The sequence below is a fragment of the Leiobunum rupestre genome, chromosome 1, assembly GCF_980474605.1.
Source record: "Leiobunum rupestre chromosome 1, qqLeiRupe1.1.hap1, whole genome shotgun sequence".
NCBI classification, from domain to species: domain Eukaryota; kingdom Metazoa; phylum Arthropoda; class Arachnida; order Opiliones; family Sclerosomatidae; genus Leiobunum; species Leiobunum rupestre.
The window spans coordinates 98,410,924-98,555,102 of NC_143384.1; the positions used below are offsets into that span (position 1 = coordinate 98,410,924).

General features: G+C 37.4%; 3 protein-coding genes and 1 pseudogene across 4 annotated transcripts in view; all 4 read left to right on the forward strand.

Moving 5' to 3' along the window:
• The first annotated feature begins 979 nt into the window (after positions 1–979).
• LOC149969121 (uncharacterized) lies at positions 980–3,068 on the forward strand. Its single transcript, XM_090170370.1, has 2 exons — positions 980–1,343; positions 1,489–3,068. Exons 1-2 carry the CDS (start codon positions 980–982, stop codon positions 3,066–3,068), a joined length of 1,944 nt encoding a protein of 647 aa, XP_090026496.1.
• Positions 3,069–5,495: 2,427 nt separating this feature from the next.
• LOC149969122 (short-chain dehydrogenase/reductase family 16C member 6 pseudogene) lies at positions 5,496–6,455 on the forward strand (annotated as a pseudogene).
• A 5,590-nt stretch (positions 6,456–12,045) lies between these two features.
• LOC149969123 (microphthalmia-associated transcription factor-like) lies at positions 12,046–111,597 on the forward strand. 2 transcript variants are annotated; one of them, XM_090155429.1, is made up of 8 exons: positions 12,046–12,244; positions 12,928–13,155; positions 15,068–15,295; positions 94,846–94,938; positions 97,739–97,925; positions 100,634–100,709; positions 105,276–105,441; positions 108,760–111,597. In XM_090155429.1, exons 2-8 carry the CDS (start codon positions 12,979–12,981, stop codon positions 109,168–109,170), a joined length of 1,338 nt encoding a protein of 445 aa, XP_090011555.1. In that variant the 5' UTR covers positions 12,046–12,244; positions 12,928–12,978; the 3' UTR covers positions 109,171–111,597. The 2 variants fall into 2 exon arrangements, with proteins under 2 accessions (XP_090011555.1, XP_090011561.1); XM_090155435.1 differs by lacking the exons at positions 12,046–12,244; positions 12,928–13,155; positions 15,068–15,295 and adding an exon at positions 73,907–74,198.
• Positions 111,598–142,483: 30,886 nt separating this feature from the next.
• Positions 142,484–144,179, forward strand: part of LOC149969124 (muskelin-like) — a 3,987-nt gene continuing 2,291 nt past the window's right edge. The window contains exons 1-8 of the mRNA XM_090155446.1: positions 142,484–142,711; positions 142,774–142,897; positions 142,968–143,180; positions 143,239–143,327; positions 143,399–143,508; positions 143,584–143,776; positions 143,846–143,980; positions 144,050–144,162. Coding sequence (XP_090011572.1) covers positions 142,681–142,711; positions 142,774–142,897; positions 142,968–143,180; positions 143,239–143,327; positions 143,399–143,508; positions 143,584–143,776; positions 143,846–143,980; positions 144,050–144,162 — 1,008 coding nt within the window. The 5' untranslated portion in view covers positions 142,484–142,680. The remainder of the gene's footprint in view (positions 142,712–142,773; positions 142,898–142,967; positions 143,181–143,238; positions 143,328–143,398; positions 143,509–143,583; positions 143,777–143,845; positions 143,981–144,049; positions 144,163–144,179) is intronic.

The window sequence follows — 144,179 nt, forward strand, 5'->3', positions numbered from 1 at the left end:
TCACCTCACTCTAATCTAATAATATTTCTGGGTGATAAAATAATAACACTTTTTGGTTGATAGACAGATTGTTTGAAATGGTTTCTAATGCGCTGATTAATTCTTTGTCGTAAAGTGAAATCTTAGTCTGCTAATTATGTTAAAAATAAGGGTGATTGCTATAAAGACTGTTAGGTCTTTATAATGAGCTTATTAAGTTAATTATTCGTTTCTTAAGAGATTTAAAGGTCATTAAGGGTGTCGAATTTTCCGTATTTTTAATTGGGGTGGTTCCGCTTCGAAAATGTTGAATCTTACGCTCGTATTTTTTAAGCGTTTATTATTTTAATTGTTCAGATTTTACTTTGATACAGAAAAATGTACTTAACATTTATGTATTTTGTCGTTTGGAATTTTTATTTTTACCAACGTCGAACTATAAGTTCAGTATTGTTTGACGTAGAATGGAATGCTACGCGACAAAACACTTAAATTTTTCCTTGGGCAGTTTCACTGTTTAATTCTGAAAATCAATAATTAATTATAAACAGTTATGTCTCAAGGCCCAACAACATCTTATTCGAATTATCAAATTTTAGATTTTTTTCTTTTAGAAAAAATTGTCTAGTAATCTTTCTAAAACGTAAACTATATACTAGCTATTAACGTTTAACATAGAAGACAATTTAAAATACAAATTTCAATTGAAGTTTGTGATTTTTTTCTTCAAAACATCTAATTAGGACCACGAAAAAATTTACTCAGTATATTTTTTAATATATTTTAATTTAATATTTTTATATATTTATTTTTAGTATATTTTTCAACGTTAAATATTAAAATATAATATCATATTAATGATTGTACATTACTTATTAAAATATAATATTCTATTAATGATTGTACATTACATATTAAAATATAATATCATATTAATGATTGTAAATTATATATTAAAATATATCATATTATATATCATAATTATATATTAAAATATTATATGTTATATCATCCGGAACTATCTTCCAAGGACCTCAAAGAATGCCTAGAGTCTGAAAATTCCCTACTAACCGTCGAATGCGTTCGCCTGAAAACCCGCTACCCCTCTTATTCCTCTTTCTACGTATCAGCCGAGGAATCGGAGTTCAACACCCTCATGGACGTCACCACATGGCCGAACGATTGCCTACTTAACCAATTTATTGGGCCGTTATACAAGGATAGAAAACACGAGTCCGAGTCCGTGGCTTCCATCTCCAATGACATCACGCCCACACCAACAGAATTTGACACTCTGAGTAAAATTTCGTCCATGACCTCAAGCCCAACCCAGTTGAAGATTTCTAAAACCGGTCCCAGCACTAGTAATGACGACCAATAATTCGAATAATAATCCCGAAATTTTTTATCAAAATGTTCGCGGTCTCCGCACAAAATTAAACGAACTTTATACAAATATACTACTCAACGAATTCGATATCATATGTTTAACTGAGATCTGGCTCACAGACACCCATTTTACTACGGACTTTATACCTTCTTCCTACACTGTACACCACTCGGATAGACTGTCACCGATAAACGAGCCGGCTCTTGGAGGTGGAGCACTTATTGCTTTAAAAAAAAAATTCACTATCCTTCGTCGAACTGACCTAGAAATAATAAATGAAAGTGTTTTCGTACAGGTGAAAACCACGAACAATACTACCCTTATAATTGGCAACCTCTACTTATCGCCACGACTCAAACCTGACGAGGTTAAACTTAACCTTACGGCCCTTTCCTCAAAACTCTCCACCATAACTGACGAATTAATATTAGTTGGCGACTTCAATGTCCCTGGCATCAACTGGTCAATCACTTCTAACTTGGACTGCCATCCAAATATTCGCACCAAGGCACAAGCAGTGCTAGATTTCTGTGCGGGGTGTAACTTATCGCAACTAAACGCCATTCGCAACGCTAAAGGCAATATTCTAGATCTTGTACTGGTAAACAACTCTTTAGTTACCACCGAGGAAGCCAATACGTATCTAGTACCGATTGACACTGCCCATCCTCCACTATTGATTACCTATCATAGCAACATCCCCAACTCTGGCTCTCAACCGAAAAAGACCTATAAATTTCGGCGAGGCGACTATCTCAGCCTATATAAGGAACTTAACTCGTTGGATTGGTCACCGATCTACAACTCAAGAGATGTGAATGAGTGTGTTGATTACCTCACACTCCAAGTCCAGAAGGCAATGTCAACTCACATTCCCAAAACGAGGGGAAGAGCTACCACTAAGTTTCCACACTGGTTTACAGATGAACTAATAAAAGCCCTAAAAAAGAAAGACTATTACCACCGCAAATCCAAGCGATTAGGCAGGTCGGAGGACCAAGTGGAGTACGAAAAACTCCGAAAGGACGTAAAACAACTGTTACAACACGCTAAAACCCACCATGCTAACTCGACCTATGAGAAATCCTTAAAGAATCCAAAGCACATCTGGACATTCGTCAACAAAAGACTGAAAAATCAAACACCTCAAATCGCTCTTCAAATCAATTCAAAGATCACGACCGACCCCGCTGCCCTAGCGAGAGAATTTTCGGAAAATTTTAAAAACATTGCATCAGACACCATCACGAATACTACTAATTATCAATTTCCTAATAGCATAGTCCCAGCTAACACTCTATCACATGTGCATATAACCGAAGCTCACATAAAAACAGCTATTAAAAAGCTCAAGTTAACCAATTCGACTGGGGTGGACGATATCCCACTATTTATATTAAAGGGCTGCTCTGATATCTTCACCCCGATCCTTTGCCACATCTTTAACATGTCCCTGGAAACGGGTACGTTCCCGTCTCTTTGGAAGATTGTGGCGGTGTCACCGATTTTTAAGAACGGTTTCGCGGGAGATGTCAAGAACTATAGACCCATATCCTTGCTCTGCTGCTTCGCAAAGATCTTTGACTCGGTCATGCATTCGATACTCTATAATTGGTTTAAACCCAACTTTTCTGCAGTCACGATCTGTCGAAACGAATCATGTCACGTTCTTGAACGATGTGTTTCCGCCCGTTCTTAACCAAGGCCAAGTAGACGTGCTGTCAATCGACTTGTCGAAGGCTTTTGATAGAGTTTCACACCCGCTCCTATTGCACAAATTAAATTGGTATGGGTTAGTCGGCAAAGCTTCTCTGTGGGTAGAGGGTTATCTGAAGAATCGCATCAACATCATCAAATGCAATGGTCACCTCACCGACATTTCCTTTCCCACTACCTGTGGTGTACCTCAGGGAAGCTCCCTAGGCCCTTTATTATATAATATTTACGCGAACGACCTACCGTACGTTGCCCAACACTCTAAAATCAAACAATTTGCGGATGATAATAAATTATACAAAAATATCAAAACCCGTACAGATTGCGAAAATTTACAAAGCGACATTACTGCAGTATCAACCTGGTGTGCCAAAAATAACTTGTTGATCAATGAAACCAAAAGCCAACTAGTGACATTCACGAGGAAGACTACAAAATGTTTGTTCAATTACGCTATCAACGGCAAGATTATACCGCGTACCGATACCCTGAAAGATCTGGGGATAATATTGGACGCCGGACTCTACTTTCTCGAACACGTAGTGAATGTGGCTGGGCGTGCCAAACGCACGCTATTTGCCACCCTCCGTCTAGCAAAGCAACTAAATTCCATGACTTGTTTCAAAACTCTATACATAAGTCTCGTGAGATCGAAAATAACGTACGACATGCTTTCTTGGGGAGGCTGCGCTTGTTATTTAATTCAGAAAATCGAAAATATCCAAAATAAATTCTTAGAGCTTGCGCATACCCATTTCTTATATCGCCTGCCATATGACCGCGAGTTCCTACTACACCACTTAGGCCTGGAAACCATACGACTGTACGCGTCCAAACGTGAACTATTGTTTTTAAAAAAGATTCTATTTAAACCGAATCTAAAATTTGGACCTCTAAATTTAACCCATGTTCTTTTAATGTACGTAAAACACAAATATTTATCGACCAATGTATTATAACTCTTGTATATTTAACCAATATTCTGTAACTTTGATGTATGTAAACCTCAAAGATTTCGACCAATGTACTTAAACTCCTAAAAAACTTAAACTATGCTCTTTCAATATATGTAATTGCCCGTGCAGGTCCTAGAAGGTACCTATGTACTGTTGACGTGCACGTTAAATAAAACATTTCATTTCATTTCATTTCATTTCATATTATATATCGTACATTATATATTAAAATATTATATGTTATATCATATTATATATCGTACATTATATATTAAAATATTATATGTTATATCATATTATATATCGTACATTATATATTAAAATATTATTTGTTATATCATATTATATATCGTACATTATATATTAAAATTTTATCTGTTATATCATATTATATATCGTACATTATATATTAAAATATTATTTGTTATATCATATTATATATCGTACATTATATATTAAAATTTTATCTGTTATATCATATTATATATCGTACATTATATATTAAAATATTATCTGTTTTATCATATTATATATCGTACATTATATATTAAAATATTATCTGTTTTATCATATTATATATTAAAATATTATCTGTTTTATCATATTATATATTAAAATATTATCTGTTATATCATATTATATATCGTACATTATATATTAAAATATTATCTGTTATATCATATTATATATCGTACATTATATATTAAAATATTATCTGTTATATCATATTATATATCGTACATTATATATTAAAATATTATCTGTTATATCATATTATATATCGTACATTATATATTAAAATATTATCTGTTATATCATTTTTAACATATTTATAGTTAATAGATCTTTAATTTCCATACGATCAGTATCAATAAATTATTTTATATAAATATGTTATTGAAACTGATCGTATGGAAATTAAAGATCTTCAACTATTTAAGTTCAAGTTGTCTAAAATTCTGTGAAACGGGAGAACCGGGTGCCAAGAAAAAACCCTCTGTATTTCGACAATAAATTAATTCAATAACCCATTTTCGATGCAGGACTGAGAGAAAGTTGACCCATTGAATGTCTGCCTTTCCCTCTGTCCACCCACCCGCGAATTCGTAGAAAATACAAGTATTTTTTTACTCGAGTCATGTTAATCATAGGCTTATATGACAGCCTTGTTTAAGGCGGGGTTTTATAGACGGGGGAGGGATAGCAATATCGCTAGAAGTCCAAGTATACGTTCGCCCAGTTACAATTTGGGGCCAAATTCTATAGAAGAACCTCAAATGTCGAAATGTGTGTCTAGAAACCTGTTCCGCGTACTGCGTAATATTATTTTACGTTGTTTTTTCAAACCTTTTTCAAACTCGGAACTTTCTCCAAAGTAAGAAAATTTAATTTTTGCGGTTTTTGTCGTCGGGAATCGTCTCCGACACGTTCTAACATCGACTACGAAAGTAATCATGGCCAAAGATATTTCCAAGATAGTCCATCACTTGGTTTTAGTCGCGTACTATCTTCTAGAAACAATTTTCTGGGCCCTGATTCCGTTATCGTGGCGATCCAAAAAAGACGTGAGTAAGGAATTAGTGCTCATTACTGGCGGTGGTAACGGCTTGGGACGACGATTAGCCATCGAATTTGCCAAGTTAGGAGCCAAGATAGTCACCTTGGACATTAACGAAAAGGGCAACGAAGAAACCGTGCGTCAAGTGAAGGCAGTCGGAGGCGAAGCTCACGCCTTTGTTTGCGACGTGTCAGACCGACGTCAAGTCTACGCTACCGCCCAGAAGGTGAAGAACCGAGTCGGTTCCGTCACCATATTGATTAACAACGCCGGGCTGGTCATAGGCAAGACCCTGATGGAACTGGACGACGACGACATTCAGAAAGTCTTTGAAATAAATGCAGTGGCGAATTTCTGGACGGCTAAAGCGTTTCTACCGGATATGATGGAAACTAACCACGGACACGTCATCAATATGTCCAGTATCAGCGGGTTGTACGGCGTCGATCTGTTCCCGGAGTATTCTTCGTCCAAACACGCCTTGAACGGTTTCGACGAGTGCCTCAAGTTGGAATTGATCCGAAGAGGTTTGAACGGAATTAAGACCACTCTGGTCTGTCCCTACCTCATTCGTGGCGGATTCTTCGACGGTATCTACGACGGAGTAGTGGATATCTTGGATACGGATTACGCTATCGGCGAAATCATGTTGGCAATCTTAACTGATACCGAGGTGATCTACTTGCCCAAATTCCTCTACGTCATGGCCCTGTTACGGCCAGTCGTCTCCAGGAAGATGTTGTTCCATTTCCAAAACTTCATGTCCGATCGTAGTATGATCAATAATGTTGTTATCCGGAAGTTTAAGTCCGACGAAGAAGTTATAATTACCAAAAAGGTTAGTGAGGGCTTCTGAATATCGGACAAGAAATAGGCTTCACTGTATCTGTAAAGACGTGAGTCTCTGAACTGAACTGAACTGAACTGAACTGACCGAAAATACATTTTTTAATCAAGAATGAATTCGGCACTACGTCAAAAAGCTAAGAACTCTCAAAGTTCTTCAATGTGAGAATCATAATTTCTCAAACTCTGGACAGTTGTTCTCAATTTGCGTGACGTAGGTCTTCTTGTTTGGCTCCAAGCATTCTCACTTGGTAAAAATTAAAAATCAAAATGGTGGCTAGGGTTCGAGTTAACTGTGGTTGTCACAGAAAACATATTTCGGATAATATTTAAAGATATAGTTAAGTTTAAGATATACAATAATGGCATATATCGTTAAAATAATATTTATTAAATGTATTTAGTATCAAAAGCTCACTGTTAGCCGCAGCGTTGCCAGTTCCTGTAACTCAAATTATCGTACCAGAGCCAAAAAATTATCGATCTCAGAAACAAATTCCTGTAGACTGGCGATAAATTATTATTTTGTGCGAAATACTGACGTTTAATTTGTGAAATCAAATTTTTAATAACACTTAAAGTTCAACCGATTGAAAACTTATGTTTAAAAATCGCGGTTTTAACTGGATGTCAACTAATTAAAAAAATTATCGTATATTATCGTACGCGTAAGCTGAATTATCTAAAAATGCGTACTATATAGTACGCCATTGAAAATATCGTACGTACCAAAAATGTCCTTGAAATTATCGACGTGTACGATAATTATCGTATGTCTGGCAACACTGGTTAGCCGCCATCTTGATAACTTTTTAACATGACTACCTTTTAGAGAATTCTTACAGGAAGAAAATTTACCCCGAAGAATTCTTAGCTTCTTTCTAAAACAACTCGTCGTGTACTTCGACGTAGCGATAGTTCGTCTGCTTTCGATTTTGGTGTGCACTCTTCTCGACAAGGGTTCATTTAAATGATGCGATGGTTTGTTTATTTGCTTCTTATTCACGAAAAATCGCTCTTTCTTATATTCTGGTATTTAAAATTCTTTAAATTAGCTAAAAAAAAGTAAATTACATTCCCAATTTGTTGAACTTTGTAGTACGCCATATTTTTTGTGGGTCTTGACTTTTGGAAGTTGAAACCTTTTTGTTGTCTAGGTAACGGGGTCCAGATAGGAGAGAGCCTAGTGGCCAAAATTTGTCGAACTAAAAAGCCAGAAATTAATTAAAGACCTTTTCCGTGCACGAGCCTTTATAACAAAGAGGGCAACGCCTTAGGTACTTGAATGCATTCTTGATTTACTAGCCATTGTTAAGATTTTATTATTATTGCCAAAATACATCTCTTCACAGTTTAGAATTTACATCTTCTTTCAGATAAAAACCAATATCAGGTAACTTACAGGGTTTATTATATACTTTTAATTGCTAAAATGTTCTTATTTATTTCCTATGTTTTTGACTCTGGCAGTCAAATTCAGTTTTTTTTAACTACAATAATGTAAACGTTCCTTGTAAATTTAATACTCAATAAAATATCGAACTTTTTATAAAATGATATGAAATAGTGAAATAATGTAATAAATTTTTACGGTAGCCCAATCTCTAAATCTATGAATTTAATGACCACAGAATCCCTTTTCTTTAATTGAAGCAAAGCTTTCAGGTCACCATTTCAAAAGCGGTAAGTTTGTTTGACAAGGTAAATTATAGCCGATTTGAATGAAATTTTGAACATAATCAAAACTAGTCTGGTACTAGGTCAGGATGAAACCCGAATTTTGAAATCCAACCTCTGACCAGAGATATTCGAGGTAACAGGTTACAATAGCCGCATTCACACTAGACACTTTGGAAACGTCTCGAAAGATCAAATTGAACATTTTCGGTGTCAATTGTATTAATACATTCAATCCCGAAATTGTACAATTTGATCTTTCGAAAGTGATTTAAAACTTTTCCAAAGTGTCTAATGAATAAGCTAATAAAAGTAAGTATTACTAGACAACAGAACTGTTTTATTTTCAATTCTTCGCAAAACGTCTGATTAGTGATTACCCTACCACCAAGGGCTCTACAACCAGTGGCGTAGCTTGGGGGTGGTCCGCCCCGGGTGCCACCCGTTTGGGTGTGACGCCCGACCGTGAAAAAAATAAAAACTTACACAAATTAGAGACTAGTAAGTAGGACACCATGATATCCGCCCCGGGTGTCCCCCATGCTAGCTACGCCACTGTCTACAACTTATAGAGGACCGCAGTCCTTCTCTCTGTCTCTAGAACTTGACCTTTCAAATTTTTGGCGCACTTTCCGTGATTTCAGCTTCTTGGTTTGGAGAATTCCCCCAAACATTCTTCTCGACATTAATACCCTGATTTGAAATTTAAAATATAGTTAATACATCGAGGGGATGGTGTGTACATAAATGTCCGTGACATCTTGTTTTATGTGCTCTATCAGACTATCTCTGGTACGAAATAGATTAAAGATTAACTTAATATTGTTTCTAACATAATTATTTATTTATTTGAAAAAAAAAACAATATCCGCAAAGCCAAGAAGCTGACTTGTGTGCGGAAAAACAGAATATAAAAGTAAAATATGATAGAAAATAATAAAATATTTGTGCAAATTAGTTTTATCAAGTGGTAACGCGAATTTGCGCAACGGTAGGACTATTCTGCTACAATTCGACCGAAAAAGCCGCACTTCTCCGGGTTTAGGATTCGGTTTTATCCGTTTCAGCATCTGTCAGAACAGCATGCAGTGTTACCTCTTCAACCGTGCTCAAGGAGTTGTAGGGGGTGAGCTGAGTAGTATGCCTTTTTTTCCCCCATTTTCCTACGATGAGTTAGAAGAGCGCCAGAGAGCTTCAAATTGTGGCCATGGATTAAACACTGAAGGATGTTCCACGGGCGAAAAAACACACAAATGCCCTGTCACGTCGCCACCTAGCGGCGCGAGTCCGAAAAACCCGAAATTTATTTTTATCTCCGCTCTATCCGGGCAAACAAACCCACGTGCTTTTAAATAAATAATGGTAACGAAAAAATAGCAGACGAATTCTAAAAATCACGGTATAAAAGTTCCAAAAAATATCAGATGGCGCTACAAACTCATATCCGGTGCCCCTGGATAGAAGAAAAACAAAAAAATAACACCTAGCTAACGAGGACTTTGCCTTAGGAAGCTAGCCCGTGGAACATCCTTTAGCGTTTAATCCATGGTGTGGCCTACTAGCCCCTGGAAGTAGACTGCAACAAGCGCCAAACCAAGCAGCAGGGTTCGTGTGATAGGTAGAAAAGGACTTTGTAAACAAATCGAGGTAACCAGCGTAGAAAAAGAAACTTAAACAGTATTTAAAGTTAGAGGTCGGCGGAACGAATAAATTAACCGGCAAAATTTCGATTAACCATAAAAAGTTGGGTTAATTGTTTTTTATGAACATATTTTACGATTAAACAACGATTTAACATGCAAAAATAATCGGTTTTTTCGTATATTTTTCGGATAATTTGCGGTTATGAATAAAAATAAATAAATTGGATAATTTCTTATTCAAACGCCGATCTCTATTTAAAGTCGTGATGGACCGCGATTTCTCGCAAATTCATCGTAAAACGGGGGAAATGAATAATAATATTAGAAATAAAATAAATTTCAGTATTGTAAGGCTTACGGGTAGCGTTGAGTATCTGCTGACGACGCAGATAATAGGTTATTACCATAAGTAACATAACAACAATAATCAGCTAGGCAATTAACGAGATTTTCAACCAAACTGATTTTCATAGTTATTGCGTAATCAAGATGTTTTCTCAGCACAGAGCCCTCTAGTGTCTAAAATACGCGAGACTTCCGCTAAGCCGAAATATCTGGGGCGCGTCAAGTTATCGAGATCTAAATCTTACCGTAAGATTTTGTTCTTGCAAGACAATTTCCTAGTTAAAAGAATTTAAAAAAAAGTGTCAAGTTGTCTATCAATTTTCTTCGATAAGCTGGATTTGTAAAATAAGTAATACAACTTTAAGCCTTTTTGGAAATAATAGTTCGAAACGTTGCTTTAATTTAAAAAAAACGACCAAACCAATTACAAATATATTTATCATTTACAAGTCGTTGGAATTCTTCGGCGAAAACCTCAAAATTATAATTTATTCCCGAAATATCATCTTTTAGAGCTACGCCAAATAATTCATTGGCATTCGACGCCATCTTGAATCTTCTTAAAAACTACCTCGAAAGCGATCTTGGGAATCTCGCAAGATTTGTGAGATCAAAAGTTCTTGTTTCCGGTTTTGAAAATCGTCAAGTTAGCAAGATCGCAAGAAATCTTGCATTTCTGGCAAGAAATCTTAATAACTTGACGTACCCCTGGTTTCCGATAAATAGGCGGAATATTGGGCTAAAATGAACGTGCTCTCAGATATTAGGCTTAAATTTTTATCAAAAAGTAGCCATCCAAAACGGTAAGTCGCGAATCCAAGTCACAGCTTGAAGAGAGTATCAGTGCCGAAAAAAGGTTCGGTTAGAAAATTAGCATTAAAGCAATAGGAAGTGTCATACTTATTGTTATTATGTTACTTATGTTATTACTAATTAACTATTGAAAGCAATAGTGTAGCTGATACAGTAAAATTAAGTGTAGTAGTGGAACTAGAACTAAATATGATCAATACCGTAGTTCGCATCCAGAAGGAATTCGAATTTCCCGCTGTCGAAAAGAGTGAAAGTGGTGACCTTGACTAGCTTCACTCTTTCGCCGAGAGCCCACTCAGTATTTTACGAACCTTGCACTCTTGGTTCTTACAAGCGGCAGTGAAAACGGGGAAAGAGTGAGGTTTTTTTTGTTTTTCACTTTCACTCTCTAGAGCGAGGCTGGAAGTTTGAAATTCACTCGCTATTTTGCCCACGTCTGCCCGACGGAAGTATAGAGGCGGGGTCATTCTGTAGCAGGTAGTAGTAGTTTGAATTATGCATAAAACTTTGCCAGATTTAATTTAATACGTTCATAATTAAAATGATTTCCCATAAATGAGTAGACGTTTTCCGACTTATAATTCAAATAAATTTTATATATTAAAATTTTAACGCCAAGATCGAAGCGCATATTTTTTATCGGTAGCAAAACACTTAGAAAACATGGAGTTGAATTAAGTCCTGTCCCACCTTTTATTTTGCTTTTTATGAATAGATGGCGCTATAACGTAGCGCATCCATAAAATACGCGCTGTCTGCTAGTTGTCGCTTCCGTATCAGTCCCTCGTAGAATTGTATATCTATTCTATTTCGTATATCTATGGTCAGAGTAAAAACGTTTTCCTAAAATGGCTGTAGTATCTTGGAAATCGATCCCTGACTCGATGACGGAAGCCTCTAGTATAGCCAGTTTCAAATTTCATTTTACGATTTGCTTATATCTAGCCTCCCCCAAACAAATAATATTGAATATAAACTGAACTGAACTGAGCTTCTTTGTATTTGGCGCTTTATCATAAAGACGAAAGAGGGCGTTAACTACGGTCGCTATTGCATCATCGTCAGCAATTGTGATTTGTCTTTATTGTTTCATATGATCATATCATTCTGTCTGTAAAAAAATGTTGTTCGTCGCGACGTAAGGTACTGGCTCGCTGATTATGCGTCATTGAATGGGAAGATTATTAATTATTACGTAAAACGAAGTCTGCTTTATGAGGCGTGAAACCGAAAATTGTGACTTCGTTTTTCTGTTGTAAACTGAGAAAAAACATCAAGACTATTATGTTCGTTTCCCGTTATTTTTTCATATTTTAATAAGGCAAGTATTCTTTAATTTCTTAAATGATGGTTTTCTTAGAATTGGTGTTTTGTATTTCTCCGAATTCCCATTTTGAACGACAAGCCAAGGCTTAAATATCTCTTTAAAAGTTAAGCCTTAGCCATCGTATGGCGCGTAGCAACAAGCATTTGGAATTTGGATGATTCACTTTTGAAACTAAAACGAGGAAGTTTAAGAATGTATTCTTTACCGCTGATAATCGTGCCAACCGGCTAAAAAGATCCTGTGGAACTTAATTTAATTGACTTTGTGGCTGTCATCGTAGTGTCGTTTTTAATTATCCATCGAAAGCTTAATAAGTTTGGAGGCAATATACAACTTGATAAATAAATAGAGAAGTTGGTTGATCCGATTCTTATCAGTCAGATGGAGGAGTTTGTACAGAAACCAAAATATTTTAACCTTTGACTCCTCTCAAAAGTCTCTCATTTGAGTATGTCTATCTGATTCCTTAATTTCTAATCAAAATACGTAGTTGTTTAAACTTGTGCGGATGTTTAAAAACGAAATTATTGAACAAACTCCATTATAAAGTTATTGACCCACTGATCTGTTATCAATAGTTAATTATGAATGATGTGACAATTTCTTGAAACCCATTAAGACATGGTTTTTGTTTCCAAACTGTTATTGACTGAACAATATCTTTTCTATTTTACTAGGTTTTCCCTCCAATTTTGTATCAAACACTGGATTCTGGAAACAGTATCAAGATGATCAGTCGTACTAACATGAAACTTCAAATGATGAGGGAGCAGACGCAGCAGTTGCAGCGTCAGGAGGCTAGGCAAATGACCCTCGCTTCCTCGGCTCCCCAATCTTCTGCTATTCAGGTACCCATTCGAGTGGTACCTGTTCAGGAGTTGGAGGTTCCTAGACAAATCTTACGTGTAAGTTGTCAATTTTGTAAATGGTTTCAGGGGCATATAGTTAAAGTTTCCCATGATTAATGCATTATCATTTGGGTGTCTTTCATTATTATAAAACTTGGCTAAGAAATGTTTAGTGGTTTTGTAGAATTGATTAGAGTAACACCAGTTGTCCAGTTTATTTAATTTAATGTCACATTTTGTCAAAGAAAGAAGATACAGTCTTTGTTATTGAATGTCTATTATTTTGGGAATATCTGAAGAATAACACAAATGTTGCAACAATGTCATTACATAGCTAGTGACGATGTGTAACCTAAATAAGTAGAATTATAAATTTAATATTCTACAGAGAAGCTCTTTGATAATAGTATTACAATTAACATTAATGAGGGAATTATTAGTAATTAATGGAGAACTTTTATTTTACATAAAATTATTAATGTTGATAAAGGATTATGGTTTATTTAAAGAAAGGATTTTTCAATAAAAGTTTAGTTTGCAACATTTACCATTATTATTTATCATGTGCAAGAAATTATAATTAATTAATTAATTGTCATAAAGAATTCTCTGTAACAAATCTTGAATTGAGTATTTAAAGCAATTGTCGGTTCGACGAGTAGATAGATGTCGCTAGCGTCGAAATAAAAATGAGGTGGGCAAATATTGTGAGCGCTCTTTTATGAAAATCATCTCGAAACGAGCGAGCACTTCAAATACGAAGATCAGTTGATCTTGTTCAACGAGAAAGATAAATTGCACAAGCTCAGTCAGGTATTGTTCACGAGAGAGGCAATAGTTTGTTCACATTTTATTCTATGCGTTTTTTTAATGAACCAAATCGACTGAATTTTTTTTTTTTTCACTTTCTGGTAGCGAATAGTTATTTTTATGAAGTAACGGGGTTTCCTGGCTTTAATGTTCCTCTTACGTCACAGTCTCTTACTGTGACAAGTCTACGAGCGTGCGCTGAAGTCGCGAGGAATTTCGGATTTTGTAGCGCGCGTGCTAATTGGTCTTGCGAAGAATACACTAATAAAGCTGGGCCTTGTGACGTAAGAGAAACATTTTAACAAGTTGGGCCTTGTGACGTAAGAGAAACATTTTAACAAGTTGGGCCTTGTGACGTAAGAGAAGGCCAAGTGAGAAAATTCTGAACATTCATTTTTGGAAGTTGATCACAATATTTGCCCACCTCTGCTTATAGAAACCCCTCGCGTTGATTGGATCCTTGATCAATAACATAATTAGAGCAAATATAAACAATATTTTTACATGGGATATATAATTTAGGTTAAAGTCCACTAAATAGAGTATAAGTTGTCTAATTATAATACTCGAACAATGGCTCGCTGACGACGTTATCAAATTATCATTCGGCTATTTTAAATTTTAGCTTACTTTGACATAAATAGATGGCACCAAGCTCTCTAGAAAAGCCGCGTTTTTCGAAGAATCCTATAGATTCATGGCCAAATTGGCCATCTCTAATAAAAGGGCTTTTTCATAATACAGGTGGCATTGATAGAGCCGACAGCTGCTTTAAATTAAACATCAAAAAATATTTCATCTTTAAAATATAACATTTGTGTAGGAAATTATCAACAGATGGCAGCAGGTTCTTCATAAGCTTTCGCCGAAATTCCCCCAAGTCATTTCTCAATAACCCAATTATTGGCAATTCAATCACGATTTTTTTAAACACCGGTATCTTTGAAATTTTTTTCATAGTGATATTGGCTGTATTTATACTTATAAGAACTAGTTTTTCTATCTTGTATTTTTGGTTTTAGCTTTTTTAATTACTGTGTTTTGAAAACTGTCTTCCTCTGTGATACTGCGTGTAGTTGTGTTTAAGTCCTACTTTTAACAGATTTTATCAGATTTTCTATGAAGACTAAGTAACAAAGTTTTCTTTACGGTGCTTCAGGTTCAAACTTTATTGGAGAACCCAACAAGATTTCACATTCAACAAAAACAACAAAGACAATTACAACAATTTTTGGATACCAGAGCTGCGTCGTATCGTATTTTAGCTCCACCTAAAGTAATCCAGGAAATCTTAGCACCAGCGGTTGCAGTTAATAACAGCGCATCTTCGATATGCAGTCCGTCATCAGCCGCTCACAGTAGTTCTGCAACGTCCCCTCCTTCCGAGGTTGGTTTAATTTCAGTTATTTTGTGTGAATGTGATTGTGGTTGGTTGTAGCGTGTCTCTTTTGGGATAGAAGGGTTTGAAACGGTTAAATATGATATGAAGTGTTCACCTAATTTTAAAGAAAAATGGTGTTGCGTATTTGTTCTTATATTTGTTTATTTACATGATGGATTTTAATCATAACAAGATAAATATGGTCATAAATATTTTCTTTTATTACCATGGCAAATTAGTTATAAATTTTTATTAAGAGCCACTACTTTATGGATTAACACGTTTAAAATTTCCAAAATCTTGGTTAATTTAATCTGTATAACATGACTTAAGAAGAATTTCAGTTTTAAAGCTTAAGATATTTAAAATGAATATTTTGTTCAATCTGAAGTAGTAGCTTTTTTAATAAAAATTTAAAATTTAAACTAACATTTTTGAAATAGTTATTCCGAACAAATGTCTATTTTTTTAATCCTTTTTTCAAAAAAATTTAATCTGTCCAAAGCTTATTAGCGAATATCTATTTTCAACCCAATTCCTTCCATATTATGGCGAGACGGGTAATAATTTTTGACGTGATAAATTAACCCCTCGTGCTCTAATTTTCCCCGCCTTTTGAAAAAACTGGAATGTGGATATTTAAATACGTAAAAACAACCTCTTTAAAATTCAAAGCTCGCGCCAAAAACCAAGTTTTTTTTTGCGATTGTGTCGGTTTTTAGGTGGTTTCTTTTCGCCTCAAACGTTTTATTCGCCTGTTCCGGGGATGATAATAACTCCTGCACATCTCTTTTTACTCTTTCTGAAAAGTAGGTGTCAAGAGGGTAAATCGGATTTTGTCGTCTGCTAGCCAGAATTTATCTGCTAAAATAACCTCAGGCAGTCATTTTGGAAAAAGTTTTTACCCCCGACTCAAAGTTTCAAACTATTCGCCACCACAGAATCTGAGTAAAAGGATGTCAGACCCTACTCAAGGAAACTATCTTGCCCCACTACGAAAGATATTTTTCTTAGTTAGACAGAGACCTCCATCGGCCGTTTCTCGAGATTTAAAGTAGGGAAGTATCGTCTGCTTCTGATCAGAGCTACTTAAATTATTATTCTTAATTATATTGGAAATATTTAAGTTTCAAATAATATCGAAAACAAATGCTATTTTATAGCATTCAATAGTATTAAATATTTTTAGCGGCCAATAATTGTTGATTTTATAAAATGTCTTCACGCTTGCCCAACTTGTTGGAATAGTTCAGCCAATGCCTAAGAAAGAGTTCATAAACTCTTTAGTGGGAGAGAAAACGGATCCACAGCTGAAGCGGGGAGGCAACATTTCAACAAGATGGCCAAGGTTATTTTATAAAAAGAACTATTCCTTGATATTCCTCGTGTTCAAAAACAAATCCGGCAAAAGGTCTCTTATCGAGAGACTCCCCACAATTTTCAAGAAACACCATCTATCTGTAAAAATGTGAAGTCAGAAATTGGTAGTATCGTAATACGGCGATAGATGGCAATAGCATTTCGGAAGCGGATTTCTCTCAACCTCAGCGCATTGCTCAGCGACAAACGCTTTTATGAATCTTGCCAAGCCAGTTAATAACTGTTTTGTTGATTTAAGATGTTTAAATATTAAACAGGGGGCATTTTTACTTACAATATTCTTCCATGTAATATGTAAGAGCAGGTTTTTTCGTTGCTCAAAGGTATAGTGATGTCACGCAAGAATAATAGCGCCAACATTAATTTAATTGTCGTTAAACTTAGATATTTATTGATAATTCTTTTTTATGTGGGAAATGGTCCACCCATTGCTGCACCTTGTGCTGAGTTGAGTGGCTCGCGTCAAAGGTGCGGCCATCAGTAGTAGGATACTACTACCCGTGCTGGATTTGTCACCTGTCGGGGTTTGTGGATGCTGGCGTAGGGCACTATGACTACACCACCGGTGTAGTAGACTTTTTGATACGCTTGGAGCATCGGTGAATAAATTTCTGACCCAATGTTCCAAGGCAACAATTTACTAAAATTAAAATTTGAATAGCTATATTTTCTAAAATAATGATCAAGTTACGGTAATTGTTGTAGCTTAATAACTAATAGCGTTTTCCATTTGACTGCACTCGAGCGCTCTAGATCGCTCCGATCCACATTTTATGTTCCATTAGCATGTTCGGATCTGCTCCGATCCAGTTTCGCGTGTTCCATTTCCCGCTCTCGGGTGCTCCGAGATCGCCCAAAACCGATCTGCCGATTTCGACAGATCAACGGATCGAGATTGGAGCAAATTTTTGCGTGTTCCTTTTAGATTTATTGGCCAAATAACAGACCAAGACGTGAAAATTCAAATTACTAGCAGACGAAAAATCCACAAAGCGCGGGAATATGTTCATGGAATGTTCCATTTGCGGTTTTACTCTAGTCGATCGGGGTGAGGTCTATGACGTCAGAGTCAGATTCGGAGCGAATCTCGAGCAATCAAATGGAAAATGCTATTAATCATGTTTCTTCATGGAGCACGTGGTTCCATCTAAGTAAAGTGATCGTTATATTTCGGAAATAATAGCTTGTCAAAATGATCGTTTAAGGGGAAAGAATACAATAAAAGCCTCTTTTTCGTTCAAGCTGAACGTTTCTGTGTTAACAATTACATAATTGAATTATATTTTTCTTATTAGGCTGAACCTTCCTCTAATGCTTAAAATAATTTTGATAATTCTAATATTAATAGTTAACAGGATATAAGGTCCTAACTAAAGGGTAGATTGGGCGCTTGCCCAACTTGTTTAGCTCTGGGGGTCCGAATTAAAACGTAATAACTTAATTACCTATAAATTTAAAATTGTAAAAATTATATTAGTCACTAAACAAGAGGCTGTTCTACACTTCAATATTAATTTTATAAGTTAACATACAAAATTAAAAGAGTTCAGCTTGAAATAGCGCGAAAGTAGACAATGGCCACTGTAAAGACAATGGCCCCCGTAAATTTAGGTATAACTTGGAATTATTTATATTAAAACGTAAATTATTAATTGAAATGAATCGTCATAGACGTTTAAAATGGTAGAAATTACTTTAGTGACAATTGAAGTCGCGAAGCGTTGAGATTGGTAGCCATGCTGGCACCTAGGAGCAACAAACACAGCACCTCACAAAATCTTCCCACAACGTGTTGACAAATATTTAACCCTAATAATATTTAATAATAATAATCAGCTAGACTAATACCCTTGGCACCACCTTAGGCCCAAGTCATCGAGCGACTTATAATGCCATTAATTCCGGTGGTCGGGTGACAATGCGTAGGAGGGTGGTAGCAAGCCCTTCATACCACGCGAGCCAACAGCTCCCTACACTAACTGTTACCGTTAACCTCTACAAGTTTTACTTGTAATATCCTTCTGATTAAACACAACAAAATTATAATATTTATGTAAAATGCCTTTCATGTAATTTGTCATATTTTAAGTAAAAGAGGTATTTTTCGTTGAGCGTGTAAACAGTGTTTTTGACTTGTTTTTTAATTTGAAAATATATAACGAAATAACCTAACAAAATTTATTGATAATCCGCGTGCATCGAATTTGTAAACTAAAATTGTTTAAATAATGTAACTAAATTTAATAGACCTTTAATTAAATAGGCGTTTCCATAAAAAGAAATAGGAACAAAAGTTACATTTTTTTATTAAGTCACGATCGGGTTTCTCACGCGTGCTTTGAGTTTTCTATCTGTTCATAATAGCTACATCTAGTGACTTAGGGATCGTAACACTGAAGCAGCGTTAATTTATAGGAGGGATAATACAATTTTCAATAAATGGTAGCTAAAACCGTGTCTTCCGAATTTCAAATCTGAAAAATTTAAACTAGATGAAGAGAAGCGTCATACCAGGAACTTGTATATCTGTACACTGGGAATGTCTAAAGATCCATTGGCACTGTGCTGCCAATTCGTCTGGAGAAACGGGCGGGGCTTAAATTTACGTCAAATGCGAGACGTTGCGCGTATTTTCAAAATCATTGGCTGGCTGCCGTCGTTGTAAAACACGCCGTTTTCTCGTCTACTTTATACATTCCAAGTGTACATTTTCCTTGTGGCGAGCTTACGAGTGATTAATTTACTGTTTTTCGTCAAAAATCGATGTACTAAATTTTTCATTTCCATGCAGTTCTACCTTTATTTAATTTGTAAGACTAAAATTTCGCCATCTATGTTGTATTCCGTTCGAGAGATAAAGCTGTATAACTAAAAACAAGATAATGTTTCGTATTCCGTTCCAAAGATGGCGCTTTAAACCTAAAATCAAGATAATGTTTCGTGTTCCGTTCCAAAGATAGCGCTCGAAACCTAAAATCAAGATAATGTTTCGTATTCCGTTCCAAAGATAGCGCTCAAAACCTAAAATCAAGATAATGTTTCGTATTCCGTTCCAAAGATAGCGCTCAAAACCTAAAATCAAGATAATGTTTTGTATTCCGTTCCAAAGAAGGCGCTCGAAACCTAAAATCAAGATAATGTTTCGTATTCCGTTCCAAAGATGGCGCTCGAAACCTAAAATCAATTCTGTCCGAAAGATGGATCTTTAAAGCTAAAATCAATTCTGTCCAAAAGATGGATCTTTAAAGCTAAAATCAATTCTGTCCGAAAGATGGATCTTTAAAGCTAAAATCAAGATAATGTTTCGTATTCCGTTCCAAAGATGGCGCTCGAAACCTAAAATCAATTCTGTCCGAAAGATGGATCTTTAAAGCTAAAATCAATTCTGTCCAAAAGATGGATCTTTAAAGCTAAAATCAATTCTGTCCGAAAGATGGATCTTTAAAGCTAAAATCAATTCTGTCCGAAAGATGGATCTTTAAAGCTAAAATCAATTCTGTCCGAAAGATGGATCTTTAAAGCTAAAATCAATTCTGTCCGAAAGATGGATCTTTAAAGCTAAAATCAATTTTGTCCGAAAGATGGATCTTTAAAGCTAAAATCAATTCCGACCGAAATATGGCGCATTAAACCTAAAATCAATTCCGTCTCAAAGATGGCGCTTTACGTATGAAAACTAAATATATTATTTATATATTCCCAAAGGAGCAAGCAGCGTAGCTTCTCGTTGAGTGATAAAATTAAAATTATTAGCTCTGCCGCAACGACAGGTGGCGATACTTTACGGGTTCGTTTTGGTGTAATACGGAAAAGCATCACAAAGAAAGCTATTTTGTTAACTTTCCTAAATATATTTAAAACGGTGATTTAAAAATAATTGAAAATAATTTGATTTGGATCACTTGACTTAAATATTGAAATAGAATATTTTTTGTACACATCCTTATGATTGAAGAAAGGTTTAAGAACGAGTGAATTTCAGTGTTTATAAGTGGTAACAACAGGTGTCAAATAGTGCTAAATACCGGCAAGACAAATAATACCCATACTAGCTAATGTGACAAATATTAGCAAACGTTGTTTTTTTAAATCCCAAAAAAATTGTCACTAAAACCATTTTAGATTTGGGATATTTTAGTCAAATATATTGTCTTGAATTCTTTTGGCTTATTTACATTATTTTAATACCGAAATTTATTAATGACCCTTTTTGCAATTTTTTTCCACTTTTGACCACTGACATTGACTTTTCTCTAACAACGTGGCATTTGGGCAGCACCGGGATAGTTCCAAAGTTTTTTTTCAATGGACGAATTGATTAATAATGTGAGTTCAGCGGTAACGTACACATAATTTTAAATTAATTTTTATTATAGTAAATGAGTTATCTAAGGCTAAGGGGTTTTCCCTCGAGTTCTTCGGTTTCCCCTTCCATAAAAACTTGTCGAGGTTAACGGTAATAGTGTAGGGAGCTGTTGGCTCGATCTCGTGGCATGCAGGGCTTGCCACCACCCTCCTACGCATTGTAACCCGGCCACCTGAATTAATGGCTTCAAAAGTCGCTTGATGGCTTAGGCCTAAGGTGGTGCCTTGGGTATTAGCCGAGCTGGTTATTATTACTTATGCATAAAAACAAATTAAAGTTCAAAAATCAACGGAATTAGTTGCACAAAATTAAAACATTTTAAAATCGAACTATAGTTTCGGCTTATTTATGCCATCAGGGGAACAATAATAAATTTTTGTGTTTTTCCCCTGATGATCATCAGGGTGGTCATTATTTCGTGTATTTCTTAAACGTTGCAGTTTACCCTCTAAATTTGTTCCAATGTGTGAAAACATAATCCCAAATAAATTTGGGGTAAATTTGTGTTTTAATTTTTCGGAAAATTTTTCGAATTGCGGAAAAATAAAAAAATTAAACATAAATTACTTTTCAAGGGTTTTTAATGTTTTAAACTTTTTATCGATATATAATGTCTAATATCAGTAAACATACTAAAAAACATTAATAGTGTTACACTGTTAATCAGTTTAACCTAGTCTAGAGGTTTAGTTTTACTTTTAGATTCGAAAAATTTAGGTGAAAATGCCGCTTTATTTAAATTTGCAAACAATATATTAGACTAATCATGGAATTAAAATTTTCCGGAAAAAAGACCTCGGTCATTTTCCGACTTAGAACACTAGGGTAAATTGAACAAAGTTTAGATGTAGCTCAATGTGCTTGAACATTCTCTACATCTTACCATTAGAAAAACCGGTGATTTATCATTTTTATCCATATTTTTCGAGTTGGTTACGGATTACGGCTACTTTATCTCAAAATCAACCACTCTGTTGTTGAATAGGTGGTTAGATTATCTAAATTCCCACTGCTTTGTGTACTATTACTGAAAATGGCAAGCCTATTGGTTCCCTTGGCACGCGTAAACCAAGTAGTTTGAAACGAGATAAATTGGTTATATATTACACTTTTATATATTATATTATATTACAGTTTTAGATAAAGTATCCATAACCCGTAACTAACTCGCGAAATATTAAAAATTAACCTTTGTTCGATTGCTAAATAAAGGGAATTTCCAAACTGCTTTGTACTTGCCTAGTGCTCGGATTTCGATTAATTTTTATCCATGAATAAAATAAGCTCGGCGATATTTAAATAATATTTATTTAAATAACCAATAGTTGAATAAAAATTGTAAAATGTTTAAAGTGAATAAGCCTATTATTTAAATAAAACAAACAATTATTTAAATAAATGCCACTTTTATTCAAATAAATGCTTGGTTGCGTAAAAAACATAATTAAATAAGTTAAAATGATATTCTTTTTACCAACGTTTTTTAAATAAATCGGAAAATTTGTGGATAATGAATAAACAATTCCGAGCACTATACTTGCCACTTTCGGTAATAGAGCGTCAAGCAGTTAGAAACCAGATAATTTAAGTCATATTAAACAACACAGAGTGGTTGAATTTTAGATAGAGTAAGCGTAATCCGTAGCTAACTCGAAAAATATGGATACAAATTAAAAAATCTCAGTTTATTCTAGTGCTAAGATATAGGGCATTTTCAAGGTTATTGAGCTACCTCTTAATTTTGCTCAATTTATCCCAAAATTCTTATGAATTATATTTTCATACATTGGAACAAATTTAGGGTAAGAGTGCAACAGTTAAGAAATAAACCAGTGATGATGGCCTAAATAAGCCAAAACTATAGTAGGATCAGGGTTGGCAATTTTACTGATTTAAAAAAAAAATCAAATAAATCGATTTTTTTTATTTAAATTGGATTTTTATTGATTTTTATGATTTTAATTAAATTAATATAATTTAGTACCATAATTTTACCTAAAACAAATGTTTTAATTTATATATGTGTATAATGAATTTATTAAATTTAAGCTAATAATCATTTAGAAGTTTTTATTTTTTTAAAACCTATTTTCGTACTTTACCAATAAAATTCGGCAGAATCTCCAGCTACAGGTAGAATCCAATGCAACATTAGGGGGGAAGTACAAGAAAGATTATATTTAAACCTAAATTATAGCAATTGGCGAGGTTATTTATTTTTCAAAAATACTATATAAAAATTGATTCAAATCAAGCTGATTTAAATCAGCCAACCCTGAGTAGTATTTTAAAATGTTTTAATATTGTGCAATAAATTTGGTTGATTTTTAAACTTAAGTTTTTAATTTTAATTAAATTTAAGTTTCGTCAGAATTGACATTGTTAGAGAGGCCTCGTTCGTACATTTTCATAACTTAATTGATGCTATTGCATGTGATACAGACCTCCAGTGGCGGAATTTGTAATCACCGACTCACCGAGTGAGAGGTACAGTCGTGGTAAAAAAAATCTTTTCCCATAGCGTTACGCGATTATCGAGGCGTCTTAAAATGGTTCTTAACCTAATTAAATATAGTTAATAAATAATAAATATTAGCGAAACGGCTTCAGAAAGACTCGAAACATAATCTTTTTTTGAGATACACTGGAACTTTATTTTCTAAGTAAAAAAGGGGGAAAATATGACATAGTTTTTTAAGCCTCGGCGAGTCGGCGAAAGTATTTTTCGCGTCCTGCATCAGCTGGTAGCTTACAGCTGTGATTAAAAGTATTGGTAAAAGTCAAGGTTCTTACAAGCGGCACTATACAAGAGATGGATAAATATTAGTAAATAATTTACAGGTACAAATGAAGACATGTTGATAATTTCATTGGAAACTGAAGCTCTCAATTGAGAAGACACAACTGAAAAGATATAATAAATATTAGTAAATATTTGACCAGTAAAATATGAATAATATTTAATAAACTTACTCTGAAACATTGGAATTATCTTCAGATAAACTAGCCAAAGCTTGAGAGTTGTCCATTTCGAGAGAAAACATACAATATATTTTGTTTACTTTTACCAATGCTTTTAATCACAGCTGATGCAGGACGCGAAAATATATTCGCCGACTCGCCGAGGCTTAAAAAATTATATCATATTTCCCCCCTTTTTTACTTAGAAAATAAAGTTCCAGTGTATCTCAAAACGCTAATAGATTATGTTTCGAGCCTTTCTGAAGCCGTTTCGCTAATATTTATTATTTATTAACTATATTTAATTAGGTTAAGAACCATTTTAAGACGCCTCGATAATCGCGTAACGCTATGGGAAAAGATTTTTTTACCACGACTGTACCTCTCACTCGGTGAGTCGGTGATTCCAAATTCGGCCACTGGAGGTCTCTATCACATGCAATAGCATCAATTGAATAATATCCGATTTAAATCAGACAACACGGCCAAGGAGCAATATTTAATGAACAATTTAACGAAACTTATATAAAAAATTGCCAAAATCTTCATAAATACGTGGGTCCCATTTACGCGTTCCAATTCCAACCAACAGGCGTAACTATAGTCTATAATACACGCCTAAGTTCCTAACCAAATTTGATTCGCCATCAAATTGGGGCAAATTTATACAAACAAAATTGGCAACTTCTACCAAAATCTTACCGTCCAATGATTGATCAAGAAAGCTATTTATTTTGTATGTATTCCATCCCCTAAATATTCAAATCAAATCTCATTGGTCCTGTACAACTGATATCGTCTCAAAATATTCTAGTAGTTTTTTTAGAATAAGAGAGTTCCAAGAATATCTGACACACACGCGGTTATCGAGAATTTTCTTATTTTTAAACGTTTTTCATGAATATTTTTTCTCATACCGATATCAGCCAATATGGGCTTCGCTTAAGCCGATAAATAGGTCGGTATATCGGTACATCATTAATATTGAAATCGCTTTACTCGAAACCCTAAGTGTATAATAAGGTAACGTAAGTGTGACACTTCCTATTCTTCACATAAATACTGAGAGCTATTCGCGAAACAGACTGCATTCATAGCTGCACGGGCTCGTCTCAATTTTGAGAAAATTTGTGAAATACCCCGATTGCAGGGCCCCCAGAGGTCCTATAATTCCTATAAAATCCTATATTTTCAAAAATGTCCTTTAACATCCTATATTTTTAGCAAAATCCCCCAAATGTCCTATAAAATCCTATAATTTTGATATTTTGCCCATTTCTAATCCAACCACGCAGTGAAATTGCTAGATTTAGCTATAGGATAAATTCCTATACCAAGTCATTCTAGTCTATACTTTTGTTATTGTTAACGTGGTTAGCTAATACTATATTTTTGTGATAAAATGGTTAAATAGTTTCTATTTTTTAAGTGAAAATCAAAGATTTATTTATCTAAATATAGATTTGTTTTTTAAATGCATAAAGTTAGTAAATGAAATAGCATATATAGTCCTATAAAATCCTATAATTTTTTTTGTAAAAATAGTCCTATAAAGTCCTATATTCTTAGAAATATAATCCTATTTTTCCTATTAAAAAATTGAAGATTTGAGTGGGGGCCCTGCGAGTGAATAAGCACGAGTTTGTGACCGGTCTTAGATTATTTCGCGTCTCAAAATATATTTATAAATTCTATTTGTTCAAGGGACGAAATACTCAATAATCGTTTCTATTGGCTGTTAAATTGAATGACGCGAGTCACGCGACCTTTGCACCCACTTCACCCTAGTTTATTTTTGGAAAAGGTCGACCATTTCGCGATTTTTCGAAGTTCAAACGCTGCTACCGCCTTTATCACCTGTATTTGGTAAGCTCTTTTATTTATTTTAAACTAATCTAAAGTTACAAAAATTTCACCTTATGTTTTTTTTTCGAAACTAACCTTATAATGTTAGCGGCAGATGTTATTTTACGTTGTAAAGCATTAAGTAAATTTAGGTCTCTTAATTTGGAGGAAGAAGGTTATGTATTTGTATTTGAACGAGGTAAACCAGGGTACACTAACAAACATAGGTCAACACCAAGAGCTGGGCTCGAGCTCGGCTCGCTGAATTCGTATATGAGCTGACGGTCTCGGGCTCACTTTGGTCTCGCCAATTATTGGCCGGGTCTCGGGCTCGAGCTCGCAATCTAAATTTCCTCGCCGATGTGAGAGTCTCGAGCTCACTAGATTTTCTATGGTGGTGCCTTAGGTATTAGATTAGCTGATTATTATTATTGGCTCCGAAAACATTCATTCCTAAGGGCTGATTAATGCCAAATAATCTCCTTGATAAAATAGAAATACCATAAGTACAATTTCACAACGGCAAACCGCCGTGTCTTTGCATTCTGAAATTTACGACTCATGCTGACGATGGAACGCCTCGTAAAAATTAAATTATCCACAATATACATATGGAACCAATCGGAATGTAGAGACGGAACCGTTTTCCCAAACCAATCGGTATGTAGAGACGGAACCGTTTTCCCAAACCAATCGGAATGTAGAGACGGAACCGTTTTGCCAAACCAATCGGAATGTAGAGACGGAACCGTTTTGCCAAACCAATCGGAATGTAGAGACGGAACCGTTTTGCCAAACCAATCGGAATGTAGAGACGGAACCGTTTTGCCAAACCAATCGGAATGTAGAGACGGAACCGTTTTGCCAAACCAATCGGAATGTAGAGACGGAACCGTTTTGCCAAACCAATCGGAATGTAGAGACGGAACCGTTTTCCCAAACCAATCGGAATGTTTTAAAAATCAGTTTTAATGGCAAATAATTTCGTCGTGAAAAGGGTTTTTTCCAACCCGTAGTCGTTACCGATAAACCTTACAGCCCGAATATTATTCAAATGGTTTCTAAAAAAACAGTATTGGGCGAAAGAATATAAAGCCTCAGGAATGGAAGGATTGATATTATTGGCCGCGTGTTTTGGCTGAGCTAGAAACTTCCGGCAAAGCAAATCAGAGTAACCGGAAACGGTTAACGCAACCCGGTCTCTCTTTAAAAACGAGAGGCGCAAAAGTTCCACTAGACGGAGCTACACCTTCCATTCCTGGAGCTTTATATTCTTTGATTGGCCTTTTTCTGCAAAACAATTACGTATACGAGCGTATTTCGATTATTTAGCTGTGAGTTAGGTCTGGTACAAAGTCAAAATGTTTATACAAGGAAGCATGCTGCCTATGGAAAATGACTTTCGGCCAATTTGTTTCTAAAATTTGGATATGTTGTACTTCCAAACATCGTGACCAAAAGTGTTGCTTGGCTCAACGACCAAAACTTTACATATCTATTCTCGACTTAAAAATGTGGGTTCGGCAACCATACCAGACCTAACTTGCATTGCTTGCAATTACTATTTAAATTTAGAATAGTCAACATTTGTTATTTCGCGATAAACATAAGCCGAGAAACACGAAGAATATGACCGTATTAAACATAAAACTATTTAAACCTAAATAAAATCAGCTGTATTTAAATGTTGTATGGTATTATTATTATTAGTAGGGGTCAGGGTTTGAAAAAACCCGGGTTTTTTTCCAAAAAGCCCAACCCATTATTTTTTTATACAATTTCCATGTTTGTATTAGACAATATGTAAAAGTATACAGGTACTGCAAATCTGAACCAAAGGAAGTACCCAAGTTATAAGTTTCAAGTTAACGAGCCATTTAACTTGGTAAAGTTTGTATCGCATTACAATTCAGTCTTACACTCTTAAAAATGAAGAGTTAAAAAAATTGGGTTGTCTCACTGCAACCCAAATTTGGGTTAATAACAACCCAACATTAGTTAATTTTTTAAAATTGGTTAATTTTTTATGGGTTGTTTTATTAAACCAAAATTAGGTTAAAAATTTGGGTTGAAATCCATATAGAATATTTTTAAATCTCATTTGGTTTCAAAATTTTCAAAAGTTTGGGTTTCACGGTTTTAGAAATGTTACTTTTTGAACGCTACGTGAAAGACGAATTGTTTCAATAAGCAAGTTGTAGAGCATACTCGAAAACCTTAAATGGAATTGGTCTGGTGGAAATCGGACATCTCGTCACAGAAATAATTGGTCATGAAAAACAAACACGCTGGTACTACCACGTAGCGTTCAAAACATAACCCTTCTAAAGTCGTGAAAAAGTTCATGATATTTCGGAAATTTACAAAAAATAACGATCTCCCCCGAGAGCGTACATACTGAATATTTCCAATTTCTAGAAAATATAGATTTTGAGAAATATTCCTGGGCCGATCAAATGGTGACACCCTGTATACGAACCAACCTTTTTAAAAGTGTACACTCTTAAAAAGGTTGGGTTGTTTTCAACCCAAAATGGGTTTAAATTCAGCCCAAACCTGGGTCCGTATTTACCCAGCCCAAAATTTGGGTTGTTTAGACTTAAAAATTCAACTTGATTTTGTTTTGAAAACTACCCCACCTTGGGTTGAAATCTACCCCACCTTGGGTTGAAATCTACCCCACCTTGGGTTGAAATCTACCCCACCTTGGGTTGAAATCTACCCCACCTTGGGTTGAAATCTACCCCACCTTGGGTTGAAATCTACCCCACCTTGGGTTGAAATCTACCCCACCTTGGGTTGAAATCTACCCCACCTTGGGTTGAAATCTACCCCACCTTGGGTTGAAATCTACCCCACCTTGGGTTGAAAACTACCCCACCTTGGGTTGAAATCTACCCCACCTTGGGTTGAAATCTACCCCACCTTGGGTTGAAAACTACCCCACCTTGGGTTGAAAACTACCCCACCTTGGGTTGAAAACTACCCCACCTTGGGTTGAAATCTACCCCACCTTGGGTTGAAATCTACCCCACCTTGGGTTGAAATCTACCCCACCTTGGGTTGAAATCTACCCCACCTTGGGTTGAAATCTACCCCACCTTGGGTTGAAATCTACCCCACCTTGGGTTGAAATCTACCCCACCTTGGGTTGAAATCTACCCCACCTTGGGTTGAAATCTACCCCACCTTGGGTTGAAATCTACCCCACCTTGGGTTGAAATCTACCCCACCTTGGGTTGAAATCTACCCCACCTTGGGTTGAAATCTACCCCACCTTGGGTTGAAATCTACCCCACCTTGGGTTGAAATCTACCCCACCTTGGGTTGAAATCTACCCCACCTTGGGTTGAAATCTACCCCACCTTGGGTTGAAATCTACCCCACCTTGGGTTGAAATCTACCCCACCTTGGGTTGAAATCTACCCCACCTTGGGTTGAAATCTACCCCACCTTGGGTTGAAATCTACCCCACCTTGGGTTGAAATCTACCCCTCCTTGGGTTGAAATCTACCCCTCCTTGGGTTGAAATCTACCCCTCCTTGGGTTGAAATCTACCCCTCCTTGGGTTGAAATCTACCCCTCCTTGGGTTGAAATCTACCCCTCCTTGGGTTGAAATCTACCCCTCCTTGGGTTGAAATCTACCCCTCCTTGGGTTGAAATCTACCCCTCCTTGGGTTGAAATCTACCCCTCCTTGGGTTGAAATCTACCCCTCCTTGGGTTGAAATCTACCCCTCCTTGGGTTGAAATCTACCCCTCCTTGGGTTGAAATCTACCCCTCCTTGGGTTGAAATCTACCCCTCCTTGGGTTGAATTTTAATCACGTGATTTGCCGTGCAGCTAGGTAGGTAAATTTCAGACCTGAAAATTTTCGTGTGCCTATGTAAGACCAAATGAATGTCCCTCTTAGATATGAATCATTTAAAGGACCGATGGAGAAATTACAGGAATAAAATTTCGACGGAGGCCACAAGATAATTACTGTCTTGAGCTTTCGACCCGCGGGTCTTTGTTGAACTAAACTGAAATAAACCAATTTTCTTATATATATCGTTTCGTAAAAAACCTACAAAGTTATCAATTGTTAAAAATAAAAATAAATTTTTTTGAACGATTGATAACTTTTTAGGTTTTTTACGATCCGATATGTATAAGAAAATTGGTTTCGTTCAAGTTATAGCGATTTCCACTGGGGGATTTCGGGCGCTCCGGGAGCGCTCGTGATGAGATTTCGTCCTCCACTGGGAAATCGAGAGCAGCTCGGGACGAGATCCGTGTCTTCCACTGGCAATCTCGCTCTCACAGCGAGCGCTCTGAGAGCGAAAATTTTGATCCGAGAAATTCGACGGATCGACAGATTTCGAGCGGTTTTCGTGATTTTTAAAAATGGCGGAACTAGATAGGACAATAAATATTCGGGCTGCTTATTTGTTTATAGAATCGTCTTCGGATAATTCCGACGAAGAAATAGAGGCAATTCTTTAAAGGCAAACGCCGGAAATAGTATAAAGGCCTAAAATAATATGATAAATAGAGGATGTGGTTTATTCCTACTCTGAAAATGAAGTAAGTTCTTCTTTACGCCTAGGCCTAACCATGGATGATTAATAAAGTTTATGGAATACAATATTATAGTCCGCCATGACTTTCCGCGTATTTCGCTGGAAAATACTCGCCCCGAGAGTTGCTCTTAAAACGAGGTTGTATTTCACTGGGAGACTCGCTCGACCACGATCCTTGGAAATCTCGACACGAGCTGTGACGTCGAAATCGATTTCGGGGCGCTCTCGGAGCTTCCCAGTGGAAATCGCTATAAGTTAGACAAAGACCCGCGGATCGAAAACTCAAGACAGTTTTTGCCTTGATAAATAATGATCCATGTGTGTCCTCCATTTAACTTTTACTCCTACAATTTCTGCATGAAAAAACCTTCATATCTAAGAGGGGCGTTAATTTTTCGTATACAGGGAGTCACCATTTGATCGGCCCAGGAATATTTCTCAAAATCTATATTTTCTAGAAATTGGAAATATTCAGTATGTACGCTCCCGGGGGAGATCGTAATTTTTTGTCAATTTCCGAAATATCATGAAATTTTTCACGACGTTAGAAGTGTTAGGTTTTGAAATGTCCGATTTCCACCAGACCAATTCCATTAAAGGTTTTCGAGTATGCTCTACAACTTGCTTATTGAAACAATTCGTCTACCACGTAGCGTTCAAAAATTAACATTTCTAAAACCGTGAAACATTTCACGATTTTTCTGAAATTTACAAATAATAACGATCTCCCCCGAGAGAGTACATACTGAAAATTTCTATATGTCCGTTTCGTTGTATTACTTTTATGCATTTTTTTTTGTATTTTCAACACATTTCATTTTTAATTATTAAAGTAACAAAATATGTACTTTTCAACAAATATGAGAATCGGTAGGAATAAGCTATAACTATTGTTGAAAATTTTGAAACCAAATGAGATAAAAAGATTCTATATGGATTTCAACCCAAATTTTTAATTTTGGTTTAATAAAACAACCCATAAAAATGTAACAAATTAAAAAATTAACTAATGTTGGGTTGTTATTAACCCAAATTTGGGTTGCAGTGAGACAACCCAATTTTTTTAACTCTTCATTTTTAAGAGTGTAGATATACCGTCGCCGTTAAAACAAAACCACGTATCTTTTCGGTGGTCTTTTTGAGAAAAATGGATTTTTAATTTTGCAGGGACTTGTGAAATAGCTTGTTAGGTTTTTACATGTGAGTTAATTTTATAGTTAAATAATTTCGTTTCAATATTGAATTTATGAAGATTTTAATTTAAAAATATTTTGCTAAAGGGGAATTTTTAGAGATACGTGGTTTTGCGTCATGAAGGGAGATAGGAGCTGAAAATAAGCGAGATACGTGCTTTTGCGCGAAATAAGTTGTGAATATCAAAGATACGTTTAAATGTTTTCTCGATTTAAAAAAATAAATCCAATTGCAACCTATTAATGTTTTTAACGTTATATACGTAAATTGGGGTGTATAATCTAAATATGTCAAATTTTGACAAAACCACGTATCTCAAGTTATGTGGTTTTGTTTTAACGGTGACGAAATTCAGTTGGCATAAATTAGACATTTTGTAGACCCTAAAACTACTTTTTTTGTTTGATAAAAAACACCAACATTTTGTCCCTAGAGAATGTGTGCGGGGTCCTACTGTAATTCCTTATAAAATTGCACTTGTTTTAACACTTAATTTGTAAAGGTAAAACAATGATTTGGCTCAAAACATGTTCATTTTTTCACAGACAATCATTACAATAACATGAGGCGTAAAAACATTTGGGTAGTACCAACTTGTTTTTTTTTCATGACCTTTTATTTCAGTGACAAAATGTACGATTTTGACCGTACCAACTCCATTAAAGGTTTTCGAGTATGCTCTACAATTTACTCATTGAAACTTTTCGTCTACCACTTAGCGTTCAAAAACTACAAATTCTAAAACCGTGAAAAATAACACGATTTTTCTGAAATTCACAAATAACACACATTTCTAGAAGGTATAGTTTTTGAGAAAAATGCCTGGGCCGATCAAATCAAGACACCCTGTATAAAATGCCTTGATAATTCTAAACGTACAAAGCCAACTGATGCGAGGGCAGCGAGGCAGTCTTTAAGTTTTATTCTCTACGATATACCTTTAGTGCGAGTTGCCAAAGGTCGTTGTGGAGAAAAACAAAAAACAAACTACTACTTCAGGGTTGCCACGGTACCACGATTTCCTGGAAAAGTCGGGGAATTTGAATATGGGTATAAAAATAAGGGAAAGTCGGGGAATTTGAATATGGGTATAAAAATAAGGGAAAGTCGGGGAATTTGAATATGGGTTTAAAAATTAGGGAAAAGTCGGGGAATTTGAATATGGGTATAAAAATAAGGGAAAGTCGGGGAATTTGAATATGGGTTTAAAAATTAGGGAAAAGTCAGGGAATTTGAATATGGGTATAAAAATAAGGGAAAAGTCGGAATTTGAATATGAGTATAAAAATCAGGGAAAAGTCGGGGAATTTGAATATGGGTATAAAAAAAGGGAAAAGTCGGAATTTGAATATGGGTATAAAAATCAGGGAACAGTCGGGGAATTTGAATATGGGTATAAAAATCAGGGAAAAGTCGGGGAATTTGAATATGGGTATAAAAATCGGGGAAAAGTCGGGTAATTTGAATATTGGTTTAAAAATTAGGGAAAAGTCGGGGAATTTGAAAATGGGTTTAAAAATTAGGGAAAAGTCGGGGAATTTGAATATGGGTTTAAAAATCAGGGAAAAGTCGGGGAATTTGAACATGGGTTTAACAAGTCGGCCAAGGCCGTAATATTGGTTCCACATGGATGAATTAATTAATTATTCTCTAAGCCTTGGCGCGTGTTAAAAGGCTTAAGCATAATGTTAGACGTAAGCTTCTTTATCTGTATTGTAAGTTTGAGCTCCGTATCTCAAATCCAGTCCAAACTACGAAGAAAATTCGTGGATGATCTTATAAGCCTTGGCGCGTGTTAATATGGTTAAGCATAGTGCCAAACGTAACCACCTTTACCTATATTCAAAGTTTAAGCCCCCTATTTCAAATCCAATAGGAACTACGAAGCTTATAAATTTTTCTCTAACCTTGGCATAAGGGTTAAGCATAGCGTCAGACGTAAGCTTCGTTATCTGTATTCTAAGTTTGGGTTCAGTATCTCAAATCCAATAGGAACTAATCTATTAATAACGCTTTACCCGGGAGATTTTTGGGAACTTTCGTACTCTGCGTAACTCAACGCTCACAATCGGAAAAGGGGGGCTTTTGCGCCCCCTGTTTCCACGACAGAGCTGAAACGTGCGCACATTGTAGAGGTATAGCGGTTATATAGATTAAAACTTAAACGAAATTTAAAAGTCAATCGTATCCAAAATTATAAGACTGCGTATTTTTTTAAAAAGTGCCTAAGGGGGGTCGGATAGAAGGGGCTGGCAAAGCGCCGCTAACTAAATTTAACCCGTGAAACTTGGTTGTGCAGATAGTGGCAACCATATTAAGCATTCTTAGAAAAAACGGTGGGGTTATGTCACCCCGTTCAAAAGATATGGAAGATGTTGCAAATGTGGACGACGACGACGACGACACTTCACAACATTCTAACGAAAACAATAGTCCCACTCTATATACATATAGATGTGGAACTAAAAATCAGGGAAAAGTCGGGGAATTTGAATATGGGTTTAAAAATCAGGGAAAAGTAAAGTATAAGAAAACAATACTTTTAAGAAAAAGAAAGTTACTATTACAAATGCTGTTATTTTTACTTTAATACACTGTTTATTTTTAAAGACGTTTTGATCATTATTTAGTCACTTTTTGGTCACTTTAAGCACCATTTTAACCCAAAAAGCACTTTTATGAAAAAACGTCCTGAGCCGTGGCAAAACTAACTAATATACAATAGTGTTTATAATAAAGGAATATTGTCGAAAGCTAAAAACTAATTATTTTAGAAAAAAATTATTTTCTAATAGGAATAAAATGTTTATAATCTGAATAAGTCTCTCTGATATATAAACGTAAAATATACGGTCCACTATTTGTCACATTAGTCAGTAAACCCGTTACTGTCCACCTACAAAGTCGAGGAAATATTACGGAATTTTGAGAATTTGAGAAAAGTTCGTGAATTTAAACTATATCCCGAAGAGTCATCTACGCTTAAAAGCTGAAATGAAAAGATTAAAATCTGATAAATGTAAAATATTAAGTGAGAAATTGTTTCCTTAAAAAAGGTCAGGGAATTTGAAACTGAAATTTTGTGGCAACAATATATTTTCCACAATAATATTATAGCTACGCCGGTGTGCATCCTTGGCTATAGAGATTGGAACGTTAAATTGACAGCATTGATGAAAAGTTTCCAAAGGTTACAGTGCCTCTAGTTTGGATGTTTTGGTGCGAGATTAGAAGCATCTAGAATCGCTTAGATGGAGGTTACGTATAGAGTTCGGGGGATGTTCTTCTACCGAGGATCAAGAGTCAAACGGGTCCTATAACGCCCCAGAACATCCAAGAGCGGCAAACACGTTCGTGCGATAACCGTCATCGCGATGTTGAACTCAACGAGGGTGGTTTTAGTTTTGAGTACGATCGGTTTAACTCTCGCGCCTCGTATAAAATTTATTTATTTATCTATTCATACTATAAATCAAGCAGTGTTCTGAAGTGGTAAATGTCAGGTGTCAAATAATGTGGCAAAAAGTGGTAAATACCGACAAGGCGAATATGTCAAATAGTGGCAAATAATAAATTTTAATAAAAATAAAAAAACATACCAAAGAAAAAATATATTTGTGCTATTTTAGACAAATATACTGGATTAGTTGCCAGGTTTTGGGCTAGAGACTCAATTATAGCCCAATCTAGTTATTTCTTTTGGCTATTTTTCAACAATATTTCCTGAGTTTGAATTCGTCTGCTATGTATCTTGAAGGTGTTTTTAATGGTTATTTTGTGAAAAACTGAAACATTATCTCACATGTAAGTGATGCATCATGTATGAAAGATATTATTTACATCATTTAAATGCATTTATTGATTATTAGTCACTCTTTGTCACTTTTGGCCATATTTACCACTTTTTACCACTGACATGGACTTTATTCTAAAAAAGTGACATTTAGGTAACACTGATGCGGAGGCCACCAATCCCGTAATGTCCAGAATAAAAGCTATTTAAAATCTTAGCAGGGAAGGTTACAAATAAATGGTTGAAAACTCGGAACAACTCATAATTCCAGGCTATAAATCTGACTAATATGCAACGTTGCCAGATTTAAAAAGGCAATTATGGTATACAAACTCAAACCAAAGATAATATAACTACGTACCCTAGATTCGAAATCAAGCTCCTTGCACGTAACGCAGGCTCTTACTGAGTTCCCGGCGGAAGTCGCAAAAAACTGCCTCCATGGAGCTGGCAATACTACCGACATCTAGTTAAAACGTAAAGTTTTAGTGAAAATTGCGCCGTGGTTTTTGACTCGCGGTTTTCAAGATACCAGATATTTTTGCATTATATTGTTTTAAAACAATAATGGATCGTGCCTGTAGCTCTAAAAATGTTTCTAAAACTAAAGGTGAGTTATATAATCTTGGAATATCTATTGAAATTCCTTATTTCTCACCCTGCTATGGAGCCCGATTTTTCCGACTTCCGGCGCGAACTCAGTAAGCCTCACGAGAAAACGCGCTATCTTTGCTCCAACATAATAAGAATTTTTGGCTCCATTATTTCACTAGCATTATGTAGGCTTGTGTCGAGAATTTAACTAGTTTTTAAAAATTAAAAGTTAATTTTAAAGATCAAACCACCAAAAATTGCCGTTATCGACGTCAAGATTTATTTGAAACAATGGCTAAAGCGTTAATATTTAAAATTTGGCAATATGAAATTTATGTTCTTTTTCAAGGTAGGTATCTTTATCAATTTCACATATATCCTATCATTACTAATTTCTCATTAATCGTGTCTTCAACAATCTCGCGTTAATCGTGTCTTCATCAATTTCGAGTTTATCGTATTTTTTAACAAATTTATTCTAAATTATCGTATTGTTCATCAAATTTATTCTAAATCGTATTGTTTATCAAATTTATTCTAAATCGTATTGTTTATCAAATTTATTCTAAATCTTATTGTTTATCAAATTTATTCTAAATCTTATTGTTTATCAAATTTATTCTAAATCTTATTGTTTATCAAATTTATTCTAAATCTTATTGTTTATCAAATTTATTCTGAATCTTATTGTTTATCAAATTTATTCTAAATCTTATTTTTTTATCAAATGTATTTAATGTTTCCGTCGGGCTCTCAGGTAGTTGCTTCGGTTATTATGGGACGCAAAAATTACTTCTTTATAAATATTGTGTACATCATCCGAAAACACTCGAATACTTAAGAAAAACACAACCCGCAAGCTCCGACGTCAAATGTACAATTTACTTTTCTCTTTAAACTCCCGAAAATTAAAGAAAGAGCGTGAGCGCGGGGAAAATGAAAATCAACGGTAGGAGGCCCCCCGAGGAGGTATATGACCCGCAGACCACAATTTGCGCGTTCTAGGGCAAAGGGTACGGACGCCTACAGCGAGAGTCACTGGTAGAGACAGCGCCAACAAAGCTAGGAAGTATGTGAAGTTGATCCGGCTGCTAATCCCCGGCTAATTGCGGCGCTCTTCGACGGGTTCGCTCCTCGGGAGATTTTTTGAGATGCCTGGTTTCAGAACTAACAAGGAGACATCCCGAAGTGTAACCCACCGATTTTGTTCAAACTCGGGAGATTAGTAGACCTTCGTGTAACTTGAAAAATGCTAAAGGGAATTTATTCAATGGGCAACCGTTTTGCCATGGCAACGAAAAATGTTTTTGACAACAACAAATGGTAATTTTACCATTGAAAATAACATGGGATTCTGACAGATTCCTAGGACCCCCCCCCCCTGTGAAAAATTTGAACTAATTTCAAAATTTCGAAAATGCCAAAAATAGAAAAAATAGATAAAAATTGACCAAAATAACAACAAAATTGATAAACTTTTGATCAATTTGAGATCAAAATCCCATGTTATTTTCAATGGGAAAATTTAATATTTTGTGTTGCCATGGCAAAACGGTTGCCCATTGAATAAATTCCCTTTAGGATATTTCATTATACATGAACGTCTACCAATCCCTCGAGTTTGGACAAAATCGGTGGGTTACACTTCGGGATGTCTCCTTGTAAGTAGTAAGGTGGGGTGCGGAGTGGTTTGCACTTTCGCCTCGCAGCAAGAGGAACCGGATTCGATCGCAACTTGTGGCACTGGGCGAAAACTCGGAACTACTAATTCTGCGTTGTGTTCGCAAGTTCTCTCCACACTGCACAGTATTTCAAAGAGCCCAAGTTTTGACCAAAATTAAAAAAGTTGTCCATTACAAATAAAATTTACATTTTTGAATTAAATAAATAATGGAGAGTGACGCAGCACCAAACGTTTTTAGCGGCGACCCCTAGCGGCGAAGTTACTTTCCCTGAAGGAGCACAGGGTTTTCATTGATGTAATTTGATACATCTTAGCGAATTAAGAACGTGGAAAAAAATTCACAGTCATACGTTATTTCAAACAACAGTTACAACTACTTTGAGTGTTGGAAAAATCCATTTTGGAGCATATGTTAACACGCGATTTATTCCGAGAGATGCATGTAGATAACTTTAATTTTTTCAACATTTATTAGTAAACGTTACAATTAGTCGATTTAATAATTTTATTAAGTTTCCCTTCGCAACTTTTGGAGAAAATTGGGATTTAAAATTTAGAAATTAATAATTAAATTCCTAGCGAAAATTTGGCTAGAAATAATTGTAGCAGAATTATTCTACCGTGGCGCAAATTAGTGTTACCACTTGATAAAACTAATTTGCACACATAATTATATTATAAACAATATGAACTTAATCTAATTGCACCGGTTATCGCTAGAGGTACATAAAAAAATTTAATTCTCCGATAAATACCGAGAGGCTGATAACTCCCCGCAATTGGTGTACACACTTGTAGCTTTAACGGTACTAAAGGGATTACAAAATTTCATATGACTGTAATCGGTGTACAGAATTTTAGGAGTGGTAATATCAACGGTCGGCTCTATTAAAGACCCTAGTTATTAGTGATGGCCATGAATCTATCCAATTTTTAAAAAATAAATGCGTTTTTAGTGGAGAGCGTTGTGCCATCTATAAATGGCGAAGGAAGCTAAAATTCAAAATAGCCAAATGATAACGTCACAGAGAGCCATTGTAGAGTATTATAATTAGATAACTTTATTTAGTGGACTTTAAACTAAATTATATATCCCGTGTAAAAACGAATGCTTGAAATTACTGTTATTTATGTTATTGACCAATTTTCAAACGATCCAATGATTGCGTAGGGTACCTATTAGTACCGCCTTTTGATTTTGAGGCTAGCGACATCTATTGAAAAAAAGCTACTTCCCGTCGAGCCGCCACTTGCTTTAAAACCTTTCGAACAAAAGCTAATATTTCTCGATTAAACTCAAACTCATCTCCTCTAACCACCGTAAACTAACTTTTTATCTCATCTCCTCTCATCGAATTTGGCTAATTAATCTAACCTCGCGCACACTCCCGCTAGTTTTGTTGAAAAATCTGATCTCATCTCACGTTGATCGTACCCGTTTATGGAGTTAGAAAATGTTGAATTTGTTATAAAATTTATTCGAAAATGTGGAATTTGTTATAAAATTTATTCGAAAATGTGGAATTTGTTATAAAATTTATTCGAAAATGTTGAATTTCTTATAAAATTTATTCGAAAATGTTGAATTTCTTATAAAATTTATTCGAAAATGTGGAATTTCTTATAAAATTTATTCGAAAATGTGGAATTTCTTATAAAATTTATTCGAAAATGTGGAATTTCTTATAAAATTTATTCGAAAATGTGGAATTTCTTATAAAATTTATTCGAAAATGTGGAATTTCTTATAAAATTTATTCGAAAATGTGGAATTTCTTATAAAATTTATTCGAAAATGTGGAATTTCTTATAAAATTTATTCGAAAATGTTGAATTTCTTATAAAATTTATTCGAAAATGTGGAATTTCTTATAAAATTTATTCGAAAATGTTGAATTTGTTATAAAATTTATTCAAAAATGTCGAATTTTTTATCAAATTTATACGAAAATGTCGAATTTGTTATCAAATTTATTCGAAAATGTCGAATTTTTTATCAACTTTATTTTTTATGATTTAAAATTATCCTTTTTCACTTTTAGTATGGTCTAACAATTTTCCCCCTCAAGAAAACCCTTAAGACTCAATAAACTACGAATTTAAAATTCTTGTTTTCAACTTTCACGACTTGTTGAGAATTTACCCCGTAACCAAAAGTTCCTTTATCTCCAATAATATCATCCTTGGGTCGAAGCGTTTGAGTATTTAGACCTCTCGTCAGGTTTTATCCGCTAGTTATAAAATCCGAAATATTCTCGTGACTTGTACATTTAAGTTAATTATCGATTAAATATAAAATGTTATTTTTTCAGGGGTGAAATTTGGGAATGTAATAAAACCTACAGTGAATTTATACGACCGATAATATTGTTGGCAACTCTATACGGCTGCTGAGTATACGATTTTCAAGTGGTTCTTAAAGCTATCCTGTAAATTGAGAACCCCAGGGAATTTATCACTTTTATCAGAAGCGTATAATTTACTATTACTAGAGAAGTATCTAATTAGGCCGATATGTGAAACTTGTACCTTCTTAGGCTAGAAGATCTCTTTCAATTACAACCTATTTTCCGTCCAACCGCGGATGTGTAACTAAACCGGCTACATGAATCCACCTGGTGGCAGGGTTGGCTAATTTTAATCAAGTGCTTTTTTTAATCATTGATTTAAATCACAAAATGTATTTCAATAGATAAATAAAAAATGGCAAGAAATAGCTTCTTAAAATATTAAAATACATAGAAAATCTGAACCAACTAAAATATTAAATAGTAATTAAATTTAATTAATTTTAATTCAAGATTATCTAACTGATAAAAATAAAATATCCGTTAATTATATGGGAAAATTAGCCATTGTATAAAAATCCATAAATTCAATAAAATCATAAAAATCTGATTTAAATAATCGGTTGATTTGATTTTAATTTAAAAAAAATGCCAACCCTGCCTGGTGGTGAAAATCTGAAACTTTGCACATCCCCCAATACATGCTACCGGAAACTGCTTCGTAGATAGCCAGAGGTTACAGGTAGGGCTGAGGGGGATTGAGCTCACGTTTAGTGCTGAATACATGGGCCCTTATACCCAATAGACCCATGATGAAAGTGGGGGGGGGGGTCGAAAATTAACATTTTTAACTGGCAACTCAGCATTTGGACGGAACATCCGTTTCCTTACTTCCGCCTGTATATTTCAATGGCGGTCACGTGGTTCAAGACGTCACAAACAGGATGTTCCGTCCATAGATCTCACTTAAGCCTCGTCTGCGGCCCCTCTTTTGTTATGGGTCTATTCAAACTTAGGGGGCCTTGATAATGCTTTACCTAAACGCGGGACCTGGCGTATAAGTCGCTAGATGGCTTGGGCTTAAGGCGGTGCCTTGGGTAATAGCCTATCTGATTAAAAGAAAAAAGATGTTTCAAGAATTTATCGTTATCAGTACAGATGGACACTTTCGTAGGAGCTATTTTATGTACTTATGCTTTTATATATTTTTGTAACGATACAAGTTGTAATAACTTTTTTTCAAGTGTAGAAACATGTATTCAAATTAATTTTTTGGCCTGGCGGGCAAGGAGGGCAAGATAATTACCATTTAAATTGTCGGTTGAGTTTTAACGATAGCAATTAAATTCTATATTTTCAAATTAGGCATCGGCCGTGTGAAAGAACGCAGTTGAATCTTAGCCACTGTACTATTTAAAACATACCCAGTTAAAGAACCACATCAAAGAAATCGAACATCTTTAACATCGACATAGTTTATTCTGACAAAAAATTGTCGAAAATTATTGGTTTAAAAAAAAATTAACAGGTTTTTGCCTACAGAGTAGTTTCACCATTTGTGTGTATTAGTTTCAGCTATGGTGTAGCCGATTTTGTGCGCCGTGTTGTTGTAATTACGACAATTGATTGGAAATAAGATGCCCTCGTTATCCCAATTAATTTATGATATCGAGAACCCGAAAGTGGGTCATCTGACCATTTTAGTGTACGTACATTTCTGAAATAAAATAAGATTTCATTGAAAATTAAAAGAGTAGTTAGGTGTTGGCGTCATCATAATTTCCCCCGTTAAAATCTATCAAGACGTATATCTATCTACCTGTCAAGTCAATTTCCGTCAGTTAACTCTAATTAGGCAATTCCTGCGAAATTTCCGCACATTTTACGACAGACTCGCAAATAGTGAGACCCCTCGTGGGGGTCACTGACTCGTGGGGGAGGGAAATGAGGGATACAAATTAAGAAATTATTTTTAAATAAAAAACAAAATATAAAAAGAGATTAGGAACGAAAAAGCAAGTATTTAAAAAAATATTTCATTAAAACAAAAAATGTATTTTAAAACCATTGAAATTAATTTCCTGGAATTACACTCCGTCAAAGAAGCTAAAAAAAATCTGAAATTACATTCTCAAATTTGTAAAAATGCAACTTTTTGCCGCCCTTTGCAACGTCATATTTTGGGTGGTTTTGGACTTTTGAAAGTTGAAACCCTGCGATAACCGAAACAACATGGTCCAGATAAGAGTAAAACTAGTGGCCAGAGTTTTCGAACTAAAATACCAGATATGAATTGAAGAACCTTCCCGCGAACCTACCTTTATAATAAAGTAGGTAACTATAGTGAAATTTGGCCAACACCCCAGCCGCTATAAGTAAATTTTACGAGCTTCTATCCACTAAAATAATATTTAAAAATCGCTTTAGTCATCAAACCATAAAATAATTTTGTGAACCAACGTGCATTATCCACTCTGTAAAGTGCAGGTAATATCGTCATCCAATTTCCTATTACATAACAGGAACACGTTTTACTTAACACAGGGTTCATATATACCTGGAAATAATTTTCTGTAAACCGATTACCGCTAGAAAAACCTGAAATTCCTGAAAAAGTCAGGGAATTTGAATATGGGTATAAAAGTCAGGGAATTTGAATATGGGTATAAAGGTCAGGGAATTTCAAAAATTAGTTGAAAAAACCAGGGTAATGTTAATGAATTAATAACTTTTTATTAAAGATTTGAATTACTTATTTTATATTTTATAATATGGAACCAATTTAGTTTAAATATCAATCATTGGCTTTAATTTGCTAGAGATTTTAAGAGATTGGTTATTGGTACGCTTGGTTAGTGTAGGGAGCTGTGTCATGCAGGGCTTGCTAACACCTTCCTGCGCATTGTAACCCGGCCACCTGAATCAATGGCTTCAAACGTCGCTTGATGACTTAGGCTTAAGGTGGTGCCTTGGGTATTAGAAAGGATGATAAAATTGGCGAATAAGTAGATATTTTTAGATAAGTCCATATTGAAAAGGGATAATAAAGCTAAACCCTAAATAAATTTGAAGAAATTTAAAAACTTAGGCCTACTAATAGCTCGTACCGATAGGTCTTCGAACAAACAAAAAACGCGAAACTCGGACCAAATAGATCTTCGAGTGAATAATTAAATTAAATAAAATAAAATAAAATAAAATAGCCAGAAAATCCAACGGTAGACCGGTTCCGTCCTATTTGGGACTCGTCAGTACCGTGCGGGAAATCTGGCTCGCGACTATAACACCGAAAAGAAAAACTAAGCATAAATATTAAAAATTACAAAACGAGTTGCGTAGCAACGGAAAGCCGAATAGGGGGAGAGGGGTGGAGATTAGTATATAGGCCTTGGGTATTAGCCTAGCTGATTTTTTTTAAACATATAATTATAAAAAAGATGGCATTTATAGTTTAGGTGGTCTACCCAATTCAGAATCTCAAACAATTAAACAGCTTACAAAACCCGAAACAAATAGCCGATTGTAGGCAAATAATTAAAAAGTCCTCAAGTAGGCCTCGCGATTATTGAAATATAGTTTTAGACTAAACTAAAGCGAGATGTGGTTTTAATTGGTCTTAGCCGCCTGAAGATCTGCAGAATATCTAACCAATTTTTGCTCGTCCACAAAGATATTGAACTTAAATAGTAAAGTAGGGTTTCTTTGGAAAAATATTCCCTTAACACAGGGACTTAGTCTGAAATTGGAATTATTTTGCCCGCATAGGTTCGATTTAGAAAAGCTAATAAACACATGTTTTGCTTATCAAACCAGGAGTTATAAGAATTATGACGAGGGTCTGTATATTTATCGCGTCAAGCCATAAGACGTTATATTTCTAACTCAACGCGGGTTATAAATGGCCCATTACAAGTAACAACTTTATCACTGTCATCCCCTTTCCTTAAAAACTTGTAGGGGTTATCGGTAATAGTGAGTGTAGGGAGCTGTTGGTTCCCGTGGCATGAAAAGCTTGTCATCGCCCTCCTACGCATTGTAACCCGGCCGCCTGATTTAAAGGCATTAAAATTAAAAGTCGCTCGATTACTTTGGCCTAAGGTGGTGCCTTGGGTATTAGCAGGGCCCCCAGAGGTCCTATAATTCCTATAAAATCCTATATTTTCAAAAATATCCTATAACATCCTATATTTTTAGCAAAATCCCCCAACATGGTTAGCTACTAGTATATTTTTGTGATAAAATGGTTAAATAATTTACTTGAAAATCAAAGATTTATTTATCTAAATATAGATTTTGTTTTTAATTGCATAAAGTTAGTAAATTAAATAGCATATATAGTCCTATAAAATCCTATAATTTTGTAAAAATAGTCCTTTAAAATCCTATATTTTTAGAAATATAATAATAAATTGAAGATTTGAGTGGAGGCTCTGGTATTAGCATAGCTGATTATTATTATTATTATTATCCAAAATTAGAAAATTATTCGTTCTACAGTGGGTTGAAAAATTTGCAATTTTTCCAAAAAAATAGCTTCTGAATTTTACACGAAAGGCCCTACACTGTAGAAAATATTTTTCCGCAAATCGGAAAAATAAAAAATTGAAACCTAAATTACTTTTTAAGGGTTTTTGATGTTTTTAACTTTTTATCGATTTAAAATGTCTAATAACAGTAAACATACTACAAAACATTAATAGTGTAACATTGGTTATCAGTTTAAACTAGTCTAGAGGTTTAGTTTTACTTTTAGATTCGAAAAAATGAGGCGAAAATGCCGCGAAATTTAAATTTGCAAACAATATATTAAACAAATCATGGAATGAAAACTTTTTTATTTTTTGCGGAAAAATACGGAAAATTTTCCGGATAAAAGGCCTCGGTCATTTTCCGGAAAATTTTCCGACTTACAACACTAAGTAAGACAAGGTTGACGATTTTAAGTATATTATTTCCATTTATTTTGTAACAGGTAAGGTTAAAAGACGTTTATTCTTTGATTTATTGAAATGAAATTTTGCTTTGCGATTACTATGTTCTTTAATGAATTGCCTTAAAATGATCTTGTCTCAAAGTGAAATATAGTGACTTAACATTCATTATTTTTTAAAGTATAATTTTTATTGAAATATCTAGAAGATTAACTACTTTTTTTTTGGGATTATTCATATCAGGCCGCAGAGAACCCTGCCCATATATTTGGTAAACGCGATTAATGTCAACCAAGACAGTCATTTCTTTGAGAAAGATTTATTAGGTTTTAGCTACAGGTCTGCCACGGTACTTGCAAAATTTAAATTTTGAGCATGAGTCTAAAATTCAGGGGGAAATCGGGGAATTTACGATCTAGTAAAAATTTCAGCGAAAAAGTAAGGAATATTGAAAATAAAGGAATTTTAAGAACTAGGGAGGAGACAAAACAAATTAATCTTCAGGCAATGTTCCTTTTGAAGGTCCATAAACCACGTACAATCATTTTATCGTAACAACTAACTTGTAAGTGTAAGATCTTTAGTTTATTTACACACTTTTAATCTCTGGATTTCAATATTTATTTCCCTTTAGTTACCTTCCTTAAATGCAGAAATATTTCGAATTTATTCAGAAAACTTCACGGCGATTTTCTCTTTTGAAATTGTTTGCAGTAAATAGTTAATTCAAATTATTCGAAGTAATTTAAAAAAAATTCTTGTTGATAGGTCTTCACCCGATTAGCAAAATTCAATTTAAAATCACTTATTTAAAATTTTCCTCTCGTTCATTTTTAGCTCCTGAATAATATCAAAAACTTCGTTTTTTAATTAAACGGTTTTTGTTATTAAAAAACTGAGAAGTTTGGCGCTGAAATTTCCGCCTCGTCTTTCGGCTGATGTTCCTCTCATCCAATGAATCAATTTTCCCGTGATCGGTGGGCGGGGTCTTCGCTTAAATTACGATTGAAACATAACGCAAAAAGTTAAACCGGTCTTCTCAAAATTTAACAAGATGTTTTGGGAAAATATCGGCCGCTTACGTAACTAGATAATAGCGTTAAGCCCCAATAGGTTTCACCCTCCTTTACGCCTTTGAGTGAACTATTAGGTATTTATAAATCTAGATAGTTTAACCTTTTTCTTTTTTATTAAACAGCGTTTCGTCGGTCTCAAATTCGAGATAATACTCGATAGTTTTATCTATAGTTCATTTAATTTGAAAGCGGAATGCTCTTAAGATATTCCACGAAATGCCGCGGTGAATTTTAAACCGAAAATATTTTCAAGACTTTTTAAAAATTAAAAAAAATATCCATTGTTGATGTGATGAAATTGCAAGTATTATGAACGGTTTCAAAAAGTAGGTTTTTAAAAAAAATAAATACGTAGAGTTTTTCGTTGACAACACGATTAATTTTTAAACTGTTTTTAATCGAAATAAAAACCAATAAACCTTGTTTTAAATTTTAACGAAATGTTTTGGGGAATAAATATCAGGTATGATAAATGGCAAATAAATATCAGGTATGATAAATGGCAAATAAATGTCAGGTATGAAAAATTTCAAATAAATGTCAGGTAGGATTAAGGGCAAATAAATTTCAGGTAGGATTAATGGCAAATAAATTTCAGGTAGGATTAATGGCAAATAAATTTCAGGTAGGATTAATGGCAAATAAATGTCAGGTAGGATTAAGGGCAATTTCAGGTATGATAAATGGCAAATAAATGTCAGGTATGATTAATGGCAAATAAATGTCAGGTATGATTAATGCCATGGCAAATAAATGTCAGGTATGATTAATGCCATGGCAAATAAATGTCAGGTATGATTAATGGCAAATACGTAGCAGGTATGATTAATGGCAAATACGTATCAAATACGAAATACCGTACGTAAAATTTTAAAAATATCTAAAACGTGTTTTCCCATTTCTTTTAAGTGGTTGTCGAAAACACTTCTTAACCAAATTGGTGTTTTTGAAAATGGTGGTCTAAAACACTTTCAGATTGTGTTATTTGAAACTTACCAACTTTGATATCACCTCATTTTTAGTAGAAGATATTTTATTTGTATACGTATCTAGTAACACTAACGAGATTGGAGTTAAAGAGAGGGTATAGTCTCAGACCCGTGTTGAATTTTAAACCCGATACAATTGGAAATAAAAGCCAATCGATCAACGGATAAGGTCCATTTTATACGAAGTCCAAATTAGATGAAGTACGATATATTTAAAAGGAAGTAAAAGAAAACGTATTTTGAACTGATCTCTTAAAATCCTTCGACTGAGTTATCGGTGGCGAATTGGTGAGGGAAACTTCGCCGTCCGAGATAAGCGACAGGCGGGCCAATTAATAAATTTTCGCCCGCAACACGGTGGGCCACTCTAGAGTTTCGATTCCATCTCGAAACGTTAATCGACTCGCGGAGTTCGTATCGTCTTCAAGCACCCCTCGTTAAGTAGATAATGATTATAGCCCTTCAATTTTATCAGTATTTTTCTAAATAGGCAGAGGCCCATCGACGAGCGTTCTTTAAAGTATCTCTACGCCACAACCACCGGCAAAAACAACCTTTCCACTTAAATTTTTCCATGCGTGACCAAATGTGTGACCCGTGGCCTACGTACCGTCAAAAGCGTATAATATTTACTCGATGAGTATGACCCTTTTAAGCCGTGTACAAAGTGGAACGTGCAAATATCGTGTAAGTTCTAAATGGCGGATGCAAAATTGACGGCCTCAAATTAATTTAGGTACCTATAAATATAGAAATCTGCGTTCAAATCGGAAACTTGACCATTGCAGCCCATTCCCGTTCTACAAATTGTCCATTAATACCCCCATTCAAAATTATCGCGACTTAAATCCACTCCCGAACTCAAAATTACATTTTATTTATAAATTCCCGAACTCAAAATTACATTTTATTTATAAATTCCCGAACTCAAAATTACATTTTCTTTTTAAATTCCCGAACTCAAAATTACATTTGGTCATCCATTCCCGAACTCAAAATTACATTTGGTCATCCATTCCCGAACTCAAAATTACATTTGGTCATCCATTCCCGAACTCAAAATTACATTTGGTCATCCATTCCCGAACTCAAAATTACATTTGGTCATCCATTCCCGAACTCAAAATTACATTTGGTCATCCATTCCCGAACTCAAAATTACATTTGGTCATCCATTCCCGAACTCAAAATTACATTTGGTCATCCATTCCCGAACTCAAAATTACATTTGGTCATCCATTCCCGAACTCAAAATTACATTTGGTCATCCATTCCCGAACTCAAAATTACATTTGGTCATCCATTCCCGAACTCAAAATTACATTTGGTCATCCATTCCCGAACTCAAAATTACATTTGGTCATCCATTCCCGAACTCAAAATTACATTTGGTCATCCATTCCCGAACTCAAAATTACATTTGGTCATCCATTCCCGAACTCAAAATTACATTTGGTCATCCATTCCCGAACTCAAAATTACATTTGGTCATCCATTCCCGAACTCAAAATTACATTTGGTCATCCATTCCCGAACTCAAAATTACATTTGGTCATCCATTCCCGAACTCAAAATTACATTTGGTCATCCATTCCCGAACTCAAAATTACATTTGGTCATCCATTCCCGAACTCAAAATTACATTTGGTCATCCATTCCCGAACTCAAAATTACATTTGGTCATCCATTCCCGAACTCAAAATTACATTTGGTCATCCATTCCCGAACTCAAAATTACATTTGGTCATCCATTCCCGAACTCAAAATTACATTTGGTCATCCATTCCCGAACTCAAAATTACATTTGGTCATCCATTCCCGAACTCAAAATTACATTTTGTCATCCATTCCCGAACTCAAAATTACATTTTGTCATCCATTCCCGAACTCAAAATTACATTTGGTCATCCATTCCCGAACTCAAAATTACATTTGGTCATCCATTCCCGAACTCAAAATTACATTTGGTCATCCATTCCCGAACTCAAAATTACATTTGGTCATCCATTCCCGAACTCAAAATTACATTTGGTCATCCATTCCCGAACTCAAAATTACATTTTGTCATCCATTCCTGAACTCAAAATTACATTTTGTCATCCATTCCCGAACTCAAAATTACATTTTGTCATCCATTCCCGAACTCAAAATTACATTTTGGTCATCCATTCCCGAACTCAAAATTACATTTGGTCATCCATTCCCGAACTCAAAATTACATTTGGTCATCCATTCCCGAACTCAAAATTACATTTGGTCATCCATTCCCGAACTCAAAATTACATTTGGTCATCCATTCCCGAACTCAAAATTACATTTGGTCATCCATTCCCGAACTCAAAATTACATTTGGTCATCCATTCCCGAACTCAAAATTACATTTTGTCATCCATTCCTGAACTCAAAATTACATTTTGTCATCCATTCCCGAACTCAAAATTACATTTTGTCATCCATTCCTGAACTCAAAATTACATTTTGTCATCCATTCCCGAACTCAAAATTACATTTGGTCATCCATTCCCGAACTCAAAATTACATTTGGTCATCCATTCCCGAACTCAAAATTACATTTGGTCATCCATTCCCGAACTCAAAATTACATTTGGTCATCCATTCCCGAACTCAAAATTACATTTGGTCATCCATTCCCGAACTCAAAATTACATTTGGTCATCCATTCCCGAACTCAAAATTACATTTGGTCATCCATTCCCGAACTCAAAATTACATTTGGTCATCCATTCCCGAACTCAAAATTACATTTGGTCATCCATTCCCGAACTCAAAATTACATTTGGTCATCCATTCCCGAACTCAAAATTACATTTGGTCATCCATTCCCGAACTCAAAATTACATTTGGTCATCCATTCCCGAACTCAAAATTACATTTGGTCATCCATTCCCGAACTCAAAATTACATTTGGTCATCCATTCCCGAACTCAAAATTACATTTGGTCATCCATTCCCGAACTCAAAATTACATTTGGTCATCCATTCCCGAACTCAAAATTACATTTGGTCATCCATTCCCGAACTCAAAATTACATTTGGTCATCCATTCCCGAACTCAAAATTACATTTGGTCATCCATTCCCGAACTCAAAATTACATTTTGTCATCCATTCCCGAACTCAAAATTACATTTGGTCATCCATTCCCGAACTCAAAATTACATTTGGTCATCCATTCCCGAACTCAAAATTACATTTGGTCATCCATTCCCGAACTCAAAATTACATTTGGTCATCCATTCCCGAACTCAAAATTACATTTTGTCATCCATTCCTGAACTCAAAATTACATTTTGTCATCCATTCCCGAACTCAAAATTACATTTTGGTCATCCATTCCCGAACTCAAAATTACATTTGGTCATCCATTCCCGAACTCAAAATTACATTTGGTCATCCATTCCCGAACTCAAAATTACATTTGGTCATCCATTCCCGAACTCAAAATTACATTTGGTCATCCATTCCCGAACTCAAAATTACATTTGGTCATCCATTCCCGAACTCAAAATTACATTTGGTCATCCATTCCCGAACTCAAAATTACATTTGGTCATCCATTCCCGAACTCAAAATTACATTTGGTCATCCATTCCCGAACTCAAAATTACATTTGGTCATCCATTCCCGAACTCAAAATTACATTTGGTCATCCATTCCCGAACTCAAAATTACATTTGGTCATCCATTCCCGAACTCAAAATTACATTTGGTCATCCATTCCCGAACTCAAAATTACATTTGGTCATCCATTCCCGAACTCAAAATTACATTTGGTCATCCATTCCCGAACTCAAAATTACATTTGGTCATCCATTCCCGAACTCAAAATTACATTTGGTCATCCATTCCCGAACTCAAAATTACATTTGGTCATCCATTCCCGAACTCAAAATTATGATGATTTTCCTTTGAAAGAGGAGCCGGGTTCGATCCCAACTGGTGGCACTGGGCGAAAACTCGGAACCACTCCTTCTGTTTTGAGTTTGCAAGTTATCTTCAACTGGTTAGGGGTTTTTCCCCGAGTTCTTCCGTAGGGAGCTGTTGGTTCGCGTGGCATGAAGGGCTTGCCAACACCCTCCTAGGCATTGTAACCCGGCCACCTAAATTAATGGCGTTTTAAGTCGCCCGATGACTCGGACCTAAGGTGGTGCTTAGGGTATTAGCCTCTAGCTGATAATTATTATTATTTTATTTTATTTAACATGCAGGTAAGCGTTTATTCTGCACAAACATTTTAGAAAATATTAACGTAGTTACGCAAGAAAATAAACAACATAAAGTTCTTTAATAGCATTAAGGATATGAAATAAAATCAAATATTATTTTTTAAAGAAACCCGGAATTAAAAACAGCTCTTGAGTTGTAATATTCCATTTTTTCCGTGACTACACCACTGGCCAAAAATTCGTTAAACAGAGATTTTATATTATTTTAAGCATTCTTTTGGTTATCGAGCGAAATTTGAAATGATAATTTCATTAGGTTCAATACATTTAAAATGAGCAGTAAAATATTTCAACAAATTTTGTACAATTCGTTTTTGTTCACCTCAAATTTTGTACAATTTGTTTTTGTTCACCTCAAATTTTGTACAATTTGTTTTTGTTCACCTCAAATTTTGTACAATTTGTTTTTGTTCACCTCAAATTTTGTACAATTTGTTTTTGTTCACCTCAAATTTTGTACAATTTGTTTTTGTTCACCTCAAATTTTGTACAATTTGTTTTTGTTCACCTCAAATTTTGTACAATTTGTTTTTGTTCACCTCAAATTTTGTACAATTTGTTTTTGTTCACCTCAAATTTTGTACAATTTGTTTTTGTTCACCTCAAATTTTGTACAATTTGTTTTTGTTCACCTCAAATTTTGTACAATTTGTTTTTGTTCACCTCAAATTTTGTACAATTTGTTTTTGTTCAACTAAAATTTTGTACAATTTGTTTTTGTTCAACTAAAATTTTGTACAATTTGTTTTTGTTCAACTAAAATTTTGTACAATTTGTTTTTGTTCAACTAAAATTTTGTACAATTTGTTTTTGTTCAACTAAAATTTTGTACAATTTGTTTTTGTTCAACTAAAATTTTGTACAATTTGTTTTTGTTCAACTAAAATTTTGTACAATTTGTTTTTGTTCAACTAAAATTTTGTACAATTTGTTTTTGTTCAACTAAAATTTTGTACAATTTGTTTTTGTTCAACTAAAATTTTGTACAATTCGTTTTTGTTCGCCTCAATTTTTTCGTACAAAATGAAGCGTACAATTCGTTTTTGTTCACCTCAATGTTTTTGTCCAAAATGAAGCAACACCTAACCCTATCTATTGTTAATTTCTACCCGCAACACATTTTATAAGATACTGATATAAAAACACGTTCACACGTTGCTTTGATATCGATTCAAAACGTTTTGAAGAAGTTGCGCGAACCACGATAAATCGTGTTATACCGATTCAAACCTTTTTTCCCGCTTACGTTCGAACGTAGCTTAAATCATTAAACATTCTTTGCTTTTCATTTAAATGTTTTCCGAAAATCAAATAAATCTTGTAGTTTCAAGGTAATTAAATTAATTGAAATTTAAGAAAAACTAAGCCCCCACTTCTGAAATTTTCCGCAATCCTTTATCTAGGTTTTAGAAATTCAGTAGGCATTTCGTTAAAAAGTTTTAATCTCATTTAGAATTGAATCAAAATTGAAGATAAAAATATGAAGGGTTATCTCGAATTTCGAACCCAAGGACGGTTATATAACAGTCATAAAATTTTGACCGAAACGTGACGAACCTTGAGAGGGCCTGTTTAAATAGGAAACCACACGGGGGGGGACACTAACGAGGGTGATATCGGAAAGATGTAGCACCTTAAGGTATAACGTACATCACCTCAGCCGATACTTCTTCGCGAAGGTTTCAAGACGGGTACGATCTATGCGGGCTAAAGCTAAAAATGGGTTATATAACCAGGTTGGAATTTTTCGAAAAACATCGCCGCGGCACGATTGAGGAATCTTGTTAAGTTTCAAAAGGACTGGTTTCAAACCTTTTTTCTGCCTTTAAAACGGAATTTAAATATTGGAGGCAAAGGGAACTCCACCTACCAACCTCTGGCAAACATTTCATTGGATAGGGATAACTGTCGAATAGAAATTTAGCGCGGAAATTAATCTTTAGTGTTTTAATTAAATTTAGTTCAAATCGATATTTGTATTTCGACTGTATGTTTCTCCCGCCACTACGTATAATAAGATAATTTCAACTTGGAAGAGAATTACTTCGTGGTGAAAATACTTTCTTAACAGAGGGTATATTATTCGTAATTATTTATAATTGTGAAATATAATTTGAAGTTCGCGTGTGTCGTGTATTCCCTTTCCTATTCCCGTCTCGAAAGAGTCATATTTGCTTTCAATTTTACACGATTTTTATAAGCTAAAATGAAGGTGAGTTGCGTTTGTTGAATTTTTTTACTCGTCCCTTTTAAGTGTAATTATTAAATTAAATTTATTTCTTATACGCGCTGTATTTTATTCCCACTTTAATCGCTATATTTAAATGCTCAATTGACGAACACTCTTTTCCAATCTAAAATATACGTGAAATTAAGGGACTTGGTAGTTTTGAATAAGTTTAATGGTCCACGTCTTCAAAATAGTTCTCTCGAGGGCGTAATTATTCTGGCTAAATTTCAACGACACGTTTAGTGAAAAGTACTCATAGTCGCCAGCTCGGCGCGGATTCCGACTTTATGAACTAATAAACTTAATTTTCCAATGTAATAGTTTTAGAATCATTTGGAAAACTCAGAGGGAGCCTGCAAAGATACACGTCCGTTTCAAGCGAATGACATTAGCAGGATAAGGAGTTGAATACTTATCGCGTAGATAATTCACTTCTGGTAGTAGTTGAGATATTATTTTCCACGTGGGTTCGAATCTGGGTGACTACAGTAAAAGATTTTCATTATTATCAATTTTTTGTAAACCTTGTTTATAAAATGGAAAATCTTAACATGAATATATTTTTAAAAGCGTGCAACTAAAGTTTTATAACAGTTAGTTTTATTGAAATATATTTATTTATACTTGGGGTGTCGTGGTCGAGCTCTATCCAGGCACAGTGCCGTATTCATTCATGGCAGCTTGGATTAATAATAGTGTTGCCTGGATGTATCACTTCGACATTTTTCTGACCACAAATGGCTTTTACGACCCTCGCACCACGTAGCGGGAATTTGTTGAAACTCTCGTAACAAATTAATGCTTTTAATTCTAGGCTTAAAATCGCGATTTGCAACTTCGATCTTGGTTTGGTTTCTCTTACATAGAGGTAATTGATATTACAATATTAAACTTCTTCTTTTTAGGCCTAAGTCATCAAGCGACTTTTTAAAGCCATTAATTCAGATGGCCCGGTTACAATGCGTAGGAGGCAAGGTTCGAAAACAAAAAAACCCGACCCAAAAAACCCAGTGGGTTTTTTGGACCCACCCACCCCAAAAAACCCATTTGAAATTTCATATTTTAATGAAAAGGCATTTTTTCAAGGTGCAATGACCACTTCAATATATATATATATATATAGTAATTTACAAAGTTAACCGGCTTGTTAACTTAATAGTTGAAACTTGAGACTTAGTCCTTTGGTTCAGCTTTGCTGCCTTTGCAGTATCTGTACACTTTTACAAGCTTTTCAGATTTTTCTGACACAAAAAAGTGAAGCAGTCTACCTAGCAGACGATATCTAGTCCCTACAATCTTTAGTAGCAGGGCTCGACATAGGACATTTCTAATTTCTCTTGATTTGGGGGTTTTTTGACATATCATGTAATACAAATATGGTAATAGTATACTAAAATAAAAAACCACCCGAATAAAAAACCCAAGAAAAACCTACTGGGTTGGGTTTTTGGAAAAAACCCGGGTTTTTCGAACCCTGGTAGGAGGGTGGTGGCAATCCCTTCATGCCACGCGATAAAATTGACTTGTAGTGATAATATGGGAACTGGGAAGATCCAAGTCCTTAAGCCTAACCATTTTTCAAAATCCCGATCGCCAGAGCAGAACCCGTAACAAACGGAAACGGATTTCAAACGACTCCGTAGAAAACACATCGTCGCGTTCTAAATTCTTCCCCTTCACAAATGCGCATTGGCGGACGTGGCGAAATATATATATGCATATCCAGGTAACACTGTTATTAATCCAAGATGGCAGGGGCGCCTCAACCACGGTTGGACATCATGATATTTTTTTAGTAGTCAACCTGACTAGTGAGCCTCCTACCTTAATTTATTTTAATGGTCATTGCCGGCCCGAGGCCAGTTTTAGGACGGAGCGAGATCCGATTATGGCGCCCCCCTTGCTTGCCCCTAATATAAAAATATTTTTTCCTTTATTTTTCCTTTACCATTGAGGCACCCCCTGAGACTTGGCCCCTGGAGCGGCCGAACCGTTCGCCCTATGGTAAGGCCGACCCTGTTAATAGTGACTGACTAGTGAGCCTCCTATTTTAATTTATTTCAGTAGTCACTGACTAGGGGGGTATGAAAACAATTAGGCCAGCCAACATTTTGCTTTACCCAACAGAATTAAAATAGGAGTTTATTATCATTTGCGTTTCATGATTTTGGCCGATCACGATTTTTTCATGACTAGTATAAAATGATAATATCATCAATTGACGCGTTAATTTGAGATCGAGATTCTGAATCGGAACTTGTATGAGGCGCAGTGGACTCTCTGACTCTTGATAAAATACGCGAAAAAGTAGATTAATCCATAATTAAAAAACTTACTAATAACTCGTACCAATAGGTCTTCGAGCATACAAAAAACGCGAAACTATTGGTACGAGTTTTTAGTAAGTTTTTTAATTTCTTCAAATTTGTTTAGGATTTAGCTATATTATACCTTTTAATTATGGACTAATCTACTTTTTCGCGTATTTTATCATCCTTCTCGCAGTCCATAGGTGGTTTCTTCTAACTTAACTTCTCTGTACTCTTTATTTTCTACAAGCGTCTTGTGATTTTTTTTAAATAAAATGGGATTGATGAACGATGAATTTATGAGACGCCATATTCGCCATTATTTATGAATATTGAGCTAAATTTCTCACAACACCCCCCCCCCCCTCTTGTGACGCATTGGCCCCTGCCCTTGGTGGGCCCTAGGCTTCAGCCTTATGGAGAGGGGAACGGAACGGCTCGTGCGCTTTAACCTCGTCGAAAGACGTCAGCTGTAGGGAACCAATGAGATATCGGAATGACTTTAATTGTTTTTAGGGAGAAGTTTGCTGTTAGTGCGCGAAGTTAATGGGTCGAAGTCGCCGTAGGTCGTGGTTTTCTGTTCACGTCTTCGGTTACTTCTCTACGCTGATCCGCGGAATGGTCTTACGCGACCGTCAGCGCGGCTATGCTTTCCTAAGAGGGGAATACTGGTTCGGCACCGTCGACGGTGGCTCGTCGGTTGCCTCGAAATGGTCGTCGGTCAATTATTTTTTCGATGGGTGTACGCGATTCGCGACCGAAAACTATCGCTACGCCCCCTTTGGTTAGCCTTTGAAACCTAAAAGCAGACGCTATTAGTTTTTTCCTCATCTTTATTCGTAAATTTGACTTTATAAATAATGATATTTGCGTTTTAATATAATTTTGGCATCGTTTGCTTATATTTTGATAAGTTTTTTATTAAGAAAAAACGTTTTTATGACTTTTTAATTAGTCGTTAGCAGACGCTAGATCGTAGGCGCAACCTCTGAGAAGCTTGCGCCGTTACGCCACCTAGACTCGTTTTGATCTCGAATAAGTGTTCCAAATAACAGTTGCGTTAACTGATCCGCATTTACGTTCATCAGACATAATCAAAATGAAAATGATAATTTCAACCTGAAATTAAGCTGAATTCATTGTAAGCAGACAATCGGAAGGTAATGAGCAAATTGCAGGTATCTCTGTTATTTTTTTCATATCCTCAGACTAAATTCCTTTGGAAATTTTAATGACTGTTTATTTGTCACTTTGGCTTGTACCGCGATTTAGGAGTCGGGTAAGAAGAGTAAGGCTATGACGTCATATTACTCCGATTCTGTGGTGGCAAATAGTTCGAGTCGGAGTGAAAACTTTATTCCAAAATGGCTGCCTGTGACCTTTTTAGCAGATACATTCGGGCTAGCAGACGACAAAATCCGATTTACTCTCTTGACACCTCCTTTTCCGAAGCAGTAAAAAGAGTAGCCCTAATACTCCGGCACAAGCGAATAGTTTATGGGCCGGAGTAATTCTCATCCCCGGAACAGGCGAATAAAACGTTTTAGGGTAAAAAGAATACACTTTTAGTCCTAGAACAGGTGAAAAGAAACCAGCTAACATGAGATTAGTTTGCTGAGTCAGGTGGATATAAACGATTAACCGAATCTGACGTATTATCTTCTAATATCTGAAAATTACGCCCTGAATCACCAAATCAGTTGTTGTCCGTTATAAACTCTAGTATGGGATTTGTGGTCAAGGGGAATTTAAATTTACATTTAAAATTTTATGAAGATAACCATTTTAGCGAATATTATTTAGTTTCTTAAAAGTTGTCATTTTCAAACGAAATGTCTGCTAAATCTAGTGAGAGAAAAGAAAAATATCAGACTATGAACTGCCCTTTTCGTGTAAATGACGCGACTGAAGTTCGCAAATACGAAGCTAAATGAATCATTTCGGCATCCTCGGGAAAATAAAACCAGCTCTCGAACGCCAGTTATTATCTGAAAACTATTCACCAGTTTCCAACAGGTTTGGACATAAGGCACTAATCCCGGAATTTGACTACTAAAATAAATGCTTTGACGACTAAAATAAATGCTTTGACGACTAAAATAAATGCTTTGACGACTAAAATAAATGCTTTGACGACTAAAATAAATGCTTTGACGACTAAAATAAATGCTTTGACGACTAAAATAAATGCTTTGACGACTAAAATAAATGCTTTGACGACTAAAATAAATGCTTTGACGACTAAAATAAATGCTTTGACGACTAAAATAAATGCTTTGACGACTAAAATAAATGCTTTGACGACTAAAATAAATGCTTTGACGACTAAAATAAATGCTTTGACGACTAAAATAAATGCTTTGACGACTAAAATAAATGCTCTGACGACTAAAATAAATGCTTTGACGACTAAAATAAATGCTTTGACGACTAAAATAAATGCTTTGACGACTAAAATAAATGCTTTGACGACTAAAATAAATGCTTTGACGACTAAAATAAATGCTTTGACGACTAAAATAAATGCTTTGACGACTAAAATAAATGCTTTGACGACTAAAATAAATGCTTTGACGACTAAAATAAATGCTTTGACGACTAAAATAAATGCTTTGACGACTAAAATAAATGCTTTGACGACTAAAATAAATGCTTTGACGACTAAAATAAATGCTTTGACGACTAAAATAAATGCTTTGACGACTAAAATAAATGCTTTGACGACTAAAATAAATGCTTTGACGACTAAAATAAATGCTTTGACGACTAAAATAAATGCTTTGACGACTAAAATAAATGCTTTGACGACTAAAATAAATGCTTTGACGACTAAAATAAATGCTTTGACGACTAAAATAAATGCTTTGACGACTAAAATAAATGCTTTGACGACTAAAATAAATGCTTTGACGACTAAAATAAATGCTTTGACGACTAAAATAAATGCTTTGACGACTAAAATAAATGCTTTGACGACTAAAATAAATGCTTTGACGACTAAAATAAATGCTTTGACGACTAAAATAAATGATCTGACGACTAAAATAAATGATCTGACGACTAAAATAAATGATCTGACGACTAAAATAAATGATCTGACGACTAAAATAAATGATCTGACGACTAAAATATTCATAAATAATGGCGAGTATGGCGTATCATAAATTCATCATTCATCGATGAATCCCTTTTTAATTAAAAAAATAACATCATGTAACTCAAGAGATAATAAAACTCCTATTTGAATTCTGACGGGTAAAGCAAAATGTTTCAATCCAGTTCACCCTGCAAAGATAAATTGTATTTCTTCTGACTTAGTCGGTTTCTATTACTAGCCAACCTGGCGGCATCCCAAAAAGCACTTGGTGATGCAAATCAGTTAAAGTTTTTTATGGTTGGCGTTAGTTGAAAAAATTACCATAGATACTACGGTTTATAAATTTTTTTGGTGTACCCACAAGCGGCGAACGGTCACGTTTCTGAAGAGATATCTTGGCTTCTTTTGGATAAAATTAAGAAGAAAATAAGATGTCAAGGACATTTAAGTATACAATCCCCCCATGTTATAATTTTATTTTAAATAACAAATTTAAATTTGAACAAATTTTCAATCGTCTTGTACATTAGCTTATTGCTTAATAAACCCAAGAGGAATATTAACGAAAATGAATTTTTCAAGTTACCTGGTTTTGGAAATAAGGTAGCGGAAGTCTTAACACGTTAATTTAAATTAATTTTTAGACAAACCGAATTTTTCAAGTTACCTAGTTTTGGAAATAAGGTAGCGAAACTCTTAACACGTTAATTTAAATTAATTTTTAGACGAACCGAATTTTTCAAGTTACCTGCTTTTGGAAATAAGGTAGCGAAACCCGAACGAGTTAGATGGCGCCTGTATCAATTGGCACGAAATTCAAATATGACAATAGTGCGTACGCGGGTTGTGGGGTCCCGTGAATTGACAGAAATCTCACTTAAAATTAAAATTTATTAATAGAATATTCAACCAAGGCGTTCCTAATTTTAAAAAAATATGTAACTTTTCATCAATCATCAATCCCATTTTATTTAAAAAAAATCACATCATGTAACTCAAGAGATAAACTCCTATTTGAATTCTGACTGGTAAAGCGAAATGTTGACTGCCTTCTTGTTTTTATACCCCCATTTTTACCCCACTAGTCAGTGACTACTAAAATAAATTAAGATAGGAAGCTTATGTCCAACCCTGGTCCCGAACCACTCGCACTGTCCTTGTCTATTCGCCGGGAACAGTATTCTTGAACTGTTCGGCGGCAAACTGTAGACTAACGAGAACCGTTTCGGGACCATTGAGTTGAGAATAATATAGAGCCCCAGACCGGATTTTCTCCATAGGCTTTAAGCGCACCATTAGTGGCAACGGGGACTGAAAATCAAGATAATGTTCGGGACTGTCCGAGCAATACTTACTCAAAAGCAGGTTAGTAGTTAGGATGGAATTTCAGACTATTTGTACAACAAGTCGCGAACGTTGTGGTGACGTCATAGCTTGGTCCGTATCAGTAGTTTGGACGGTTCCGGACTTACGAATAGTTTTCACCTAAAGTCGCCGCAGATCGAGCTGGCTTCTTCGGTGACTTCAACCCGCTTTGTTCATTTTTCTAATATTCTACCATTTAACTACATTCATCGTCGATAGTACGCCACTACTTTTCAGATCCATTTTTTATTTTTAGGGGAGGGGGGGGGGTGCACGACTTGATCAAAACCTTGACCCCATATTTCACGTTAAGTATAAATAACCCGCGCGCACTTATTAACTTTTCAAAATTTTAATGGAATTTAATTTTTAAAGCACGCGCGGCGAATTTTTATGTTGCATCTTTTTAAGGGTCCAGGCTTCAGAGCCCGATCATGTCCTTGATCCGAAAGTAATTATATTTCCGATGTGTATAAATAACCTCTTATTAACTATTTAAATCTTCCTTTAACCACGCACGACAAGTTTATTGTTCAATCTATTTGGAATTTTTTATGGGGTTCCAGGGCCCGATAAAGTCCTTGATCCCAGGGTGGACTGGTGTAAACCATGGTTTAAATCATAGTTTAATCCAAGTGATTTAAAAAAAAGTTTTTTATGTTATTTTAATTAACTAAAAATTATTATAAAATGTTTGTACATTTTCTTACCGAAGTGATTACATTTCAAAAACATTTACAAAGTGGCCACACATCGTATATTTTCAATACCTTCCTATAAATTCCTTAGTTTTCTCATTTAGTATAACCCGAAAACATTCCGTCGTCGTGTACCCTTCTTCATCCTACATTTCACTTCATTTTATCTACTGTTTTTTCGATAATAATCCTTATTTTTGCTTATGGTTTTTCCTATATTTTCCTTTAATTCGCTTGAAAATTTCCCATTTTTTTCTATAACATTTTCAAAGAGATAATGCATGGTTTAATCTAGGCATGTGATTTTTTACTCGTATTAATTTTTAATTAATTGGTAATACGGTTAAACAAAAGCGAAAAAAAGTAAAATAAAGCAGTGTTTAAAAAAACCTTATTTGAACCAAAAAACCTAGTTTAAAATAAACAGAACGTTTTTTTGCGTTTTTATGAAAAAAAGTTTTTTTTCCAAACTTGCTTGATCCTAAAGTTAGTTTTTCCCGTTGAGTATAAATAACCAGTGTCCTATTATTAACTTCCTGAAAATGGCAGGCGACGATAGAAGTACGGCATTTGAAAATCCATTTTTACACATATCTAAAGGGATTTGTGTTGTGTATTAGTTTCACCTAGGAGCAACAAACTGTATTTGTTACTCCTAGGTTTCACGTACTGTGTCCGCCGCCGCCGGTGTTCCCACGATTTGTCGCGGTGCGTTAGGGGTAAAAAGACACGTGTCAATCGATTGGAAATCTCATACCCTCACCGGCATTGTTAACATTTGCGACTTCGGGCCCCCGGAAGTGGGGCATTTGCCCATTTGAGTAATTGTTGGTGATTTAATTTCTAGCGATTTTCGACTTCAAATGCACATACCTTTTTTTTAATTAAGACCGACTTTGTTGTAAATTATATTTTTAGTTAGTACTGATTATTTGCGGTTTGTCTAGAAATTAATTTACATTAACGTGCTCGCGTTTCGCTACCTAATTTCCGAAACGAGGTAACTCGAAAAATGCGGTTTGTCTAGAAATTAAATTAAATTAAAGTGTTCGCGTTTCGCTATTTCATTTCTAAAACCAGGTAACTTGAAAAGTTCATTTTCGATAAAATTCCTCTTGGGTTTGTTAAGTTAAGGTACAAGATGATTGTAAATTTGCTGAAATTAAAATTTAATATTTAAAATATATATCGGGAGGATTGTGTGTACTTAAATGTCCGTGACATCTTGTTAGAATTTCAACCCCATATTCGATACGAAATAACCGAAAATATTTCAAAAGAGTGACTGTTTTCCTAATCATATACAAACCGAAAATTATCTGAATAAAATCTAATTTTTTTTCATAATAAATCGTTTTATAACCGCGAAAAATTGGTGGTTTGTTTTCGCCTGTTCTAGGACTTACGTCGTTAGTGTACTCTTTTTACCCTAAAACGTTTTATTCGCCTGTTTCGGGGATGATAATTACTCCGGCCCATAAACTATTCGCTTGTTCCGGATTATTAGGGCTACTCTTTTTACTCCTTCGGAAAAGGAGGTGTCAAGAGGGTAAATCGGATTTTATCGTCTACTAGCCAGAATGTATCTGCTAAAAAGGCCACAGGAATAAAGTTTTTACTTCGACTCAAACTATTCGCCACCACAGAATCCGAGTAAATTACGTAATGGCGTTACTCTTCTTACCCTACTTCGAAATCCCGAAACAAGCAAAAAGAAACCACCTGTAATCCATAAATAAACAGTTAACCGAAATTTTTATGAATTATCGAAAATTTGACGATTAACTTTTTTTCCGTCAAGCTCTAGGCGTTTCTATAATTTTTCCAAAATGTGATAATTCAGGCACGTAATTTTGTCGTTTTCTATCCAATTCACCCTGCAAAGATAAATGGAATTTCTTCTGACTTAGTCGGTTTCTATTACTAGCCAACCCGACGGCATCCCAAAAAGCACTTGGTGATACAAAACAGTTAATACGTTTTTTATGGTTGACGTTGGTTGAAGCGGCGAACGGTCACGTTTCTGAAGAGATATCTTGGCTTCTTTTGGATGAAATTAAGAAGAAAACAAGATGTCAAGGACATTTAAGTACACAATCCCCCCATGTTATAATTTTATTTTAAATAAATTTAAATTTGAACAAATTTTCAATCGTCTTGTACATTAGCTTAATAAACCCAGGAGAAATTTTGTCGAAATGAATTTTTCAAGTTACCTGCTTTTGGAAATAAGGTAGCGAAACCCGAACGAGTTAGATGGCGCTAGTATCAAGTGGCACGAAATTCAAATATGGCAATAGTACGTACGTGGGTTGTAGGATCCCGCGAATTGGCCAGAAATCTCAAAATTAAATTTATTATAGAATATTCGACCAAGTCGTTCTTAATTTAAGACCAAAATGTCCAAAATGGGAAAATGATGACCCTTCTAAACATAATTGTTGAAGAGTTATGTGGAATACGGCACTGGTGGCATCGGCTACACTGTACGTGAGCCCATAAATTTTATCATCACGGCAAATTTAAAAAGATGGCGCTTCAGGCACTACAATTAACACGAAACCGAAGTTTCTCGATGAATTGTATGTTTGGTGCATAGATATAAGAAATGTATATAAAGGTCTAAATAAATTTCGGGGCGTCTAAGCCTAACATAAAATACGGAATTGACACTTAGCAGACACCGAGGAAGGCACGTGACCAAGAGCGCGAGCTCTCTTAGCATTTTAGTACTAAGCGTTTGACCTTTCCACAGGCCGTAGTCTTTAGACACCATCTGTTGGTGACTTTTAGTATAATTTTTAAGCAGGAGACAATGGCTCTCGCGACGATAGCACGAGCTTTCTTAGCGATAGATAGCGCCTTATAAGGATAGCCTGTGGATATTACGCGTTTCTGCCTAGGAATATAATACTTCTTACCTGGAACAGAAATTTGTAGTCCCCCATCACGGACTCGCTGTTTTAGCTTCGGCAACGCGAGAGCTATACAATTTTGGACATACTAGCTTAGCGCCATCGTAAAAATAGGCGGAATTTTTTGTCACTATAAATTTGGCCTACCTTTCATTCAATATATTCACAACGATTTTTTGTACAAGCTGAAACACGAATATTCTACCTGGATTCTACGAAACTAATTTCGGAGATGTTTATTTAATTTGAAGACAAAATAAATAAATCTTTAACACGATTTTAAGACCTGCACGCATTTCTAACCAAGTTCCAGCGAACACGCGGACGAAATTTTGACTACGGTGTCCGCTTAGTGTCTCTAGTATCTTATGTCTGAATTCCCTCCTGTTGCCAGGACTAGGAATCCCATATTTCCCCTCCAGTATTTCCATCATCCTAGTTTCTGCTAGCTGTCACCTCCGTATTCACTCCCTTTGAAATATTTTATCTAGACCTTTATATACGTTTCCTATATCTATGGTTTGGTGTAAATTATTTGAAATTATTTTTATATATATTAGATAAGTGAGGAAAATTGGGGAATATGGTAATTTAAGTAATAACAGTTTTTGCATGTATAATTTTGTGGTCCTGCATAAGGCATCTTGGATTAATAATAGTGTTACCTGGATAAATCATTCTACAGTAAACGCGTGCATTTCGACCGCCGATGCGAGGGGGAAGAAATGAGAACGCGACGATGTGTTTTCGACGGAGGTCGTTTGAAATCTCTTTCCGTTTAATAGAAATAGCGACGGCACTTATATATGTATATGCGGATAAAGCGAGTAGAAAGATCCACATAATGTAGAATAATAAATACTTTTATTAAAAGGAGACGACTAGTTTCGCCATATCCGTTCGGGGGCTTCGTCAGGTCTAATTCAAGCATACATAATAAGCATTACAAGAAGCCTTATCTTGTGTCCCCCTTGCGGAGGTTTCTTGTATTGCTTATTATGTATGCTTGAATTAGACCTGACGAAGCCCCCGAAAGGGTATGGCGAAACTAGTCGTCTCCTTTTAATAAAAATATTTATTATTATACATTATGTGGATCTTTCTACTCGCTTTATCCGTACTGTTTCCGTTTGTTACGGGTTCTGCATTGGCGATCGGGATTTTGAAAATGGTTAGGCTTAACGACTTGGATCTTTCGTACGCGTATGTCTCGTACCATTGAGTTATTATTATTAGATTGAAGTTTCAAATCGCGCTTGCATCAAAACCCGTTATTAGGCCTAGTATTAAAAGCACGAGGCTTCGTGTTTGTTACGGTAATTTCAAGAATTTCCCGCTATGCGGTGCCGGGGGTCGTAAAAGCCATTTGTGGTCAGAAAAATGTCGAAGGTATTTTCTGGTAAGCAATGAGATGAATTGACGACAGCATTTGGAGATTTTTTTTTTATAAATCTCAATATTTATATTGCATTATTTTAAAAGCGATATATTAGTTAAACTATATCTATTTGATCATTTTAACCAATATAAACTTAACTATTTAACGGTTGAAAATTTCGAAAAGTTTTACTTGCGAAAATTGACAAAATATATATATAGATATTTCTTTATTAAAATAATTTAATATAAATATTGAGATTTATATAAAAAAAAATACTAACAAATTAGTTTTATTCTACAAACGATGTCCTACGAAGCTGCGTTGCAGTCACTACCGGCTGTAGCCTACGTGATTTAATCACCATGGCCTATGCTATAGACAAGACCTGAGCAGTAGATGCACCTAGCGGGAATACGCGGCGAATATTTTTTTCCGACCATGCACTTGCCTTGATTAATTACGTAGGTAGTGGTTTTAGGCGAGGGGCAGGTCACTTCCATTTTGGGTGCGTTTTAATCACAGTAAAATGATTAAATCAGGGTAATCAAGATTAAAAAATATAATCAAGATTAAAAAATATAATCAAGATTAAAAAATATAATCAAGATTAAAAAATATAATCAAGATTAAAAAATATAATCAAGATTAAAAATATAATCAAGATTAAAAAATATAATCAAGATTAAAAAATATAATCAAGATTAAAAAATATAATCAAGATTAAAAAATATAATCAAGATTAAAAAATATAATCAAGATTAAAAAATATAATCAAGATTAAAAAATATAATCAAGATTAAAAAATATAATCAAGATTAAAAAATATAATCAAGATTAAAAAATATAATCAAGATTAAAAAATATAATCAAGATTAAAAAATATAATCAAGATTAAAAAATATAATCAAGATTAAAAAATATAATCAAGATTAAAAAATATAATCAAGATTAAAAAATATAATCAAGATTAAAAAATATAATCAAGATTAAAAAATATAATCAAGATTAAAAAATATAATCAAGATTAAAAAATATAATCAAGATTAAAAAATATAATCAAGATTAAAAAATATAATCAAGATTAAAAAATATAATCAAGATTAAAAAATATAATCAAGATTAAAAAATATAATCAAGATTAAAAAATATAATCAAGATTAAAAAATATAATCAAGATTAAAAAATATAATCAAGATTAAAAAATATAATCAAGATTAAAAAATATAATCAAGATTAAAAAATATAATCAAGATTAAAAAATATAATCAAGATTAAAAAATATAATCAAGATTAAAAAATATAATCAAGATTAAAAAATATAATCAAGATTAAAAAATATAATCAAGATTATATTTTTGAATCTTATATTTTTGAATCTTATATTTTTGAATCTTATATTTTTGAATCTTATATTTTTGAATCTTATATTTTTTAATCTTATATTTTTTAATCTTATATTTTTTAATCTTATATTTTTTAATCTTATATTTTTTAATCTTATATTTTTTAATCTTATATTTTTTAATCTTATATTTTTTAATCTTATATTTTTTAATCTTATATTTTTTAATCTTATATTTTTTAATCTTATATTTTTTAATCTTATATTTTTTAATCTTATATTTTTTAATCTTATATTTTTTAATCTTATATTTTTTAATCTTATATTTTTTAATCTTATATTTTTTAATCTTATATTTTTTAATCTTATATTTTTTAATCTTATATTTTTTAATCTTATATTTTTTAATCTTATATTTTTTAATCTTATATTTTTTAATCTTATATTTTTTAATCTTATATTTTTTAATCTTATATTTTTTAATCTTATATTTTTTAATCTTATATTTTTTAATCTTATATTTTTTAATCTTATATTTTTTAATCTTATATTTTTTAATCTTATATTTTTTAATCTTATATTTTTTAATCTTATATTTTTTAATCTTATATTTTTTAATCTTATATTTTTTAATCTTATATTTTTTAATCTTATATTTTTTAATCTTATATTTTTTAATCTTATATTTTTTAATCTTATATTTTTTAATCTTATATTTTTTAATCTTATATTTTTTAATCTTATATTTTTTAATCTTATATTTTTTAATCTTATATTTTTTAATCTTATATTTTTTAATCTTATATTTTTTAATCTTATATTTTTTAATCTTATATTTTTTAATCTTATATTTTTTAATCTTATATTTTTTAATCTTATATTTTTTAATCTTATATTTTTTAATCTTATATTTTTTAATCTTATATTTTTTAATCTTATATTTTTTAATCTTATATTTTTTAATCTTATATTTTTTAATCTTATATTTTTTAATCTTATATTTTTTAATCTTATATTTTTTAATCTTATATTTTTTAATCTTATATTTTTTAATCTTATATTTTTTAATCTTATATTTTTTAATCTTGATTATATATTAAATCGGATTTAATCTTTCGAGGGGTGCGTCGTTAATCAAGGAAGTGACCTGTCCTTCGGTTTTAGGGTACCAATCGCCTCAACATAGTCATTATCCCGAAGTAGACTGCCAGCTTTGACTTAGGATTGGATCGAAACTACGTTTGGAGAACACTCAAAAGACACCATTTTCATCCTTATCGAGCGACACTTCACCAAGGACTGCATGACGGTGATAGACAGCGCCGACTCGACTTCTGCAATTGGTTTTGCCTCAAGGCTGACGCACACCAGGATTTTCACGATCAACTACTGATGTCCGACGAATGTTCATTCGGAAGAGATGGGCCTTTCAACCATCAAAACCAACATATGTGGGACTACGATAATCCACACTGGGGATTTCCTCACCGCCACCAAGTGCGGTTTCGCTTAAATGTGTGGGCTGGTCTGTTAGGTGACAGAATTATTGGCCCGTCTGAACGGTCAAAACTACTTGGAGTTCCTTCAAAATGAAATATCCAACGTGTTGGACGACATTCCTCTGGCCGAGTACAGACGCATCTGGTTCCAGCAAGATGGGGCGCCACCTCACCAATATCGTGACGTGGTTGCGTATCTAAACGACGAGTTTCCTGGAAGATGGATCGGAAGAACTGGTCCTGTTCGTTGGCCTGCAAGATCCCCTGATCTAACACCACTCGACTTTTTTCTTTGGGGATTCGTAAAGGACTACGTATACCAAACACCTGTGACGAGCGTTGAAGATTTACGACAAAGAATCATCGAAGCATGTCGCCGAGTGACTCCAGAAATGGTTCGGGGAGCATTTCGCAATATGCAACATCATGCATATTTATGCATTGTATCAGAAGGTGGCATTTTTGAAAACATTTTGTAGAAGTCATTAAAAAACATTTGTCACTTGGGCTAATTATTATTTGTTTATTTTTCGAAATATTATAACTGAAATGCATGTTACCTACAATTCGTTAAAGGCTATTGCCTGCTAGTACAACTTGTTTTCCCCCCGACCTCCAAACTCAGTGAAAAATAGGTCTTTTTCAACCGAACCAAAATTATTTTTACACTTTCGACTATGCCCTACAACTTTTCTATTGAAACATTTTGCGTGACACCTACCGGTGAAAAAATAAATTTTCCAAAACGGCACAAAATCGTTCGATTTTTCTGAAATTTAGTAAACAAAGCCTTCCATACCTAACAAATAAACCCTGAAAATTTCAGAACCCTAGCATAAATACATTTTGCGGAAAATGGCCTGATCGAGCAAATTGAGACACCCTGTATATTTTCGTGAAACCGAGAAAATCCCATGCACTTATGGTCCAATATTATGCACTTATGGTCCAATATTATGCACTTATGGTCCAATATTATGCACTTATGGTCCAATATTATGCACTTATGGTCCAATATTATGCACTTATGGTCAAATATTATGCACTTATGGTCAAATATTATACACTTATGGTCAAATATTATACACTTATGGTCAAATATTATACACTTATGGTCCAATATTATACACTTATGGTCCAATATTATACACTTATGGTCCAATATTATACACTTATGGTCCAATATTATACACTTATGGTCCAATATTATACACTTATGGTCCAATATTATACACTTATGGTCCAATATTATACACTTATGGTCCAATATTATGCACTTATGGTCCAATATTATGCACTTATGGTCCAATATTATGCACTTATGGTCCAATATTATGCACTTATGGTCCAATATTATGCACTTATGGTCCAATATTATGCACTTATGGTCCAATATTATGCACTTATGGTCCAATATTATGCACTTATGGTCCAATATTATGCACTTATGGTCCAATATTATGCACTTATGGTCCAATATTATGCACTTATGGTCCAATATTATGCACTTATGGTCCAATATTATGCACTTATGGTCCAATATTATGCACTTATGGTCCAATATTATGCACTTATGGTCCAATATTATGCACTTACGGTCCAATATTATGCACTTACGGTAAGTCTTAAATGTTTATGAGGTCGATTTCCAATCATTTTAATCGGCTTTTAAACTCCTAAAAGACAGAACATTTATCTCTGAAACGTAATTTGGGGCCCGTGGAAATCGGAGGCCCGCGAAACGCTCAATTCTCTTCGGTGGCGCGTGCGCACGATTTCATTGATGCGGCGTTCGATCGGTATTAGTCACCTCTATCCGACTATAGCAGTGCCGAACCTTTGTTGTTGATCAAAGGGCGTTTTTCCCCCTTGAATAAAAATTTTACACAAAAATCAGCGGGTATAAAAAAAAACTCCCCCGTAGGCGCGATATCCGTTTGGGCGAGGGGCAGTTCACTCCAATGATTAATAGGACACCCTCGTATGATTAAATCATGATTAGATTAGTTTAAAATTTAATCTGTACAAAGATTAAAAATGATTAAATCATGATTAAATTTTTAATCATGATTATTAGAACACCCTGTAACAAAGTGATCTGCTCCTCGCGTTTGGGTCCTCGGGGGACCGTAACTTTGGGCCCTTGATTTCTCAGCGACCACTGAGGCCACAATTACGATAGTAAAGGACAGGGGTGAGGCTGCTATTATGGCCTGTGCCATCTTGTTTTTTCAGAAGGCGCGTGCGAAATTGAACGAGCCCTTCTAAATAGAAATTGTAAGCAGCACGCGCTTCAAAATATAACGCTTTTACAAGTATGTCAGGGTGACCAAGACTTCAATATTTTCCTATATTCCTAATGCCTTCCTATAATTTGCTTTATTTTCACCTATTTTCCTATACATTCACGGTCTTTTGAAAATGAAAGAACTTTTTTTGTACGTGTCATAGTACGTGTCATAGAACATCTGGTGAAAACACTGCCACTTTCGAACAAATTCCAGAAATGTGTGGGCTTTGTAAATCCGCTAAGTGATCCAATAATGCAGCGTACCAAATAAATTATCAATACTCTAAGGGATCAGAGTATACCGATATGCAATAATGATCGTATTATTTTTCCTATACTTTCTTATAATTCGAAAATAGCACGTTAATGTAAATTAATTTCTAGACAAACCGCATTTTTCGAGTTACCTATATTTTCCTATAATTCGACTATTTAGTTTCCTGTATTTTCCTATAATTCGACTATTTAGTTTCCTTCATTTTCCTATAATTCGACTATTTAGTTTCCTATATTTTTCTATAATTCGACTATTTAGTTTCCTATATTTTCCTATAATTCGCTCTAAATTCCTATTTTTACTAGGAAATTTTCAGCCTTTTCCTGTTCACCCTGGTATGTCCTGGCTGTCTGTATTACTACTTCTAGTCAAATCGCTGAACACGTTTTATTTAAGCATCTATTGATACAGACGTTTCAGCCAGCGCTAGAAAACGCGTTGGGGTGTAGTCGTAACTTTACTGTCTACAGACTTTGCCGAGGGTGTCTCACATTCGTAAAAATCCACAACCCTCTAGATAACAATTATTTTAGATATCTTGAAATCAACTTGAAAATACTGGAATCTATGCATAAACCAGTTACAAAATCTCGAAATCAACCTGAAAAACCAGAAATTAAGACGAAAATTATTCTTTGAAGTCTCAAAATCAGTTTCTGATTTCTGAAATCACTCTGCGATTCAAAATCCCGTACGCAAATGTCGCAAACCCCTCGCTGTTTAACCTACACATATTGCTGGGTTTAATAAAGAAACAGAGGCGTACCGACCCGGGTTAAGGGCGTGAACATTTAACCGGGCGCCAACTTATCTTTCATTTCCAATTGTTCCTTCAACCCGTGATAATTCTGATTCTTCCTTCAATAGAATTTTAATAATTCTATATAGGGGGCGCCATTTTGAATCTTTTCAACCGGGCGCCATATACCCTCGGTACGCCACTGTAAAGAAAGTAATTTTCTCTAAGTAGAAATTCAATGTTTAGACGATATCAGATATGATTTCCCTTTTTTTAGGGATTGGGATTGGGAACCTCTTTAAAAATCGTCTCCACTTACTTACGAGAGGTGTTTATTGCTGAGAAAATCCCATCCTTTTTTAAATGGAGATTTTTGGTTTTAAGTGGTCAAAGACATTTTCGGTTGCCATGGCAAATCGAATGGGTAGTGCAACGTCTCCTTTTGGGAAATTTCATACGTCATATAAGTCTACATTATGCCCGATTTTGAACAAAATCGGCCATAAACACCTCGGGTACTCTCCTTGTGAGTCATGCCCCCGAAGTAGAAATAAGTACACATTTTTTGATTCTACACAAAAATAAAAAATAAAACAAATTTATATCCATTTAAAATAAATTATTTAAAATAACGTATTTATGAAAAATATAATAATACAGTAATATTAAAAAATAATATATTTAAAATAATATTAATAATAATAATATATTTAGAATAATATTAATAAATAATATATTTAGAATAATAATAAATAATACATTTATAATAATATTAATAATACTTTAGAATAGTATTGAAAAGAAATAATACATTTAGAATAGTATTGAAAAGAAATAATACATTTAGAATAGTATTGAAAAGAAATAATACATTTAGAATAGTATTGAAAAGAAATAATACATTTAGAATAGTATTGAAAAGAAATAATACATTTAGAATAGTATTGAAAAGAAATAATACATTTAGAATAGTATTGAAAAGAAATAATACATTTAGAATAGTATTGAAAAGAGATATATTTAGAATAATATTGAAAAGAAATAAATTTAGAATAATATTGAAAAGAAATATATTTAGAATAATATTGAAAAGAAATATATTTAGAATAATATTGAAAAGAAATATATTTAGAATAATATTGAAAAGAAATATATTTAGAATAATATTGAAAAGAAATATATTTAGAATAATATTGAAAAGAAATATATTTAGAATAATATTGAAAAGAGATATATTTAGAATAATATTGAAAAGAGATATATTTAGAATAATATTGAAAAGAAATATATTTAGAATAATATTGAAAAGAGATATATTTAGAATAATATTGAAAAGAAATATATTTAGAATAATATTGAAAAGAAATATATTTAGAATAATATTGAAAAGAAATATATTTAGAATAATATTGAAAAGAAATATATTTAGAATAATATTGAAAAGAAATATATTTAGAATAATATTGAAAAGAAATATATTTAGAATAATATTGAAAAGAAATATATTTAGAATAATATTGAAAAGAAATATATTTAGAATAATATTGAAAAGAAATATATTTAGAATAATATTGAAAAGAAATATATTTAGAATAATATTGAAAAGAAATATATTTAGAATAATATTGAAAAGAAATATATTTAGAATAATATTGAAAAGAAATATATTTAGAATAATATTGAAAAGAAATATATTTAGAATAATATTGAAAATAAATATATTTAGAATAATATTGAAAAGAAATATGTGTTTCTATATATTTTTAATAATTCTGCAATATTCAAAAGTAGTATATTTTTTAATAATTCTGTAGTATTATGAATAATGTTTCGTATTCCCTTCGAGAGATGGAGCTCTAGACCTAAATTGAAAATGGCGCGGTTTAACGGAGAGGAGTTTGCTGTGAGAGCATGAGTGGGCTTAGTAGTAACGCTAAAACTCGTCGCAACATCGTCATTCTACCTTATTATAAATAAATACATTGTTGGTTAAATATTCGATACAATTTCAATTTTCTTTTGTAAATAAGTATATTTAATTTAATCCAAACGTAAATAAACTGACCTTGAATGTGGATTCCGCTTTACCGAGAAAATTGAAAGCCCCAAAAATGTGAACTTCCAAAGTTTAAAGACGATATCAATATGATACGTCGATAAAAAGAATTGAAAAGGGGGGTGTGATTATTTGTTCCTCCCCCTCCCAGCGTTAGTTGGCAAAAAAAAACTTCCCGGCGTTTGTTCTCCTCAATCTCGGTTATTTATTGACAAACCATCGTATCAATCGTTCTTTTATCTTTTTAAAGCAAATATTAAAAATAAAGTATCAAATTTAACTTAAACGATAATTATCTACTAAATAATACTACGGTAACTTTAGTTTATTCTCCTGTTTTCAATTTCACAGAAAAACATTAATATTTTCCTTTTTATAAAGAAAAACTATTTTTGTAATTTTTTTTTTAGTTTCTAGTACCCGGCTTATCTTTTCGGGAGTAGAGTTTCTGGTAGTTTCGGTTTACTGAATTTTTCTTGAACATCGTTGATTTGGATTGTAAGGGGAGGTTCGGTTAAATATCGAAATTCTTTCGGTGGACTTCGTCAGGGGAAAATTTAAACCCGATAATCTCCGGACGATAACGTTGTCTTTTGTTGAAATTTATTCGACTTATCTGCGCTATGTAACTTCGCAAATAGCGTGTAATTTTTTCCGTGGAAATTTTCAATTTTTGGTTCGCGATCAGTTGGTCGTGGTTTAGCGCGACGCGTGTTTCGTGGTGTGTTAGTGCGCTGACGAAGTGCTCGTTAGTTTCTTGTTTCGTGGATGCTACTTTCTGCAATGCCATCATGCCTCAGGTATGGCTACAATTTTTTTAATTATAACGGGTTTGATTTGGTTTGAGTTAGGCCTAAGGTGGTGCCTTGGGTACTAGCCTAGCTGATTATTATTCTCATTTAATTTCCTATATTTTTAGCGCCGTCCATTAATTTAAAATTATATATTTTAATTTTTTTTCCATTGAAGTAGTTTAAAATTTATAATTTTATGTCTTAAACGTGGTACATTAATATAAAAATTAGCTTTAAAATCAAATTATAATTTGTAATTTAGTGTCTTCTGTGAGGTACATTTATACAAAATGAGCTTTAAAATGAAATTATAAGAGTTTTTCTGTAATTTAGTGTCTTCTCTTCTGTGAGATACATTTATACAAAATGAGCTTTAAAATGAAATTATAGTTTTTCTGTAATTTAGTGTCTTCTGTGAGATACATTTATCTAAAATCAGCTTTAAAATTAAAGTATAGTTTAATTTTTCTGTAATTTAGTGTCTTCTGTGAGGTACATTTATACAATATGAGCTTTAAAATGAAATTATAATTAAATTCTTGTAATTTAGTGTTTTCGATGAGGTAAAATCAATTATAATGAATGGAATTTGACTAACAAAATGTGGGGTCCAATTCAACTTCGTAACCTTTAGAGTACTTGTACCTTGGCATGATTTAAAGCAAAGTGGCGTAGCTAGGACCCCTAGCCCCCCCCCCCTTCGTGATACTTTTTTCGGGGCCCCTGAAGCCCTCTGGGGGCCTTATTTACGCCCCTGTTTTTCTAATAATCCGCCTAAGAAGCCTAACATTATTAAATGTAGAAATTAAATTGCCTTGGGTAATATACTTAATTTCAAATCAGTATAAATTAAAAATCACTGTTTCTTACTACATGCAGCGAGGGCTTTAGGAAGATAATAAAATATTTAGACCGCTGTGAAAATTCCTACACATAATCTAACACGTGTAGATCGGAAAATAGATTTTATTTTATTTTAAACAGGTTAGAAAACGTGTAAGGTAATCTTGTGCCTGAGAGTAGGCTTATCTTTATTGGGTACAATCTACAAGCTATCCCTACACGTTTTTAAGTGGTGGCTTAAACGTACTATAATAATTTATTTTCAATTAGTTCCAAGTCAGTTTCGGCGTCTCCAAATAGGGTATAACCTTAATTTAGATGATCGAATGGCTTCAGAAATAAATCGCTTTAACAAATTTCGATTCGTAGTGTCACGATGGTTTTTGACCCGGTCTCATTCGCGGTTTTCTTATTGGAAAAATCCCTCGTAGACTTTACCCTTGCCTAGGCTGTTACTTAATTAGCCGGTTACGTCCCACGATATACCGAATTTCAAAGTAGACGTTGTCTCAAAAGATATTTATTCGAAATTTTCCGGAACTGCGTGGTTGCAAAGTCAACTTGCGGAAGTTGCGGTGGTAGTAGCGGCTGATGATATATTTATGAAGTTATATGAGAAGACAGTTCAGTAGTTTGAACACGACCCTGTTAAAGCGGGTTTGCCACAGGTCAGAGAATTCGAAAATTTAACTAATAATTGAGGGAAAGATCAAGGATTTTGTTTTATTTTACTTCAAAGTCGGGGAATTAAGATTTATCTTTTGTAAAGATCATTTTCATTAAATTTTGTTAACTTGTTTCTCCGTTTTTGGAATGTTGTAATTTTAACGTTGCAAATAAACGGTTTTTTTTTTTGCTAAAACATAGCCTTGAATAGTCAAATTCATTATGTAAAAAAACCGGGCGGAAAAAACGATAGTTTTTTACAGTTATTCTTACCTCCTTTGGCAAGGGTATAGATTTACGAGCGCAAACTGTACCACATCTGCTGGCTTCGTTAATTGTCAAGTTTTTAATTCGAAAATTGGAAAGGGGAACCTGAGAACAATGCCAGTCGTCGCGGACAAAATATGAGACCACCACTGGGCTCTTGACGTTTCTAACGAGCGTTTTAAGTTAATTCCCATTAATTTCAATTGCCAAATCATTAATTTTAAATGGGCTAGGTAATTCCTACATCGTCCCTAGAGCTACGGCCGTTGGGGGACGACAGCGTGGGTCAAAAACGAGAAATTGAGAGATCGTCAGAGAAAAACGTTTCGATTTTTTTCCGTTTGGGGGCTTCAAAAAGAAATAGTGCTTCTAAAATCGAGCTATCTTTGTATGAAATGGCATTGGACAAGAAGGTATAGCTACAATAATGTATACGTAGTTGAAATGGTCAACCGAAATCGTTTCGATAAACTTGTCGCCTCAAGGATATATGGTTAGCCTTTCCTATGACCCGCGCGTGCGACACGTGCTATTGAGATAGAAAAGTCGGGATTTTCGTTCATGCCAGGAGACGATATAAGATGAAAAACTGCGTGAAGTGTACTTTCGACGTTTTCCCCCTTTTCAATCTTTGTACTCGCCTAGGAGCAACAAACACAAGGAAAACGCAGCTAGCCTTTAACCACGCCAACGAAGTTTTGTGTACAATTTTCATTGGACGAACCTTTACCTTGAACGTTTTACGGGCGGGGGAGAAGACAATTTCCGAATTTCCCCCTTCAGAGGGCAGCCTCTAACCAATGAAAACTGTACGCGAGAAACTTTTGACGGATTGCGTTCTCCTTGTGTGGGGTGCTGCGTTTGTTGCTCCTAGGTGCTCAGAATCCCGAGGGGGTAGTCACTCGTAAATATTTTGTACACCTGATTACTGATTTTAGTAAACAAAGGGTGATTACCATTGAATTCCCGTGATTACCTATGATTTGTACACCTGATTACTTAAGTAACTACCCCCTCGCGCAATCCGTCAGGGATTGGTGTGTGCTGGGCTCACGTACAGTGTAGCCGATGCCGCCGCTGCCGTATTCCTCATAACTCTTCAACAATTAAGTCTAGAAGGGTCGCTGATATGTCAATCGAAAGCATATGGCATGACCTCGGTAGCCCGTTATAAATTTAAGGAATCAGAGAACAAGAAGTTAATCATTTTCCCATTTTGGTGGTTTTTGGCGATTTGTGCCTTAAAAGTTAGTGGTTTTTTAAAATTCAGACCGAATTGGTTGAATATTATATTTTTAGTTGGTACTGATCATTTCTAAACTACAGTTTCAGCTGCATTAATAAAATTTAATTTTAAGTGAGATTTCTGGCCAATTCGCGAGACCCAATCGACCCGGGTACGCACTATTGTCATATTTGAATTTCGTGCCAATTGATACAGGCGCCATCTAACTTGTTCGCGTTTTGCTACCTTATTTCAAAAACCTGGTAACTCGAAAAAATTTCTCTTGGGTTTATTGAAAATTGGTTCAAATTTAATATTTAAAATATAAAGTTATAACATCGGGAGGATTGTGTGTACTGAAAGGTTCGTGACATCTTGTTCTTCATATTAATTAGCCGACAAACGCGCACGATTTCACTACTTAAACGTGTTGAAAGGAACAACATAATTTAATTCTAATTGAAATTCTTTTTATCATTTTTGCTTTTTCAGTCTTAGCACTAGTTATAGCAGACGGATCTTGGGTTTCCCTTTGGAATTTGAGGTTTAATAATTTCCTGTAAAATACAATCGATAAAAAAAGATTTGAGTTTTGGGTCCATAGTGTTTTCCTAAAACGCCTTGTCGGGTTGTATAATATCTACGTGTAAAGGCACGTTTTCGTCTAATATAAAATCCTATAAAATAACATTTGCAGGGTTGCCACACGTCAGGAAATTTAAAAATGGGTCTAAAAGTCAGGTAATTTTAAGAATTTGTAAAATGTCAGGAAATTTAAAAATGGGCCTTAAAGTCAGGGAATTAAGAATTTGTAAAAAGTCGGGGAATTTATAAATGGGCCTAAAAGTCAGGGAATTTTAAGAATTTGTAAAAAGTCAGGGAATTAAGAATTTGTAAAAAGTCAGGGAATTTAATTTTGTATCTTCTTGACACTTTTCGAAGGTAATTTTACTCTAGATCTATGACAAATTCTATGATTATCATTTATTTCCTTGAAAGTTCTACAAATTTCAACACTGCAATAACCTTTTTACTGAAATATAAGTTAATTTAAATTTATTAACTCCTGATAAATGTAAAATATAACAAACATTTTGGCCTTTAAAAGTCAGGGAAAATCGCTTAAAATTGTCAGGGAAAACAGCGAATTTGAATCTGAAAATTTGGTGACAACCATGGATTGGTTGTCCTTGATGATATTATACGTTAGTCTTTTTTAGTTACACGCTTTTGGTTAAAAACTTCATTTCCCCTTCGGCTATAGCATCTTTGAAATTCATTCCCTTTGCGGTTGGTACCGTGTTTACCTCCACCAAAGCATTTTCATCTTCGATCACACCTATTAGAAAAGAGGGTATATAAAATCTTCGACTAATTAATAATATTATCACCCACCATCAGGACCAGCGGCCAAATAGCCACCGCTTTCGCGTACGTCGAGACCGGTTTGATTTTTAAACATTTCCATAACCACAGTCTCAAATTTCTCTCCATATTCCGCGGCCTCCGTGGAAAATTTTCTACTATAGAGCAGAGATTTGACCAAATTGTGGTAAGGAGTACTGGTCTTACGTCTAACGACTCCTCCGAAATTTTAAGCAGTCCGTCTTTGCGCGTCATAAACAGGGTGGCCGTGCTGACCATACGGTCGTTTCTCAACACTCATGTCAGTCTGTTCATGGGCCAAATAATGATAAATCCAGGACACTACTCTGGTACCTTCACACGTACCACAAAAAGATACAGGCGCCCATTTTAGTAGGGGGGGGGGGGGGGGCAAATAAAAAATTGGGAGTTAAATCAATCAGAAATTTCCGGTTTCCCGAACGCCATCTAGTCCTGCCATATTTGGCTCCTCGTTTTTAAATTAATTTTAACGATTCTAGGAAAGTTAGTGTTTAATATTATATAATTATATATATTATACTAATTATGAACTTAGTACGTATAAAAATAAGTACTTACTTTAATAACCAAATTATATATGATAACTGTGAATAAATATTTCAGGTGTATTATTTTGGAAAACTGTCCGTAAACAAATTGCCCCCCAAATGACATAGGTCCGCGATCGCGCGTTTTTCCCAATAGGAGGTAATAGTGGTCGGGTGTTAGCGCTGTTGGACGGGTTTTTCGCAGAGTTATGTCCTGGATTTATCATTATTTGGCCCATGGTCTGTTCTGCCGAAGTCACCTGCATGATACGTAAAAAGGGTTCTTTGCGTAGAGCTTTTAATTTAAAAAAAATAAAGCGTAACTTTCAAGGCAATCTTTTTTCGCTTGAAAAATTTAATCACGAACGAAACACTCTCAACAATAGACCCATAACAAAAGAGGGGCCGCAGACGAGGCTTAAGTGAGACCTCTGGACGGAACATCCTGTTTGTGAAATATACAGGCGGAAGTAAGGAAACGGATGTTCCGTCCAAATGCTGAGTTGCCAGGTAAAAATGTTAATTTTCGGCCCCCCAACTTTCAACATGGGTCTATAGCACAATGAACATTAGAATCGCCATCCGCTACAACAGGGTTGTCACTCTTTCGTGAAAACAGGGAAAAGTCGGGGAATTTTAAAATGGGCTTAAAAAGTCGGCGAATTTTAAGAATTTGTTAAAATTTAGAGAAAAGTCGGGGAATTCAATTTTATCTTGGCAGTTTTTGAAGGTAATTTTACTCTAGATCTATGACAATTTCTATGATTATCATTTATTTCCTTGAAAGTTTCGCAAATTTTTTCAACATTGCAATAACGTTTTCACTGAAATATAAGTTCATTTAAATTAATTTCTGATAAAAGTGAAATATAAAATTAAAATTTTGGCCTTTATAAGTCGGGGAAAATCTCTTAAAATGGTCAGGGAATTTGAATCTCAAAATTGTGCCAACCCTGGCGCACACGGTGCAATACTTGTTTCGAATGCCAAGGAAGATATTTTTTTTAATCTAACGGCCTTAATTACCTGGGCAAAAAAATTGAAATAAAAACTCCCGTTATCGTTACCACTCCTCAGGCTGAAGCCACATATTTTTCATTTGAAATCGTTATTAGCGCTATAGACAGGGTTCGAAATAAAAAACCGTAAAACCCACTTTAAAAAAACACTTTTTTTAAAAACAAAGTGGGTGGTTTTTTATATAAGAAAGACTCAGTTCACACTTATTTTAGTTTTAACACGTGTTTATTCGAAAGTTTTAAATATATGGTTCATAGATTTTACGTCCACAGCCACTATAGTTTTTCTTTTGGTTTTTTAGTTTTTGCGTAGCTACAGATGTTCCCGTAATTACTTAATACTTAACTTTAAACCATAAGTAAATTGTATTTATTTTTCTGAGCTATTTTCCCCTTTTAAAAATTGAAGCTCCGTGTCCATGTAGGCTGCCATCTTCAACATAATTTTTAAATTTCAAAACCACACTGGGGGGCGCTGCGCGTTCTCGTAAATTTTTCCGCGACAGTTACTGTACTAAAACCAGCTTTTATAGGCTTACAACGTTGCCAGATGTACGATCCGGATCGTGTTTTTACGATAATTTAACGTTTGGTACGATATACGATCCGAAGGCAAAATAGGAACTCGCGATAAAGTGGGGGGTTCTCTCTCGATAAAGTGGGGGTTCTCTCTCGATAAAGTGGGGGGTTCTCTCGCGATAAAGTGGGGGGTTCTCTCTCGATAAAGTGGGGGGTTCTCTCGCGATAAAGTGGGGGGTTCTCTCGCGATAAAGTGGGGGGTTCTCTCGCGATAAAGTGGGGGGTTCTCTCGCGATAAAGTGGGGGGTTCTCTCGCGATAAAGTGGGGGGTTCTCTCGCGATAAAGTGGGGGGTTCTCTCGCGATAAAGTGGGGGGTTCTCTCGCGATAAAGTGGGGGGTTCTCTCGCGATAAAGTGGGGGGTTCTCTCGCGATAAAGTGGGGGGTTCTCTCGCGATAAAGTGGGGGGTTCTCTCGCGATAAAGTGGGGGGTTCTCTCGCGATAAAGTGGGGGGTTCTCTCGCGATAAAGTGGGGGGTTCTCTCGCGATAAAGTGGGGGGTTCTCTCGCGATAAAGTGGGGGGTTCTCTCGCGATAAAGTGGGGGGTTCTCTCGCGATAAAGTGGGGGGTTCTCTCGCGATAAAGTGGGGGGTTCTCTCGCGATAAAGTGGGGGGTTCTCTCGCGATAAAGTGGGGGGTTCTCTCGCGATAAAGTGGGGGGTTCTCTCGCGATAAAGTGGGGGGTTCTCTCGCGATAAAGTGGGGGGTTCTCTCGCGATAAAGTGGGGGGTTCTCTCGCGATAAAGTGGGGGGTTCTCTCGCGATAAAGTGGGGGGTTCTCTCGCGATAAAGTGGGGGGTTCTCTCGCGATAAAGTGGGGGGTTCTCTCGCGATAAAGTGGGGGGTTCTCTCGCGATAAAGTGGGGGGTTCTCTCGCGATAAAGTGGGGGGTTCTCTCGCGATAAAGTGGGGGGTTCTCTCGCGATAAAGTGGGGGGTTCTCTCGCGATAAAGTGGGGGGTTCTCTCGCGATAAAGTGGGGGGTTCTCTCGCGATAAAGTGGGGGGTTCTCTCGCGATAAAGTGGGGGGTTCTCTCGCGATAAAGTGGGGGGTTCTCTCGCGATAAAGTGGGGGGTTCTCTCGCGATAAAGTGGGGGGTTCTCTCGCGATAAAGTGGGGGGTTCTCTCGCGATAAAGTGGGGGGTTCTCTCGCGATAAAGTGGGGGGTTCTCTCGCGATAAAGTGGGGGGTTCTCTCGCGATAAAGTGGGGGGTTCTCTCGCGATAAAGTGGGGGGTTCTCTCGCGATAAAGTGGGGGGTTCTCTCGCGATAAAGTGGGGGGTTCTCTCGCGATAAAGTGGGGGGTTCTCTCGCGATAAAGTGGGGGGTTCTCTCGCGATAAAGTGGGGGGTTCTCTCGCGATAAAGTGGGGGGTTCTCTCGCGATAAAGTGGGGGGTTCTCTCGCGATAAAGTGGGGGGTTCTCTCGCGATAAAGTGGGGGGTTCTCTCGCGATAAAGTGGGGGGTTCTCTCGCGATAAAGTGGGGGGTTCTCTCGCGATAAAGTGGGGGGTTCTCTCGCGATAAAGTGGGGGGTTCTCTCGCGATAAAGTGGGGGGTTCTCTCGCGATAAAGTGGGGGGTTCTCTCGCGATAAAGTGGGGGGTTCTCTCGCGATAAAGTGGGGGGTTCTCTCGCGATAAAGTGGGGGGTTCTCTCGCGATAAAGTGGGGGGTTCTCTCGCGATAAAGTGGGGGGTTCTCTCGCGATAAAGTGGGGGGTTCTCTCGCGATAAAGTGGGGGGTTCTCTCGCGATAAAGTGGGGGGTTCTCTCGCGATAAAGTGGGGGGTTCTCTCGCGATAAAGTGGGGGGTTCTCTCGCGATAAAGTGGGGGGTTCTCTCGCGATAAAGTGGGGGGTTCTCTCGCGATAAAGTGGGGGGTTCTCTCGCGATAAAGTGGGGGGTTCTCTCGCGATAAAGTGGGGGGTTCTCTCGCGATAAAGTGGGGGGTTCTCTCGCGATAAAGTGGGGGGTTCTCTCGCGATAAAGTGGGGGGTTCTCTCGCGATAAAGTGGGGGGTTCTCTCGCGATAAAGTGGGGGGTTCTCTCGCGATAAAGTGGGGGGTTCTCTCGCGATAAAGTGGGGGGTTCTCTCGCGATAAAGTGGGGGGTTCTCTCGCGATAAAGTGGGGGGTTCTCTCGCGATAAAGTGGGGGGTTCTCTCGCGATAAAGTGGGGGGTTCTCTCGCGATAAAGTGGGGGGTTCTCTCGCGATAAAGTGGGGGGTTCTCTCGCGATAAAGTGGGGGGTTCTCTCGCGATAAAGTGGGGGGTTCTCTCGCGATAAAGTGGGGGGTTCTCTCGCGATAAAGTGGGGGGTTCTCTCGCGATAAAGTGGGGGGTTCTCTCGCGATAAAGTGGGGGGTTCTCTCGCGATAAAGTGGGGGGTTCTCTCGCGATAAAGTGGGGGGTTCTCTCGCGATAAAGTGGGGGGTTCTCTCGCGATAAAGTGGGGGGTTCTCTCGCGATAAAGTGGGGGGTTCTCTCGCGATAAAGTGGGGGGTTCTCTCGCGATAAAGTGGGGGGTTCTCTCGCGATAAAGTGGGGGGTTCTCTCGCGATAAAGTGGGGGGTTCTCTCGCGATAAAGTGGGGGGTTCTCTCGCGATAAAGTGGGGGGTTCTCTCGCGATAAAGTGGGGGGTTCTCTCGCGATAAAGTGGGGGGTTCTCTCGCGATAAAGTGGGGGGTTCTCTCGCGATAAAGTGGGGGGTTCTCTCGCGATAAAGTGGGGGGTTCTCTCGCGATAAAGTGGGGGGTTCTCTCGCGATAAAGTGGGGGGTTCTCTCGCGATAAAGTGGGGGGTTCTCTCGCGATAAAGTGGGGGGTTCTCTCGCGATAAAGTGGGGGGTTCTCTCGCGATAAAGTGGGGGGTTCTCTCGCGATAAAGTGGGGGGTTCTCTCGCGATAAAGTGGGGGGTTCTCTCGCGATAAAGTGGGGGGTTCTCTCGCGATAAAGTGGGGGGTTCTCTCGCGATAAAGTGGGGGGTTCTCTCGCGATAAAGTGGGGGGTTCTCTCGCGATAAAGTGGGGGGTTCTCTCGCGATAAAGTGGGGGGTTCTCTCGCGATAAAGTGGGGGGTTCTCTCGCGATAAAGTGGGGGGTTCTCTCGCGATAAAGTGGGGGGTTCTCTCGCGATAAAGTGGGGGGTTCTCTCGCGATAAAGTGGGGGGTTCTCTCGCGATAAAGTGGGGGGTTCTCTCGCGATAAAGTGGGGGGTTCTCTCGCGATAAAGTGGGGGGTTCTCTCGCGATAAAGTGGGGGGTTCTCTCGCGATAAAGTGGGGGGTTCTCTCGCGATAAAGTGGGGGGTTCTCTCGCGATAAAGTGGGGGGTTCTCTCGCGATAAAGTGGGGGGTTCTCTCGCGATAAAGTGGGGGGTTCTCTCGCGATAAAGTGGGGGGTTCTTTAGAGCGGAAACCTCTGTCTCCAAATATTGCGGTTTCATTGGGAAGTTATAATTGTCGCCACGAATCGCAAATATTTCCAAAACACGCGTGTACATAAAGTATACGACATAAAAGGTTTAACAAACTGTTTTTTATTATCTTTAAATAACGTCGAAATCAAAACTCCATACTACGATAATCCAGAGGAAATCGTGTCGCCTCCATGATTCTTCCGGGCTTCCGACTCATTCATTTCTTCCCTCCTCCGTTCAGGAGTGGAATTCCCTTCCTGATTATCTCAAAGATATCCCCAACAGGGCCCAATTCCGAAAGGCCCTTGCTGCGTACCTGAACCTGTACGACTAGCTCCTCCTTGTCTCGACGTGATGGGTTTATAACCCTTTGTAGAAAATTGGAAATTCCCAAATCCCCAGTAGCCCAATTATCCCCATCGTAAAGCGGTAGCTGTCAACTCCGCGGGTGACTTGCCAACAAAAGGCTAACTGCCGAGGGCGAACTGACCTTTTACGACTGATTTGACCTTCCTTTCCCCGTTCACGTTTTAGCGTCTTCTGTGAGAGTTTTCCAAAACCAGGTAACTCTAATTATTCGGTTTGTCTAAAATTTAATTTAAATTAACCGTGTTCGCAATTCGCTACCTTATTTCCAAAACCAGGTAACTCTAATTATTCGGTTTGTCTAAAATTTAATTTAAATTAACCGTGTTCGCAATTAGCTACCTTATTTCCAAAACCAGGTAACTCTAATTATTCGGTTTGTCTAAAAATTAATTTAAATTAACAGTGTTCGCAATTCGCTACCTTATTTCCAAAACCAGGTAACTCTAATTATTCGGTTTGTCTAAAAATTAATTTAAATTAACCGTGTTCGCAATTCGCTACCTTATTTCCAAAACCAGGTAACTCTAATTATTCGGTTTGTCTAAAATTTAATTTAAATTAACCGTGTTCGCAATTCGCTACCTTATTTCCAAAACCAGGTAACTTTGAAAAATTCATTGTCGATAAAATTAGTCTTGTTAAGTTAATGTACAAGATGATTGGAACTAAGAATGGAAACTGAAATTTTTTTTTAATTGAGGTCCTTAATTATTGTATAACCAACATTTTATATCGAGGTTTCAAATATTATCGTTACTTCTATCGTTTAATAAATTCGGTTTCGTATGATATATTACGCGTTCAACACTTCTAAACACGTATCAACTACTATTTTTTAATTTTCTTACTTTACGGCCGAGATATGGTTCGTTTTGGGGTGAAACATGAATTATATTATACACTTATAATATAACGCGTGTATGCTGGTAACGTATTTGCAAAATGAAAATGTATGACCACCCGTTGGGGGAGTAGTGGTCGCCCTCACACGGCCATCCACAAACTCTGCCTCCCAGACGCTGGGATACAGGACTACTCCCGGCTAAGTCTTAAACTCCCTCGCATCATTTATTTACGTACTACGCCGTATAATCGTATCCTGCCAAGCCGTTTAGTTGTTAAGCCTATGCCTTATAAGCAGATGATTGCGAAAACGGATGTTCCGTCCAAGGGCAACGCTGCCAGCTAATATTTTTAAACTGTGGCCCCCGACTATTAATGTGTCGTTTAATTTCACATTTTAATACCATTAGTTATGATAATACTCGTAGAATAACCCAAAAACCACAACACTTGGTCGTCGATCAAATTAGACGAGGGGATTCCGTTAGTAGACTTATTTCACTAGTTTATTACAAAAAAGTGATTGGGTAAAAAAGCAAAATTTTTGGAAATCCTGTCCATGAAGTAGTTAGTAAAATTTTAATTTAGATAAAGACAAAAATGTAAGTTGAAGAAAATTCATAAATTTCTGATAATAGTAACAAAGTTAAGTTGTATAATTTCGTACCTAAAAATGTTAGATTCCAATTCCCTAACTTTCCGCTGAAAATATTGTGGCTACCATGTAAAAACTAACTTGTTCCAAATAGCTAGGAGCAACAAACACAAGGAGAACGCAGCTAGCCTTTAACACGCTAACGAAGGGTTGTGTACGAATTTCATTGGACGAGCCTTTACGCTGAACGTTTTACGGGCGGGGGGGAAGACAATATCCGAATTTTCCCCTTCCGACGGCAGCAGGCGCTAAAGCGTCTAGCCTATGAAAAATGTACGCAAGAAAATGCACGACTTTTGACGGGTTGCGTTCTCCTTGCTGTGTTTGTTGCTCCTAGGCGCAGACGATGTGCGGGGTTACAAACCCGAGTCTATAAAAATTTTACGAATAATAAACAAGACTAATGTTTTCAGTTTCTTTCAAATATTTAATGTTTTTCAATCAAACGAAGGCAGTTTTATAAAAATATTTGAATTTGTTCTTTTTTACTTTAAAATCAGCCAAAAACATTGTACACACAAGAAACATTTAAATTCAATCATCCGAACAAATATTTTCTTACATTCCATCATTGACTTTTAAATTTCCTTCATAAAGCAACGGGTGATAATCTATTTGGATAAATTTTCTTATTTCTCCTTTGGATAATAGATGGCCATAGGAGTCAAATATTTTCCAATTTAAATTAAAGCAAGAATACCAACTTAGCAATATAGATGGTTTGTTGCTCCTAGATTTAAGTCAGGTTGGCTTTTGAGAAAAGGCATATTTCTACAACCCTCGTTAGTTTTTTTGCGACCGAAAATTATCGCAACGCTCCCTTGTGTTCGCCAGTGAAAGCTAGATAGGTAGCGGCTAAAGCAGACGCTATTAGTTTTTCCTCATCCTTATTCGTAAATTTGACTTAATAAATAATGATACTTGCATTTTAATACAATTTTCGCATCGTTTGCTTATATTTTGGTAAGTTTATTTAAAGGGAACCTCAGGTATTTAGTGTGGAACAGCAACGTTTGCAGCTCTGGCCGCTCTTGCCTTCGGCTTTGAAAATGTTTGGCGCCACTGTACAGGGAAACTTGGAAAACTAAAGGGGTCTTCCATAAAGATTGCTTTGCGGGTTATTTTCGATTTAATTTGTCTGTAGCAGACGCTGGATCATAGGCGCAACCTCGTTTCGGTCGCAAATACATTTTCTTTTCGTTTGTGGCTGGCAGGTTATATTCCCTTTAAGAAAAACCGTTCTTATGACTTTTTAATTTGTCGGTCGCAAATACATTATCTTTTCGTTTGAAGCCAAACGAACACGTTCTTCAATTTATTTTAGACGCGAATCAAAAACAATCTACTTGGAAATGAAATGTAAATGTGTTTTTGTACGTTCTACCGTTTTGGGACGCGATGTACCTGTTGGTGCATTTTTACGTAGCTGTTTATGATTCCACAATACGTAGCGTATTTCTGCCGCATAAACACACACACCTGAACTGCCGATTTTTGAGATTTAGTTGGTTGCAGACGTAAAAAAGCATGCTTTCGAATAATTAGACGGCGAACCGGCATTTGAAGAAAAACTAAGAATCCTGACATTTTTTCCCAAGTTACGGTTTGCGCTTAAAGTATTCTTTACGGAAAGAACTTTCCTAAGTTAACTAAGTTAAATTTAAAAATAAGAGTTTTGAATTCTAACCAAAATATGTAAGTAATAGTGTTTCTTTAAAAAAAGTATTTTTGCGGGTGATTTACTATAGAGTGCTAGCAGTTGATGCGTTTTTAAAAGTTAGTGACGTCACAGCCGTAGCTTCCGTAGTGGTTGTCATGAAAACTCCCGTTTTTTCTCAATAGACGTTTAACATTGGTGACGTCGTAGGGTTTCAAGCTGCTGGCACTCTATAGATAGGATGAAAAAATTAGCGAATAAGTAGATTAGTCAATTAAGAAAAGGGATAATAACGATAAACCCTAAACAAATTTGTAAAAAATTAAAAACTTACTAATAGCTCGTACCGAAAGGTCTTCGAGCAAACAAAAAGACGCGAAACTCGGACCAAATAGATCTTCGAGTGAAAAACTAAATTAAATTTAATGAAATAGCCAGAAATTCCAACGGTAGACCGGTTTCGTCCTATTTGTGACTCGTCAGTACCGTGGGGGAAATCTGGCTCGCGACTATTACACCGAATAGAGAAACTAAGCCTAAATATTAAAAATTTCAGAATGAGTTGCGTAGCAACGGAAAGCCGAATAGTATATACACAATGTTAAGTTTAAAGGAACCACCTATGGACTGCATTACTATAGATAGGCTTAACGTCTTTTGAGGAAAAAATTAAATTTTAAAGCTTAATTCTATTCATTTTATATCTCTATTTTACTACAAAACGGTAATAGTGAGTGTAGGGAGCGTTTGGCACGCGTGGCATGAAGGGCTTGCCACCACCCTCCTACGCATTTTTAACCCGGCCACCTGAATTAATGGCATTAAAAGTCAGTAGTTGATATTAGCTTATTTGATTATTTTTATAAATTCATATTTTAATTGATAATTCCTATAATGCTATCTTCCTAAAATAATTTCGAAGGGCAGAACATAAACATGTAAGTGATTGTACAAGCTTATAAGTTCCCAATTATAAACTTTAATTTAGTGTTTGGTTTGTATAACTGTAGTGTGTGTGGATGTAATTAGACGCGTACACACTCCAAATGTGGAGTGTACGAGAGCGGAAATGTAGGTTATATGCCGGTACCTGTACGTTTTGGTTTTACACCATATTGTTCATTGCATTTCGTCGTAAACACACTTTACGGGGAAACTGGAATATGTAATAAACCTAGCGTTATTACAATTTTGTTGGTATTATGTAAATACTATTAATGCTATAAATAAATGCAGGTGAGGGGGAAAAGGCCGGGGAATTTGAAAATAGGCCTCAACAGTTGGGGGGGGGGAGGCAGTTAAATTTGAAAATAAAATAGGCCTCAACAGTCGGGGGTAAAAGCCGGGTAAATTTTAAAATAAAGTAGGCCTCAACAGTCGGGGGTAAAAGCCGGGTAAATTTTAAAATAAAGTAGGCCTCAACAGTCTGGGGAAAAGGCCGGGTAAATTTTAAAATAAAATAGGCCTCAACAGTCGGGGGTAAAAGCCGGGTAAATTTTAAAATAAAATAGGCCTCAACAGTCGGGGGAAAAGGCCGGGTAAATTTGAAAATAAAATAGGCCTCAAAGTTTGTGGGTGAAATCAGGGAATTTGAAAACAGGCCTCAAAAATTCTGAGTGAAATCGGTTAACAAAAGTGAGCCCGAAAATGATTTTAGATAATTCCTCCCATGTTCCGTACGGGTTTACTCTCCTTTGAAGGAGGGGACGATTTTAAATGGGTAGATACGAGTTTCAAAATTACCCATTTATCGTTTCAATCTTAAAACAATCCATTTTATCAGGCGAAATAATGATACGCCATTGTGATAATCTTTCGTTGACACTATTGCCATATTTTGAAAAAGACTATCTTCACGTAGACCATCTTAATAACCAGAAATCGACAACGACGACCTTATGTACCTGGAATAAATACTAAAAATAAAGATTGGTTTCATGGCAAAATGTGGGCGGCGTTTTTTTTTGAAAAAAACCACGTTTGTTTATTAGTAGCCAGTGTATTTCCTGAATATTCGCGACCGAAAACTATCGCAACGCCCCCTTTGGTTCGCCATCGTAACTTAGCTAGGTAGCGGCTAAGGCAGACGCTATTGCTATTAGTTTTTCTTCATCGTTATTCGTAAATTTTGCTTTATAAATAATGATACTTGATTTTAATATTATTTTTGCATCGTTGCATTACATTTTAATAAGTTTATTTAAGAAAAAACGCTCTTATAACGTTTTAATTTGTCCTTAGCAGACGCTAGATCATATTCTGATTTAAATATATTTGATTTAATATCAGTAACTTAAATAAGTGATTTTCTTTAAAATTATTAATTAATTTAAATCACCTATTATACTTCAATATATTTATGAAAACTAGGCTAGCTAATAATATCAATTTAGAGCAAACTAAACTTAGGTCACTACAATCTTTTTTTAATCGATACATCTTTTTTATAATTGTTTTAAATTAATAAAAATCGTTTTTATAATTGTTTTAAATTAATAAAAATCGTTTTTATAATTGTTTTAAATTAATAAAAATCGTTTTTATAATTGTTTTAAATTAATAAAAATCGTTTTTATAATTGTTTTTAATTAATAAAAATCGTTTTTATAATTGTTTTTAATTAATAAAAATCGTTTTTATAATTGTTTTTAATTAATAAAAATCGTTTTTATAATTGTTTTAAATTAATAAAAATCGTTTTTATAATTGTTTTAAATTAATAAAAATCGTTTTTATTATTGTTATAAATTAATAAAAATCGTTTTTATAAATTAATAAAAATCGTTTTTATAATTGTTTTAAATTAATAAAAATCGTTTTTATAATTGTTTTAAATTAATAAAAATCGTTTTTATAATTGTTTTAAATTAATAAAAATCGTTTTTATAATTGTTTTAAATTAATAAAAATCGTTTTTATAATTGTTTTAAATTAATAAAAATCGTTTTAATAATTGTTTTAAATTAATAAAAATCGTTTTTATAATTGTTTTAAATTAATAAAAATCGTTTTTATAATTGTTTTATATTAATAAAAATCGTTTTTTATAATTGTTTTATATTAATAAAAATCGTTTTTTATAATTGTTTTATATTAATAAAAATCGTTTTTTATAATTGTTTTAAATTAATAAAAATCGTTTTTTATTATTGATTTAAATTAATAATCGTTTTTTATTGTTTTAAATTAATAAAAATCGTTTTTTATTGTTTTAAATTAATAAAAATCGTTTTTATAATTGTTTTAAATTAATAAAAATCGTTTTTATTATTGTTTTAAATTAATAAAAATCGTTTTTTATTGTTTTAAATTAATAAAAATCGTTTTTATAATTGTTTTAAATTAATAAAAATCGTTTTTATAATTGTTTTAAATTAATAAAAATCGTTTTTTATTGTTTTAAATTAATAAAAATCGTTTTTTATTATTGTTTTAAATTAATAAAAATCGTTTTTTATTATTGTTTTAAATTAATAAAAATCGTTTTTTATTATTGTTTTAAATTAATAAAAATCGTTTTTATTGTTTTAAATTAATAAAAATCGTTTTTTATTGTTTTAAATTAATAAAAATCGTTTTTATAATTGTTTTAAATTAATAAAAATCGTTTTTATAATTGTTTTAAATTAATAAAAATCGTTTTTATAATTGTTTTAAATTAATAAAAATCGTTTTTTATTGTTTTAAATTAATAAAAATCGTTTTATATTGTTTTAAATTAATAAAAATCGTTTTTATAATTGTTTTAAATTAATAAAAATCGTTTTTATAATTGTTTTAAATTAATAAAAATCGTTTTTATTATTGTTTTAAATTAATAAAAATCGTTTTTTATAATTGTTTTAAATTAATAAAAATCGTTTTTATAATTGTTATAAATTAATAAAAATCGTTTTTATAATTGTTATAAATTAATACAAATTGTTTTTTAAGAAACTACACTGCCTACTAATAAGCAACCTTTTTTCCAAAATGGCGGAGGTTGCATTTTGGCGTGAAACCAGTCTATAAATTTTAGGATTTATTCTCGGTACACAGGTCGCCGTTGTATAATGTCTGCTGGTAGGGCGCGAGCACGTATTTGAGGTGCGAGTCGATGAATAATCTATCGTCAACTAATTGCGCGCTATTTATATACCGCGTTATTTCTCTGTTAAATAACACGTGCACGAATACAGATTTACCCTCTTTTTGTGGCGTTAGTACGATGCGGACGGGGTCCAAATTTTCCATTCAAAATAACGATGATATGCGCGAAAAGAATGATTTGAAAATTCAAGCTTTTTGGCGAACGAAAACTTCTCTGTATTTTAATCTAGTCAATGGCGATTCCCAAATATAGAGCTCCAATTTTCTGTTTGAAATCAGGGGATTTGAAAATACGCTGCTAAAGGTCGGTTGGAAATCGGGAAATTTGAAAATACGCTTCCAAGGATCTGTTTGAAATCGGGGGATTGGAAAATACGCTTCAAAAGGTCGGTTGGAAATCGGGGAATTTGAAAATACGCTTCAAAGGATCTGTTTGAAATCGGGGGATTTGAAAATACGCTTCAAAAGGTCGGTTGGAAATCGGGGAATTTGAAAATACGCTTCAAAGGATCTGTTTGAAATCGGGGGATTTGAAAATACGCTGCTAAAGGTCGGTTGGAAATCGGGGAATTTGAAAATACGCTTCAAAGGATCTGTTTGAAATCGGGGGATTTGAAAATACGCTGCTAAAGGTCGGTTGGAAATCGGGGAATTTGAAAATACGCTTCAAAGGATCTGTTTGAAATCGGGGGATTTCAAAATACGCTTCAAAAGGTCGGTTGGAAATCGCGGAATTTGAAAATACGCTTAAAGCCTTCAATAGGTCGGTTTTAAATCGGGGAATTTGAAAATACGCTTCAAGCCTTCAATAGGTCGGTTTTAAATCCGGAAATTTGAAAATATGCTTCAAAAGGTCGGTTTGAAATCGGGCAATTTGAAAATTCGCTTCAAAAGGTCAGTATGAAATCTGGGAATTTGCAAAATACGCTTCAAAAGGTCAGTTTGAAATCGGGGGATTTTAAAATACGCCTCAAGATGTCGGGGTGAAATCGAGGAATTGGAAAATACCCTGATTTCCAACCGACATTTTGAACCGTATTTTCAAAGTCCCTGATTTCCAACCGACCTTTTGAAGCATATTTTTAAATTCCCCGATTTCCAACCGACCTTTAGCAGCGTATTTTCAAATCCTTCGATTTCAAACAAATGATATTTTTTAGAGATTTTCGCTCAGCTTTTTATTGCCAAAATTAGACAAATTACTTAACTTTAAGTCCAGTTTATATTTTAGTACAAAAGGTACTCCAAGTTATGTTTTAGCTACAACACATATGCTTCAAAAGGTCGGTTCGAAATCAGGGATTTTGAAAATACGCTTCAAAAGGTCGGTTTGAAATCAGGGACTTTGAAAATACGCTTCAAAATGTCGGTTGGAAATCAGGGTATTTTCCAATTCCTCGATTTCACCCCGACATCTTGAGGCGTATTTTAAAATCCCCCGATTTCAAACTGACCTTTTGAAGCGTATTTTCAAAGTCCCTGATTTCCAACCGACCTTTTGAAGCGTATTTTTAAAGTGCCTGATTTCCAACCGACCTTTTGAAGCGTATTTTCAAAGTCCCTGATTTCAAACCGACCTTTTGAAGCGTATTTTCAAAATCCCTGATTTCGAACCGACCTTTTGAAGAATATGTGTTGTAGCTAAAACATAACTTGGAGTACCTTTTGTACTAAAATATAAACTGGACTTAAAGTTAAGTAATTTGTCTAATTTTGGCAATAAAAAGCTGAGCGAAAACCTCTAAAAAATGATATCAAAGAAAATCAGAAAAAAATTGTGCCAAAACTGTATGCAATCCTATAAATCCATTTCTTTTTGGTGTCCTAAATTTGTTATATTTTGAGCCTATGGCTAAAATCAAACCGAGAAAGATTTATTTTGCAATTTTTTTTCGATAAGCCATGGCCTTCTGGAGAATCGTAATCTTGGCGAAACAGATTGCCCTGCATGGGATGATCAAGATTACATTTTTTAAGGGTATTCAGTCTACTTTTAAATATATCTCGGAGAATTCCAGTTCGATATTTTATTTTTAAAATTTTATTTATGTTTAAAATAATTTTGAGACCTGGAAACCTGGTCAAACTAAAGGTTATAAACCGGTCTGAAATCTGAGCTTAAAGCTTAAGGTGCGCTTAGAGCTTATATCAAAACTGTAGGTGGGTCTAAAGGTGAGGTGAAAACCATTTTTACAGAAGATAGATATATAGATTATTATTATTATTAATATATATATATATCTACCTATATAGGCCCTTATATATATATATATATATATATATATATATATATATATATATATATATATATAAAGGGCCTAAAACCAGTGTTATGGCTGCAAAGGGTAGGCTTAAAGCTGAAGATAATATCAAATTTTGAAGGTCCGCCAAAACCAATGTGGGCAACACGTGGGCTTAAAGCTAATAACATCACAGCTAAAAATGAGCAAAAACCAACGTTTTTAACGCCACAAGTGGGTTTAAAGCTAATAACATCAAAGTGAAGGTGGGCTGAAACCAATATCATCACTATGTGGGCCTAAAGATAATATCGAAATAAATAGATAGGCTTAAAGCAACGAAATCTTAAGCCTGGCTTAAAGCTATCGGAGCTAAAGATGGGTGTCGTGTTTAAGGTAGCCTCAAAACTATTTAAGTTAAGTGTACAAAACTAATAATGTAATAACTTTATCAAAACAATAGGCTAATAACTCAAACTAAACAAGTGGCCAAGATTTACAAAATACACTATTGCTTCTGTTTTCAGTGTAATACTTGACAGAAAGCTGATAAAATTGACCAAAAACAATTATCTAATCTGGGTTATTGTATTGAACTCTAGATATATTCGTAATCTTTTATCTGGATAAAAATAAATGGCAATTGTTCTCCTAGACTGATATCGCTTCGGAGTATACAGACTTTGGATGGATTTAAAATCGTACTCGGCGCGAACGAGAAAAATGGGTTAGCTTAGATATTCTTTAATTTCTCCTCGTCAATTCTTAAGGGAAATTACGCTGAATAATGTAAACGATTTTATTGCGCTGTGATAAATGAAGTTTGATTTAATTTGGAAATTGTTTTTGTAGTTGGACGAGCTTTGGGATGATATCCAGTCTTTGGGCGCCGTTATGGACTCTGACGTCAATCTGTTAGAGCCCATCATCAACTTGCCCAACACGGTGAGTAGTCGTTGCTTTTCACCTTCGTACACCCAATACTATAGACAGTATATTCTCTATTGGATTGTTCACGGCCCTTTCTCATTGTAGTACGTGCTGTCATAAGAATATAACGTATCCGGGAATGTTTAGTAACCAAGCTTCACACTCATTTTAACTATATATTAAAATTAATGACTCTTCTCTCCTCATATACTTAAAATAATTAAAATAATACTAGCTACTTATGCTAATACACTAATTAAAAAGACGAAGACAACGATATTAAAAAGTGCGCAAGAAAAGTTTATTTTAAAGAAATTAATATTGGACCGGACTAGTTTGGGACACGTTGTTGCCGTCATGACTTAACTAATTATATACCAAGCGAACAGATTTAACTAATATTTTAAAACTTATAAATCAAACAAAAGTAATATTTAAATTTTAACTAATAAATCAAACAAAAGTAATATTTAAATTTTAACTAATAAATCAAATAAAAGTAATATTTAAAAACTAATAAATCAAACAAATGTAATATTTACATTTTAACTAATAAATCAAATAAAAGTAATATTTAAATTTTTACCAATAAATCAAACAAAAGTAATATTTAAATTTTAACTAATAACTAAACAAAAGTCATATTTAAAAACTAATAACCAAACAAAAGTAATATTTAAAAACTAATAAACCAAAGAAAAGTAATATTTAAAAACTAATAAACCAAAGAAAAGTAATATTTAAAAACTAATAAACCAAAGAAAACTAATATTTAAAAACTAATAAATCAATAAAAACTAATTAAAATTTTAACTAATAAATCAAATAAAAGTAATATTTAAAAACTAATAAATCAAACAAATGTAATATTTACATTTTAACTAATAAATCAAACAAATGTAATATTTAAATTTTTACCAATAAATCAAACAAAAGTAATATTTAAATTTTAACTAATAACCAAACAAAAGTCATATTTAAAAACTAATAACCAAACAAAAGTAATATTTAAAAAGTAATATTTAAAAACTAATAAATCGAACATTATTTAAAAACTAATAAACCAAAGAAAACTAATATTTAAAAACTAATAAATCAATAAAAACTAATTTAAATTTTAACTAATAAATCAATAAAAACTAATTTAAATTTTAACTAATAAATCAAACAAAAGTAATATTTAAATTTTAACTAATAAATCAATCAAAAGTAATATTTAAATTTTAACTAATTAATCAAACAAAAGTAATATTTAAATTTTAACTAATAAATCAATCAAAAGTAATATTTAAATTTTAACTAATAAATCAATCAAAACTAATATTTACATTTTAACTACTAAATCATTCAAAACTAATGCTTAATAAATATTTCTAATACAAATAGTTTTATCTAATATTTCTAAATTGACTTAACTAATATTTATAATACAAATAGTTTTATCTAATATTTCTAAATTGACTTAACCAATAATTATAATACATGGTTGGCATATAACCAGCCATACCGGTTATAGCCACCTGGTTAAAACCGGTTATAGCCACTTGAAAAAATCCGGATTTTTTTGGCTTTTTAAAAAAAAATACAATATAAATATTTTAGTAAATTAATAGTTTTTATTTAGAAATTTAGTTTATTTTGTTTCATATTTAGAAACCAGTTTACTTTGGCCAGTTTTTTGGACGGTTTAAAGTTCGAAAGTTCGCTGCCTCGCTTCTGTCGGTGCGTCATACACAAAAACTGGGGGGAATTTCCCGAGGAAATCAAAAGAATTCAGTTATTTTATATAGTTATTTCGCTTTGTTTGTTTAGTTTCTTATTTACGACAATAACTGCAGACAATTTCTACTTAAATAAGTAAAAGGTACTGGTTATATTTTAGCCGGTTATAACCGATAAAAACCGGTTATAGCCAATTAAAACCACTGGTCTGGATTTTTTCAAAAAAAGCCGGTTTTTTTCAACCCTGTTATAATACAAATAGTTTTATCTAATATTTCTAAATTGACTTAAAACTATTTGTATTATAAATATTAGTTATCTAATATTTCTAAATTGACTTAACTAATATTTACAAATTAATAGATTTTAATTAATTTGAAAATTAATAGATTTTAATTAATTTGAAAATTAATAGGTTTTAATTAAATTGAAAATTAATAGGTTTTAATTAAATTGAAAATTAATAGGTTTTAATTAAATTGAAAATTAATAGGTTTTAATTAAATTGAAAATTAATAGGTTTTAATTAAATTGAAAATTAATAGGTTTTAATTAAATTGAAAATTAATAGGTTTTAATTAAATTGAAAATTAATAGGTTTTAATTAATTTGAAAATTAATAGGTTTTAATTAATTTGAAAATTAATAGGTTTTAATTAATTTGAAAATTAATAGGTTTTAATTAATTTGAAAATTAATAGGTTTTAATTAATTTGAAAATTAATAGGTTTTAATTAATTTGAAAATTAATAGGTTTTAATTAAATTGAAAATTAATAGGTTTTAATTAAATTGAAAATTAATAGGTTTTAATTAAATTGAAAATTAATAGGTTTTAATTAATTTGAAAATTAATAGGTTTTAATTAATTTGAAAATTAATAGGTTTTAATTAAGTCGCGAATTTGTGGCTTTTAACTGAAAACTCAAGCCTATGACTTTTTAATTATTAGCTAAGCCTAACTAATAATGGAACTCTAATTATCACCGTGATTTTTAACTGAATTAGTAAAAATATTTGAATCGAACAACCTCACTATAAACGAAACCAATGGGATATAATGATTAATAATTTTCCCCCTATATAACTGAAAGGTTCCAAATATCACATCGGGTGGAACCCAATATTTGGAGCTGTTCCCGCTGGAAAACGGTGGAAAGGTGTCCGCTTCCTGTCCCGCCGAGTTGTCCCCGGGCTCCGTGTCCCAAGACGACACCTTCCTGGGCGCCGACATCCAGGCCATCGTCAAGGACCGCCAGAAGAAGGACAACCACAACATGAGTAAGCTGCCTCCTTTTCCCTGATCACCCATCCTTCTTTTGGCACGTATGAGCGGTGATGGGCAAGCTCCGCTCATTTTAGAGAGGGTCGGAGTCGGAATGAGCGCCAACTTACGAATAATTGAGAGCGGAGCTGCCTCTACATTTTGTTATCAATGAGCGAGACGATAGGGAACTTAAATTTTAGCTTTATTAAATGAGCTCGGAAGGTGAGCGCTCTTACAAGGAGACTAGCCGAGGTGTTACACACCGATTTTGTTCAAACTCGGGGGGTTGGTAGACCTTCATGTAACTGGAAATATCCTAAAGGGATTTTATTCAATGAGCAACGGTTTTGCCATGGCAACGAAAAATATTTTTGACAACTTAAAATGGAAATTTTCCCATTGAAAATAACATGGGATTTTGACCGATTACAAGGGTCCCCTGTGAAACATTTTACAAAATTGAAATAAAGTTAATTATAAAAAATTGATAAAAATTGACGAAAAAAATTTAAATTTGTCACATTTTTATCAATTTTTTAAAATTATTTCACAGGGAAATCGGTCAAAATCCCAAGTTATTTTATGTTGTCAAAAACATTTTTCGTTGCCATGGCAAACCCGTTGCTCATTGAATAAAATCCCTTTAGGATTTTTCAAGTTACATGAAGGTCTACCAACCCCCCGAGTTTGAACAAAATCGGTGTGTAACACCTCGGGTAGTCTACTTGTTAGTCATAGATAGCTTTTAAAATCACATTATTTTATGGTAGCTCTAGAATTTATTTTGTTGATTAAATGGGTAGTTTGATGGAATTAGTTTAGGTTTTCAGTGGTTTTTCAATTTTCAACGTTCGTTGGCCTGTTTTATGAGACGAGCGGATTTTATTATATTTTCTTTGAACTGAGCGCGAGAGAGCTTTAGCAGTATTCAATTTGAAAATGAGCGGATTAGCGAGCAGTCACTTTGATATGAGCTTATACCGAATTTACTGAAGGTGGGGCCCTAGCCACTAACAAAGGAGACTACCCGAGGTGGTTATCACCGATTTTGTTGAAACTCGGGGGTTATTTAGACCTTATGGTAGAATGAAGATTGCCAAAGGGAAAAGTTGCAATGGGCTTCAGTTTTCTTATGGCAACCAAAAATGTTTTTGATCTCTCCATTTAAAAAAGCATGGGATTTTCTCGGTTACCCAAATTTTGTTAAAATTTAACCAAAATTGATCAATTTTAGCCAAAATAATTGATCAATTTTACCCAAAATTGGTCAAATTCATCTTTTTGGGTAAGTTTTGAAAATTTAATTTTTTCAAATTTTTTAAGTAATTAAGTACCCTGTGAAACCGAGAAAATCCCATGCTTTTTTAAATGGAGTTTTTTGGTTTTGAGAGATCAAAAACATTTTCAGTTGCCATGGGAAAACTAAAGCCCATTGCAACTTTTCCCTTTCACAATTTCATACTACCATAAGGTCTACCTAACCCCCGAGTTACAACAAAATCGGTGATAACCACTTCGGGTAGTCTCCTTGTAAGTTGGTGGGGACCTATGTAAGGAAAGCATAAAAACGCAAAACTCATGTCCCGGAGCTAAGCTTATGTCAAGAGAACAAAGGTTTTTCAAATAATAAAGCAACAAGCCTGATATGTTTTTCTCTTAAACCGAATCAGTGGAAAATCTATTGATTTCATCAGTGGTGGGGGCCCATAGGCCTGTGCCTAGTAGGCTTACTCCTTAATCCGCCACTGAGTGTATATGAGTGAGATAAATGATCTAAACCACTCACGAGAAGAGCGTGAGATACAAATAAGTCTGGCTAGCATGAGCGGCTTGTGAGCTGAGATTAAATTATCAAAAAACGCCCATCACTGTGTATGAGAGGAAAAAATAACCATTAAGGCTTGGTCTAAAAAAAATATTTCGGAATTTCATCTCGAAGCTGACGACGCGTGTGATTCGGAGTGAATAGATGGAAGAGATAGTTATCTCTAAGGCGAGGTGACGAACGTGTCGTTTTGAATCGGTTTCCGCTCCACCGGGCTTCCTCTGTCATATACCTTCTCCAGTTTCATTGAGGGTTTCGTGTCCCTACAGCGACGATTACTAATTGGATAAATAACAAGTCGGCCCAGCACTTATATTAGTTTCACCGAAAATGTGTACTTATTGCTACTTAAAGGGAGTATGCGCTTTCATGTTTCTGGTGGATCAACGAATTGGTCCTTTCTGCCACCAGGTTTAACCATGGAGGAAGAGGGAGGAGGCTTTATGAATAACCTTTTTACCCGGGGAGCTTGATGCCAACTCCCACAGGGTAGGAGAGTGGGGGCTGACAAAAAAATGGAGTACGCCTAAACACTAAAAGAGGGCGCCAAATAGGGAACGCGTGAGATGACACGAAAACCGACGGGTGCTGATCCCCTTTTTGTCTAATCGGCTTAGAACTTCTATTTTTGGAGTTAAATTTATAAAATATTTCGGCCATGATTGAAGAGCGTTAAAAATCAAGAAAATAATGGTAATTTAGACAACGCCACTTCGTTTACTTTACACCTCGTTTCACTTTTAATGGAACTATTTAGGGTTGTTATGGGAAATTTGTTTTAAATTATTCTAAAAGAGCAATTACTTTATTGATTAATTAACTTTATGAAGTTTTCTGACACGTTCTAATGAGTGACTATTAACTATTCTAATGAGTGTATTACATTTAATTGAATAGTTGAACGACGGCGAAGATTCAACATCAACGACCGAATTAAGGAGCTGGGCACGTTGCTACCAAAAACAAACGATCAGTAAGTTAATTACTATAATTTAATTAACCATAATTAAGATTAATTTCTAATGAATCAGGGTTGGGAAAAACAGGCTTTTTTAAAAATTAAAAGTCCTGTATGGTTAAAACCGGTTGTAACCGGTGGTTTAAACAGGTTAAATATACTAATAAAAATGCTCGAATTGCTTATATCTAGCCCTCGTTACTTCAAAAATGCTCAAATTGCCCGATTTCAAAATGACGTTTTTGCGCGTGACAGTACCTTTACATTGTGACGTATAGCAGGCTCATTTACCCGCTTTTATACCCTAACATGGCGGCGTATTTTCATACGCAAAATGAATTTTAAGATCCCCCAATTGCTTATATCTAGCTCTCATTACTTACGACAAAAAGTGAAGGTTAAGTTTTAGTTTTTTCAATATTTCTAATTCGTTTCTCATCACTTTTTAAAAAACACTAGTGGTTTTACTTTCAATCCCTTTCAATGCATGGTTTAATTTGGACAAAAAACTACTGGACCCGAATCTAGATTGCACTTTTAGTTCTTTTAGTGCAGCACCACCTTTAGCGCCACTGTGTCCATATTGGAAAGATTTACACCCAAATACTTAACAAGTTCTCAATAAATAAGCGAATGACATTGGGATGTCATCCAACGTTTTCATACGCGTACTTGTTATTTGGGTGGAATTAATTATTGATTCTCTCAGTAGGGAGCGCTGACGGTTGATTTATTTATTTATTAAGAACGGGTTTTTGCTCTTATTCGGGTTCAGTAGTTAATTTGACCAAGGTTTTATATTTTTACCAAAAGCAAACGATTAGAACTTTATTACGTTAATTAAGAATATTTTGAAATTAATCTCTTAAAAATCAGATATAAATAAATTAAAGCCTAGTCGGTAATTTTGAATCCATTGTTTAAAAATGTTATCAGCCTTAGAGTGAAATAGTACCGACGCTTCTGGTGCTACGTCAAGATAAGATATGCCAAGAATGTATTGTTTAACAGAGAATAGGCAGCTTAGAACACCCCCTTGAAAACGTGTAGGAAGAACTCGTAAGAGGGTATAGTTTGTACACAATAAAGGTTCGTCTACAATCCGACAAGTTTCCCGTACACGTTTTCGAAGAGTTGCTTAACCTGTCTAATATGCGGACAGCACTATGTCCGGCTCTTGATTCCCTCGTTTGGAAAAAGGGTAAAAAATTCGGGGAAAAGTGGGGTAATTTTGAAAGTGGCTAAAAAATTCAGGGAAAAGTCGGGAAATTTGAACTAGTAAAGGCGTCGGGAAAAAGTCGGGGAATTTAAGAACTAGTAAAGGCGTCAGGGAATGTTAACAACTATAAAATCGTTTGTGAAAAGTCGGGGAATTTTTAAGATCGACTAAAACCGTTAGGGAAAAGTCAGGGAATTAGGAAACTAGTAAAAGCGTCAGGGAATGTTAACAACTATAAAATCGTTTGTGAAAAGTCGGGGAATTTTTAAGATCGACTAAAACCGTTAGGGAAAAGTCAGGGAATTTTAAGAACTAGTAAAAGCGTCAGGGAATGTTAACAACTATAAAATCGTTTGTGAAAAGTCGGGGAATTTTTAAGATTGACTAAAAACGTTAGGGAAAAGTCAGGGAATTTTAAGAACTAGTAAAAGCGTCAGGGAATGTTAACAACTATAAAATCGTTTGTGAAAAGTCGGGGAATTTTTAAGATCGACTAAAACCGTTAGGGAAAAGTCAGGGAATTTGGAAACTAGTAAAAGCGTCAGGGAATGTTAACAACTATAAAATCGTTTGTGAAAAGTCGGGGAATTTTTAAGATCGACTAAAAACGTTAGGGAAAAGTCAGGGAATTTTAAGAACTAGTAAAAGCGTCAGGGAATGTTAACAACTAAAAAATCGTTTGTGAAAAGTCGGGGAATTTTTAAGATCGACTAAAAACGTTAGGGAAAAGTCAGGGAATTTTAAGAACTAGTAAAAGCGTCAGGGAATGTTAACAACTATAAAATCGTTTGTGAAAAGTCGGGGAATTTTTAAGATCGACTAAAACCGTTAGGGAAAAGTCAGGGAATTTGGAAACTAGTAAAAGCGTCAGGGAATGTTAACAACTATAAAGTCGTTTGTGAAAAGTCGGGGAATTTTTAAGATCGACTAAACCGTTAGGGAAAAGTCAGGGAATTTGGAAACTAGTAAAAGCGTCAGGGAATGTTAACAACTATAAAATCGTTTGTGAAAAGTCGGGGAATTTTTAAGATCGACTAAACCGTTAGGGAAAAGTCAGGGAATTTGGAAACTAGTAAAAGCGTCAGGGAATGTTAACAACTATAAAATCGTTTGTGAAAAGTCGGGGAATTTTTAAGATCGACTAAAAACGTTAGGGAAAAGTCAGGGAATTTTAAGAACTAGTAAAAGCGTCAGGGAATGTTAACAACTATAAAATCGTTTGTGAAAAGTCGGGGAATTTTTAAGATCGACTAAAACCGTTAGGGAAAAGTCAGGGAATTTGGAAACTAGTAAAAGCGTCAGGGAATGTTAACAACTATAAAATCGTTTGTGAAAAGTCGGGGAATTTTTAAGATCGACTAAAAACGTTAGGGAAAAGTCAGGGAATTTTAAGAACTAGTAAAAGCGTCAGGGAATGTTAACAACTAAAAAATCGTTTGTGAAAAGTCGGGGAATTTTTAAGATCGACTAAAAACGTTAGGGAAAAGTCAGGGAATTTTAAGAACTAGTAAAAGCGTCAGGGAATGTTAACAACTAAAAAATCGTTTGTGAAAAGTCGGGGAATTTTTAAGATCGACTAAAAACGTTAGGGAAAAGTTGGGGAATTTTAAGAACTAGTAAAAGCGTCAGGGAATGTTAACAACTATAAAATCGTTTGTGAAAAGTCGGGGAATTTTTAAGATCGACTAAAACCGTTAGGGAAAAGTCAGGGAATTTGGAAACTAGTAAAAGCGTCAGGGAATGTTAACAACTATAAAATCGTTTGTGAAAAGTCGGGGAATTTTTAAGATCGACTAAAAACGTTAGGGAAAAGTCAGGGAATTTTAAGAACTAGTAAAAGCGTCAGGGAATGTTAACAACTATAAAATCGTTTGTGAAAAGTCGGGGAATTTTTAAGATCGACTAAAACCGTTAGGGAAAAGTCAGGGAATTTGGAAACTAGTAAAAGCGTCAGGGAATGTTAACAACTATAAAATCGTTTGTGAAAAGTCGGGGAATTTTTAAGATCGACTAAAAACGTTAGGGAAAAGTCAGGGAATTTTAAGAACTAGTAAAAGCGTCAGGGAATGTTAACAACTAAAAAATCGTTTGTGAAAAGTCGGGGAATTTTTAAGATCGACTAAAAACGTTAGGGAAAAGTCAGGGAATTTTAAGAACTAGTAAAAGCGTCAGGGAATGTTAACAACTATAAAATCGTTTGTGAAAAGTCGGGGAATTTTTAAGATCGACTAAAACCGTTAGGGAAAAGTCAGGGAATTTGGAAACTAGTAAAAGCGTCAGGGAATGTTAACAACTATAAAATCGTTTGTGAAAAGTCGGGGAATTTTTAAGATCGACTAAAAACGTTAGGGAAAAGTCAGGGAATTTTAAGAACTAGTAAAAGCGTCAGGGAATGTTAACAACTATAAAATCGTTTGTGAAAAGTCGGGGAATTTTTAAGATCGACTAAAAACGTTAGGGAAAAGTCAGGGAATTTTAAGAACTAGTAAAAGCGTCAGGGAATGTTAACAACTATAAAATCGTTTGTGAAAAGTCGGGGAATTTTTAAGATCGACTAAAACCGTTAGGGAAAAGTCAGGGAATTTGGAAACTAGTAAAAGCGTCAGGGAATGTTAACAACTATAAAATCGTTTGTGAAAAGTCGGGGAATTTTTAAGATCGACTAAAAACGTTAGGGAAAAGTCAGGGAATTTTAAGAACTAGTAAAAGCGTCAGGGAATGTTAACAACTATAAAATCGTTTGTGAAAAGTCGGGGAATTTTTAAGATCGACTAAACCGTTAGGGAAAAGTCAGGGAATTTGGAAACTAGTAAAAGCGTCAGGGAATGTTAACAACTATAAAGTCGTTTGTGAAAAGTCGGGGAATTTTTAAGATCGACTAAACCGTTAGGGAAAAGTCAGGGAATTTGGAAACTAGTAAAAGCGTCAGGGAATGTTAACAACTATAAAATCGTTTGTGAAAAGTCGGGGAATTTTTAAGATCGACTAAAAACGTTAGGGAAAAGTCGGGGAATTTTAAGAACTAGTAAAAGCGTCAGGGAAAATTCGAGAATTTTGAAAATGGATCTAAAATTCAGTGAAAAGTCGAAATTTAAAAAACTAATTTTAAAAATCGGGTAATTTAATCTTGATTAATGAAATATAGGTTAAAAAATTTTAAACTTTGGCTTAAGTAAAGGAAAAAATTTCCGGAAATGATCGGGAGAAACCGGTAAAAATCAGGGAATTTGAATCGGGAAAAACATTGGTGACAAATTTGGCAATAGTTGCGTCTACGTATTTTCAGATAACCCCAATTCCTTTTTTCTTATCTTGAACGGTTGTCAAATAGACGAAAATTAACGATCTTATTCTTTTTGAAGGTTTTACGAATTGATTCGAGATCAAAGACAAAACAAAGGCACGATACTGAAGGCGTCGTGCGACTACCTCAAAGTCTTAAAACGGGAAATCCAACGTATTCCACGCGTGGAGGAGAAGAACCGAGAGTTGGAGCAACAGAATCGAAGGCTTCTTTTGAGGATACAGGTTATAACCCTCTTTCGCATTTTTCAAACACTTCCCCGCCTCCCGTTTTCTCTTTGTGTTCTTTATCGTTCGCGTAGAGGTGTATCTACTATTGTTCTTCGCTCGACAAAGGGAGTTCTTTTCGACAAGTCACGGAGTGCCCTATTATTTATCGATTGAGATTAATCCACGCCCCGATCAACCTCATCTAAAAAAGAGCTACATCTGTTCGTTATCTTTTCTGAAGTGTGATGGGGCGTTTCTTCAATTTTACAGCGGATAAATTTCTACTTATCTAAAAAGATTTTTAAGTCCTTCTTACCACATTTGAATCTTGGCTATGCCTATACAGGTTGTTTTAATTTGATCACTCCAGGCATTAACTATAATACCTAGAAATGTGACATTTTCAGGATTTACGCTATCGAGGAAGGTTATTGTTGTTTATAAATTTCAACAAAATCGTGACATTTTGCACGGTTTTGGAATTTTTATTTTCTTAAGGGGGAAGAATACATTAAAAGCCTCTTTTTCGTTCAAGCTGAACGTTTCTGTTTTAACAATTACATAATTCAATTATATTTTTCTTATTAGGCTGAACCTTCCTCTAGTGCTTAAAATAATTTTGATAATTCTAATATTAATAGTTAACGAGATATAAGGTCCTAACTAAAGGGTAGATTGGGCGCTTGCCCAACCTGTTTAGCTCCGGGGGTCCGAATTAAAACGTAATAACTTAATTACTTTTAAATTTAAAATTGACATTTTAAGCACTAAACAAGAGGCTGCTCTACACTTAAATATTAATTTTATAAGTTAAATACCAAATTAAAAGAATTCAGCTTGAAATAGCGCGAAAGTAGACAATGGCCACTGTAGTCTCCCCCCTTGGGGCTAGGTGTCACTTTGGGGAATATTTTATTGAGAGCTAGTAACGGAGTGACGTCATCACAAGAAGAAAATCTCCCCCTAGCGAGGCGCTGTCAAAGCATGGATTAAACACTAAGGGATGTTCCACGGGCGAAAAAACACGCAAATGCCCTGTCACGTCGCCACCTTGCGGCGCGAGTCCGAAAAACCGGAAATTTATTTTTTTCTCTGCTCTATCCAGGACCAGGGGCAAACAAACCCACGTGTTTTTAAATAAATAATGGTATCGAAAAAATAGCAGACGAATTCCAAAAATCATGGTATAAAAGTTGCGAAAAATAGCAGATGGCGCTACAAACTCATATCCGGTGCCCCTGGATAGAAGAAAAACAAAAAATAACACCTAGCCCGTGGAACATCCTTTAGTGTTTAATCCATGGTCAAAGGCTACGTGTGACGCGTTAGCAAACGGACGCAAAACGGCGACGAAGATTGTAATGCAGTCTGTCTTGGGAATGCCCTTCAGTAAAACCTTTGCATGTGAAGAATAGGAAGTGTCACACTTATTAATAATATTATACACTTTTGTCATACTTCCTTAAAAGTAAATGCAGGTGGAAGAATGTGGAAACTAACCTAGGAGCAACAAACACAGCACCCCACACAAGGAGAACGCGAAAGTCGTGCATTTTTCATTGTTTAGGGGAAAATTTTTAAATTGGCTCCCCCCTCCCCCTTTCCGTAAAACGTTCAGCGTAAAGGCTCGTCCAATGAAATTTGTACACAACACGGCGCTAGTGTGTTTAAAGGCTGGCCGCGTTCTCCTTGTGTGGGGTGCTGTGTTTGTTACTCCTAGCTGTAACTGAATTCACTCCTCCCGGGCATTATTACCACCACCCTGTGATTTAAAACGGAGTAATAATTTGACAATAGCAGACGCTGGATCACAGGCGCTACCCCGGAAGAGCGTAGCGCCATCTTTGATAGATAATAGTAGTTCCTACCTGGATATATCACTCTAGCGTTCCGCGTGCATTTGCATGTTGTTTGTTACGGGTTCTGCCTTGTAGAAGGCTACGTGTTACGCGAGTTTCGGAAATTCTCCGTTAACTTCGCCGAAGCGGCGCTGCTGTCGCAAAAGCCATTTGCTGGTCCGTTTTTGGCTATTTTGAACAATAGCCCCGCCACCTAGTTTCCACTTTTTAGTTACACCATACCAACGTACTTATTAAGTGGAATCTAATGGTGCAAAAATTATAAGCCGCAAATAATTAATTTTAAAGATATTCTAATTTAAAAATGTACGAACCGAACGGTTCGGGGCGTAGAATTCACTCCGCGGCGAAGAGAGCTCGCCGTCGTGCCGTTTTTTCCTGGTCGAAAATCAGCCTTTCTTTATTTATTGGGAGTGGTAATGGAGCCAGTAGGACTGCAATATTCGCGAAATATGCTGATAGCGCCAGTAGGACCACAATATTTTCGAAATATGCTGCTGTAGTAGACGTGGAGTTAAAGGATTAAAATGACGGCGGGCTACTATATAGGTAGGAAAGAAACATTTCCCAAACCGTATTCGACGATTCTTTAAATTCCTAGATTTTAATGCGTTTTGGATAACGTGGGGCTGATGACGAAAAAGGAAAATGTAGACATGCAAAACATTACTAACTTACTATTTTCGGTATTTTCGCGGTATTTCAACGAATTTTAGGGGTTTTGGTGGGGAAAATAGGTTAGGTTATTTATATTATTAGGTTAGTTGTATTTATATCGGGTTGACGATACTTGATGCGTCAGGCTTGGTGCTGTCCTCTAGGTTGCGTTATAGATGGCCTATAGCTTTTTTTAGTATGGGGTTGGGGAGGCGCCGCGCGCCCCCAGCGCTCGAGCGAAGCAAGTGCGCGTCGCCGTCAGGCGCCATTACTTAGAATACATTCGACGTTGTATAAGTCAACATCACACAGAATACATATAATACGACATAGTATGATTAAAAAAGCTTTTAATGCGCTGAAATACGGGGAAAAATCCCAACCCTTAAAAGTTAGTACTGTTTGGCATTTCAGCCTTCTTCATCAGTCCTACGTTATCCAAAAAGTATTAAAATCTAGGAATTTAAAGAATCGTCCACGTCATCAGTCCTACCTCATCCAACACGAGTGCGCGGCGCCGTCAGCCGCCAAGGTATAGTCTTTGGGCATTTTTTAATTAACTTGTTAAATAATGCTTTGCAGGGAATAATTTTCGCACCATTGGAAACTCCTTAAAAAGTACTTTAAGGAGGGTCGAGAAAGGGGGTGGCGGGGCTATTGTTCCATTTTACCCAGTTTTTTCCCAAGTGATATATCCAGGTAGGAACTACTATTATTAATCCAAATCGCCACCTAGACTCGTTTCGTTCTATAACTAGTAAGAGTAACCAAAATCGTAGCAGCGTGATTGAATTTATTTTGTCTCCGATCCCCGCAGTATTTGGAGAACCAGATGCGGAGTCACAACATCGCTCTGGAGGAGACGACGTGGCACCCATTCGCCGAATCCGACCTCAACAATTTAATCAAGCAAGAACCCAGCGTCACCTCGTGCAGCGGGAGCAGCGGCATCCAGTGCGAGAGCGGCACCTCGACGCCCACCGTGGGCCTCCTCTCCGGCGGCGGGCTCAAGAGCGAGGGCCGCGACAACCCTTACACGCGCTCGCCCAGCCCCAGTTCCGGCTTGAGCTCCGGGCCCAGCGCCTGCAGCCCGCCCTCCACGTTAGGCCGTTTCGACGACTACATCATGGAGGACGATTTAACGGTGAACGGCGACCCGATGCTCTCTTCGCATCACGCCTTACACGATGACGTACTCTGCCCCGATCGAATGGATTTCTTAGCGTAACGCCGACGCTCACTACTAGCTTTATAAAATTATGGGCGTGGCTTCGTAAATGGATGGCCACTCTTTTCAAAAACTGATGGCCGTGACATTGAAAAAATAACGGACTTGGCATTCAAATCCGGTATAGCAGTGTAAGGTGGGCGTGGCATCGAAAACTGGTGTGGTAACTGTGAACGGTGGGCGTGGCATCGAAAACTGGTGTGGTAACTGTGAACGGTGGGCGTGGCATCGAAAACGGGTGTGGTAGCTGTGAACGGAAAATGGGCGTGGTAACTACGCCAAGAGGGCGTGTTAACTAAATATTGGGCGTGCCGTTGGAAAATAGGCGTGGTAACTACGCCAAGAGGGCGTTCCGTAAAACAATGGTGTGTTATTACTCTCGTATTTAACGTGCCACGATGAAACCTGTTCAAGACGGAACATTTTATATAAAACGCGAAAAATTAACTTATTTTGTACTATAAACGTTGATTAGCTCATAGATTTCTACGCCTGATATAAATATGAATTTATTTTATATAAAATCGCGTTGAATCGAATTTACGCAAAAGGAAAAATGTCAACTAAGTTGTTTCTTCATGTTTATCACGTAAAAAAAGCTCAAATTAAACTATTCTTTGCGTATAAATAGAGCTTTCTAGTTTTTAGGCAAATTTATTATTTGGCCAGTTTATTTTTGTTAAATTTACGTTTTATCGAGTCTATCACCCAATATTTTTAACTATCTTTAAAATTTGTCGTATAACTACGTATAATTTTAGCTCACTCCGATAATTCACAAATTTACACGCAAATATACCAATGCAGTTTAAGCTAGTCAAAAAAAACTGGTCACATCTTAATTATTAAATAATAAAAAAGCCTTTAACAATTTCAAAACGTCAAAAACGTATTATCTTGAGCTCTCAGAATCTCAAAAAAAGCGTTTGTCGAAATAATTACGTTTAGTTAGCTTAACTTTAAACGTTTCAACATATCAAGGTTAAACTATTTTTTGGCGATTCAGAAATTTTATTTCAATTTGAAAATTGTCTAAATTCAAAACTGTTTAGCTCAACGATAAACTGACAAGGGAGAAGATCCTTTCACGGGAGTATCGCCATTAGAGGTAGATTTTTAATTAAGCGAAGGTTTACCAGATGGCGCCTGCAGTCTGAAACGGAGAAATTCGAAATTAATTAAAAATTAACATACATAACAAAATGTCATTTAAAATAGTGTTATTTTTGTATTAAATCAGTATTTATTTCCTTCCCGCCAAACGTTTAAATTGGCGCCATCTACTATTAATAAAAGCATTAAAATCGAACCTACAATGGCTTCACTCTGAATGTTTTTCTCTTGTACGTAATTTGCGAATCGGTGAATTGTTAGTCAAAATCTAACTGGCCTTCCGAAATATTGTTGTTATTGAACTTGTTGGTAAGTTGTAACCAAAAAGGCTCAAGATTTATGAATTTAAAATCTTATTTATGGAGAGATTAGCGTAATAGGCGCTTTAATAAAACATCTTCAAGGAAATCGCCAAGAAGCTATATTTCCGAGAGCCAGGGCCTGTAAGTTAGTTACATGCTGCTTGTTGAAATAATGGAAACTTTTCTCCTGTATACCAGGAAGCTTTTTTTGGAATATTAAGGCTTGGCAAAAACGCGTTCTGTTTACATATGAAAAGTTTCCGTATTTTAACTTGCAGGTCCTGGCTCTCGGAAATATTACTTCTTGGCGATTTCTTTGAAGATGTTTTATTGAAGCGCCTATTGCCTATCACTGCCATATAACGAATTGCAACCACTTCCGTCACAAGCGTAGTCTGCTTTTGGTGGGGGTAATATCCTCGTCTCGTCGCGCCATCTAACCAACGCTAGTGGAACTAAAATTTTTTTGGGTGCGAAAACTATTGTAGTCTTAAAACGATGCGCCATCAACATTTCAATAAATTTCTTTAAATATTAGGATATTACTAGAAATTGTTGCTACCACGAAATAAGTTTTTTATGCCATTTCTTAAATCTAGTTTTGGGATACCAGTATAGATGGCGCTAAAAAGAAAAATTGATATTTTTTTAACCGGGCTGAAACAGACGAAAGAGTTGCGCGAAAAAACCCGGTATTGTCCTGATCTCTCCATAAAAAGATCCTGGTAAAATTAAGTTAATTTTTGTAATACTATTTCGGCAACGCTAACTTTTCAAGCAAACCTCTAACAGGTTTAGCTTTCGCTTTTAGATGGAGCACTGTGTACCTGTATTAGTTAAAAGAAAACTAGAAAACGAGGTTGTTTAAAAACTGAGAGACAATCATTTTTAATGCACTTTAAACCTTAAAATTCTTTAAACAATGTTTTTTAAACGGTTTTTTGTTTTAGAACTTATCCTTGTGTACATTAAGAGTATTATAGGAATTTTCATCGTTATATCAAATGTCTAAATAGTCTACCTAATAAAAAAATTAAATATAATTAAGACTTAACCCGTCTATATATTATATATAAATATATATTTTTGTCGTTTACGTTATCTTTGTTACATATATATTTTTAATAATTCACCATTACCATAGGATTAATAAATTTAGTTTTACATTCATTGAATTAACGTTTAGTTTTATGTTTTCTTCTATCACTCGCAAGTTCAAAATCAGGAAAAAATTTTGCACCGGAAGGTATTTTATTTAATGCCAAATTGCAATATAGATGGCAGCAGCGTGGAAATTAATCACTGACATCTAGGAGCAACTAACACTGCACCCCCCACACTCCTAGCTGGCATCGTGACCTACATGTTTTTCTTTATTACACTATAAAACAACCCGTCGCTAAGCCTCGGTCATAATACGGTTAACGGTTACTGTTAAATTCGAGAGACTAGAAAACGACATCTATCGTACTATCCAGGTACTACATTAGGTGGTTTTTTTTCGCCTGTTCTGGGTTTTTTGAGCAGGTTAAGAAGTGTAGCCCTATGACGTCATTTTACTCCAATTCTATCTTGACGAAAAAAGATAGTAGTTAAAGGTTCTTTATAAAAAGCTGGCCCCGTGTGAAGAGGTTTAACGAAATTTAAGCAGACGACAAAGCTAGGTTACTCCCTCTACACCTCCTTTCGAGGAGGAGTAAAAAGTGTAACCTTAGAGCTCTGGAACAAGCGAATAAAATTCGGGACAGGGTAAATCTTACCCCGAGAACAGGCGAATAAAATGTTTTAGGGTAAAAAGTTTACATTTTTTGTCCCCGGACAAGCGGATAAAAACCACCTATTAAAGCCGCCCCTTGCTTATCGTCTATCAGTTCATTAATTTGCCCGCTGCTGCCATCTATATTGCTAAGTTGGTATTCTTGCTTTAATTTAAATTGGAAAATATTTGACTCCTATGGCCATCTATTATCCAAAGTAGAAATAAGAAAATTTATCCAAATAGATTACCACCCGTTGCTTTATGAAGGAAATTTAAAAGTCAATGATGGAATGTAAGAAAATATTTGTTCGGATGATTGAATTTAAATGTTTCTTGTGTGTACAATGTTTTTGGCTGATTTTAAAGTAAAAAAGAACAAATTCAAATATTTTTATAAAACTGCCTTCGTTTGATTGAAAAACATTAAATATTTGAAAGAAACTGAAAACATCAGTCTTGTTTATTATTCGTAAAATTTTTATAGACTCGGGTTTGTAACCCCGCACATCGTCTGCGCCTAGGAGCAACAAACGCAGCAAGGAGAACGCAACCCGTCAAAAGTCGTGCATTTTCTTGCGTACATTTTTCATTGGTTAGACGCTTTAGCGCCTGCTGCCGTCGGAAGGGGAAAATTCGGAAATTGCCTTCCCCCTTTCCGTAAAACGTTCAGCGTAAAGGCTCGTCCAATGAAATTTGTACACAACACTGCCTTAGCGTGTTTAAAGGCTAGCTGCGTTTTTTTTTTTATTATTCAAAGAAGAAAGGGCTGATTGAGTCTGAGAAGACCGCGAGCCCGGCGAAGACACCAACTGATTAATCAGGGCGAGATATGTGTAACGGCCACGCCAACAGGGGGATACATGAGGACAGGGGTGGGGACACCCGTGGCGGAAGTATTTTGACCACCCGTTAGGTGATTGGTAGTCGTCCTCATACGGCTATCCACAAACTCTGCCTCCCGGACGCCTGGGATTACAGGAGTGAGCCCAGGGTCGTAGCTAGGGCTGGGCGGCCGCCCCGGACGCCGTGCGCGCGAAAGGGTATAGGGGCGCCAAAATTGGTCCATATTATTATATTAGGGGGCGCCAAAATTGCAGCTCGCCCCTGGCGCCATTTTCTCTAGCTACGGCCCTGAGTGAGCCACTACTCCCGGCTAGGCTAGCTGCGTTCTTCTTGTTTGTTGCTCCTAGGTCTGCGCATGCGCGAACACGTGGTACCTTTATATTAATTCCTGGCCATTAGCCTTTTCAATTTACATACCGCCACGTAGTGGCCAACGTGAGAAGTTTATAAACTGCTGGATTTTCGTGGCTTAGCAGTTTAAGATTCTCCTGTTGACCAACTTGACCGCTACGTGGCACTATGTAAATTGAAAAGGCTAATTGTACAATTTACACACGATTGGAAATTTGGCATGTGCTTGAATATTCACATTCGATGAACTATGGGTTGCATGTAAACACAGTAACTTATACCCATTTAACTTTACACGTAACTCTTACCATAAGTCTATAATGTTATTCGATAAGTTTGTCACTTTGGGGAATATATTACTGAGAGCTAGTAACGGAGTGACGTCATCACAAGAAAAAAATATCCCCCTAGCGAGGCGCGGTCAAAGGCTACGTGTGACGCGTTAACAAGCGGACGCAAAACGGCGACGAAGCCCGTCTGTTTTTTGCTTGTGAAGAATAGGAATCGTCACACTTATGCAAAAATATTATACACTTATGCTCTTACTAATAACCCTAACTGAAGGCAAAGATAATATAACTACGTACCCTAGATTCGAAAGCAAGCTCCTTTCACGTAACGCAGGCTCTTACTGAGTTCCCGGCGGAAGTCCCTAAAAACTGCCTCCATGGAGCTGGCAGGGCTACCGACATCTAGTTAAAACGTAAAGTTTTAGTGGAAATTGCGCCATGGTTTTTGAATTGCGGTTTTCAAGATAGCAGATATTTTTGCATTATATTGTTTTAAAACAATAATGGGTCATGCCTGTAGCTCCAAAAATGTTTCTAAACGATAGAAAACTAAAGGTGAGTAATATAATCTTGGGATATCTATTGAAATTCCTTATTTCTCACCCTGCTATGGAGCCCGATTTTTCCGACTTCCTGCGCGAACTCGGTAAAAGCCTCACGAGAAAACGCGCTATCTAGAAACGCCGTGATTTCGAATCTAGGGTACGTAGTTATATTATCTTTGCTGAAGGTAATATACACTTCATTAATTAGCAGGGAAATAGCAGGAATATAAATAAAATTTGAAATTCAAGGCACTAATTAAACCGAACTTTAACATAGAGCCTCATTAATTCTACTGAATTACCATCTTCAATCTATTTAAACTATATTAATATTCACTACAGATTCTGAGAATTTAAATCTGTTTTTTTAAGTTCATTAAGCCTTGGTTTCAAAAAAATTAAGACGAGACTTAGTTGTTTAATCAATATAGTATAATTTAGTAAATTAATTTGATGTTATATTTCTCTATTTCATAATTTCAACCTAGGCTTAATAGGGAACGCGACCAGCTTTTCTAAATAGCGGCCCTAAATAAAATGAACAACACTTCTAACTACTAAATACGTTTAAACACTCTAAAATAGTATTACTTCTCTTTGGCCGTTTCAGTGTCAATCTCAATCGCTGTAAAATCAGCGGCATTTTATACCTTAGGCACCCTACCAACAGAGACACCCAGCGGAAAAAAGCCAAAACAAACTTATCGTAGGTTAATAATAATACGCTCGCTGCCGGCACAAGCTACTTAACTTACTAGTCCGTGAGCCAAGAGCTGATGGGCTTGTCGGTACCAAATGGGCGCACCAAGGTTTGATCACATTTTCAAATAGGCCTTACCATAAGCCTATCATAGGTCCCCGTAAGCAAAGGTCTACCATAGGGGCCCATGTTAACGGCGTTGTCCTGGAGATAAGAAAATGAACGTACGACGATAGGGCAGTAGCGCCATCTTCGTTTTCAATATTTCTACATCTAAAATATTATCTTACTTGGTAGAGCAGCCACGCTCGGGTTGATAAATACCACACAAAACGCGTCGAAATCTCAAATTTGAAAAATAAATACCTTCAGAAACAACTCTTATTTCTAATAGCATATGTAACATAATTACTCATAAGTATGCCACTGTACCTTTATTACATTCAAAAATCTTCACTAACGGTTGGTTTCACCACGAACCAGTAAAAAGGTGGACTATGTTAGATTTTAACCTTTTTATTCATCCTAGTAATTTTGGGAGTCACACTATTGGCTAGTAACATATTTATTTAAGCCAATGTAAAACCTCTAAATTGAGAAGGAAATTTTTTGCGTCGGAATTTTACTCAGCCCAATGAGCTTTATTGCAATTTATAAACTCGCTCGGTTTGTGTGGATGAAGTTAAATTATGAGCAATTTAGAAAAATAAAAGGTTGGGGAAAATGACCAATAAGTGATCGCTTTCCGAAAATGGAACAAGTCGTCGAAGTGGGATATTCCACCAGCGTTATTAAAACCCATATCAAGCCTAGAAGAGTTAGGCCTGGGCTCAAAAGAATTAAAGAATCTGCAAAGATTCCAAACTTGTAGATGCGCCAGAAAAGCTCAACCTGAATTTCAACTCTTTTTTCCAATAAACCTGCTTCTTTTATTTGGACATGCAAATTTATTTTAGAACGTTAGTCTCCGAGAACTTCATTAATTTGCAAATTAATTACATTAACAGAACTTGACACTATTTTGTAGTTCATTTTAGCTCCTAAGCGGCTAAGCCTTGGTTGTTCAAACCGGTTTGTTTACTAAAACAATGGCCGTCGGTTTATCAGACGTAGAGCTAATTGGGCGACAGCATAATCGGCATTTGAGATTCGATGACGTCAAATATTACGTAGGGTACGGATGACGCAATATCTGTGAAACAAACCGTTAGTGAAGAAATAGAGCTAGTGGCATACTTATGAGTAATTATGTTACATATGCTAATAGCCAGTTTTACGTTCTGATGAATCATTTTGCAACGATAAGTGTTAATTTTAAGTTTGAAAGTGATAAAATTGTGAATAAGCCTTGGCTACGGCCGCGTGGTTCTATGTTTAAAAACGTTCGCGCACGCCTTCTGCGCATTCATCATGCAACGCGCGAAATTCATTTGGGGAATGCCTAGTTGAGGACGTAGCCACTTAGTAGGAGGTGCAGATTTTGAATACCTACCTCTTAATAACGTGATCGTCCAAAATTTGGCCTCGACCTTTGCTTATGGGGACATTACGATAGGCTTATGGCCTAACCTATTTAGTATATCCAGAAGTTCGTAATAAACCCCTTCGGGGGAAGTATTCCATTTCTCGTTGAACCCATGTTATTTTGATGGTAGATCCTTCTGCGACAGTTCAAAAACCGCGGGTGCTTTCCATTGGTTCTTAGTATTATGACGTATTTGAAAAACAAAGTAGTACCGGAGGTAGTCACCGGGTGGCTTTCGGGCCTTAAAAATAAAATGGCGTCTTTAGACCGAGATGGCGGCTAGCGGCCACAATTATAATAACAACATAAACACAATTATAAACAGTAAGGTATGAAATCATTGAGTTGGGAATAAATAGAGGTACAACTAAATCTGGCTGGCGCGGGACCAATTTCGTTCACTAGGTGGTTTTTTTTCGCTTGTCCGAGGACAAAAAGTGTAAACTTTTTACCCTAAGACGTTTTATTCGCCTGTTCTCGGGTTAAGATTTACCCTGTCCCGAATTTTGTTCCCTTGTTCCGTAGTATTAGGGTTACACTTTTTACTCCTCCTCGAAAGGAGGTGTAGAGGGAGTAATCTAGTTTTGTCGTCTGCTTAAATTTCGTTGCACGAAAATATGATGGGAAACTTTTTATAAATAACCTTTAACCTTTAACTACTCCCTTCCTACTCCAACTCGTTTTTTTTCGTCAAGACAGAATTGAAGTAAAATGACGTCATATGGCTACACTTTTTAACCTTCTCAAAAAACCCAGAACAGGCGAAAAAAAACCACCTAGTAAGAAGACTTTATCAACTTTATCGTCCTACCGTGGCGGCATCTGTCTCTAGTGGTGGAAACTATATTGCAATTTAATTTTTTCGCGAATCTGACGCGAAATTGAAATGTATGATTACTCGTAACAAACAAACCTTTGAAGTTGTTTAAAAATAATTTTATTCTGTCAACACGATCCTTTTTAACTCAAGTTACGGTGAGTTAGCTAATAATTATTTATTTTTAGCCATATAACTTTACAAAATATAGATAGCGCTACCACCTAATTATGAAGATAAATGTCGTACAGTCTTTTCAGAACAGGTCCCGCGTAACCATGGCAAACGAAATCGTAATTGTAATTCTAGCAGTATTATTCCCAATTCAATGTATGATATCCTATGTTTAAAGTCATCTGGGCATTTTTTTTTCATTGTTTTAATTTGACATAAATTTAATATTTATATTAAATAAATTAATAAACCAATAAATTTAAGATTTATCTCTATCACAGTTGTTCTAGTAGGATAAGTAAAATTAGGAAACTATATAGATATATTTTTGGAATGTCTAAGGAAGATTTTTACGGCCGTGATGAAGCTCGCAGAAATGGGCGTGTCTTAAAGCGGGAAAACTCACGATAAAAACTCGCGCGCCTTTCTACCATAATTCGACGAAAACTCGTCATTAAGCCTAGTCATGGTTATTAAATTATTAGCTTACCCGATTACATTATCTCTTTTATAACCATACAAATACCTGAAATTAGGTTTCACTACACTTTGCGAAGAACATAATAAATATTTCAAAATATTAAGTACGATAACAAATTGAGGTTTTTAAATCCATTGTTTTATAAGCCTTTTTTTGCGCGGGAAAATCGCCTATTTGTTACCATGACGACTCATTCTTTTCGCGTCAAACCTCGAGCCAATGAATTTGTCTTACACTTGACGTAAAGCCCCGCCTTTTTCTCGACGCGCTTTCTTATCACCGTCCCAATGGAACCTTAAACATTCCAAGTGTTACCTCTTTAGTTTCCTGGTAACATTTGTACAAACTAAGTTTTAAATATATAGTTCACCTCAAATTAATATAATTTTCTCAGATGCATTATCTTGAATTATTTACCTTGTCAATTCTTTAACTTACTTATGATTCTTTGTAGAATTCCTATAAATTGTATTTCATGATAAGGTGACGTTTTTAGAAAAACAATCAAATTATTTCCCCGATATTTTGAATATTATGAAATACATTTTCCATTCATACTCTTTCCTATTTTAAAAGGTGTTAAATATTTAATTTACTAAAATATTTTTACACATTAAAAAGTATACCTTTCATAATTTTATCAGCGCTGTTAAACTTCATCCAAGAACCCCTAGTAAGGCACCCCTCCCCCTTTTCCCCATGCCAGAATTACCGGGTACCCTTTTTCCCTCGCCAAAATAACTTAAAAAGTCGCCTCTATTTCTCGTCCCAAACCCCAAGTAAGGCACCCTTCCCCCTTTTCCCCGTGCCAGAATTACCGGGGTACCCTTTTGCCCTCGCAAATATAACTTAAAAACTCTCCTTCTCTCTCGTCCCAAACCCCCCAGTAAGGCACCCCTCCCCCTTTTCCCCGTGCCAGAATTACCGAGGTACCCTTTTGCCCTCGCAAATATAACTTAAAAACTCTCCTTCTCTCTCGTCCCAAACCCCCCAGTAAGGCACCCCTCCCCCTTTTCCCCGTGCCAGAATTACCGAGGTACCCTTTTGCCCTCGCAAATATAACTTAAAAACTCTCCATCTCTCTCGTCCCAAACCCCCCAGTAAGGCACCCCTCCCCCTTTTCCCCGTGCCAGAATTACCGAGGTACCCTTTTACCCTCGCAAATATAACTTAAAAACTCTCCTTCTCTCTCGTCCCAAACCCCCCAGTAAGGCACCCCTCCCCATTTTCCCCATCCCAGAATTACCGGGGTACCCTTTTGCCCTCGCAAATATAACTTAAAAACTCGCCTTCTCTCTCGTCCCAAACCCCCCAGTAAGGCACCCCTCCCCCTTTTCCCCATGCCAGATTTACCGGGGTACCCTTTTTCCCTCGCCAAAATAACTTAAAAAGTCGCCTCTATTTCTCATCCCAAACCCCCCAGTAAGGCACCCTTCCCCCTTTTCCCCATGCCAGAATTACCGTTGTACCCTTTTTCCCTCGCCAAAATAACTTAAAAAGTCGCCTCTATTTCTCGTCCCAAACCCCCCAGTAAGGCACCCCTCCCCCTTTTCCCCGTGCCAGAATTACCGAGGTACCCTTTTGCCCTCGCAAATATAACTTAAAAACTCGCCTTCTCTCTCGTCCCAAACCCCCCAGTAAGGCACCCCTCCCCCTTTTCCCCATGCCAGAATTAACGGGGTACCCTTTTTCCCTCGCCAAAATAACTTAAAAAGTCGCCTCTATTTCTCGTCCCAAACCCCCCAGTAAGGCACCCCTCCCCCTTTTCCCCGTGCCAGAATTACCGAGCTACCCTTTTGCCCTCGCAAATATAACTTAAAAACTCGCCATCTCTCTCGTCCCAACCCCCCCCCAGTAAGGCACCCTTCCCCCTTTTCCCCGTGCCAGAATTACCGGGGTACCCTTTTGCCCTCGCAAATATAACTTAAAAACTCGCCTTCTCTCTCGTCCCAAACCCCCCAGTAAGGCACCCTTCCCCCTTTTCCCCATGCCAGAATTACCGGGGTACCCTTTTGCCCTCGCAAATATAACTTAAAAACTCGCCTTCTCTCTCGTCCCAAACCCCCCAGTAAGGCACCCCTCCCCCTTTTCCCCGTGCCAGAATTACCGAGGTACCCTTTTGCCCTCGCAAATATAACTTAAAAACTCGCCTTCTCTCTCGTCCCAAACCCCCCAGTAAGGCACCCCTCCCCCTTTTCCCCATGCCAGAATTAACGGGGTACCCTTTTTCCCTCGCCAAAATAACTTAAAACGTCACCTCTATTTCTCGTCCCAAACCCCCCAGTAAGGCACCCCTCCCCCTTTTCCCCATGCCAGAATTAACGGGGTACCCTTTTTCCCTCGCCAAAATAACTTAAAAAGTCGCCTCTATTTCTCATCCCAAACCCCCCAGTAAGGCACCCTTCCCCCTTTTCCCCATGCCAGAATTACCGGGGTACCCTTTTTCCCTCGCCAAAATAACTTAAAAAGTCGCCTCTATTTCTCGTCCCAAGGTGTTAAATATTTAATTTACTAAAATATTTTTACACATTAAAAAGTATACCTTTCATAATTTTATCAGCGCTGTTAAACTTCATCCAAGAACCCCTAGTAAGGCACCCCTCCTCCTTTTCCCCATGCCAGAATTACCGGGTACCCTTTTTCCCTCGCCAAAATAACTTAAAAAGTCTCCTCTATTTCTCGTCCCAAACCCCCAGTAAGGCACCCTTCCCCCTTTTCCCCGTGCCAGAATTACCGGGGTACACTTTTGCCCTCGCAAATATAACTTAAAAACTCTCCTTCTCTCTCGTCCCAAACCCCCCAGTAAGGCACCCCTCCCCCTTTTCCCCGTGCCAGAATTACCGAGGTACCCTTTTGCCCTCGCAAATATAACTTAAAAACACTCCTTCTCTCTCGTCCCAAACCCCCCAGTAAGGCACCCCTCCCCCTTTTCCCCGTGCCAGAATTACCGAGGTACCCTTTTGCCCTCGCAAATATAACTTAAAAACTCTCCTTCTCTCTCGTCCCAAACCCCCCAGTAAGGCACCCCTCCCCCTTTTCCCCGTGCCAGAATTACCGAGGTACCCTTTTACCCTCGCAAATATAACTTAAAAACTCTCCTTCTCTCTCGTCCCAAACCCCCCAGTAAGGCACCCCTCCCCATTTTCCCCATGCCAGAATTACCGGGGTACCCTTTTGCCCTCGCAAATATAACTTAAAAACTCGCCTTCTCTCTCGTCCCAAACCCCCCAGTAAGGCACCCCTCCCCCTTTTCCCCGTGCCAGAATTACCGAGGTACCCTTTTGCCCTCGCAAATATAACTTAAAAACTCGCCATCTCTCTCGTCCCAAACCCCCCCCCCAGTAAGGCACCCTTCCCCCTTTTCCCCGTGCCAGAATTACCGGGGTACCCTTTTGCCCTCGCAAATATAACTTAAAACCTCGCCTTCTCTCTCGTCCCAAACCCCCCAGTAAGGCACCCTTCCCCCTTTTCCCCATGCCAGAATTACCGGGGTACCCTTTTGCCCTCGCCAATATAACTTAAAAAGTCGCCTCTATTTCTCGTCCCAAACCCCCCAGTAAGGCACCCCTCCCCCTTTTCCCCGTGCCAGAATTACCGAGGTACCCTTTTGCCCTCGCAAATATAACTTAAAAACTCGCCTTCTCTCTCGTCCCAAACCCCCCAGTAAGGCACCCCTCCCCCTTTTCCCCATGCCAGAATTAACGGGGTACCCTTTTTCCCTCGCCAAAATAACTTAAAAAGTCGCCTGTATTTCTCGTCCCAAACCCCCCAGTAAGGCACCCCTCCCCCTTTTCCCCGTGCCAGAATTACCGAGGTACCCTTTTGCCCTCGCAAATATAACTTAAAAACTCGCCATCTCTCTCGTCCCAAACCCCCCCCAGTAAGGCACCCTTCCCCCTTTTCCCCGTGCCAGAATTACCGGGGTACCCTTTTGCCCTCGCAAATATAACTTAAAAACTCGCCTTCTCTCTCGTCCCAAACCCCCCAGTTAGGCACCCTTCCCCCTTTTCCCCATGCCAGAATTACCGGGGTACCCTTTTGCCCTCGCCAAAATAACTTAAAAATTCGCCTCTATTTCTCGTCCCAAACCCCCCAGTAAGGCACCCCTCCCCCTTTTCCCCGTGCCAGAATTACCGAGGTACCCTTTTGCCCTCGCAAATATAACTTAAAAACTCGCCTTCTCTCTCGTCCCAAACCCCCCAGTAAGGCACCCCTCGCCCTTTTCCCCGTGCCAGAATTACCGAGGTACCCTTTTGCCCTCGCAAATATAACTTAAAAACTCTCCTTCTCTCTCGTCCCAAACCCCCCAGTAAGGCACCCCTCCCCCTTTTCCCCGTGCCAGAATTACCGGGGTACCCTTTTGCCCTCGCAAATATAACTTAAAAACTCGCCTTCTCTCTCGTCCCAAACCCCCCAGTAAGGCACCCCTCCCCCTTTTCCCCATGCCAGATTTACCGGGGTACCCTTTTTCCCTCGCCAAAATAACTTAAAAAGTCGCCTCTATTTCTCATCCCAAACCCCCCAGTAAGGCGCCCTTCCCCCTTTTCCCCGTGCCAGAATTACCGGGGTACCCTTTTGCCCTCGCAAATATAACTTAAAAACTCGCCTTCTCTCTCGTCCCAAACCCCCCAGTAAGGCACCCTTCCCCCTTTTCCCCATGCCAGAATTACCGGGGTACACTTTTGCCCTCGCCAAAATAACTTAAAAAGTCGCCTCTATTTCTCGTCCCAAACCCCCCAGTAAGGCACCCCTCCCCCTTTTCCCCGTGCCAGAATTACCGAGGTACCCTTTTGCCCTCGCAAATATAACTTAAAAACTCGCCTTCTCTCTCGTCCCAAACCCCCCAGTAAGGCACCCCTCGCCCTTTTCCCCGTGCCAGAATTACCGAGGTACCCTTTTGCCCTCGCAAATATAACTTAAAAACTCTCCTTCTCTCTCGTCCCAAACCCCCCAGTAAGGCACCCCTCCCCCTTTTCCCCGTGCCAGAATTACCGGGGTACCCTTTTGCCCTCGCAAATATAACTTAAAAACTCGCCTTCTCTCTCGTCCCAAACCCCCCAGTAAGGCACCCCTCCCCCTTTTCCCCATGCCAGATTTACCGGGGTACCCTTTTTCCCTCGCCAAAATAACTTAAAAAGTCGCCTCTATTTCTCATCCCAAACCCCCCAGTAAGGCGCCCTTCCCCCTTTTCCCCGTGCCAGAATTACCGGGGTACCCTTTTGCCCTCGCAAATATAACTTAAAAACTCGCCTTCTCTCTCGTCCCAAACCCCCCAGTAAGGCACCCTTCCCCCTTTTCCCCATGCCAGAATTACCGGGGTACCCTTTTGCCCTCGCAAATATAACTTAAAAACTCGCCTTCTCTCTCGTCCCAAACCCCCCAGTAAGGCACCCCTCCCCCTTTTCCCCGTGCCAGAATTACCGAGGTACCCTTTTGCCCTCGCAAATATAACTTAAAAACTCGCCTTCTCTCTCGTCCCAAACCCCCCAGTAAGGCACCCCTCCCCCTTTTCCCCATGCCAGAATTAACGGGGTACCCTTTTTCCCTCGCCAAAATAACTTAAAACGTCACCTCTATTTCTCGTCCCAAACCCCCCAGTAAGGCACCCCTCCCCCTTTTCCCCATGCCAGAATTAACGGGGTACCCTTTTTCCCTCGCCAAAATAACTTAAAACGTCACCTCTATTTCTCGTCCCAAACCCCCCAGTAAGGCACCCCTCCCCCTTTTCCCCGTGCCAGAATTACCGAGCTACCCTTTTGCCCTCGCAAATATAACTTAAAAACTCGCCATCTCTCTCGTCCCAACCCCCCCCCAGTAAGGCACCCTTCCCCCTTTTCCCCGTGCCAGAATTACCGGGGTACCCTTTTGCCCTCGCAAATATAACTTAAAAACTCGCCTTCTCTCTCGTCCCAAACCCCCCAGTAAGGCACCCTTCCCCCTTTTCCCCATGCCAGAATTACCGGGGTACCCTTTTGCCCTCGCAAATATAACTTAAAAACTCGCCTTCTCTCTCGTCCCAAACCCCCCAGTAAGGCACCCCTCCCCCTTTTCCCCATGCCAGAATTAACGGGGTACCCTTTTTCCCTCGCCAAAATAACTTAAAACGTCACCTCTATTTCTCGTCCCAAACCCCCCAGTAAGGCACCCCTCCCCCTTTTCCCCATGCCAGAATTAACGGGGTACCCTTTTTCCCTCGCCAAAATAACTTAAAACGTCACCTCTATTTCTCGTCCCAAACCCCCCAGTAAGGCACCCCTCCCCCTTTTCCCCGTGCCAGAATTACCGAGATACCCTTTTGCCCTCGCAAATATAACTTAAAAACTCGCCTTCTCTCTCGTCCCAAACCCCCCAGTAAGGCACCCCTCCCCCTTTTCCCCGTGCCAGAATTACCGAGGTACCCTTTTGCCCTCGCAAATATAACTTAAAAACTCGCCTTCTCTCTCGTCCCAAACCCCCCAGTAAGGCACCCCTCCCCCTTTTCCCCATGCCAGAATTAACGGGGTACCCTTTTGCCCTCGCCAAAATAACTTAAAAAGTCGCCTCTATTTCTCGTCCCAAACCACCCAGTAAGGCACCCCTCCCCCTTTTCCCCGTGCCAGAATTACCGAGGTACCCTTTTGCCCTCGCAAATAAAACTTAAAAACTCGCCTTCTCTCTCGTCCCAAACCCCCCAGTAAGGCACCCCTCCCCCTTTTCCCCGTGCCAGAATTACCGAGGTACCCTTTTGCCCTCGCAAATATAACTTAAAAACTCTCCTTCTCTCTCGTCCCAAACCCCCCAGTAAGGCACCCCTCCCCCTTTTCCCCATGCCAGAATTACCGGGGTACCCTTTTGCCCTCGCAAATATAACTTAAAAACTCGCCTTCTCTCTCGTCCCAAACCCCCCAGTAAGGCACCCCTCCCCCTTTTCCCCATGCCAGATTTACCGGGGTACCCTTTTTCCCTCGCCAAAATAACTTAAAAAGTCGCCTCTATTTCTCATCCCAAACCCCCCAGTAAGGCACCCTTCCCCTTTTTCCCCATGCCAGAATTACCGGGGTACCCTTTTTCCCTCGCCAAAATAACTTAAAAAGTCGCCTCTATTTCTCGTCCCAAACCCCCCAGTAAGGCACCCCTCCCCCTTTTCCCCGTGCCAGAATTACCGAGGTACCCTTTTGCCCTCGCAAATATAACTTAAAAACTCGCCTTCTCTCTCGTCCCAAACCCCCCAGTAAGGCACCCCTCCCCCTTTTCCCCATGCCAGAATTAACGGGGTACCCTTTTTCCCTCGCCAAAATAACTTAAAAAGTCGCCTCTATTTCTCGTTCCAAACCCCCCAGTAAGGCACCCCTCCCCCTTTTCCCCGTGCCAGAATTACCGAGGTACCCTTTTGCCCTCGCAAATATAACTTAAAAACTCGCCATCTCTCTCGTCCAAAACCCCCCCAGTAAGGCACCCTTCCCCCTTTTCCCCGTGCCAAAATTACCGGGGTACCCTTTTGCCCTCGCAAATATAACTTAAAAACTCTCCTTCTCTCTCGTCCCAAACCCCCCAGTAAGGCACCCCTCCCCCTTTTCCCCGTGCCAGAATTACCGAGGTACCCTTTTGCCCTCGCAAATATAACTTAAAAACTCTCCTTCTCTCTCGTCCCAAACCCCCCAGTAAGGCACCCCTCCCCCTTTTCCCCGTGCCAGAATTACCGAGGTACCCTTTTACCCTCGCAAATATAACTTAAAAACTCTCCTTCTCTCTCGTCCCAAACCCCCCAGTAAGGCACCCCTCTCCATTTTCCCCATGCCAGAATTACCGGGGTACCCTTTTGCCCTCGCAAATATAACTTAAAAACTCGCCTTCTCTCTCGTCCCAAACCCCCCAGTAAGGCACCCCTCCCCCTTTTCCCCATGCCAGATTTACCGGGGTACTCTTTTTCCCTCGCCAAAATAACTTAAAAAGTCGCCTCTATTTCTCATCCCAAACCCCCCAGTAAGGCACCCTTCCCCCTTTTCCCCATGCCAGAATTACCGGGGTACCCTTTTTCCCTCGCCAAAATAACTTAAAAAGTCGCCTCTATTTCTCGTCCCAAGGTGTTAAATATTTAATTTACTAAAATATTTTTACACATTAAAAAGTATACCTTTCATAATTTTATCAGCGCTGTTAAACTTCATCCAAGAACCCCTTGTAAGGCACCCCTCCTCCTTTTCCCCATGCCAGAATTACCGGGTACCCTTTTTCCCTCGCCAAAATAACTTAAAAAGTCTCCTCTATTTCTCGTCCCAAACCCCCAGTAAGGCACCCTTCCCCCTTTTCCCCGTGCCAGAATTACCAGTGTACCCTTTTGCCCTCGCAAATATAACTTAAAAACTCTCCTTCTCTCTCGTCCCAAACCCCCCAGTAAGGCACCCCTCCCCCTTTTCCATGTGCCAGAATTACCGAGGTACCCTTTTGCCCTCGCAAATATAACTTAAAAACACTCCTTCTCTCTCGTCCCAAACCCCCCAGTAAGGCACCCCTCCCCATTTTCCCCGTGCCAGAATTACCGAGGTACCCTTTTGCCCTCGCAAATATAACTTAAAAACTCTCCTTCTCTCTCGTCCCAAACCCCCCAGTAAGGCACCCCTCCCCCTTTTCCCCATGCCAGAATTAACGGGGTACCCTTTTTCCCTCGCCAAAATAACTTAAAACGTCACCTCTATTTCTCGTCCCAAACCCCCCAGTAAGGCACCCCTCCCCCTTTTCCCCATGCCAGAATTAACGGGGTACCCTTTTTCCCTCGCCAAAATAACTTAAAACGTCACCTCTATTTCTCGTCCCAAACCCCCCAGTAAGGCACCCCTCCCCCTTTTCCCCGTGCCAGAATTACCGAGATACCCTTTTGCCCTCGCAAATATAACTTAAAAACTCGCCTTCTCTCTCGTCCCAAACCCCCCAGTAAGGCACCCCTCCCCCTTTTCCCCGTGCCAGAATTACCGAGGTACCCTTTTGCCCTCGCAAATATAACTTAAAAACTCGCCTTCTCTCTCGTCCCAAACCCCCCAGTAAGGCACCCCTCCCCCTTTTCCCCATGCCAGAATTAACGGGGTACCCTTTTGCCCTCGCCAAAATAACTTAAAAAGTCGCCTCTATTTCTCATCCCAAACCACCCAGTAAGGCACCCCTCCCCCTTTTCCCCGTGCCAGAATTACCGAGGTACCCTTTTGCCCTCGCAAATAAAACTTAAAAACTCGCCTTCTCTCTCGTCCCAAACCCCCCAGTAAGGCACCCCTCCCCCTTTTCCCCGTGCCAGAATTACCGAGGTACCCTTTTGCCCTCGCAAATATAACTTAAAAACTCTCCTTCTCTCTCGTCCCAAACCCCCCAGTAAGGCACCCCTCCCCCTTTTCCCCATGCCAGAATTACCGGGGTACCCTTTTGCCCTCGCAAATATAACTTAAAAACTCGCCTTCTCTCTCGTCCCAAACCCCCCAGTAAGGCACCCCTCCCCCTTTTCCCCATGCCAGATTTACCGGGGTACCCTTTTTCCCTCGCCAAAATAACTTAAAAAGTCGCCTCTATTTCTCATCCCAAACCCCCCAGTAAGGCACCCTTCCCCTTTTTCCCCATGCCAGAATTACCGGGGTACCCTTTTTCCCTCGCCAAAATAACTTAAAAAGTCGCCTCTATTTCTCGTCCCAAACCCCCCAGTAAGGCACCCCTCCCCCTTTTCCCCGTGCCAGAATTACCGAGGTACCCTTTTGCCCTCGCAAATATAACTTAAAAACTCGCCTTCTCTCTCGTCCCAAACCCCCCAGTAAGGCACCCCTCCCCCTTTTCCCCATGCCAGAATTAACGGGGTACCCTTTTTCCCTCGCCAAAATAACTTAAAAAGTCGCCTCTATTTCTCGTTCCAAACCCCCCAGTAAGGCACCCCTCCCCCTTTTCCCCGTGCCAGAATTACCGAGGTACCCTTTTGCCCTCGCAAATATAACTTAAAAACTCGCCATCTCTCTCGTCCAAAACCCCCCCAGTAAGGCACCCTTCCCCCTTTTCCCCGTGCCAAAATTACCGGGGTACCCTTTTGCCCTCGCAAATATAACTTAAAAACTCTCCTTCTCTCTCGTCCCAAACCCCCCAGTAAGGCACCCCTCCCCCTTTTCCCCGTGCCAGAATTACCGAGGTACCCTTTTGCCCTCGCAAATATAACTTAAAAACTCTCCTTCTCTCTCGTCCCAAACCCCCCAGTAAGGCACCCCTCCCCCTTTTCCCCGTGCCAGAATTACCGAGGTACCCTTTTACCCTCGCAAATATAACTTAAAAACTCTCCTTCTCTCTCGTCCCAAACCCCCCAGTAAGGCACCCCTCTCCATTTTCCCCATGCCAGAATTACCGGGGTAATCTTTTGCCCTCGCAAATATAACTTAAAAACTCGCCTTCTCTCTCGTCCCAAACCCCCCAGTAAGGCACCCCTCCCCCTTTTCCCCATGCCAGATTTACCGGGGTACTCTTTTTCCCTCGCCAAAATAACTTAAAAAGTCGCCTCTATTTCTCATCCCAAACCCCCCAGTAAGGCACCCTTCCCCCTTTTCCCCATGCCAGAATTACCGGGGTACCCTTTTTCCCTCGCCAAAATAACTTAAAAATTCGCCTCTATTTCTCGTCCCAAGGTGTTAAATATTTAATTTACTAAAATATTTTTACACATTAAAAAGTATACCTTTCATAATTTTATCAGCGCTGTTAAACTTCATCCAAGAACCCCTAGTAAGGCACCCCTCCTCCTTTTCCCCATGCCAGAATTACCGGGTACCCTTTTTCCCTCGCCAAAATAACTTAAAAAGTCTCCTCTATTTCTCGTCCCAAACCCCCAGTAAGGCACCCTTCCCCCTTTTCCCCGTGCCAGAATTACCGGGGTACCCTTTTGCCCTCGCAAATATAACTTAAAAACTCTCCTTCTCTCTCGTCCCAAACCCCCCAGTAAGGCACCCCTCCCCCTTTTCCATGTGCCAGAATTACCGAGGTACCCTTTTGCCCTCGCAAATATAACTTAAAAACACTCCTTCTCTCTCGTCCCAAACCCCCCAGTAAGGCACCCCTCCCCATTTTCCCCGTGCCAGAATTACCGAGGTACCCTTTTGCCCTCGCAAATATAACTTAAAAACTCTCATTCTCTCTCGTCCCAAACCCCCCAGTAAGGCACCCCTCCCCCTTTTCCCCGTGCCAGAATTACCGAGGTACCCTTTTACCCTCGCAAATATAACTTAAAAACTCTCCTTCTCTCTCGTCCCAAACCCCCCAGTAAGGCACCCCTCCCCATTTTCCCCATGCCAGAATTACCGGGGTACCCTTTTGCCCTCGCAAATATAACTTAAAAACTCGCCTTCTCTCTCGTCCCAAACCCCCCAGTAAGGCACCCCTCCCCCTTTTCCCCATGCCAGAATTAACGGGGTACCCTTTTTCCCTCGCCAAAATAACTTAAAAAGTCGCCTCTATTTCTCGTCCCAAACCCCCCAGTAAGGCACCCCTCCCCCTTTTCCCCGTGCCAGAATTACCGAGGTACCCTTTTGCCCTCGCAAATATAACTTAAAAACTCGCCATCTCTCTCGTCCCAAACCCCCCCAGTAAGGCACCCTTCCCCCTTTTCCCCGTGCCAAAATTACCGGGGTACCCTTTTGCCCTCGCAAATATAACTTAAAAACTCTCCTTTTCTCTCGTCCCAAACCCCCCAGTAAGGCATCCCTCCCCCTTTTCCCCGTGCCAGAATTACCGAGGTACCCTTTTGCCCTCGCAAATATAACTTAAAAACTCTCCTTCTCTCTCGTCCCAAACCCCCCAGTAAGGCACCCCTCCCCCTTTTCCCCGTGCCAGAATTACCGAGGTACCCTTTTACCCTCGCAAATATAACTTAAAAACTCTCCTTCTCTCTCGTCCCAAACCCCCCAGTAAGGCACCCCTCTCCATTTTCCCCATGCCAGAATTACCGGGGTACCCTTTTGCCCTCGCAAATATAACTTAAAAACTCGCCTTCTCTCTCGTCCCAAACCCCCCAGTAAGGCACCCCTCCCCCTTTTCCCCATGCCAGATTTACCGGGGTACTCTTTTTCCCTCGCCAAAATAACTTAAAAAGTCGCCTCTATTTCTCATCCCAAACCCCCCAGTAAGGCACCCTTCCCCCTTTTCCCCATGCCAGAATTACCGGGGTACCCTTTTTCCCTCGCCAAAATAACTTAAAAAGTCGCCTCTATTTCTCGTCCCAAGGTGTTAAATATTTAATTTACTAAAATATTTTTACACATTAAAAAGTATACCTTTCATAATTTTATCAGCGCTGTTAAACTTCATCCAAGAACCCCTAGTAAGGCACCCCTCCTCCTTTTCCCCATGCCAGAATTACCGGGTACCCTTTTTCCCTCGCCAAAATAACTTAAAAAGTCTCCTCTATTTCTCGTCCCAAACCCCCAGTAAGGCACCCTTCCCCCTTTTCCCCGTGCCAGAATTACCGGGGTACCCTTTTGCCCTCGCAAATATAACTTAAAAACTCTCCTTCTCTCTCGTCCCAAACCCCCCAGTAAGGCACCCCTCCCCCTTTTCCCCGTGCCAGAATTACCGAGGTACCCTTTTGCCCTCGCAAATATAACTTAAAAACACTCCTTCTCTCTCGTCCCAAACCCCCCAGTAAGGCACCCTTCCCCCTTTTCCCCGTGCCAGAATTACCGAGGTACCCTTTTGCCCTCGCAAATATAACTTAAAAACTCTCCTTCTCTCTCGTCCCAAACCCCCCAGTAAGGCACCCCTCCCCCTTTTCCCCGTGCCAGAATTACCGAGGTACCCTTTTACCCTCGCAAATATAACTTAAAAACTCTCCTTCTCTCTCGTCCCAAACCCCCCAGTAAGGCACCCCTCCCCATTTTCCCCATGCCAGAATTACCGGGGTACCCTTTTGCCCTCGCAAATATAACTTAAAAACTCGCCTTCTCTCTCGTCCCAAACCCCCCAGTAAGGCACCCCTCCCCCTTTTCCCCGTGCCAGAATTACCGAGGTACCCTTTTGCCCTCGCAAATATAACTTAAAAACTCGCCATCTCTCTCGTCCCAAACCCCCCCCCAGTAAGGCACCCTTCCCCCTTTTCCCCGTGCCAGAATTACCGGGGTACCCTTTTGCCCTCGCGAATATAACTTAAAACCTCGCCTTCTCTCTCGTCCCAAACCCCCCAGTAAGGCACCCTTCCCCCTTTTCCCCATGCCAGAATTAACGGGGTACCCTTTTTCCCTCGCCAAAATAACTTAAAAAGTCGCCTGTATTTCTCGTCCCAAACCCCCCAGTAAGGCACCCCTCCCCATTTTCCCCATGCCAGAATTACCGGGGTACCCTTTTGCCCTCGCAAATATAACTTAAAAACTCGCCTTCTCTCTCGTCCCAAACCCCCCAGTAAGGCACCCCTCCCCCTTTTCCCCGTGCCAGAATTACCGGGGTACCCTTTTGCCCTCGCCAATATAACTTAAAAAGTCGCCTCTATTTCTCGTCCCAAACCCCCCAGTTAGGCACCCCTCCCCCTTTTCCCCGTGCCAGAATTACCGAGGTACCCTTTTGCCCTCGCAAATATAACTTAAAAACTCGCCTTCTCTCTCGTCCCAAATCCCCCAGTAAGGCACCCCTCCCCCTTTTCCCCATGCCAGAATTAACGGGGTACCCTTTTTCCCTCGCCAAAATAACTTAAAAAGTCGCCTGTATTTCTCGTCCCAAACCCCCCAGTAAGGCACCCCTCCCCCTTTTCCCCGTGCCAGAATTACCGAGGTACCCTTTTGCCCTCGCAAATATAACTTAAAAACTCGCCATCTCTCTCGTCCCAAACCCCCCCCCAGTAAGGCACCCTTCCCCCTTTTCCCCGTGCCAGAATTACCGGGGTACCCTTTTGCCCTCGCAAATATAACTTAAAAACTCGCCTTCTCTCTCGTCCCAAACCCCCCAGTTAGGCACCCTTCCCCCTTTTCCCCATGCCAGAATTACCGGGGTACCCTTTTGCCCTCGCCAAAATAACTTAAAAAGTCGCCTCTATTTCTCGTCTTAAACCCCCCAGTAAGGCACCCCTCCCCCTTTTCCCCGTGCCAGAATTACCGAGGTACCCTTTTGCCCTCGCAAATATAACTTAAAAACTCGCCTTCTCTCTCGTCCCAAACCCCCCAGTAAGGCACCCCTCGCCCTTTTCCCCGTGCCAGAATTACCGAGGTACCCTTTTGCCCTCGCAAATATAACTTAAAAACTCTCCTTCTCTCTCGTCCCAAACCCCCCAGTAAGGCACCCCTCCCCCTTTTCCCCATGCCAGATTTACCGGGGTACCCTTTTTCCCTCGCCAAAATAACTTAAAAAGTCGCCTCTATTTCTCATCCCAAACCCCCCAGTAAGGCGCCCTTCCCCCTTTTCCCCATGCCAGAATTACCGGGGTACCCTTTTTCCCTCGCCAAAATTACTTAAAAAGTCGCCTCTATTTCTCGTTCCAAACCCCCCAGTAAGGCACCCCTCCCCCTTTTCCCCGTGCCAGAATTACCGAGGTACCCTTTTGCCCTCGCAAATATAACTTAAAAACTCGCCTTCTCTCTCGTCCCAAACCCCCCAGTAAGGCACCCCTCCCCCTTTTCCCCATGCCAGAATTAACGGGGTACCCTTTTTCCCTCGCCAAAATAACTTAAAAAGTCGCCTCTATTTCTCGTCCCAAACCCCCCAGTAAGGCACCCCTCCCCCTTTTCCCCGTGCCAGAATTACCGAGGTACCCTTTTGCCCTCGCAAATATAACTTAAAAACTCGCCTTCTCTCTCGTCCCAAACCCCCCAGTAAGGCACCCTTCCCCCTTTTCCCCGTGCCAGAATTACCGGGGTACCCTTTTGCCCTCGCAAATATAACTTAAAAACTCGCCTTCTCTCTCGTCCCAAACCCCCCAGTAAGGCACCCTTCCCCCTTTTCCCCGTGCCAGAATTACCGAGGTACCCTTTTGCCCTCGCAAATATAACTTAAAAACTCTCCTTCTCTCTCGTCCCAAACCCCCCAGTAAGGCACCCCTCCCCCTTTTCCCCGTGCCAGAATTACCGAGGTACCCTTTTACCCTCGCAAATATAACTTAAAAACTCTCCTTCTCTCTCGTCCCAAACCCCCCAGTAAGGCACCCCTCCCCATTTTCCCCATGCGAGAATTACCGGGGTACCCTTTTGGCCTCGCAAATATAACTTAAAATCTCGCCTTCTCTCTCGTCCCAAACCCCCCAGTAAGGCACCCCTCCCCCTTTTCCCCATGCCAGATTTACCGGGGTACTCTTTTTCCCTCGCCAAAATAACTTAAAAAGTCGCCTCTATTTCTCATCCCAAACCCCCCAGTAAGGCACCCTTCCCCCTTTTCCCCATGCCAGAATTACCGGGGTACCCTTTTTCCCTCGCCAAAATAACTTAAAAAGTCGCCTCTATTTCTCGTCCCAAGGTGTTAAATATTTAATTTACTAAAATATTTTTACACATTAAAAAGTATACCTTTCATAATTTTATCAGCGCTGTTAAACTTCATCCAAGAACCCCTAGTAAGGCACCCCTCCCCCTTTTCCCCATGCCAGAATTACCGGGTACCCTTTTTCCCTCGCCAAAATAACTTAAAAAGTCTCCTCTATTTCTCGTCCCAAACCCCCAGTAAGGCACCCTTCCCCCTTTTCCCCGTGCCAGAATTACCGGGGTACCCTTTTGCCCTCGCAAATATAACTTAAAAACTCTCCTTCTCTCTCGTCCCAAACCCCCCAGTAAGGCACCCCTCCCCCTTTTCCCCGTGCCAGAATTACCGAGGTACCCTTTTGCCCTCGCAAATATAACTTAAAAACTCTCCTTCTCTCTCGTCCCAAACCCCCCAGTAAGGCACCCCTCCCCCTTTTCCCCGTGCCAGAATTACCGAGGTACCCTTTTGCCCTCGCAAATATAACTTAAAAACTCTCCTTTTCTCTCGTCCCAAACCCCCCAGTAAGGCACCCCTCCCCCTTTTCCCCGTGCCAGAATTACCGAGGTACCCTTTTACCCTCGCAAATATAACTTAAAAACTCTCCTTCTCTCTCGTCCCAAACTCCCCAGTAAGGCACCCCTCCCCATTTTCCCCATGCCAGAATTACCGGGGTACCCTTTTGCCCTCGCAAATATAACTTAAAAACTCGCCTTCTCTCTCGTCCCAAACCCCCCAGTAAGGCACCCCTCCCCCTTTTCCCCATGCCAGATTTACCGGGGTACCCTTTTTCCCTCGCCAAAATAACTTAAAAAGTCGCCTCTATTTCTCATCCCAAACCCCCCAGTAAGGCACCCTTCCCCCTTTTCCCCATGCCAGAATTACCGGGGTACCCTTTTTCCCTCGCCAAAATAAATTAAAAAGTCGCCTCTATTTCTGGTCCCAAACCCCCCAGTAAGGCACCCCTCCCCCTTTTCCCCGTGCCAGAATTACCGAGGTACCCTTTTGCCCTCGCAAATATAACTTAAAAACTCGCCTTCTCTCTCGTCCCAAACCCCCCAGTAAGGCACCCCTCCCCCTTTTCCCCATGCCAGAATTAACGGGGTACCCTTTTTCCCTCGCCAAAATAACTTAAAAAGTCGCCTCTATTTCTCGTCCCAAACCCCCCAGTAAGGCACCCCTCCCCCTTTTCCCCGTGCCAGAATTACCGAGGTACCCTTTTGCCCTCGCAAATATAACTTAAAAACTCGCCATCTCTCTCGTCCCAAACCCCCCCCCCAGTAAGGCACCCTTCCCCCTTTTCCCCGTGCCAGAATTACCGGGGTACCCTTTTGCCCTCGCAAATATAACTTAAAAACTCGCCTTCTCTCTCGTCCCAAACCCCCCAGTAAGGCACCCTTCCCCCTTTTCCCCATGCCAGATTTACCGGGGTACCCTTTTTCCCTCGCCAAAATAACTTAAAAAGTCGCCTCTATTTCTCATCCCAAACCCCCCAGTAAGGCACCCTTCCCCCTTTTCTCCATGCCAGAATTACCGGGGTACCCTTTTTCAATCCGCCAAAATAACTTAAAAAGTCGCCTCTATTTCTCGTCCCAAACCCCCCAGTAAGGCACTCCTCGCCCTTTTCCCCGTGCCAGAATTACCGAGGTACCCTTTTGCCCTGGCAAATATAACTTAAAAACTCTCCTTCTCTCTCGTCCCAAACCCCCCAGTAAGGCACCCCTCCCCCTTTTCCCCATGCCAGAATTAACGGGGTACCCTTTTTCCCTCGCCAAAATAACTTAAAAAGTCGCCTCTATTTCTCGTCCCAAACCCCCCAGTAAGGCACCCCTCCCCCTTTTTCCCGTGCCAGAATTACCGGGGTACCCTTTTTCAATCCGCCAAAATAACTTAAAAAGTCGCCTCTATTTCTCGTCCCAAACCCCCCAGTAAGGCACCCCTCCCCCTTTTCCCCATGCCAGATTTACCGGGGTACTCTTTTTCCCTCGCCAAAATAACTTAAAAAGTCGCCTCTATTTCTCATCCCAAACCCCCCAGTAAGGCACCCTTCCCCCTTTTCCCCATGCCAGAATTACCGGGGTACCCTTTTTCCCTCGCCAAAATAACTTAAAAAGTCGCCTCTATTTCTCGTCCCAAGGTGTTAAATATTTAATTTACTAAAATATTTTTACACATTAAAAAGTATACCTTTCATAATTTTATCAGCGCTGTTAAACTTCATCCAAGAACCCCTAGTAAGGCACCCCTCCCCCTTTTCCCCATGCCAGAATTACCGGGTACCCTTTTTCCCTCGCCAAAATAACTTAAAAAGTCTCCTCTATTTCTCGTCCCAAACCCCCAGTAAGGCACCCTTCCCCCTTTTCCCCGTGCCAGAATTACCGGGGTACCCTTTTGCCCTCGCAAATATAACTTAAAAACTCTCCTTCTCTCTCGTCCCAAACCCCCCAGTAAGGCACCCCTCCCCCTTTTCCCCGTGCCAGAATTACCGAGGTACCCTTTTGCCCTCGCAAATATAACTTAAAAACTCTCCTTCTCTCTCGTCCCAAACCCCCCAGTAAGGCACCCCTCCCCCTTTTCCCCGTGCCAGAATTACCGAGGTACCCTTTTGCCCTCGCAAATATAACTTAAAAACTCTCCTTTTCTCTCGTCCCAAACCCCCCAGTAAGGCACCCCTCCCCCTTTTCCCCGTGCCAGAATTACCGAGGTACCCTTTTACCCTCGCAAATATAACTTAAAAACTCTCCTTCTCTCTCGTCCCAAACTCCCCAGTAAGGCACCCCTCCCCATTTTCCCCATGCCAGAATTACCGGGGTACCCTTTTGCCCTCGCAAATATAACTTAAAAACTCGCCTTCTCTCTCGTCCCAAACCCCCCAGTAAGGCACCCCTCCCCCTTTTCCCCATGCCAGATTTACCGGGGTACCCTTTTTCCCTCGCCAAAATAATTTAAAAAGTCGCCTCTATTTCTCATCCCAAACCCCCCAGTAAGGCACCCTTCCCCCTTTTCCCCATGCCAGAATTACCGGGGTACCCTTTTTCCCTCGCCAAAATAACTTAAAAAGTCGCCTCTATTTCTCGTCCCAAACCCCCCAGTAAGGCACCCCTCCCCCTTTTCCCCGTGCCAGAATTACCGAGGTACCCTTTTGCCCTCGCAAATATAACTTAAAAACTCGCCTTCTCTCTCGTCCCAAACCCCCCAGTAAGGCACCCCTCCCCCTTTTCCCCATGCCAGAATTAACGGGGTACCCTTTTTCCCTCGCCAAAATAACTTAAAAAGTCGCCTCTATTTCTCGTCCCAAACCCCCCAGTAAGGCACCCCTCCCCCTTTTCCCCGTGCCAGAATTACCGAGGTACCCTTTTGCCCTCGCAAATATAACTTAAAAACTCGCCATCTCTCTCGTCCCAAACCCCCCCCAGTAAGGCACCCTTCCCCCTTTTCCCCGTGCCAGAATTACCGGGGTACCCTTTTGCCCTCGCAAATATAACTTAAAAACTCGCCTTCTCTCTCGTCCCAAACCCCCCAGTAAGGCACCCTTCCCCCTTTTCCCCATGCCAGATTTACCGGGGTACCCTTTTTCCCTCGCCAAAATAACTTAAAAAGTCGCCTCTATTTCTCATCCCAAACCCCCCAGTAAGGCACCCTTCCCCCTTTTCTCCATGCCAGAATTACCGGGGTACCCTTTTTCAATCCGCCAAAATAACTTAAAAAGTCGCCTCTATTTCTCGTCCCAAACCCCCCAGTAAGGCACTCCTCGCCCTTTTCCCCGTGCCAGAATTACCGAGGTACCCTTTTGCCCTCGCAAATATAACTTAAAAACTCTCCTTCTCTCTCGTCCCAAACCCCCCAGTAAGGCACCCCTCCCCCTTTTCCCCATGCCAGAATTAACGGGGTACCCTTTTTCCCTCGCCAAAATAACTTAAAAAGTCGCCTCTATTTCTCGTCCCAAACCCCCCAGTAAGGCACCCCTCCCCCTTTTCCCCGTGCCAGAATTACCGAGGTACCCTTTTGCCCTCGCAAATATAACTTAAAAACTCGCCATCTCTCTCGTCCCAAACCCCCCCAGTAAGGCACCCTTCCCCCTTTTCCCCGTGCCAGAATTACCGGGGTACCCTTTTGCCCTCGCAAATATAACTTAAAACCTCGCCTTCTCTCTCGTCCCAAACCCCCCAGTAAGGCACCCTTCCCCCTTTTCCCCATGCCAGAATTACCGGGGTACCCTTTTGCCCTCGCCAAAATAACTTAAAAAGTCGCCTCTATTTCTCGTCCCAAACCCCCCAGTAAGGCACCCCTCCCCCTTTTCCCCGTGCCAGAATTACCGAGGTACCCTTTTGCCCTCGCAAATATAACTTAAAAACTTGCCTTCTCTCTCGTCCCAAACCCCCCAGTAAGGCACCCCTCCCCCTTTTCCCCATGCCAGAATTAACGGGGTACCCTTTTTCCCTCGCCAAAATAACTTAAAAAGTCGCCTCTATTTCTCGTCCCAAACCCCCCAGTAAGGCACCCCTCCCCCTTTTCCCCGTGCCAGAATTACCGAGGTACCCTTTTGCCCTCGCAAATATAACTTAAAAACTCGCCTTCTCTCTCGTCCCAAACCCCCCAGTAAGGCACCCTTCCCCCTTTTCCCCGTGCCAGAATTACCGAGGTACCCTTTTACCCTCGCAAATATAACTTAAAAACTCTCCTTCTCTCTCGTCCCAAACTCCCCAGTAAGGCACCCCTCCCCATTTTCCCCATGCCAGAATTACCGGGGTACCCTTTTGCCCTCGCAAATATAACTTAAAAACTCGCCTTCTCTCTCGTCCCAAACCCCCCAGTAAGGCACCCCTCCCCCTTTTCCCCATGCCAGATTTACCGGGGTACCCTTTTTCCCTCGCCAAAATAACTTAAAAAGTCGCCTCTATTTCTCATCCCAAACCCCCCAGTAAGGCACCCTTCCCCCTTTTCCCCATGCCAGAATTACCGGGGTACCCTTTTTCCCTCGCCAAAATAACTTAAAAAGTCGCCTCTATTTCTCGTCCCAAACCCCCCAGTAAGGCACCCCTCCCCCTTTTCCCCGTTCCAGAATTACCGAGGTACCCTTTTGCCCTCGCAAATATAACTTAAAAACTCGCCTTCTCTCTCGTCCCAAACCCCCCAGTAAGGCACCCCTCCCCCTTTTCCCCATGCCAGAATTAACGGGGTACCCTTTTTCCCTCGCCAAAATAACTTAAAAAGTCGCCTCTATTTCTCGTCCCAAACCCCCCAGTAAGGCACCCCTCCCCCTTTTCCCCGTGCCAGAATTACCGAGGTACCCTTTTGCCCTCGCAAATATAACTTAAAAACTCGCCATCTCTCTCGTCCCAAACCCCCCCCAGTAAGGCACCCTTCCCCCTTTTCCCCGTGCCAGAATTACCGGGGTACCCTTTTGCCCTCGCAAATATAACTTAAAAACTCGCCTTCTCTCTCGTCCCAAACCCCCCAGTAAGGCACCCTTCCCCCTTTTCCCCATGCCAGATTTACCGGGGTACCCTTTTTCCCTCGCCAAAATAACTTAAAAAGTCGCCTCTATTTCTCATCCCAAACCCCCCAGTAAGGCACCCTTCCCCCTTTTCCCCATGCCAGAATTACCGGGGTACCCTTTTTCAATCCGCCAAAATAACTTAAAAAGTCGCCTCTATTTCTCGTCCCAAACCCCCCAGTAAGGCACTCCTCGCCCTTTTCCCCGTGCCAGAATTACCGAGGTACCCTTTTGCCCTCGCAAATATAACTTAAAAACTCTCCTTCTCTCTCGTCCCAAACCCCCCAGTAAGGCACCCCTCCCCCTTTTCCCCATGCCAGAATTAACGGGGTACCCTTTTTCCCTCGCCAAAATAACTTAAAAAGTCGCCTCTATTTCTCGTCCCAAACCCCCCAGTAAGGCACTCCTCCCCCTTTTCCCCGTGCCAGAATTACCGAGGTACCCTTTTGCCCTCGCAAATATAACTTAAAAACTCGCCATCTCTCTCGTCCCAAACCCCCCCAGTAAGGCACCCTTCCCCCTTTTCCCCGTGCCAGAATTACCGGGGTACCCTTTTGCCCTCGCAAATATAACTTAAAACCTCGCCTTCTCTCTCGTCCCAAACCCCCCAGTAAGGCACCCTTCCCCCTTTTCCCCATGCCAGAATTACCGGGGTACCCTTTTGCCCTCGCCAAAATAACTTAAAAAGTCGCCTCTATTTCTCGTCCCAAACCCCCCAGTAAGGCACCCCTCCCCCTTTTCCCCGTGCCAGAATTACCGAGGTACCCTTTTGCCCTCGCAAATATAACTTAAAAACTTGCCTTCTCTCTCGTCCCAAACCCCCCAGTAAGGCACCCCTCCCCCTTTTCCCCATGCCAGAATTAACGGGGTACCCTTTTTCCCTCGCCAAAATAACTTAAAAAGTCGCCTCTATTTCTCGTCCCAAACCCCCCAGTAAGGCACCCCTCCCCCTTTTCCCCGTGCCAGAATTACCGAGGTACCCTTTTGCCCTCGCAAATATAACTTAAAAACTCGCCTTCTCTCTCGTCCCAAACCCCCCAGTAAGGCACCCTTCCCCCTTTTCCCCGTGCCAGAATTACCGGGGTACCCTTTTGCCCTCGCAAATATAACTTAAAAACTCGCCTTCTCTCTCGTCCCAAACCCCCCAGTAAGGCACCCTTCCCCCTTTTCCCCGTGCCAGAATTACCGAGGTACCCTTTTTCCCTCGCCAAAATAATTTAAAACTTTGCCCTTTTTTGTAAAATTTTTTAATTTTTTTATTTAAAATTTTGCCCATTTTTATCTATTAATCCAATTAATTAATTGACCAAATTGACCAAAATCATTTTTTTTTCAAATACACCAATTGATAAGAGAAAATTAAATTTATTTATTTCAAACAGTTTCGAAATATTTTGTTTGTACGATTTTAAATTTTCTCTCACATTTTTCCGATTTTAGCCATTTTGGTTCATTTTCAACCATTTTGCTCAAATTCCTCAAAAGTTGATCATATTTGATTTTTTTCTTCAATTTTTATCTATTTTTTCAATTTTTGACATTTTAAAAATTTTGAAATTTGTTCAAATTTTCCACAGGGATCAGTCAGAATCCCATGTTATATTTTCAATGGGAAAATTTAAATTTGTTGTTATCAAAAACATTTTTCGTTGCCATGGCAAAACGGTTGCCCATTGAATAAATTCCCTTTAGGATTTTTCAAGTTACATCATTTACATATACCAATACCCCGAGTTTGAAAAAAAACGGTGGATTCAAGGAGAGTCTAATAAGACTATCCTTGGTGGATCACTGGATTACACTTCGGGACAGCGTTGCCAGACTTTTCTGACCAAATTATTGTACAAAGGATAAAAAAACTATAGTATAGCAATGGAAATTATTGTACCAAAATTGAATATTAAATAGTATTAATTAGTTTTAATTTAAAGCGTTTGTTGCAAAACATTCGGATAACTGTTCTCGTTGTTCGTTTCTTTGTGGGGAGTGGATGTAGTCAGCTCGACCATAGAAATCGGAATAACTAAATAGAACGATTTTTTAAATTTTGCCGCGCGCGACGATTAGAAAATTCGATTTCTATGGTATTGACTTTCAAGTGATCTGGCAACACTTGAACATGGGCTTAATATTTTGTCGCCCGAAAGCAAAAACTATGTAACTTTAACTATAACAAGTTTGGTTTTTGTTTTCAGGCGACAACTTTATGTATATAGTTATTAGTTAATAAGAAATTCTTATTATTTGAGTAGTATAAATAATGAAATATAAAAATAGTACCATTATAGTACAAAAGGTTGGAAAAATGGTATATTTTGGTACTATATAATACGCTCTCAAAATAATAGTACCATTTATAATATGATGCAAAATTATGGTATTTGTACCATAATTATAGTACGTATGGCAACGCTGCTTCGGGATGTCTCCTTGTAAGTTGTGTTCTATTTTCCATAGACGCTTCAATAAAACATCGCCAAGATGTAATATTTCCGAGAACCAGGACCTGAAAGTTACGGTTTATATAGTGTTTTTTGAAATAATGGAAACGTTTCACCTGTACGGTAATTTATTATTCATGACGTTTTATTTAGAATCAAAAATAAAGAGAAGTTGTAGTTTTTTGGTCTTATAGAGTTTATTAACGGTAGATGAAAATTATAATGATAATTATTAGTTAATCATGGACGAATGAAGTAATTCGTCCATGGAGAAATCAAGTCCACTAGAGGGCTATACTCCATAGTGGTAGAGTAGAAAGTTCAAGCAGGGTCTCAGAGACCCTGGTTCAAGTTTCACTAAACTTCCAACAATTTACAATTATATCAATAAATATAAGTCAGAAAACTGGTGTGAAAGCTGAAATTGTTAAATTCCTTTAGTTTAAATTAAATATAGTATAATATAATTAGTAATTAATAATCTTAGTAGTTGCAGCATTGTAATACGTTTTCCTATGCTCGTAAAAATTCCATGTTGGCTTCATGACTCATGAGCAGTTTTTCACTACTAAATAAATAAAATTTCATTATCCTCTTCTCATTGATGACACTTTAGGTATAATAGAGTCCATGATGACACATTCCTACTTTGATTGATCCATGGTCCTACCACTCTAGTCCTACCTGATAGAGAAGCTTTGGCGCCGCCGGGAGTAGTGGCTCACTCCTGTAATCCCAGGCGTCCGGGAGGCAGAGTTTGTGGATGGCCGTGTGAGGACGACCACCAATCCCCAAACGGGTGGTCGGAATACTTCCGCGACGGGTGTCCCCACCCCTGTCCCACGTATCCCCCCGTTGGCGTGGCCGTTACACATATCTCGCCCTGATTAATCAGATGGACGAGAGGACTATAATCGAATAAAAAAAAAAGCTTTGGCGCCGCAGCGCCACCTAGATTAGTTTCTGTTGTGAATAAAATAAAATTGTGTTTTTTTACTAGTTGATCTCTAATTCATATACCCATGGATTAAATAACCTTTAATCCATGATATACCCCACAAAACTTATATACCTATTTATCGAAAATGAGAGAGCAAACGAAACAATAATTTGTCTTCTTTGAAAATAAGATAAATCTATTACTGAAAACTTAGTGAAGCCTACTTGCTATTACCTCAGTAGTAAATTGTTCAAAATTCCAACATAAAAGCAAAATTGTGATGCCCAACACTTGAAAACATTGAGAAAAACCATGTCTTCTCAACAAGAAATGTCAAAAGATGGTTTGTATTTATATTTTACAAAATAATTATAATAAATTCTAAAAAAATATGTCTCCAATCAGATGAAGTGTTTACGGAAACCCTGGAAAATCCTACCAAAAATGCCAATACAGCTTGCAAAAATACCAAAAACCTCAAATACTACATCAACTCTTGCTCAAGTTTCTCTGCATGTTACATACCCGAGTAAGTATTCTACATATCTAGTAATCAAATCATTAATAACAATTAAATTTACAAAAATAAATTTTTTAAGCAATATAATGGTTAATAAACCATCTGACCAAACTTCAAGATGGTCCTCCGACTCTAATAACCCTCCTCAGTTTATTGTTTTAAAACTGGACAGACCCTCAATTGTACAGGAAATTACGTTTGGTAAATACGAAAAAACCCATGTCTGCAATTTGCGAAAGTTAAAAATTTACGGTAGTCTCAATTCCAAAAATATGATTGAAATCCTTGACAGGTAAAAAGTAAGCTAAGCATTTTTTAAACGTCAATTCTTATAATTGTTTATATTTCAGTGGCTTAAAAAATGATAACCAAACAGAAACTTTCCATTTGAAACATACTTTAGGTGGTAACATGTTTCCTTGTCGATATATCAAAATAGGTATTTAAAATTACATGCTTATATAAATTTTGTCGAATGATTTTACAATATTGTTATTAATGTATCAATAGTGCCGATTCAGTCTTGGGGCCCAAGTTTCAATTTCAGTATATGGTACGTCGAATTAGCTGGAATAGATAATCCTGATTTGGTTAATTCTTGTTTGAATTGGTTTAACTACGTAAGATCTTTTTCGAATAACGATAATATTTTATTTACGAAGAAATACTGATCTATCTTCACCCAAAAAAAACAGTATAGAGAACGTGAAGCGGTGAGATTGTGTTTAAAACATTTCCGACAACATAACTACCAAGAAGCCTTTGAATCCCTCCAAAAAAGGACAAAAGTGCAGTTGGAGGATGAAATTTTAACAAAATTACACAACTTACTGGTTACAAAAGGTGATTTTGAAAACGGAGAGGCATTGTTACAAAAATCCGCTGAAGGTATTAAACTTTTAATGTTAAAAAAAATTGAGATGCCAAATTAAAAAACGCCACTTACGTATTTCTAAGATGGTGTGTTCAGTAACTATTTGAGCTTTCAAGAGTATAAACCAAAATGGTCACATTTAATTCCTCCTTTATCCGAGGGATTAAGTAGACCTGGCATGAGAGGAGGTCACCAAATGTGCATTGACATTTATTCGGGTATAAAATTATATAAAATCTATACTAGAAAAAAAGTTGTTGGTTTTTATAATTTATTATTTTTAATAGAAATGATTTATCTATTTGGCGGATGGGATGGCACAAAAGATTTATCGGATTTATGGGCTTACAATATTCCTAGCGGAGAATGGCAATGTTTAACTCAAGATACGGAATCTGAGGTTTTTTTTTCCTAAAT

Excerpts from the sequence above, each read along its gene's own strand:
- LOC149969123 (XM_090155429.1), top strand. The coding sequence starts at position 12,979 with ATGATCAGTCGTACTAACATGAAACTTCAAATGATGAGGGAGCAGACG. Across the intron at positions 13,156-15,067 it reads TTCCTAGACAAATCTTACGT|GTTCAAACTTTATTGGAGAA; the intron begins GTAAGTTGTCAA and ends ACGGTGCTTCAG. Across the intron at positions 15,296-94,845 it reads CAACGTCCCCTCCTTCCGAG|TTGGACGAGCTTTGGGATGA; the intron begins GTTGGTTTAATT and ends TTGTTTTTGTAG.
- LOC149969121 (XM_090170370.1), top strand. The coding sequence starts at position 980 with ATGTTATATCATCCGGAACTATCTTCCAAGGACCTCAAAGAATGCCTA. Across the intron at positions 1,344-1,488 it reads TAAAACCGGTCCCAGCACTA|ACACCCATTTTACTACGGAC; the intron begins GTAATGACGACC and ends TCTGGCTCACAG.